General features: G+C 41.5%; 1 protein-coding gene across 1 annotated transcript; it reads right to left on the reverse strand.

Annotated features, from left to right (window-relative positions):
* Window positions 1-50,451: 50,451 nt before the first annotated feature.
* LOC124777924 (dehydrogenase/reductase SDR family member 11-like) lies at window positions 50,452-120,477 on the reverse strand. The gene is made up of 6 exons (XM_047253476.1): window positions 120,335-120,477; window positions 94,175-94,337; window positions 82,016-82,145; window positions 78,814-78,943; window positions 57,127-57,270; window positions 50,452-50,581 (listed from the first exon to the last, which is right to left on the reverse strand). Exons 1-6 carry the CDS (start codon window positions 120,464-120,466, stop codon window positions 50,540-50,542), a joined length of 741 nt encoding a protein of 246 aa, XP_047109432.1. The 5' UTR covers window positions 120,467-120,477; the 3' UTR covers window positions 50,452-50,539.
* Between the last annotated feature and the right edge of the window lie 1,419 nt (window positions 120,478-121,896).

The raw sequence follows: 121,896 nt of genomic DNA on the forward strand, positions 1-121,896 counted from the left end.
CCCCTTCCCCAGGAACAAGTCTACCCCCAGAAATTTTATCCCTCCGAAAATTTATTTACGTATTATTTGTATGCTCTTCAGCCATATACACTACTGGCCATTAAAATTGCTACACCAAGAAGAAATGCAGATGATAAACGGGTATTCATTGGACAAATATATTAAACTATAACTGACATGTGATTACATTTACACGCAATTTGGATGCATAGATCCTGAGAAATTAGTACCCAGAACAACCACCTCTGGCCGTACGAACGGCCTTGATACGCCTGGGCATTGAGTCAAACAGAGCTTGGATGGCGTGTACATGTACAGCTGCCCATGCAGCTTCAACACGATACCACAATTATCAAAAGTAGTGACTGGCGTATTGTGACGAGCCAGTTGCTCGGCCACCATTGACCAGACGTTTTCAGTTGGTGAGAGATCTGGAGAATGTGCTGGCCAGGGCAGCAGTCGAACATTTTCTGTATCCACAAAGGCCAGTACAGCACCTGCAACATGCGGTAGTGCATTGTCCTGCTGAAATGTAGGGTTTCGCAGGGATCGAATGAAGGGTAGAGCCACGGGTCGTGGCACATCTGAAATGTAACGTCCACTGTTCAAAGTGCCGTCAATGCGAACAAGAAGTGACCGAGACGTGTAACCAGTGGCACCCCATACCATCACGCCGGGTGATACGCCAGTATGGCGATGACGAATACGCGCTTCCAATGTGCCTTCACCGCGATGTCGCCAAACAGGGATGCGACCACCATCGTAAACAGAACTTGGATTCTTCCGAAAAAATGACGTTTTGCCATTCGTGCACCCAGGTTCGTCGTTGAGTACACCATCGCAGGCGCTCCTGTCTGTGATGCAGCGTCAAAGGTAACCTCAACCCTGGTCTCCGAGCTGTGATAGCCCATGCTGCTGCAAACATGGTCGAACTGTTCGTGCAGATGGTTGTTGTCTTGTAAACGTCCCCATCTGTTGACTCAGGGATCGAGACGTTGCAGCACGATCCGTTACAGCCAAGCTGATAAGATGCCTGTCATCTCGACTACTAGTGATACGAAGTCGTTGGGATCCAGCACGGCGTTCCGTATTACCGTCCTGAACCCACCGATTCCATATTCTGCTAACAGTCACTGGATCTCGACAAACGCGAGCGGCAATGTCGCGATACGATAAACCGCATTCGCTATAGGCTGCAATCCGACCTTTATCAAAGTCGGAAACTTGACGTTACGCATTTCTCATCCTTACACGAGGCATCACAACAACGTTTCACCAGGCAACGCCGATCAGATACTATTTGTGTATGAAAAACCGGTTGGAAACTTTCCTCATGTCAGCACGTTGTAGGTGTCGCCACTGGCGCCAACCTTGTGTGAATGGTCTGAAAAGCTAATCATTTGCGTATCACAGCATCTTCTTCCTGTCGGTTAAATTTCGCGTCTGTAGCACGTAATCTTCGTGTTGTAGCAATTTTACTGGCCAGCAGTGTACATTTTTACTATGGCTGGCGAATCTTCCAGATTTTGGGCTCAGGGTCAGGAACTTTAGCCTGTAAAGTACATGATGCAGGCGTGCCAACACCTTGCATCTAAGAGCGCACACTGTGCTGGGGAAATGGTGTTAACTCGTAAAAAGGGGTCGAACATGTTAAGATGTTTTGGTTTAAATGTCTCTGAAGCTGCTAGATAAGTCGAAACGCTAGTTTCCTTCTTTTACGCTTCCAACATTACGCATGACTTTTCGCCTTTTTTTGTGCTCTAATACGAGAATTTTCCGTTCCGGTTCCCAACTTTTACTCTATCATAATTTTGACATTCGACTGTCATAGCTTGACAACCAATGTAGGTTTTTGTTGACTCTGGCGATGACTGATCCAGTATAGGTTTTTCTATTGTCTTTCGAATCATGTTGCTTATACCGTGATAAAGGAAAAATATCTTTCACAAAACAACAGGATGACCATTAATTACATGTACTTGTCTACCTTCTTACAAAATTTGAAGCTATTCACACGGGTCTGAAGTATAGAAGCGGCGTGCGTAAAAAAACTCACGAAAAGCGTGTTTTTTGCACGTAAAATCCGAATGCAGCTAGATTCTTGAAAGCGAGTTTTCTGTTTTATCGTGCGAATGCGTTTTTTTCTTTGTTTGAGTAATTGTAAACCATTTCCGCGAATTCAGTTCACGTTGGAATGAATTTTACGTGGTACATTTATCTCGACTTTCAGCCACTATACAACGGCAACGGATAAAGATTATTGTATAAAAAATTTCGTTTAGACTTAATCCACTTGTCAACCTTAGTGTAAAGTTTCAACTGATTCGTACAAGTTTAAAGCAAGAAAAGGCGCGCCCCAAAAACCAGCCAGAAAACCGTGTGTTTTTCACGTATTTGCAAGTAAACTTCGAACGGTCGACATACATATTATGCCATTGGGTGAACATTAATTTCAGCCCAACTAACATCTTTTGCAGAAGGAAGTTATCGATTCACACAATATTCCTGGGAGCCAGCTCAGGATCATTCATTCAAACCTTGCATAATATACTGTAACGTATCTACAGTGACGAAAGGTTCGAATGGCTGTAGGAATGGTTAACCGAAAAACTTTATACGCCATGTATCCATCCCCACCCCGTGATTCTGTGCGCGGCCTTCGTACAACGATTACTTAACCACACTTCATAAGTGACCTCTGATTTTTTGTATATTTATTAAGAGTGTGTGTTATTCTCAGTTCATAGTTTCCTAAAACATTTACAGATGTGAGATGAAATTTACTGGCGTGACAGTAGAGAACTTGAATAAGCAATTTATTTAACGAAGTATAAAACCACAGTTGGCAATATTCTTTTTCTGACATGGCGCCATTTGTGTGTGTGTGCACGCGCGCGAGCGCGCGTGTGTGTATGTGTATTTTGCTGACGTTTTAGATATGGAAATACTACACGTTACGCACTTCACATAATGTTTCGAATAAACAATTTTGAAAAGAAAGCACGAAGAATTCAGATATTTTGGATTCTTTTGAGCAAAGCCAAGACACATGCTCCGGAGCTACTTGCTGATTTAATTTTACCGACCACTATTATACTACGGTGTGATCGATTGTTTCGTTTTAATACTCCACTCATATTGGCTGTAGGGGAGAGGGGGATGGGAGATGGAGGGTAAGGGGAGATGTGTAGGATCACTTGACAGGTAAGGAAGTGCGGGTTATCGCTTGATAGGTAGGAGCTGGGGGGGGGGGGGGGCTTGTCATTTGATTCACACGGGGACGTGGTACGACTGCTGCGCCGCTATAGCAGCGCTATCTAGTAACGAAAACTTGAACTGTGAATCGAAGTCAGCGTACGTGTCACAGTATAACATAACAGCGGTGACACTCCATCTCTTCTTTGTTACACAGTGGGACTGGAGGGCGCTTTGCGTCCAGGAACTTTTTTACTGTTTTCAGCTAGATCTTGTGAAAGGGAAAGGGAATCCTGATTGTTTATATTGGTCAGCAGAATAGTTTTCACAAACGGGAGCATCTATAGCGCAATAAATTGCAGCAACAACAAGAAGAAGACACGGCATTTGTCTTTTTCTTCTAGGTTTTCTAACGATCCTAGGAAATGTAAACCGCTACATTACTAAACAGTTTATTTGCGATTTTCTTGTAACCTACAGATATTTGCTGGAGAATGTGATGTTCTTTAAGGGCAAAAAATGTTTTGGTAGACAGCAGAAGGCCTGGCATTTTGCAAAAATCTCTCTCTCCCTCTATCTCTATCTCCTCAAAAACGCGAAGTTTTCTTCGATACACTTCAGTCAAATCAGGGAATGTGGAACATAGGTAGCGTGTACCGAATGCAATACCTACATTATTTAACGTAGCAGATATGCTATGACAACTGTAGCTGAGGGAAAAACCACACAAATGTAATAATAAAAGAACAAAAGTAACAAAAATGTTTCCCAACGCGAAAGAAACCCAATCCACAATTATTGCTGCGTCTGAGCCACAAATGGCAAGAATATGCAACACATTCACTTTTGAAACAGAAGCAATTATGTTTACAAAAATATTTGTGTATTAGAAAGTCGAGTGAAGTGTAACACTGTACGAAATATTACGAGCCCTAGAAAGTTGTTACGTGTCAAGCAAAGTGCCTGTCATGACACACAGAAAGACTACAAAAGAAATATATTTCTCTCATGCATGAAATATGTGTTTGTATTTTCTTATTTTCATTGGAGTAAGCCGCAGTTATACACATAATCGAAAGTATTTCAACACCATTAAGTTGTAGCTAATGTCACTGATTTAAGGACATTCGGCTGTTTTACATGTCTTTCATGATCATTCATTTCTCTTGATAATTTAATAATCCTAGGAACGCAAAAATTTAGTAACTATTTCGTTAAATAACTAGAAATATGATCAAAAACAAAGTTTAATTTTACGGCTGCTTTCTCGACGCTTGAGGTGCTAGTGGTGCACCGACTGTCAGCTGGTAATAATTTTCACAGCAGTGTCGCGACTGTAATTCGTCTGCTGTTAACGTCGACGGTCGATAATAGTCGACTTGAGAACATAGATATCACATGACGAATTGGTAGAATGAAATAAACAGTAACATACAAATATGTCCAAGATCATATTTATTAATCAATAAATACGACACCACTTAGCAATCCATGTTGCACAGCATATTGTATACACACCGAAGAAATAAAATTTTAGGGCAAAGTTCCGGCTACAGTCTATTGCGCTGTTGACAGATAGCACATAATCCATTCGAGAACCGCCTTTCAGAAGCAAACGATGCGGCTATGCAGATTAAATACTTCAAGTGCAGTATTTTGTAGCTTCATATAGGAAGTTTCTATGACGACTTCTAAAGAATCTTGTTTAAGATGGAAGACGATCTTCAGCTCAGTAAAAGTATTGTGATGTTATATTCGTTTCTATTCCAGTTTGTAAATTATTCTTTTCTTGTGCTATTCTATAACGTTCACTCCAGAAATGAAATTTGGTTCCTCTGTTTTCCCGTAATATATCAACATGTTGCCCATCCTCACTGAAAATCATATCAGCAGCTCCAAGAAGGTCCTTGATGGTTTTCGTTGCTTTCTAACGTGATAAAGCATCTTGAAAGTGTGTGTTAATCTAGGATCGAACAACAGTAATGCGCCAATATGTTGATGTACCCAGTTGGTAGTAAGCGCTTTTTGATCCTGTTATGATGTTACACTTCATATTCTCTCCACACTAATTATTGGGTTTACTTTATTATGTACAACGTAATTTCCTATGCAAATTGCACGAGCAGCCACATCCAAAGCCTGCAAAAACCACAACCATCAGCCAGATCTACAATATCTGCCGCTTTCTGCATGGATGGCGCACTAACGTTGGAGTTTTTGATATTATTTATAGCTGGACGCAGCTGTAAAAATTTTCAGTCCTGTCGTTATGTTCCTCAACCACTACGCTACTGTCGTTATGAGTTGTGAGACACGTTTACAGAACGATCGTTAAAATGACGTCGAATTATTGATAATGTTCATTAAGCAGCTTGGTTGTTTGTCAACATCGATGGTCCGTATTTTGTGTTTATCGTCGATATTACGACATTTCAGTAACTTTGGTATATAAATTAATGCACCGATGTTTAGAATCCCAGCATCGACATTTTATAAATTTCCACAAACAAGTTTACGATATGTCAAGCTCAAAGTATCCCTCCTTGTAAATGAATATGCTATTCTAAAACCGGTCATCTCCGTAGCTGAGTGGTTAGCACGTCCGATTTTCATGCAGAGAGCCTGGATTCAATTCCCGTTTCTGCCAGAGATTTACCTTTGTTGGGAGGTGTGGAACAGGGTGCGCCCTCCCTCCGGGGACAATTCAGGAGCTACTTCAACGAGAAGAAGTCTGCAAGTCGACAACGGCTCTGTGAGTGTTGTGCTGATCCCATGTCGCTCCACAACGGATGACTCACCTGACGGTGAACATCGCATCGTCTTCTGGGCCCGATAGTGCATTTTTTTAAATCAGAGAACCAAAGGTCACTGCTAAGAGCAGAATAAATTAGTAGAATGAAAACAGCGACATAACTCACTTCTAAACGTCTCAAATGCTACAGCTGCACTGATGGAAAACTAGCTTCGTTCCCATCCTGCTGATTCATGTTAGCTTGCACAGTTTTTCCTCCACATACACGCCCCAATCCTGTTGTGCACCTACACCTGAGATTGTTATCGGAAGTGGAGGCCTTAATTTCTGAATGACGACCGCACACGTGTAGCCACATCTGTACAGGCAAGCGTGCACAGGTTCACCTGTCACGTTGACCTTTCACGCTTCAGTGGGCACACCTGAGTCAGGTAACATTTCAGCTTCTTGTTACATGACAACCTCTACAGACGACGCTCTAGCGATACTAACAGGGTATGAGTGTTTTAAACTTAGAAAAACGTGTTCATCGTAGTAAAAGCAGGATGAAAGAAGGACTGAGTGCAAAGACGTTTCAGTTTCTTGGAAAAGGCTATTATTAATGTGACTCTTCAGCTTCTCCTGGTCTAAGTCGTTAACGTATCTGATGATGCCAACATGGTCGTTTACCGAAATGTTGTGCTCTCTGGACACTGAACTCCCGCAGTTCACTTGTGAACTTTTCGTCATCATTATTATTTTTCATTTGTCTCTGCTCCAGCTCTGGTATCGTCGTCATCACTTTCGATATCTGAACAGCAGTTCAGAGGAACATTTTCTAAATTCAGAGGTCTGTACAGCTCGAAGTACTGCTTCCTGTACTTCAAGTTATCTTTTTCTTATTGCTTCCTTCAGATTATCATATTATTTCTTATTTTGGAAAGTACAGTCCCTTTATTGGAAATGGTGCTATACTTCTTTCAGTTTGCTATTAGTTTTGTAGCCCCACCTAACCATAGATTTTGTTCGCAGTTTATACTCAAGTTCTACGTTTTATCCGATGTAAGTAGACTAATGTATATGTAATAGTCTATTACGACAAGATCGCTTTGTAACTACATTTTCACATTACCGGCTGCGGTAATTTATAGCCATCTTCAGATGTGATTAATCTACTAACAACATAGTCATAATACATAAGAATTTAAGTCATGCCCATGGAACATCGTGAAGGTTTATAAAATATGTTATTTAATTATACATCATATCTTCACCAAAGAGACCGTCGTTTTTACTATATGAAGACTTGACGTGTAATTCATTAACATATTTTTACTCTTTCATCATGTTCATAGTGCATGACCTGAATTTTTATATATCATGACGAAGCTGTTTATATTAATTTCTATTAAGCACATTTGAAGATGATCACAAATTACCGAGACGGGTGAAATTATAGTTATAAGGCGATCTTAACGTACCTGCACACATTTATGACGTTGCATACCTCCGTTTGGCAAAGTACAAATTCTGAAGCATGTGTTTTAGGGAATCTACGTGGATTTATTCTTCTGTGTCGATGAAACAGTACCTCTTTTCCCCCTCCCCCTCCCCCATCCCTCGACCCCACACGCGCAATTTTTCGATGCCGAGAGAGAGGAGTAGCGAAAACGATCGCCAGTTTCAAATATCCTACAAAAAAACAGAAATCACAATACTTTCAGTTCTTCGAGCCTTGACAGGCAATGACGAGTGAGGCGCTTTGAGCAACGACACTTGTAGAGCGGCGAGCGAATTGTAGAGAGAAATTTGTATTCAGTGAAGATATTAAAACATATTATTTTGTATTCAAGGGAATATGATCAAGCGCAGTGTGCTGATCAGAGGAACACTGAAGCTCTATTTCTTTCAGTACCTCATTCAGGAAACTGGAAGTGAAATATTCTCTAATAGTCAAATATTCACTATTTGGTACTTTCGTTCAGTGGATATCATGATCCACTTGTATTTGGAAATGCTACAAAATTGCTTAAAACCAAATATTAAAACTATTAGCACAGACTCAGTTCACAAATACAACAATTTTCATCAAAGTAATTTACAACGCAATGTTCAGGAGTTCTTAACCTCTAGATTGCGAATTCGCCAGCTGATACGCATAACTGTCTTGGCCGCGAGAGCACCTCCGCAGATCCACCAGTGCACTTTCGCGCTTTCTAGTGTATGTGTGTGTGTGTGTGTGTGTGTGTGTGTGTGTGTGTGTGTGTGTCGATTTTGGAAGATTTTAATCAAATTGTTGGGAAGATGAAACACTGCACTTTTAAAAACACATCAAAACAGAACTACCGCAAGATTCAATGTTACGGAAAAACATATCCACGATTTGTAGTAAATTAAGATGGGAAATATCTGAAGAGTAATTTTAGATAAATTTTAATTTTGGCAATTAAATGTTCTAGTATCTACTTGTAGTTGCGCAATAATTACATTATTATTCCAGCCATTTTTTAGACACATTTTCCTACACGGTGACCTTCGCGAATAGAGCAAAACGTATTTTTCAATAATGCAAAGCGGCGTTCGTAAAGCGTTTTTTTTTACGATGTCGTTTCTTGTTCAATTCTTGTGTATTAAACAGAAAAGAAAGAAGAAAAACGTCACTGATTTTTGTTTCAGTATTTATTATTAGCATCGAGCATGCATACTGTTTAACCATCACAAATTGAAAGGGCGGAAAAATAACATCACGTATCAAAGTAACATTTAAGCTTCATGATATATTCATTTTACGGTATACATTCGTAAATTATCTTCAAAATTAAAATGTTGTGTATATTCAGATAGACTTCTAAAATTGTTGACCGCTAACTACTCGTTTATATTAACCCTAGCAATACCACAATACCTACGCAGTTTTCATAACGAGTAGATACCAAGGGGCATCACAAAAAAATCATGAACTGTGTAACTTTTATTAATCTCTTCATTTACTACGTACTTTTTTAACAAGTAGTTACGTATAAGTAGGCTACAGAACCTAAAGTGTGTTAGCACAATAATCTTAGTAACACCAAGTCATTTTCCGTTACGTTTACAACGAGCGGAGCGGTACTTTATGAACACTACAAAAAGCTTAAAAAATACAAATTTCGTTAACTGTCGTTGGCCATCATTCACAACATACTTCTTAAGGTTATACAGATGTTCGAACATTCTGCGTGGTGTCTGTTTGTTCTAAGTCGTGTCTCCCTACCACGCTCTGAGGATGTTTTTAAGGGAATTGACTAGTTTGAACCTGGGACCTGTTGCTGGTAAGGAGACGCCAGATCACACATGACATGTAGAGTTCAGAAGAATTCAGTGAGACTAGCGATGATATAATCAAATACTTAATGTCTCGAAATTTGGTGGAAAATCCGAAGAAGTTCTGGTCGTATGTAAAGTACACAAGCGGCAAGACGCAGTCAATACCTTCGCTGCGCAGTGCCGATGGTACTGTTACCGACGACTGTGCCGCTAAAGCGGAGTTATTGAACGCAGTTTTCCGAAATTCCTTCACCAGAGAACACGAATGGAATATTCCAGAATTTGAAACACGAACAGCTGTTAGCATGAGTTTCTTAGAAGTAAATACCTTAGGGGTTGCGAAGCAACTCAAATCGCTTGATACGGGCAAGTCTTCAGGTCCAGATTGTATACCGATTAGGTTCCTTTCAGATTACGCTGATACAATAGCTCCCTAGTTAGCAATCATATACAACCGCTCGCTCACCGATAGATCTGTACCTACAGATTGGCAAATTGCGCAGGTCGCACCAGTGTTTAAGAAGGGTAGTAGGAGTAATCCATCGAACTACAGACCTATATCATTGACGTCGGTTTGCAGTAGGGTTTTGGAGCATATACTGTATTCAAACATTATGAATCACTTCGAAGGGAACGATCTATTGACACGTAATCAGCATGGTTTCAGAAAACATCGTTCTTGTGCAACGCAGCTAGTTCTTTATTCGCACGAACTAATGGCCGCTATCGACAGGGGATCTCAGGTTGATTCCGTATTTCTGGATTTCGGGAAAGCTTTTGACACCGTTCCTCACAAGCGACTTCTAATCAAGCTGCTGGCCTATGGGGTATCGTCTCAGTTGTGCGACTGGATTCGTGATTTCCTGTCAGGAAGGTCGCAAATCATCGAGTAAAATTGTAGTGATATCAGGTGTTCCCCAGGAAAGCGTCCTGGGGCCTCTGCTGTTCCTGATCTATATAAATGACCTGGGTGACAATCTGACCAGTTCTCTTAGGTTGTTCGCAGATGATGCTGTAATGTACCGTCTAGTAAGGTCATCCGAAGACCAGTATCAGTTGCAAAGCGATTTAGAAAAGATTGCTGTATGCTGTGGCAGGTGGCAGTTGACGCTAAATAACGAAAAGTGTGAGGTGAACCACATGAGTTCCAAAAGAAATCCGTTGGAATTCGATTACTCGATAAATAGTACAATTCTCAAGGCTGTCAATTCAACTAAGTACCTGGGTGTTAAAATTATGAACAACTTCAGTTGGAAAGACCACATAGATAATATTGTGGAGAAGGCGAGCCAAAGGTTGCGCTTCATTGGCAGGACACTTAGAAGATGCAACAAGTCCACTAAAGAGACAGCTTACACTACACTAGTTCGTCCTCTGTTAGAATATTGCTGCGCGGTGTGGGATCCTTACCAGGTGGGATCGACGGAGGACATCGAAAGGGTGCAAAAAAGGGCAGCTCGTTTTGTATTATCGCGTAATAGGGGAGAGAGTGTGGCAGATATGATACACGAGTTGGGATGGAAGTCATTAAAGCAAAGACGTTTTTCGTCGCGGCGAGATCTATTTACGAAATTTCAGTCACCAACTTTCTCTTCCGAATGCGAAAATATTTTGTTGAGCCCAACCTACATAGGTAGGAATGATCATCAAAATAAAATAAGAGAAATCAGAGCTTGAACAGAAAGGTTTAGGTGTTCGTTTTCTCTGCGCGCTGTTCGGGAGTGGAATGCTAGAGAGACAGTATGATTGTGGTTCGATGAACCCTCTGCCAAGCACTTAAATGTGAATTGCAGAGTAATCATGTAGATGTAGATGTAGATGTAGATGAGACTTCTGCAGTTCTGAGTGAAGCCTTATGTGCTCAAAAATGCGGCATCATGTGCATTCATTACCTTGTCGGTGTTTAGGCAGCGTCAGGGAGCGGCGGGCGGCACAGCTCCACACTCCTCGCCATCTCGGAAGCAACTCTCCCCTAACTTCTCCTTACTACAATTTACCGAAGTTGGTTTTAAAAAATCTATCTGGCTGTGTTTTCAACTCACCAATCAGGGTCTCAATGTTAACCTTAAGCTCACCCTACAAAATTCTGTCTATCCAATGAGAAACGTTATACTTTTCGTGGTGGGGCAATGTTTTTAATGTTTGCAACGTAACAGAAATGCGAAAAAGTCTCACGCTAAAACTTGCAGCTGGTGTGGCCCTTTTAGTGTTATCGTAGGATCTATACTGTTCATCTGGAGGGCTCTATCTTTTAGCATGGGCTGGGGGGTGGTTTTGGTGGTCAGCTGGCGACGTGGGTGTCCGTCTCTTATCGTAGGGCCTCCTAGCCTACACGATTCTGCTCTCGGCTTCTGTTCTCGTTTCTCCTCTCGGAACTGCGTCTGTTTCACGGTGGGGAGGTGTGACATGCATTTAGACGTTCCTGTGTTAGTCTGTGGTATTCCATTTGCTCGCTCGTTGATCGTATTACTTTGGTTAATTTAATGTCAGGACTTATTCGGAGCTATGTGACATACTGCCGGATTTGCTATTCATGTCAGGGTTTTCATGGAAGGTGTTGGATTTGCCTGACACCTTACAATGTTTAACAGGAGTCTTGAACCTGAAAATATGCCTGTAACATTTGTTACGAAAGTCATATTCACTACTGACCCCGAAAGTTTTAAGTTTTACAGAAAAAATTATGTGGCATCGATAGTTAGGCTGCCACGCCGTAGCTGCCAGTTAAGTTGGCGCTACGACAGACAACGATGACAGCGCCCTCTAGCAGGCGCTGTTCAGCTGTACGAGCACCACTGTAGTTTCAACCCACTTGATCAAGAGCAGACTTCGCTTTATCTTGAGAATGTGCTCATCTGTACAAAGTTATGTATCCCTCTGTATTTATTCAGGCTCCAGTAAACCACTTTTACTTACATGCAGTACCGACGTATTTTTCCTGCTCCTACCCACGCGCCGCCTTCCAGGCAGGATACAAAGATTTAAACATTTACGGACTATGACATAAGAAATCATTAAAAACTACAAATATTTTTTTCAGATTTTTGAAATATAAGATACCAGACCTCATTGCTTTATTTCCAAAAGGTGAGCACAAAGACCCCACCCTCCCTTCGCCCTGAAATCGCGAGGGCTACAGCAGGCAATTGTAATTCGTGAATTAACCCCAATGACTACCATTCCTTTTAGATTTCTACTTGCGCTAACAACGTGGCTAAGGCATCATAAACACTCCTGGTGTTATCTCCGCGATCCAGGATAGCGCAGCAACCAAGTCTCTAGAGCTCCTCTAAACATTTGACTCTGCCTCTCTCGTAGCGCTTGAACTGAAATAGGATGTGATTTACATCACCAATTGTTACGTAATCACATTGACAGTAGGGTGTGATTTACATCACCAGCTGTTAGTCATCACATCGACAGTAGGGTTTCACGTCTTCTGTGTAAACGTTGGAGAAAGATCCATGATTCAAACGCATTCTGTTAATGAATGCTGTTATTTTCCTTGAGTGTCTGTAATTTACAAACTTTTGTGGCTTGGAACGAACGGGTGTATACCTGCGTAGCTTTTACACGTTGCTTTTTGGCTTTGGTTCCATTCTTCGCGCCACGAAAGCATCGCTTGTTGTTTTGTTTTCAGAAGTATGGGAGTTCCATGTCCATAAGTCTTTCACTGCTATTTGTAGATCTGCTTTGTCAGTGTACTTGACCCTTTCGACTCGCACAGATTCTCTAATTTGGGCAGTAGATATACAGGGTGAAAAGTATTTAAACCGACAAACTCTGGGAGGTTGTAGGGGATATCAAAACAAATATTTTTCCCTAATGTCATTTTTTCCTATAGGGAGTATTTAAACCGATGGAGGCCGTATTACGCTCTTCAGTTGTTAGAGGCCGTATTACGATCTTCAGTTGTTTGAGGGCGTATTACGCTCTTCAGTTGTAGGCAACTGCTGTCCACCAGTGTAGTAGTGCATTGTTTCTGTTTACTAATAGAGCAATACACCTGGAGTGAGTACACTGATATGGTTGGTGCGTACTACGTAGCGCACCACAACGGACGAGCTGCACAGCGGGTTTATCAATAATATCCTAATCGCCGTATCCCGCATCATACGACCTTTGCTGCTGTGTACCAACGTGTGCATGAGACCGAGTCATTTAGCAGATTACCTGGACAGGGATGCCGTCGCACGGTAAGAATGCTTAAATTTGAGGAAGCTGTCTTGCAGCAGCACTCGTGCAATTTCACGTAACATGGGGACGAATCAGACGAATGTAAGAACAGTCTTTGGAGAGCAATTGTTACGTCCATTTCACTTACACCATGTCCACAACCTGGAACCAGTTGATTATCTATCCAGATCACAGTTTTCGCAGTGGTACCTGAAACAGTGCGAAATGCATCCGACATTTCCATACTCTGTGTTGTTTACCAATGAAGCAACGTTCGAGCGTGATGGAGTCTTGAACTTGTACAATTCGCATGTTTGGAGTGAGGATAACCCACACGCCACAGTTACTAGCGCTCATCAAGTGCGGTTCTTCGTTAATGTGTGGGTCGGTGTTGTTGGGGACTGTTTAATTGGGTCGTATCTGCTACCTAGGCCATTAAATGGCAGGCACTATTGCAATTTTCTCGCCAGAGCATTGTCAGAGTTGCTGGAAGACGTCCCGCTCCCTACAAGACAACGCATGTGGTTTCAACATGACGGGGCGCCGGGACATTTCAGTCGTCGTGTGCGTCAATTCCTGGACCGACGGTTCCCAGAAATGTGGATTGGCAGAGGTAGTACTGTACCAAGGCCTGCTCGATCCCCAAATATGTCCCCGCTGGACTTTTTTGTGCGGGGAGAGATGCGCAACCTTGTTTACGCACCTCCTGTTGCATCAGAAGAGGATCTAGTTGCCCGGATAGCAGTAGCAGCAGGAACAGTTCAGGATACTCCTGGGGTTTTTGCCCATGTCAGACAGAACATGATCCTACGCTGTAACCTTTGTTTACGTGTAAATGAAAGCATTTTTGAAAACGTACTGTAATTGAAATTGGGTTATGTTAATGTGTTGTATCTTGGTTATAAAAAAATGGAAAAATGTTTTTTGGTTTAATTAATTTGCCGCCAGAGAAATCTTCCTCTACCGGTTTAAATACTCCTCATAGGAAAAAAATGACATTAGGGTAAAATATTTGTTTTGATGTCCTCTACAACCTCCCAGAGTTTGTCGGTTTAAGTACTTTTCACCCTGTATTGTAAATGTAAATGGTCATCGAACACTCCTGATTTCCACAAATAAGTTCCCTTTTTATTATGTTCAACGAATTCTTCAGTAGAGACGTGCCTTTTACTGTTTACAATGCTTTTAAATTAACATGCTTACCTGAAAAACAAAGGTCACTAGTGACTGCACTGCAAATCAACAAAATGCAAACAACAGAACTCCTTTTTGAACGCCTCATATACTACACCTTACCTTTCTACACAGCTTCGTTCTCCTGCGACCAACTGTACAATCTTTCTGATTTACACAATTTTGTTGATACACAACACCCAGTTTGTCTGTACAGCTACATCAGGTGTACAGTCATATGGAATCACCACAAGAAATAAATACAGATACTAACCAAGCAGGGGAGGTTGAACTGTTATATTGACCACGAACGCCACCTATGCAATGTTCTCAGTACCGAGTTGTAAGTGCATTATGTCGGAGCTCAGTGCATTCGAACTTAGCAAATACTGTTGGTGCTCGTATGACGGATGCTTTCGTAACGAAGGTACATGAAATGTTTGATGTTCCAAGACGCGTCGTATCGAAAATTTACAACGTGTCAGGCATGCTAATGTGATGTGCTTTTGGTGTTTGCATACTTCGGTATACCCCTGTATGCCTGGCTATGCCGGAACGTGTGTGGGGAAAAGCAGAATAACATCATCTACCAAAATGAGATTTTCACTCTGCAGCGGAGTGTGCGCTGATATTTTCCTGGCAGATTAAAACTGTGTGCCGGACCGAGACTCGAACTTGCAGGAGAGCTTCTGTTAAGTTTGGAAGGTAGGAGACGAGGTATTGGCAGCAGTAAAGCTGTGAGGACGGGCTTGAGTCGTGCTTGGGTAACTCAGTTGGTAGAGCACTTGCCCGTGAAAGGCAAAGGTCCCGGGTTCGAGTCTCGGTCCGGCACACAGTTTTAACCTGCCGGGAAGTTCATCATCTACCAAGTTACAACGCGGACGAAAGCGTGTGCCATGTGATCGTGACAGACGGTCATTGACGAGGATAGTGACGAAAACTAAGCTGCTAAAGGATCTGCGGAACTGAATGTCGCTCTTGCGAACACTGTCAGCGGAAAAGAACCACGAAGGGAGGTCCATATGCAGAGAGTTGCGCGCCGAATTGGAATTCCAAAACTGCACATCAGTGTCGGAATTGCTCTTAACAGGAAAACGTGCTGCAGAAGCTGTAGAACCTGGAAACAATGAAAGAAAGCAATTTGGTCAGATAAGTTTTGTTTCGAACTCCTGGCCGAGTTCGCGTCCCAAGAATGGAATGTGATGGAGATTCGGTAATGATTAGGTAGCCATATCGAGCAATCTAGATTGCTATGTCGGCAAAAAAGAAGGAACTGGTATGAAGTAAATGAACCGGGAATTCTTGTTTACGTAAGGAATCGAGTGCCTCCTTCTCCGCCCTCCCCCCTTCCCTCAGCCTTCCCCCACCTGTCACCACCTTTCACTCTTGTTGCTACTTGTGATAAGTCCCATACAGAAATCTCCCAGCTAAGGTGTCTCTCTTGGCTTCACAAGCGATGGATTGTGTCTTTTGTGCCATAAGCCGGTGCTGCTTATCATCCTCTACCCCACATCCCCCCCTCCCCCCCCCCAGATATTGAGAGCGGGTAGTACCGTAAACCATCGACAGTTTGGAAGATCATACAAAAATCAGAAACGACAACACTTTCAACTGTTTCGAGCTTTAACCGTTTCATTGTCGATGGCATGTGTGCTGCTTTGAACAATGACTTCTAGAGGAGGACGACTTAAGTTACAACAAACTTGTCATCAAAGATCGAGCAGCTCATTCATGACACTCCAAAAAAGAATATTCTACGATATTCGAATATTCTCAATTATGGCACTTCATTCAGCGAATATCCCTCTACAGTCTGGAGCCGTGGTCTAGAGGTTCCTGGAAATCGAGAAATCACGGGATCGGATTCCAGTCGGGCCAGGGGTTTTTCAGTTTGCGCTTTAACCAAGCCTTCATCTCGCCACTATGTGAAGAGATCCGGAAACAATACGTGTTAAACAGAGGCCCCCTTTTTCCATTTGGATTACATTAATAGGTTACGGACACGAAAGTCCCCGGACAGGGACACACGAAATTGATATTACGAGTATTATTACCTCATTACTAGAAACGTGTATTGAGACAAACTATAAAATTGTTGCACACGTCTGAGTGCGATTCACGAATGCAACTTAGCACGTTCAGTCATAATAATTTGCATGGCAATGTTATGGAGCTCTTACCTGCCAGATCGTAAATTTACTAGGTTATCTGAATGAATGTTAACACCAACTGCTGTCTTGGCCTCTCCACAAATCCTGCAGAACACATTACAATTAACTATTTGCAAGAGTCGACATTACGGACAATCATATCGAGCATTTGTAATATACAACAGTGAAAAAGTCTGAAGACCATTATTAGATAAGTTTAAATTTTTGGATAACGTAAAACATAAGAATGGAAAAGAAAGTTGATGATGTGTTAGTGACGATCAGTTTCGCTTTAGGAAAGGTAAAGGCACCAGAGAGGCAATTCTGACGTTGCTAGACTAAAGAAAAAGCAAGACACGTTCATAGGATTTGTCGACCCAGAGAAAACTTCGATAATGTAAAATGGTGCTAAATGTTCGTAATTTTGAGAAAAATAGCAGTAAACTATAGGATATAGGTAGTATATAATATGTACAAACAAGGGAACAACAAGAGTGGACGACCAAGAACAAAGTGCTTGGATTAAAAAGGGTGTAAGATAGGAACTTAGTCTTTCGCCTCTACTGTTCAGTCTGTAGATAGGAGAAGCAATGATGGAAATAAAAGAAAGGGACAGGAGTAGAATTAAAATTCAAGCTGAAACGATATCAACGGTACAATTCGCTGATAACATTGCTATCCTGAGTGAAAACGAAGAAGAACTACAGGAACTGCTGAGCAGAATGAACAGTCTAATGAGTTCTGAATATAGATTGAGAGTGAATCGAAGAACGACGAAAGTAATGAGAAGTAGCAGAAATAAAAACAGCGAGAAACTTAACATCAGGACTGATTTTCACAAAGTGGAATTCTACTACCAAGGCAGTAAAATAATCAGTGGCGGACGGAGCAAGGAGGACATCAAAAGCAGACTAGCACTGGCAAAAAGGGCATTCCTGGCCAGGGGAAGTCTACTAGTATCAAACATAAGCCCTAATTTGAGGAAGAAATTTTTGAGGTTGTACGTTTGGAGTACAGCATTGTAGGGTAGTGAAACAAGTACTGTGGAAAACCGAAAAGAAAGACAATCGAAGCATTTGAGATGTGGAGCTACCCACAAATGTTGAAAATTAGGTGGAATGATAAAGTAATGAATGAGGAGATTATGCGAAGAATCAGAGAGGAGAGGAATATGTGGAAAACACTGACAAGGAGAAGGGACAGGATGATAGAACATTTGTAAAGACATTAGGTAATGACTACCATAGTCCTAGAGGAAGACAGCGATTGGAATACAGCCAGAAAATAATTAAGGATGTAGGTTGCAAGTGCTAGTCTTAGATGAACAGGGTGGCACAGAAGCAGAATTCACGGCAGGCCGCATCAAACCAGTCATAACACTGATGCGTGGAAAAAAAAAAAAAGATTTTTGCCTCCCAGTAGTTGGCAAGAGCCCAGGGCCGCCAAAGTGCCATGGCCGTTCCAGAGGCGGCGACTGTTGCTGGCGAGCCAAGGTACAGGTACAAAGCCAAGGTACAGGTACAAAGCCAAGGTACAGGTACAAAGGCTCGGCCCGAAATGTTTGTCAGATCCTCATATTCTCCACATTTACACAGAAAATTAACACAGTATCACTACTTCATAGTTTCTCATACTCGTCTTTTTATTTAATTAACAATTTCCTATTGTGCAAGTATATTAAATGTTGATTGCAAGTGCTATTAAAAAAGTGTACTAATTTTATAGTGGTCAACCGCATGTTTTAGCTGACACCACCATTGAAAAGAGAACCAAAAGATGCTTCTGTCAAGCAGGCATAAGTAATTCTTTAAACTATATGTAATGATAGTTCGATATCATTCAATGTGAGGGCGCTTTTGTGAGAATACTAGATTATTTATTTATGAAAAACCCGTTATTTTTAATTGTTGTGAATGATCTGAATGTGATCGGATATGTACAACATTCTTTTATTTAAATACTGTTGTAACATGTTAATGTAGAGTGGGAAGTGGTAATTTTGAATCAAATCATGTCTGTAGGGCTTCAGAACGATGTATGTTTGGTGGGGACGCCATCGGCCAATGGGAAAGCAGACAGTAGTGGAACAATTCAGAAGTCAAATGGAGACTGGGCCTTTGAGTGAAGAGCTCAAGGGAGGGATCCTGAACACTTGGATATTCATTCTGGAAGAAGACAGACCTGCCTGTGATAATGTGTGATATTTGGTCGCGTCGGTGATAGACTCTGGGCAAAGAACGGTTGCTTAAATATGTTAACTTTTGAAGGGACTTTATATATCGAGAGGTCTGAATGTGCTCCAGAGTTGGTCTCTAATTGTTTCCACTTGCATTACGGAACTGAGGTTAGGCATATGAGATATTATTTTTTGTATCTTGTGTGTTAATTTTTGAATCATTATGTTGAACTCTGAATTGTTTTGAACGGTTCAAATGGCTCTAAGCACTATGAGACTTAACATCTGAGGTCATCAGTCCCCTAGACTTAGAACTAATTAAACCTAACTAACCTAAGGACAGCACACACATCCATGCCCGAGGCAGGATTCAAACCTGCGACCGTAGCAGCAGCGCGGTTCCGGACTGAAGCGCCTAGAACCGCTCGGCCACAGCGGCCGGCTAACTGTTTTGAGCTAATGAATATTTCGTATATTGTGATCACGAAATAGACGTAGTTGTCGTGTATCTTTGATGACAATTAAGTTTGGGGATTTTGTTACCAGTTTCGTGTTACTCTCAACGTAACTTTGCTGTATTTTAGACGAGTATTTCTGTTTGTATTGTACTTGAATATCATAAGAACACTTGCCCGTTTATCTGAAATGTCTTTCCTTGAATAAACATTATTCAGCATAATTCTCTGTCTTCTACATCAATTATAGATGTTAGAATAGAACCCTTGCTATTAAATTATTCATTTAAGTTTTGTACTTCTGTGTATTTTATTAACTCGCATTTCTAGCCAATGCAGAGAGAGTTTCACTGCGGGATCAGTGATACAGGTTATTAATGCAGCTCGACCCTGTGACTAAATCGAGCTATTCTTTTTAAACAGAGCCCTGCCTGGCCCAGGTACCTAGATTACGAGTAACCATAGGTACAGACGCAACTAGTTTGCTTGTATGGGATGCTATTTGGAAGAGCAGCCACTCAAGCAGTAACCGTTAGGTGCCGTCGCAACTTCCCGCAAAAGTGACGTCATTCTGACGTCACATGCAATATCGACAGCGAGAATCGCTATGGACTTTGTGACATGGAAGAAAATGAACGCTATTGTTCCTCGTTTCACTCGCAGCAATTTGAGCTGTCCACCTAGGTTCCTGCCTAACCACACACTCGGAAACCGCCACACATTCGGAAATGAACAGCCAAATGTTTGTGAGAAGGAAGAATATGAAATGTATTTGTTGCTCATTTCATTCGCAGGAATTTAAGCTGTCCTCTTAGGTTCCTGCCTAACCACACACTCGGAAATAACCAAATATTTATTTTATCTTTCGCTCTCTAATCAGTCTGAAATGGACTTATTTTGAATATTTCAGAACATATTTGTGTTACATTAGTAAGAAAGTTCCAGAAATAACCAAATATTTATTTTATCTTTCGCTCTCTAATCAGTCTGAAATGGACTTACTTCGAATATTTCAGAACATATTTGTATTACATTAGTAAGAAAGTTCCAGATTATGTTAACAACTCTTAAGATGGAAAAAAATATGAACGTGTAACAGGATACGCAGCTACATCCTTCGATGCCGTTAACTACATCACCATCCCCAAAGCTAGCGCTTCGTCATGTGGGCTCCTGTCTCGGTTATTACAGCATCTCTTGAAGACTTATATCGTTGATCCGGTAGTAACTGAGATTTAGTGATAAACGGTGACGCGTTTGCGGTAAATTTCCATTGTTCTCTTGCTCTGAAACTGCACAATGCAAGTTATAAAAGAAAACATCTAAATTCGACAAAATGAATACGGTGCCTGCCGCATCGATTGTCGATATTGCGCGTGACGTCAGAATGTCGTGATGTTTGCGGAATATCTTGTGAGATGGGCACAGAGTACATATATCTCTGAGGTGACGTGAGCATTGAGACGTGCTGAATTGATTTCTCGCTGTCAAAATACAATGCAACCAGGGTCACGTGATCTCGGGACAGCGCAGGTTTGTCGGTAATGCTTCTTATAAATTTTGAATTTCATTGTATCGCTAGTACAGACAAATTTTCTTCGTAGGTGCTGTGGGTTTGTACAGACGTTTTGTAGACACCATAACAATTGCACACTGCCCGTCAAGTCAGTTCGTTTAGCCCAGCATCGAAGTGAGGCTATTTGTCACTATCCGTGTTCAAAAAGTTAGAGCGTAGTATCGGAATTGAGAAACTAACAAGAACAAACTTTATTAATTGCCAAAGCAAACTTCATAAAGTACGTTCTTGTTCAATTCTGTTTGGCAACTTGCTTTTAAGTGAAGGAACATGTCGAAACATCGACTTTATTTGCTAAAAATATATACCCAGAGAAACGGCGAACAATACAAGTAATGTATTCGCAGTTGCGAATATGAACAACCATCAGCTGTATAATGGAATGACGGCAAAGAAAATTTGTGTCTGACCAGGACTCGGACCCCCATTTCCTGCTTGTCAGGAGCGGTCGCCTTACCGTTAGGCTCACGATAAGCGGGAAATGCGGGTTCGAGTCCCGGTCAGACACAAATTTTCTTTGCCGTCATTCCATTATACAGCTGACGGTTGTTCATATTCGCAACTGCGAATACATTTACTGCGTTTCATAACGGGTCTTGTCACCGCAGTGCGGGCATGCATGCCCGCTGGAAATACACACCAACGTTAATAATCGTTTTGTTGCCAGTTCCCCATTGATTTTAAAAATTCCGATTGAATGTATCTATCCCTTCTACTTTCTTTGATTTTAAGTCTTTGAATGCTCTTGTGCTTTCTGCTTTAATACTGGAGCCCCTATCTCTTCTCTATCGAATCCTGTTTCTCCTTCTGTCCCGTCATCAGACAGACTTTTTATTTACTTTAAGTGCATTGCCTATGAAACAGCAAGCGGGAACCTTTCCACTTGCTATGGTTGCACTCCTGTTAATAATTAAGCTTTTTCTATTCAGACGTCCTTGGTCTCACAGACACCCTGAATGTACTATTTCCACCTATCCACTCTCTCATCGGCTTTTAACAATGGAATTCCCAACTCTTGCTTTTAATTTCTCCCAAGGTCGTTTTGACTTTCCTAAATGCTGAGTCAGTCCTTCTGACAATCGCTTCCTTTTCGATTTCTTCAGTTTAAGCCTTAGCTTACCTGCACTTTCTAATTATTTCATTCCTAAGTGACTGAAATTTCTGTATTCCCAAATTACCTTGAACATTTTGTACTTCCTTCTTTCGCTGATCAACTGTAGTACGCATTAACCTGTGATCTAGCAATGTTAAATCAATGAAATATATTACCTAGACAAATGTAGTCCCGAAATTTCATTACTACACATTAACTGTTTTTTGGGGTTGCGATATTTTTTCCGTTAGTGTGTATTAAAGTTCAGTTGAAGGTCCTTAAAAAGGCTATCGCAAGGTGTGCAATTATCTACTTTACACAATACTTGCTTTGCTGAACAAAACTTTTTATTTACTTTAGGTGAATTGCCTATGAAATAGCAAGCGGGATCCTCTCCACTTGCTATGGTTGCACTCCTGTTAATAATTAAGCTTTTTCTATTCATTTTCCACTTCTTGTCCAAGTGTCTATGAGCTACATGTGCAGTTTGTACAGTACTTGAGTCTACCAAAATTTAAATTAGGTTTTGCCTCCATTCGATATATTATTCAGGCTATTCCTTTTTCAGTGTGCTGATTTGATCAGCCGCATTAGCTGGAAACTGTTAATTAAAAGTTATTAACAACTGAAAGCTTTGCTACAATACGAGATAGGGAACTTCGACTGAGATAGTCAGTCAGTATGAACATGTTTGCATCACTCTGTAGAAATACTGGCATCCAGACTTTATAGTAACGTATTTTGGTTTTCCTCAAATTGATTATCTTACTAGATAATTAATTTTAAATATGAGAAGCATCTATATATTTTGCATTGCATATTTGGTCATTGTACTCGTTATCCTCCAGCGTTTAACAATATAACTCTTTGCTGTAATTTTTAATGAACCAAATAATACGCTATACCAATTCATTCAGACATTGATTAAGAATTTGCAAAAGTTTGGATCAGTAATTATAGCTGGCACCTGCACTCATAAATCTGTTATACCCAACGTGGATGTACAAAATAATTCCATGAACTTTACAAAATGTGTAGTAGTTTAGGAAAATGTAAGCAGAGTTTCTGTTTTATCATACAGCTCATCAATATTAGCAAAATCTAAACATCCTAGCAGTTTTTCAAATCACTATGTAGTTTCCGAAATACTGCAACGTTCATACACCAGTCTTTACACACCAACCCCCTCCCTAATCTTTAATCAGGGCTTGGACATGTTAGAGGTAGCATCTACGAGGAAGTTTAAGAATCCATGTCCAGTCATATTAAAGTCTGCGCCCGATCAGTAAATGATTAATATCTCCATGAAAATATGCCGCTTGCATTCCTATGCTTAACACCTTTGTATTACCATGTGCTGTATTGTAACTTCTTTGACCCACTCAGGGGATAACATCTACTCTTAATATGCATTTTGGCCAACTTCATGAGCATCTGTGCGTTAGTACCATGTACTTGGAAATGTGACGTATAATGGAAAACCAACTTTGAGAAGTCATTTGGGAAAATGCACTGTAGATGATCTGCCACTATCGTATTGTTTGATGGACTTCAGAAAGTGACTATCTGTAAGGCCTGGCACTGATCATCATACTGTGTATAGTGACAATAGATGAGATGTTGAGTTCAAAAGGAGGACATGTCTGTAACAGAAGTTTTGAGATATATTGAAAAGACTGTATAATCATTAAAGTATTATTCCAAAGCTTATAATTTCTCCCAGATGTTCATCAGAAAGAATACAATCTTATACCAAAATCTGTAATTATAGAATAAAGGCAAATAATAGAAAATAGTAATAGAAAATGGGCCAATGACCTTGGCACAGTGGTAACACTGGTTCCCATCAGATCACCGAAGTTAAGCGCTGTCGGGCTGGGCTAACACTTGGATGGGTGACAATCCGGACTGCCAAGTGCTGTTGGCAAGCGAGGTGCACTCAGCCCCAGTGAGGCAAACTGAGAAGCTACTTGATTGAGAAGTAGCCGCTCCGGTCTCGTAAGCTGACGTATGGCCTGGGGAATGGTATGGTGACAACATGCCCCTCCACACCCCCACCCACTGACGCCTGTGGGCTGAGGATGACACGGCGGCCGGTGGGTACCGTTGCGCCTTCATGGCCTGTTCGGGTGGAGTTTAGGTTTGTTAATAGAAAATGACCGACATATCCTCTTTTTGATTTAAACAACACTCAGTTTATCATGACTAACATGTAACTAAATAAATAGTAAGATGTTCATTTTAATCATTGCAACATGTTCGTCCACGTTCCTATTACTTGTATAAACATTCGTAACTAACAACACATACGAAAATAGACAATACAGTGGAAGTCAGTATCATTTTTAGTGCCTTGGCTTGTAATTTGGGAGAGTAAAAATGTGAAATCACAACATCTTCAGCCATCCAAATTTCCAGTTTTATTTTCTTTTTGCTACCAGTTTCACAGTTACACTGCGCCATCATCTGCCCCCTGACCTACATCTAGGAAGGCTCTCACCTCTTGTACAATCAAAATAGGGGCCAGCATACTGTCGCTGATATCCGACTTTTAATTTTCTTTCATTTGTTTTCTTTGTTTGCTTTGTTTCCTTTCTTTTGGCAGCTTTCCCAAAACCATTTAACAAAAATTTAACAAGTAATTTTGAAAATTTGAAAAAGAAATACAAATAAATAGTTAACAATGAAGAAGAGTAAAGAAGATAGGAAAAGAAGAAGTTAACAGTCGCGCCACCCTGGGGTACTGATGATGAGCGCCTTGAAATTGGTCGTCAAGCCACTGATCCTCAGGCTCCAGTATCTTTTGATTTAACCCTTAAACTTAGAAGATCTATGCTATACTATAGCTACTACTAAGCTAATCACTAGAGCTATTACTAAAATAATTACACTATTGACAGGTTTAAAGTTCCGTGTTCATGTGTGGCAACTGTGACGGTGTGCTGACACTGTTTACATCTATGTTCATGTATGGGTCTAATTTAGCTTTATCCATTGTGATAGCTATACTTACGTTAAGTCTAGTGTATTTTTGTCAGGTTTTTTATTCTGGCTTAGTTTTCATCCTCCACACTATGGTGTCTGTCTAGGTGCTGCATATAGGTTTGTCATCCGCATGGCCTCTCATGTCTGTATTCTTTCTGGCATTCGTCTGAAATTTTTTCTGTTAGTATTAGAGATGTTACTTCTCAGTCAAATAGCTTCTGAATTGGCCTGACAAAAACTGACTGCACCCTGCTGCTTGCCAACAACGCTTGGCAAACCCAGGCGGTCACATCCAAGTGCTAGCCAAGCCTGACGCCATTTGCTTCGATGATCTGATGGGAATTGGTGTTACCACTGTGGCAAGGCCGTTGGCTTAGACTGGCAACACTTACACTAAAATTAGCTCCTTATTGAACCCTGTACCTACCTCTACTGTTTTTACAATCCATTTGTACTATTCCTTTTATCTACAGCTGGTAATCTAAGACCATACCATCACCAACAGTTGTACCGTCCCCTTAGAAAAATTTCTGAATTACTGTGCTGATAAACCTCTCACATTATTTGATTTTCAAACAGCTGAGCAAAACTGAACGTACTCAAACATTCACTAAAGTGACACACAGTATTTTTAGCGCAACGCAATCTGACTTTCAAAAATCCCTACAAAAGAATGGCCCTTGCTAACATTAACCTATACCTTTCACAAATCATTTACCTCACCAAACATCTTCGTTACTCGAACTACTGCAATACAGCGAGCGTCACTACTGCCAGCTAAATAAAAGATTCAATCTACTGAAGGCACTAACTTCTGATAGGCATAGTTAGCAAATGAAAGATTTTAATAGAGAACAAACAATGTATTTACCTTAACAGTGTTGAAAAATCATAATATACACAGCAGTTCATGACATCCAGTCTTACAAATTTCAAAACTCCGCCATTTCTCTCCCCACATCCGCCACTGCTGGCTGCTCACCTCCAACTGCGCAACGCTACGCGCTGTTCATATCCAGGTGCCCAACACTACAATGGCAGACAACAATGCAAACTAGCCACAGACTGCACACAGCACAGCCAGTGATTTTCATACAGAGCGCTACGTAACGTTGCCAATAAGAAAACGCAAACAGCCTACTTACATAGCCCCCATGCTCCCCACAAAAATTTTACAAATTGTTTTGGGCAGTGGCCAATACAGATTTGAAAAAATTTTTCATAATTACAATAACAAAGAAATCAAATGCACACACTTATTGATACAATGTTGGTCAAAAGCTAAAATTTTCTCACAGTCCATAAAGACAGTCCTGATCATTCATCACAGTAAAATAGCAGTGTTTTTCTCAAAGTCTGAGCAGTAAAAGAACATGCACACAGAAGCAGTGGATTTCCATGCAGTCTTGAAGAAGTAGTGTTGTCCTTCCAACGGAAAGACAGTGCAGACTCTCGACATGCAGACAGGTAATGGGCCACAACAAAGCAAACCCACAGCAGAGTCATTCGAAGTTTTGAAGAATACTGGTAGGTAGGTCATCACAGAGCAGACCCACTGTAGTCCTGGTAGAGATTATGGTATTGGTGGGCCACCAGAAGTGCAGACCCACTGCAGTCCTTGTAGAAATAATGGTATTGGTGGGCCATCAAAGATGCAGATCCACTGTAGTCCATGTAGAGACGGCCAGCAGCCATCTGTTGCGACTGTGCAGGTGCACAATCACCATCGAAGAGTCTTGTACTATATAGCAAGTCCATAAACCACCACTTGTGCACTCACAAAGTTTTTTTTTTAATTGTCCTTAGAACCAGCAATGCTGTTATCCAGTCCCTTGCTGAATTATTAACACACGTGCAAACATTATCAGTCCCTACTTCTCACATATAGTCCATATACGATGACCAATGGAAACGTGTGCAGTGAAATGATAATTTGATGAACTGGTGTCAATTCCAATTTTAGAACATAAGAATACAATTGCAAAGGTACAAAATACATCATTAAAGAACATAACAATACAGAGAACATTTGTAGTACAAGCTTTACAAAAGAATCGAAATAACATATCCATCAGTGATACAGGAATTATGACATGAGTACATACATAAAAGATCAGAATAACTTTCGAAATATCAACTTCACACATGAGCATTAAAACAGAACAGAATAAATAATGTCTAAACATCTTTACAAAGAAAATAATATATTATCAGAAAAATTCTACAACATAACTCTTATTAGCTAAACACATTAAGACAGGAAAAACACAAATTCACATAGTGTAATAACACAAAAATACAGGACAGGGTTTGTTTTCAGTGTGACATTTGGTACTGCAGTCCACCCCAAAACTTCATTCCATATATCTTTCCTCTTATTTCAACATTTGTTTCCACCAAAAAAGTTCTATCCAAGCATGCTTTCTGTATTTATATGTTCACATATTTCTTACCTCATTATTTATTTTCCATTATCTTACCTCATCATTTATTTCCAAGAAATTCCTACCTAAACCTGTTGTCCCTACACCCTACTTTTTTTGTTCATATCCTCTTTCAAAATACTTGTTTGGCCAAACCATTTTCTTATAGATTCTCAATGCATTTCTTCCAATTCATCACAACTTGTTCTCTTATATAGCCTACCCCATCTTAAGGAACTTAACTCTACTGACCTCAGATGCTAAACTAGGTGACGAGGTAATGCAGCAGCACAAAACAATTAACACAAACAGCAATGACAAAAAATGCAAATTTGCAAAGCAAGCAGCATTATAGAAATTAGCAAAGCAATTTCAATATTACAACTAATATAAGGCAATGTGCAGCAAACAAGAAAAATAAATCAGTAGTAAAACTGGCTTAACAGAGTAATACAACGTGAAATTCAGTAGCACTATGCCTGGCAAACAGCAGCAGCAATTGCAATAACTTATATCTAAACATGACATAGCTCAAGCAGAAAGAATATTACAGTAATACCTATGTCACATCTTAACACTAGGGTGATGCATCACAAGAACTTATGCTAGCAGATAAGTTACCAAATAGTAAAAAAATTATTTATACAATTCCTGTGAAAGGAAATGTCTATTTATGTGCCCTCGTTTGGAAGTAGATCATAAATTTATAATTGACTGGATCTGTAGGCATAAAATAACTATATTGGTACATATATTAAATTTTATTTTAACCAATGCTGCAGTGCAGCTAGAAACTAGATATTAAACAAAATGAGTAAATAAATACATAAAGCAAGCCATACGACATTTCTCTCAACTAGCAAGACAATAGCCGTAAAATGTTTCTCATCGTTTTATTAGGCATTTTAGTAAATATCATAAATTAAGAGCTCCACAGTATAATCATATGTTTTCAAGTTTGAGCGTGTCGTATTTGCGATGCTTTCTACAAAGGAATGTCAATAGTGAGGATAATGGCCTCTTTTTTTTTCCTCCACCTGTGCCTCTGAAAGGCACGCACTAATGGCTTTTTTCCAGGCGACTGTCGCGTAGCTGGGTGCCCACGACTCATTACGTGAAGGTGGTCACTTAACTTTCTTACTGAAATATTTATGACACCAGTTTGCATTACAGTGACAGTCTCATATAAAAAATTTCACAGGTCGAGAATTTGCGTTGCAAATGTGTAGAAACAAAATCCTATGAATATAACAGTGTTCAAAAAGTTTTCGTTGGCATTGTGATACATTCACGCATTTACACACATTTCCTAACTCTTTAAGTACGATTCTTGGTTTCCAACATCCTCTTCCACAAATCAGAGTCCCTAAACATTACTCATTATTCATATACGTATTCGTCGACACTTCTTTATTTTTCATCATAATAAATACGTAGCATAATCAAATTCCTCATATACAGTAGCATCATCTTATTGATCATAAACATACCTCAACAGCATAATACACATTGTCGTCGTAAAAATAACATCATAACACCTCAGTCAAATCTCAAAAACGTCGTAGCTTCCTCCAAGAATTTCAAACCCTAAAAAATATTCTCTGCTCATTTCAATAGTGTCATCTAACTCAAACGCACTTTAAAAATCATGATCTCATACCAAATACATCATTCAAAGCTCTCGTAGTATCACAATGATTCCAAAAAAATATGAACAGTTCACACAGTACAGACAAAATACAGTTTCATAAGTGTGAAGTTATCCAACTGTGTAATTGTGTAAACATGTGTCACTGATGTAGTAAAAAAATGTTTGTTTCTCTGTTAAATAATCAGGTAGCTATGTAATTCTGTGTTGGAGGAATATGGTACCGATGTGTAAAGTTGTATAAGCAAATACCATATTAGCTAGGACTTCTTGTGCTTACCAAACACATGGTACACAAAGTAGGCGTGTACCCCCCTGAGGATTAATGTAATTATACCGTCAGGTGTTACAGATCACTGCATTGGAATGAAATGTATCATGGAAAACCTTTGTATCATTGTAATTCAAAAATTTAAAAAAATAAATGTTTTAAGTACAAAATTAATCACTCAAATACGTGTCCTTTAGCGCTAAATGTGCGTGTTGCCGTAAGATAATTCTGTGGAAGTGTCGTAGTTATCGTCCTCTGTAAGCAAAGTTCTGCTGAAATCAATGTACTTACCTTGTAATAAACAAAAGTGAAATACTTTGTGTATAGATATCATAGTTATTACGCTTATTGCCGTGATGAAGAAAGTACTGTGCTGTAATGTATTGTTGTGCTATGGAAAAGGCAGTCTCATTGTAGCTATACCACAAAAGTTACTACTAAAACATGTTTTACTTTCCAGAATAATACAGAAAAACTGTGCAGATATAAAACAGATACAGCGCAAAAGCAACAATGTAAATTGTGTCACACATTAGTAGCGTCATGATATAATCGTGTAGCTGTCAAAGAAACCAAATACCAAGTCATCTTTAATCTCACAAAAACTACTTCAAATAAGGACTGTCTTTTCAAGTAAACCAAAATGTTGCATTAAAATCTCATTAGCAGTACTGGTAAATGTTCTAAGTATGTGAGCCTTATAGTCGTTACGTAATCGTGCAACTAACAAGCAAGAATGTACAAATAACAACATTGTGTCGTCTGTTCACTAATTTCTATTGAAATAAGTTCTCTTGGTTCTTGACTGGATATTTAACTTCAAACATTGTTGCATGGTAACAGTTTCTTAAGTCTGACAAAGCATACTAGAAATGTGAAGTGAAAAATTTTATGGCAAAGGCAAAGTTAAAAAGCAGATTATCTCGCAATAAACGGTTTTACATGTGAAATATGATGCAATCCTTTACTCTTCCTAGCGCGCAGAGTTTCAACTTCAAAGCGATTATCATGTTGTATACGTTGGTAAGGAATGCTAAAATTTTTCTCAAGGTTAGCGTCTGTGTTAATTTTCGCTGAGCCAGCCGGCGCACGTGGCTGCCTGCGGTGCGAGTCATTGTCTGTCTCTTTGTTGGCGCGCGTCGTTATTGGGATTAGGAGACATAACTTCTACAAATCCACCTTGACGAGAAGGCCCTGCCCTGTTTGAAGCTCGCCAATTCTGATGGAATTCAGGTCTGTCGTTTTGTCGGTAGTTTACATATTTTCTTGTTTGTCGGTCATGTGGTAGAGAATTTCTCCCGGAATCGTAACTGCGTGGTGAACCGTTGCATCTGAAGTTATTCTGTCTCCCTTGATAACAATTATTTTCGTTCCCATATTGTCTGTTTCTATGGTTATCTCTGTCATATTCATTACCACGGAAATGCGATCTTTCTCTGTAACTATTACTCTGCCAGTGGTTGTCATATGGATGGTGTCTGTTTTGGTCACGATTTGTGTTTTAGGAATAGCCTTGTCGTGTCCATTTATTATTTCTGTTATCGTGGAATTGTGATGGATGTGACCTGTAATTGTTGTGTTCCTGTTTTCGCGTCCCACGATTGTCAGTGTCAATTTCTAATTCTTGTAAGAGTCCCTGAAAATCTTCAATGTCGTCTTTGCAACGTCCTGCCAAAATAATATGTCTTAAATGTTCAGGTAATTTGATTAAGCAAATGCGGATGAGTTCTGAGGGGATGTATGGGTTTGACAGGTACTGATTCTTGTGCAACGTGTCTTCAAAATATTTCTCAAGACTGGAAAATTCAGATTGTTCGAAATGTTTCATCATTATGACGCTATGTTTTACTCGGTCTTGTGTAGCTTGAGACCAATATGCGGAGAGAAAGGCATGATAAAATTCTCCTTCACTGTGACAATTGTGAATGACCGATCGCATTCTTACAGCTGGTTCATTTCCAAGTAGCCACACATACATTCTAACCTGTGCTCCAATGACCAGTTGGGAGGAAAACAATGAGAGAATTGATGGAGCCACGCTTGTGGATGAATGTCGTTGCCAGAATTCTTAAATGTTTTGAATTTACGTGTAGTAATGAATAGCTTATAGTCAAAGTCATCGTGCCGGCGAGTAGGATATCGGTCATTGTTACGTCGTGTCGGCGGTTCCATCTCAAAATTCGGTGCACCTTGCCAATTTCTTTCATAATTTCCAAAATGCCCTGTGTTATTATTTTGTGGCTTTTCCGTATTTCTAAGTCCCTCTTCCCGTGTTGGACTGCGAGTGTCCTCTGAAATATGTAATTTTTGTATTACTTGTGCCAACTGATCCTGTACTTCCCGGATTTCTCTTTTGTATTGCGTATTAATTTGATTCTGATTTTGTTTTAATTTCTTAAATTGTTCATACTCTTCTGTGTCAGTGATGGCTACAGGTCTTGTGTCATTCAGATCATCATCTACCTTTGCAGATAAGTTAGTGAACTGATCCGAAAGTTCGGCTACTTTATCCGATAGTGAAATTATTTCCTCTGTGTGTTTTTCTGAACCAAGTTTCAGAGTGTCCATTTGTGTTGAAATCGTATCTACTGTGTCCTTTAAGTTTTCCTGAGTTTTTGCAAGTTGCGTAACCGAATCAGTAGATGCAACTGAGTCAATTTTAGCTTGCAAGGTGTCATGATTTTCAGGAACAATAGTTTTCAGTTCTTTTATGGCTGCTTCGTGATTCTGTATGGCATTTTCATGCCGCGAAAAATAGGTTGAAAATGCTCACAAATTTGTGTTTTTACGTCATTACAGACTTTCTGACATTTCGCTTCGATTTTATGTAACTCAGTAGCTAAATCTTCACGTGTTTGTTCAAGCGTGGTGTCTAACTTTCGAAGATTTTCTTCCATTGTGTCTAACTTTTGAAGCTTTTGCTGTGTTTGTCTCTGATTTTGTTCCATAGTGTCTAACTTTTGAAGATTTTGTCCCATTTGTTTCTGATTTTGTTCAAACGTTGTGTCTAACTTTTGTAGCCTTTGTCCAATTTGTTGCATTAACTGTAATAACAATGCACTGGTGTCAGAAACATGATCCTCAGTGCTTTTCGGCAGTGAATTTGCACCGGAAATATTCACATTTTGACAAGCAGAAAATGTGTCTTGACTTATTTGAGAAAACGGTGAGGACGCAAAGCCTGAATCTACAGTATTTGCAAGATTGTGTCCTGTCATTTCGGAATCCTGAGGCGAGCTGTTGCCGACCGATCGATCGATAATGCTTCCTTGTTCACTAATTGTTTTACTGTCTACACCATTATTTGCAGCCCGCTCCATTTCCCTATGCACAATTACCAAATTACTACTTTGAACATTAGTTAATTCATTACTCGGTGGCGCTAACACACTGCTTTCGTCGTCACTGTCATTTCTCAGTTTACTTTGGAGCCTAGTATTATGTTTTTCACACGCCATTATTGTCACGATATTTCACACGATAACACAGAAAATCACAATTTGAAGAGCAAAAATAAGAGAACACATTAACATAGCACTGAAAATAATATCTCGTTAACTGCAAGCGCAGCTGCGAAATACTTGGTGCAAATCTACAAGCATGCCACAAGTGTTTTACTGTATAACAATGAAAAACTACAACTACAAAGGAAATTCTCTCTATGATTACGCGCTAGCAATAAACAATAGCTACACTAATTACACAAACTACAAGAAAAAATCAGAAGATTCCAGTGAGGTATCCTTGGCTAAGGGTCGACATATGTAACGTCCCCTTAGAACAATTATACATGACTGTCCTTAAACTGACACACAATATATTTAGCGCAACGCAATCTGACTTTCAAAAATCCCTACAAAAGAATGGCCCTTACTAACATTAACCTATACCTTTCACAAATCACTTACCTCACCAAACATCTTCGTTACTCGAACTACTGCAATACAGCGAGCGTCACTACTGCCAGCTAAATAAAAGATTCAAACTACTGAAGGCACCAACTTCTGACAGGCATAGTTAGCAAATGAAAGATTTTAATAGAGAACAAACAATGCATTTACCTTAATAGTGTTGAAAAATCATAATATACATAGCAGTTCATGACATCCAGTCTTACAAATTTCAAAACTCCGCCATTTCTCTCCCCACATCCACCACTGCTGGCGGCTCACCTCCAACTGCGCAACGCTACGCGCTGTTAACATCCAGCTGCCCAACACTACAATGGCAGACAACAATGCAAACTAGCCACAGACTGCACACAGCACAGCCAGTGATTTTCATACAGAGCGCTACGTAACGTTGCCAATAAGAAAACGCAAACAGCCTACTTTCACAGTACATCAAGCACAGGAAGGTTACAAGTGAGGACATCAAGACGTAACTAATTTCATTCATCTCTTATCATTATTTTATTTATCTTTGTGGCTCAGTGATGTGCCAGAATACAAATCGACAGGACACAGGTTCGATGCCCAATCAGTCCAAGGTTTTCAGTCTGTCGCTTGTGATTTTTCGTTAATGTGAAAACTGTCGAGTTACACCGTGGTTCAGAGTCCACATTGGACTCTGGCTGGGTAACTTAGATCGAAAGCGGGAGGAAGGCAGTGGCATATTGCAACCAACAGGATCATACTTACTGGTAAAATGTGGAGATGAGCGTCCCGTTCAAGAAGGGTATCCAAACAGATGTACACTACTATAGGTCTATAACGTTGATGTCAGTCTGTCGTAGAATTTTAGGACCGTTTCGAACTCTCGTGTTATGGCCCTTCTACAGACCTAACGTCTCTGTAAAAACAAATTCTACAAAGAAGGATCGTATGAACCCTGCTCGTTCTATTCATCCACAAGGTCCAGAAGGCATCTGATGCCGACACACAGGTGGATGCCATGATCCTTAGCTTCTAGAAGGCGTTCGATACAGCAGCCCAACCAACAAAATAACAGTGCATGGAGTATCAAATCAGTTTTGTAACTGGAATGGAAAACTTGTAGCAAATAGAGCACAACATAGATGTCAGATTAAACACCTCTCAGCCACCTAGTTTCCAAACTTATTTGGCAAATAAAATAAGTATGGAAACTAGGCATCTGAAAGGTGTTTAATTTGACATCCTATATCGAACAGTCGACTCCTGCACCATCTCTGAAAACAAGGACATACAGAGAAAACAACATGTCTTTCTTATCGGAGACAGATCTTCAGGAAAGAAAATTGTAGTCAGAGTGTGTTATAGGACATTACTCTTTACAGGGCATGAAGGGCGAACACGAAATCCACAGACAAAATTTATAACGTTGATAAGGCATAATTTGCGACTATTTTGGAATGAAGGACCCGTGGTCTTCGATGACTTGTTACAGAGTAATGTAGCTAAGAATTATTTGTTTTGTTAGTGTTCGGACATGTCCGAAAGAATAGATACCATCTTCATATAGATAAGCCTTACCGCCCAATGATCTTCTTCCGTGCGGATGCATTCTCATTGCTCAAACTTTTACGGGAATCAGTAGATTGACTGCCGCGAGTAATGAGTATAGTGGGTACAGGCACTACAAATGTAGTGGACATTAAGTTGGAAGTGTGGGTCTCACGGGGAGCGTGCTAGAGATAAGCACCTGCAGTTGCATTTGTGTCCGCGAAGGCTCAGCCGGATAGAGCGCCTGCCATGTAAGCAGGAGATCCCTCGTTAGAGTCCCCGTTGTTATTTCTCAACGCCTGTAGGCAGCTAATTGTCTGGATTTCATTGTAATTTCATTCTTCGAGAGCTTCAAGATAAAGTTATGAAATGTTAAAATATTTGTTGTTGCATACTCAAGCGTTACTGTGAAAGTCTCGGAAAAAGAGTAAATAAAAAAGATATATAAAACATTGTATTATCATCGTAACTTTTTTGGTTTTTCGTCGTTCCCTAGTTGCTCAGAATTCATGTAGGTACGTTCCGTCTTTACGACTAAACTAAAGGCAGTTTGTCTTTTTGCGGTATGCCTTTCGCTTTTTTGTATCCTGTCTGCATAGGCGGCGCGTGGATCTGCTCCTGTGAACTGCTTCTGCAAAATAGGGCGAGAGTGAAGGACGCGAGTAGGAGCAGGAAAAGGTGAAGTACTTCGGTATTGCGTGTAAATTTAAAGCACCTTTACTATAGGAAGAATATGAATACATAAATTATTACTTAACTTTGGCTGAGATGAGCACGTAGGTGCGAAGCCGTACATGAATCAAAGCTATCAACTATAAGTTACAAAGGCAAAATCTGTAGTGGCTCGCCCACTATGAAACAGAAACAATGTTGCTTTAGTCGTCTACTCGGAATCAAATGGGTAGAATCTGGAGCGTCGCTCGTAGAGCTGCACAGCGCCGGCTAGAGGGCGCTGTCGTTGGTGTCTGTGTCGTAGTGCCAACCTAAGAACTTGTACCTACGCCGTGGCATCGCAGGTATCGATACCATACGCTTCTTTTGTTTATGAAGCATATTCAATGGCTTGTTGTCCATGTTTGTTTTTATATGCATAACACGTGCATTATGTAGTAGTTCCAAGTATGTTAGTGTGTTGTGTTTTTTTTTCAGGTTACAAGCAACTTCTGCAGCACAAGTTTAGGGAGTTTAAATTATCGTTACGATTTTCAATGTTGTTAGTTCATGTGCGCCACGCTGGAGATGCGTTACTCGATCTCTATAAACCAGATAACCGACCTTTGTCATTTTCTCGACTGTATTTATTACGAAATTTCACATGCACTTTGCACCGTGTGTTGGACGTGTTTGTGTTGCCAACTATCGCTGTGTGTTTAGTCTTTTGTTTGTGCTGTGTATTTGTGGTTTGATATTTGTTCATTTGTTCACCCTCTCTCTCTCTCTCTCTCTCACACACACACACACACACTCACACTGAGAATAGCACACTCACCCATAACAAAACTCCTCACCCCCACAGACACAACAAATCAGCAAATGTCAAACTACGCATACACAACATAAACAAAAGATGAAAGTTAAACCCACACCGACAGTCAGCAACACTACGCACTAGAAACACACACATGTTCAACACGCAGTGAAAAGTGCAACTGAAGTGTTATAACTAACAATATTGGAAATCGTAAGTAACACCAAACGATAACATAACCTCACGAAAATTGTGCTGCAAACAAGCCGATAAACAAGAGAGTGAGATGAGATAATGTAGCAGATTAACATACTTGTAATTACTACGCAATGCACGTATTATTCATATAAAAACAAATATGTATTACAAACCACTGAAGATGTTTCATAAATAAAAGAAGCGAAACGCATGTGGCAAAAACCAAATTGCCTTTGATTTAGTTGCAAAGACAGAACATACCTCCTTGAATTTTATTATTACTTGACAGACGATATTAATCCCATTTAACGCGTGTTCAACGATCGTGTCTCAATTCAGCACTCAAAATAATTTTTTATTAAGACGTGCCCCACATTTATTTGGCCCTCCTGAGGCACAGAGATCGTGGACCTTATATTACCACAATTGCCTTTTTTCCGTGAAAGAGCCTTCACAAGAACGAAGAAAAGCCTGCCATATGCAAACACTGAAATGTACAAAACGGAACACAAAGAAATGCAACAATCCTCAGATAGATACAAAAGTACTATGATGTGATTTATTACGGTCTGGGAACATATCAGCATAGGTTTATTCTTCTCTTCCCCTGAATTCAGTGAAACTAGACTGTACACGTGCTGCATATTGATCTACTCTCGAACAATGAACCTACCCATATTAATGTGTATCAATGTTAACGAGCGACCAGTACTGCCGGAAAAACAAACGTTAGACAGAACCAAGAAGCGCTGACAGCAAGTCTGAGGACAAAGAGTAATGCAGGCGTTATTGTCATCAGCAGCAATACCGTGAGTGCATGGAAGCAGTTTGTATCTGCAATGCACTGAACATATCTGCACAGCAATGCAAATGTTCGATATTAACTGCTGTGTGTTTTGTTCGGAAACAAAGATGATGGGTGTTAAGAAATCAGACGACAATGCAATTATCAATAATGAGCCAACAAACCCCAGGGGTCGTTTGTACCAAAATACTTAAAATAACTTCCCAAAACAGCCTCCGCAGTTATGTCTGTGGATTTCGGGTTCGCGATGAATAGCACAGCAAGGACGTCTGATACACTCCAAACTCGGCCGATACGTTTCGGTGCTAATTTGCGTAATACGGTATCGGCCACGGTATGCAAAACTTCATGCATGCACGATGTGCTGCACGCGTATGGTAGAAGGCGCGGCCAGTTTCGGCTTCACTCGGTTCTTCTCGGAACTACTCGTTACTGCGCGATATTTCATTTAGCAGTGCGATGCGACGCTCTTCCGGCATTTGGTGCCTCATGTCGTGGCCGGCACAGCTTTCTTCAGTTCTGCAGTATCGTAGAGTTTATCCTTCGCTATTTGTTTGTGGTATAAAGGAAGTTCATAGGTCCAGTGGTTGTTAGCACAAAGAAAAAATTTTGGAAATTTGTGGTAAGGACTATGGGACCAAACTACTGAGGTCATCGGTCCCTAGGCTTACACACTAATTAAACTGTTGTTGTTGTGGTTTTCAGTCCTGAGACTGTTTTGATGCAGCTCTCTATGCTACTCTCTCCTGTGCAACCTTCTTCATCTCCCAGTACCTACTGCAACCTACATCCTTCTGAATCTGTTTAGTGTATTCATCTCTTGCTCTCCCTCTACGATTTTTACCCTCCACGCTGCCCTCCAATACTAAATTGGTGCTCCCTTGATGCCTCAGAACATGTCCTACCAACCGATCCCTTCTTCTAGTCAAGTTGTGCCACAAACTTCTCTTCTCCCCAATCCTATTTAATACCTCCTCATTAGTTATATGATCTACCCATCTAATCTTCAGCATTCTTCTGTAGCAACTAATTAAACTAACTTAAACTAACTTACGCTAAGGACAACACACACGCCCATGCCCAAGTGAGGGCTCGAACCTCCGACGAGGGGAACCGCGCGAACCGTGATAAGACGCCTTAGACCGCACGGCTACCCCGCGCGGCTTAGCACAAAGAGTCAGACACGCAACCTGTAAGGGACGTTCATAGAGAAACGAGCCGGAGGCATAATTATAGAAACCAGTACCTGCATGTCAGAAGTATTGACCCTGGCTATTGAGACACTTGTCCAACTGTGACACAAGGCGGTGAATGGCTGTCTCATAAAATTCCGGGTCTGCGATGTTAACCAGTTCCGCAAGTACAGCTGGACGTTGTCGTCCACACGAGCGCAGGGAAGATTATGATGACGTTCTTCTTTGACCCATATGGGCCCCTTCTGATTCACTTCCTGCAGCACGGGACAACAGTGAATGCCCAGCGTTAGTCGCAAACCTTGACCTCCCTTCGCCAAGCGATAAATCAAAACGACCAGACCATCTCACCCGTGGGGTCATTCTACTCCACGACAATGCAAAGCCTCATACGGCCAACACAGTCGCCACCCTCCATACAGTCCGGACTCTCTCCCTGTGATTACGCCATTTTTTCTCCGATTAAAAATGTTCTGACGGGCAAACGATTCGCGTCGGACAACGATGTCCTACTGTACGCGTGGAAATGGTTAACATCGCAGCCCGGGGAACTTTATGAGACAGCCATTCACCGTCTTGTGTCACAATGGGATAAGTGTCTCAACAGCCAGGGTCAATACTTCTAAAATACAGCTACTGGTTTCTGTAATTATACCTTTGGCTCGTGTCTTTTAGAACGCCCCTTATATCAACCTACCCTTAAAAAATGATTTCGAATCACAGAAAGGAAAGGTGAGAATTCTCATTATCTATTATATAGTCGCATAATCGACGGGTGCTGAAAATTTGCTATGGAATGGTTTTACTACGCCAAGCAGAAATAACTGAAGGATTTAACTGATGATAAAAGAGCAAAAAATTACAACAATGAACGGACGATTTTTCCAAGATTCATTGTTCTGTACACCAAGAAGCATTTTGTGTTAAATTAGCAGATGTGGGGCACTTGAGGAAGTTGGTGGTACGAATGCTAAATCTCCTAAAGTCATATACGCACATTATTATAATCTATTTAAGAATATACAGCCCTCAGTTGCAGGTTAACTTTATCGTTTACCTAGGTTTCAACGTTAGTAATAACGTCTTCTTCAGAACCTGCAAAAAGTTAATATTATAATGTGCTAGTAAATTATATTAGTTATGGTCGTCCTACAGGATGCAACGTGTAGTACGTACATAAAATACAGTATTATTTAAATGTTTGCCTAAAACAAGCCATGTCCTAAGTCAACCTTATAAAACTTGATGCATAACTATAAGGTTTTGTCACTTCTATTACACAAGCTGTAGCACATTCACTTTAAGCCCATTGTATGGGCCTCGTCGTGTGACTAGAGACTGCGGACCGCGAGGGCTTCGCGGTCTGCCTCACAGAGGGCGGCGCGCATGCGCGAGACGTATAGAGTCAAACTCTTATTACGCACGCGTCAGATAACACTTTTGCTATGAATTAATTTTATACTTTACTATTGTAAGTTAATTACAGTATCCAGCATGACTACGTTTTACATTCTACTACAGAGCCTTATGAACTGACCAACAAATCTCGTATGAACATCTGTAGGAAAGGTTCGATAATTACAGAAACTCTAATGGTCACATGCATTATGAAATATTGTAAATCTAATACAGGATGGAAGCTTTTGAAGTATGCCCAATTTTTAGATACAGTTGATCGTTCAGTAAGTTGCCTCTATCTGTAATTAGGTGTGCATAAATTTGTAGTTCCTCAAGCGTGTCGAGTCTATAGCCCTTAACTTCATGATGTAGTAGCTCTATGTCACGTAAAGGTTTAGGTGTATGAGCCATTTGCCCCAGATGTTCCGCAGAGACTGACCCCCGTGTTCCTACGCCCTTTATTGGAAGATGTTCTTTAAACCTTACTGCTATAGCTCTGCCTGTTTGACCTATGTAATAACATGGGCGATCATCACACATAGTCTTATATACGCCTGATTTCGGTGACTTATTGCAATCTTTCTCAAGGGAATGAACCAACTTTTGCTTTAAACCAGGGGTCTCCAAACTTTTTAGTCCGCGGGCCACATTAACTCCTACACGAAGTAATAAGGGCCAAGATCTACCTAGTGGGATTAAAGCACCCTAGCACTCCAAGATCACCGTAATGTAACGCTAAACGAAAGATGAAATGACAAAAATCTGAGGTTGTGGGAATACCTAGCACTGAAACGAACTACGATTTTTATTTAATTACATAATTTTGATTGGTGGACGTACCTGACCGAAATTCTGGCGTATTTTATTCTGGCGAATTTCACCGACAAAAAAGTATGTCACTGCACATCCTTCACGAAAGCGTCCTGCAAAGTTAACGAAATATCAAAATCATTGTTATCGACACTATTACTGCAAGACGTAACAGAGGTAGAGTATGTCAACGCATTGTTATTTCAAGCGGCGCAACAAGAAGTTTAGTTATGTAGTCTTGTACCGAGTAGCAGAGCCAGAGCATATATTTGAGACTTCCGTTGCGTGATCGTGTCTATGTTGCGAGTGTCTCACGAGTTTTTTAGTGTTTTATGCGCTATGCTAGTAGGTGAGACGACGAAGTGTAGGGCAATTCAAAGTTAGAATTCGAAGAGACAAGGAAAATCTGAAAATCGAAATATATATCGCACGACTTGAGTATTTTTTCACTGTATTTTTTAGTGGAACTACAGTGTAATTGCATTTAATTTAGTAATTAAAGTACCTTAAAAATAAATTCATTGCATTTTCTTTAGGCAGACTACTCCCTAGATTTTTTCTTCTTTCTTCTTCGCGGATGGATCACTTAGGACCATGCGTAATCAACATTTGTTGGCCTTCCTTTTCGCCCAGTATTCCTTCATAAACAATGAATGGGCTAGCTTTCGTTGCGTAGACCATGTATGTCGGTTAGTTTTTCCCTCTTCTTCCTCAAAACCCCGTGTGTTTGTGATTTTTCTGATTTCATTTCTGTTATGTAGATTTGGAGACCCTGATTCTCTCAGGTCTTTTTCCGTCTGTCTGTACCAGTTCGGTCTCGTAGTTTTGTTCTTTAAAAATGTATGGATTTTGTGCGTTAACCTGTTTGAGTCCATTCTTTCTAAGTGCCCCATGAATTGGATTCTTCTCATGCGCATTGTGTCTGTTAGTTTGGAGATATTTTTATATATTTCTGCATTGGGTTTTGGATAATGTACCCCATCTTTAGTTCTTGGTCCTAGGATTTTCCTCATTATCTTACGTTCTTTCACTTCTAATTCCTCTTTTAGTGTTCTGTGTTGAAGGTTTAGTGTCTCAGATGCGTAGAGAGCTTCGGGTCTAATTACTGTTGTGTAGTGTCGTATTTTGCAGTTGCACGAGAGACTCTTTTTGTTGTAAATGTTTTTTGTTAACTGAAACGCCGTCTCCATTTTATGGACTCTTGATCTGACAGATTTATTTTCATTACGATTTTCTGCAATCCATTCAACTAAATATTTAAATTCTTTTACTCGAGAGATGTAGTTATTACCAATTTTGAGATCAGAAGGTGCATCTTTGACGTCAGTCATAAATTTTGTTTTTTCAAATGAAATTTGTAATCCTATTTTAGCTGCCTGTTCTTGTAATAATTCTAACTGTTTCTGTGCATCGGTAATGTCTTGTGCGATCAGTGCCATGTCATCAGCAAATGCTAAACAGTGTAATTCTATGCCCTTATGTCTTGGTCCCAGTCTGTGTGCTGGTGCACCTGCTTTTTTCCATTCTCTAACAACTTTTTCAAGAGCACAATTGAAGATCACTGGCGGCAGTACATCCCCTTGTCGTACTCCTGTGTCTATTTCAAATTCTGTGCTCAATTCTCCCATAAATTTTATTTTGGCTTTGTTCTCCGTGAGTGTTTCTTTTATGATGCTTGTTGTCTTTTGATCTAGTCCAAATTCTGCTAATACTTCAAAAAGGGATTCTCGGTCTATACTGTCATATGCTTTTTTAAAGTCGACAAACGTGATGACATAACTTTTGTTTGAAGTACTATGTAAATATTTCATTGAGTTTTTCAAGTTAAGGATTTGTTCTACGCAAGATCGACCTTTTCTGAACCCACCTTGGTATTCGCCTTGTTTTGAATCCAGCTGAGGTTCTGCGCGGTTTAGTAGGGCTTTAGACAGAATTTTGTATGTTATTGACGATAAAGAGATTCCACGATAGTTGTTGGCGTCTGTTTTACTTCCTTTTTTGTACAGAGGATGTATGATTGCAGTCTTCCAATCTGTGGGGATTTTTTCAGTTTTCCAGATTTCATGTATAATTTCTTTGAGTTTTGCAATAAGATTTTCTCCTGCATTTTTCCATAATTCTGCGATGATTTAGTCTTCTCCTGATGCTTTGTTATTTTTCAGTGACTGAATTATCTCTTTAATCTCTTGTAAACTTGGTGGCTTTGAGTCTGGGTTTCGTTGTGTACGATGGAACTCAAATTTTTCTGCAGTCTTTTCACAATTCAGTGATTTAGAAAAGTATTTTGCAAGAATTTCACAGTTTTCGGTGTTGGTATGAGCAATTTCCCCATGGTCATTTTTGAAGTGGAGTGATGGAGGAGAGTACTTTGTTAATTTTTGTTTCAATACTCTGTAGAAATTTCGGGAATTGTTTTTCTTGAAATCATTTTCTATGTCTTGCAATTTTTTGTCTTCATGTTGTTTACGGACTGTTCGTATTGCTTTTGTGACTGTTTTCCTGGTATCTTTGAGATCTTCCAGGGTCTTTTGATTTTTGTTGCACAACCAATTTTGCCACGCCTGTTGTCTGAGATTTATCAGTTGGTCACACTCATCTGTCCACCATGGGTGTTTACGTGTTCTTGTTTGCGGTGCTACAGTTTCAGCTGCATTTAAAAGTCCTGCTTGCAGTTGTTGCCAATTTTGTGGTTTTAAATTTTGCGTTTCTTTTGTAAATTGTTCATTGCCATTTATCTTTTGTACATCATATTTACGGTGTGGGGATTTCTTAGTGAATTTTCTTTTTTCTGGAATGACATCTAGGGAGAATTTTGTTGGGTAATGGTCGGAATCTAGGTCTAGTCCATTAAGGACTCTAAGTTTCATGATTTCTACTGTATTTACGCGGGAGATCATTACATGATCCAACTGATATTCACCTAGTAATGGATTAGGTGAGATCCAAGTTTTCGTTTTCGAGGCTCTTTTCTTGAAAAATGTTGATTTGAAAAATAGGTCATGGTTTTTGCAGATTTCAATGAGTCGCATGCCATTCCGGTTGGTCTGTGTATGCCCTGACCATTTACCTACCCAATATCGATATTTCTTTTCTTTACCGATTTGTGCATTGAAATCGCCCATAAGGATTTTGACATGGTTATTTGAGATTTTTTGGAGAATATTATCTAATTGGTTCCAGAATTATTCTACTTCTTCTATTTTGTTTTTGTTAGTGATGTTAGTTGGTGCATGTCCGTTGATTAGGGTGTATATCTTATTAGCTGATTTTATTGTCATCGTGGAGAGCCGACCCGAGTAAGATTTGAAAGTTGCGACTGAATCAAGTATTGATGTATCTACTATAAATCCAGTTCCAAATTGTCGACAATTTGCCATGGCTCGTTTTCCAGGTTTTCCTTTGTATATCCTGTATCCTTCCGAATCAAAAGGATTTTCATCTGTATATGGTGATTCTCGAAATGCAATAATATTGATTTTACGTTCTCTGGATTTGTCCAGGATGTTTTTTAGTTTTCCCATTTTTAAGAGAGAATTTACATTAAATGTCATTAGCCAAATTCTAGATTTTGGTTTGATTTTGTTATTACAGGGATTTGAGGTACTCCGATTTACCTCCATGCACACTTCTGTGGTCTCCCCAGAATCCGAATAGACCACTTGCGGTTTTTCGACCGTGGGATTTGACCCACTGGGGTAATTTGTCTTTGAAGGTGCTGTATCCATGTTCATTTAATTGGACTGGGTTTGTGACTGAAATTGAGATTTCAGTCTGGTTAAGCTCAGAGTTCTACTTCTGAGTTTTATAGATCAGCCGCCACTAACATGTGGAACAGACGCTGTAGGGTTACCGCCACTAACCTGTGGAACCGTCGTGCCCTTTGTCCAAATAGCCTTGGACGATAGCTTTTATAGTATACCAAAAAGCAAGGTTGCCTCTTCCGCCAGTTCCACCGTACCGATGATCTTCATCTCCGCCTTCACTGCCGTTGAGGTCTTCACCGTGTCCATGGCAAGGGGCCCTCACGAGGTACCATCACCCGGGCCAGTTGAACCAAGGTTTTTTTATGAGGTGTTACTCCTCCCCCTCCTCCTTTTTCAACCGGGCTTGGGACCGGCTATGGCGGAGTTTAATTTTATTAGTATTAAATAGCACAATTTTATTTTCAGGTTAAAATCTTTCGTGAAGTTCTGTACAAATATGGAAAAGAAATGAAAGGCTGACAGAGAATGTAGAATTTTTAAAGAGCAGTGGGGATGTCAATATTTTGTGGTGGAGTCAAGCAACAAACCAATGTGTATTATTTGGAATGAAGCAATATCAGTCTTCAAACAATACAATATAAAACGTCATTATGAGACTAAGCGCTCTCAGAATTACTCCAAGTTTACAGGATGTGAACGATTAGAAATGTATGAGTCGCTGAAACGCCAGCTAAAAACCCAGCAGTCGCTGTTTAAGAATGTAAATGCTGAACAACATGCAGCAACTTGTGCTAGTTTTCGTGTAGCTCATTTAGTAGCGAAACAGTGTAAGCCACTTACCTAAGGTGAATTAATTAAGAACTGCATTATTGCAACAGCAAAATAAATGTGCCCAGGAAAAGTTAATTTGTTTAAAAACATAAGTTTGTCGGCAAACGCTGTGGCTCGAAGAATAGATGACATTGCACAAAATATATGAGCACAACTGCGTGACAAAAATCAAGACTTAGGACTGGTTCTCTTTGGCCGTGGATGAGTCAACAGATGTATCAGATACTGCTCAAGTACGACTTTTTATTCGAGGGATTGACAGAAATGGAGTGTATAAGAGTTCCTTGACGTTCACAGTATTCACGGGACGACCACTGGCAAAGATATTTTTAAAGGAGTTGAATGGGCAGTTCAGAAAAACAATCTTCAGTGGAAGAAATTAAGATGTATTACAACTGATGGTGGCAAAAACATGTGTGGGAAAAATAAATGTGTTGTTGCTCTCCTTTCTAAGGCTGTAGAAAATGACGGTGGTTCAAAACCATTAGTAGTGCATTGTATTATTCACCAACAGTCTTTGTGTGGAGGACATTTAGATATGTCAGAAGTTTCAAAGCCAGTTATTTCAGTTGTTAATTATATCAGATCCCATGCACTCAGTCGTCGCCAGTTCCGCGAGTTTCTTGAAGATATTGAGGAAATCGACTTGCCATATTATACTGCAGTGCGCTGGCTTAGCTGTGGTAAAGTTCTGACCCGTTTTTTTGAACTCCGAACAGTTATTGCAATTATTTTGAACGAAAGGCATCGCCCTCTGGCTGAGTTACGGAACGGTGAGTGGTTATGGAAGCTAACATTTTATACAGACTTAACTAAACATACGAATGATCTTAATTTAAAATTGCAAGGTGAAAACCAGCTTCTGCCTGATCTATACACGCATGTTAAGTCCCTTCGACAAAAGATTGCTTTGTTTCAATCTCAGTTGAACAAAGTATGCTTCACGCATTTTAATACATGCCAAACATTCAGTCAGCAACGTGAGATTCCGTTTCCTGTAACTTTGCAATTGAAGCTTTGGGTGCTTTAAAAATTAATTTTGAATCACGTTTTTCAGATACCGATGCAAATTCAAACGATATCAAGATATTTCAAAATCACTTTGACGTCGATATAGAAGCGCGACCCGCAGAACTTCAGTTTGAAATTATTGATTTGCAATAATCATTCAAACGTTCAAAGTCAACATTACTGGAATTTTGTAAGTGTTTTCCATCCATACAGTTTCCAAATTTTCATAAATTTCCGTGTGGTTTTTTTTCCGCTTTTGGCACTACTTATCTGTGTGAAAAAACCTTCTCCAAAATGAAACATGCAAAAAGTATTTACAGATCAAAATTAAGTGATGAGCATTTGAAATCGCTGATGATTATCTCTACCAGTAGACTTGATCCACAACTGGAGGAAATTATGAAAGGAAAGTTACAGCTACCTAAAAGTCACTAATTGTCACTAAGATGTTAAAATTCTTTACGTGAATACTCCAACACTGTGAGTTTTCAAGACATAAATTAATTACAGCTATTTTTATACATCAGTTACAACTAAAATATCCAATATCATTATGTACACCAGGTATTGTATTTTCTTTAAATTGCCTTTAAATAATAACATTTTATACGACTTACTTGCTATGTGTATTTTACAATGTAATCAAAAGAAAGTGAAACCTCGTTTAAGAAGCATCTTCGATAATGATTGATTACTAAGGCTAGTCACCGAAGTGGGGTCCATTTGAAAGACTTGGACCACACTCTTGAAGAGAATAAAATGCAAAGAATTTTTTTACTTAAAATCTTTTCGCCAAACTAGTCTGTTAACCGTCCTTTTTTTTTCTCTATCGCACGGAGAATGGTCTGTCTGTTTATTGTGCATAGACACAAGTTTAACCATGACCTTCCGCTTTGTACAGATAGAGCTGCGACAATGTCGTGGTGTATTGGTCACGATAGGTCTCGAAACTCAATTGTTGGCGGGCCGGATACCGGGGATGTCCGGCCAGACGCGGGCCGGTTTGCCGGACCTTGCGGGTCTATCTTTGGATCATAGCCATTATTCTGTGCAATACTCTCGAGATTTTGAAATTATTTTTCGAGGTTGACATCTGACAACAGAATAGAATCGCCCGATGGATACTAGAATGGAAAAACGCCATTTTATGCGCTTGGGGGTGGGTTGAATCGGCCGGGATGATGTCTGAATATGTTGCCTTACGGAATGTGTTGAACTCTATTTTAGCATCTTTAATAGTCAACGTTAAATCAAGATAATTTAGTGATCTATCAGCTGATTCCAATTCTTGTGTGAATTTTATTTTTTCATGTAGACTGTTAAACGTTACGAAAATTTGCTTTATTCCTTCTGGAGAATTATTAACCAGTAGAAGAATGTCAGCCACGTATCTCGCATAAAAGATGATGTTGTTCACTAATTCTGGCTAATTTCGGAAAAAAAAACAATTCCAGAGAATTTATAAAAATTTCAGACGTGATACATGCAAGTGGACTCCCCATAGCTAGGCCACATGGCTGTGAATATAATTTTTTATTGAATGAAAAGTAATTGTATCTAAGAGTCGTTCTAAGAAGTAACATTAGCTCATCAATTTCTATGGTGGATAATTTTTTGTGGTACTTTAAGTTTTGTTCTATAATGTTCAACGTCTGATCCACTGGTACGTTTGTGTACAAGCTAATGATCAAATGACACCAATTTGGTGTTTTCAGAACATGTTGGCTAAGTCCATTGAATTTTTAATCGAAAAATTATTTTGAAACACGAAATATTCTTTAATTTTATAATGTAAGTGTCTCGCTAATTTATGATAAGCACTATTGGTGCCATCCACAATAGGGCGGATCGGATGGGAAATTTTGTGGAGCTTAAACTGACTCCTTAGCGTCGGGGCCTTGGGGTTCATGTTTATCAATGCCTTTTTTCTAAATTCTCGGATCAACTTCTTAGTATTGCTAAGACTCGCTCTAATATCCCTCTGTATGGCGGGCGTTCGGTCTACCTCTAGTGGTACGATGCCATTCTCTTCAAAGAACATTTCCGTTTTCTGAATATATTCTTTTTTGTAGAAACGATAATCGTGTTCCCCATATCGGCCTTAGTTATTAGGGCTTCATTGTTTCTTAGTTTTTCGTTAATGTTTTTAACATTGCGCATATCTTTCGTGAACGTATTACTACCTAGACACTCTTTTTGTATTATTTTACAAGCATCGTAAGCAAGCCTCGTTTGGATACTTTTATCTACTTTACCGCTATCAAGGCCAACCTTATGATCCACTACCAACTTCCGAAGATTTTGAAGGGTTAAACTAGGTTCTACATTATATATGAAGCCTTTACTTAACAATTTATTTTCGTCCTCTGTGAAAATAATATCTGTTTTATTTACAGCGTGTTGATGAAACACAGACTGGGCAGCCTCCCTTTTGCATGCATTTTAGTATACGCCGGAATTAACTCGACTAACTAATTTCTTTAACTTTTTGTCATGTCGTTGAGCAATTTCAATTTTACGATTATCTAACCATAAGTTGACATGCAACCAGAACCCATCTATCTGAAAATTGTATTTATCTCTAAATGTTTTAGACAAAAATAATTGAAGGTCATATGCTTCAGCGTTGAGGTTGTCTTTTTTCGTGTAAAGCTCCGCCGTTCTTTCAACTAATATTTGCTGTATCAATATCCGTTTAAGACTAGGCGACTTATTGCACATTTTACTGTTTATAAAACCTTTAACAAATTCCGGGATTACTTTGCAAAATTTACATTGTTTAATAAAAGTGATGGCCATACCTGTTTTGCAGATCTTATGCATAACATCTACATACTTATTAGCTGCTTTCTGGGCCTCAGCTGGCACGAATTTAATAATTTTTAACATTTTTATGCAGCGACAGCAACTGATATTGTTTATATAAGAACATACAGCCCTCAGTTGCAGTTTAACTGAGGGCTGTATATTCTTATATAAACAATATCAGTTGCTGTCACTGCATAAAAACGTTAAAAACTATTATAATCAGTTGCAACAGTTTTTAATGAAACTGAATAGAGAGTATGGAGACGTTATATGTTACTACAAATAACATTATTTAAGTCAAGGGGCGTACCTGAAACGATTTTATGATGCTGAGTTTCTGTAGGAGAAAGGAAAGCAGGAATGAGAAGTGGAACATCCACAATTGATTGCAGACCTCGTCTTTAGGTGGACTAATTTGACTTGACTGCACGCTCCTAAAGGGCGAGAGCTTGTTTCTGATTTGATGCGGATTCATTTAAAAAGAAAATCGCATTGTAGAAGGTACAATTTCTGACAATAAACTGCCAGTGGCGCCAGAGATAACGCGAGTTTTGTAGAATTCGTCGTGGCGCTGAAAGAATTTCAGCAATAGTAGTCTAAACATTTTGAGGAAACAGCAATTCTCCCATCCTGTTTTTGAACTGTTTTGAGACCATTTGCCGTTCCAGTTGAAAGCACCCCTTTGAATGTGCATACAGAACCAATCTATTTGTGCTGCAATTACCGTTTAAAAGACTTTTTTTGCGACAAAACTGTTCAAGACTTCTACATTTTTTTTGTTGGGAAGAGTTTCCAAGTATCCATAAGGAGGCTGCAAACGTGATAATGTGTCGACCAACGTATGAGCATAAAAGGCTTTTTCCAATTATGAAATCAATTGAGTCTCAAAAATTATGAAAGTAACTGAGTGACAAAAATCTGCAAAGTTGTCTCTATCAGTCTGTAAGCAGACAGTTTATACCAGATACCAATTTTATTGTGTTTACAGTGCGCCAAAAATAGTAACATAATATTGAATTTCTTTGTGATCTAATTTGCTATAAAGTATGAAATGAAACCACATGCAGACGTTCAGTGTCCTTTGTGGGACTGCATTTGCCATCCAAATGTGGTATGTTTGCAGTTTTCCCTCTTTCCACAGAGACAACGTGGCGTTACAGTGGGGAAAATGCACAGCCAGGCGACAAACTTTGCACGCGAGCAAGATCACTGCACGCCTGCAGAATTCTTGGCCACTGATGTGCAGATAACAGCGCAAAACAACATACATGACAAAGATTTGACGACACTGTTGGTGCCACGTCGTACACCCAAATCATGGCAGAGTATTTCCTGGAAATTTTGTCATCATAGCTGTTAAGGCATTTATGAAAGTATGCCACGCGTTTGCAGCAAACCAAAACATATCACAAATATCGTGCTGAAAAGACTTTATTTAAACTATCCTAGAATACAAACGTCAGAGAACCATCTCTCACCGACACCGTAAATGGTCATACTATTGAAATTGATTGTTCTGCGTAACTGACCGGTTAGATGTCGGATCCTGTTGCTCGGATGATGATGTCATGTACCTGTAACATATCACATTGTAGACAGTTAGTTCCTCATTGCTCTACACCTTAGAACTATGACGATTGATAAGCATTTAAGTTATATGATAACAAAACAACCAGCATAATTATATTACAGAATCTTTCCCTCGTGTGTGTTATTTACGACTACACATTACGTACCTGAACCAAGCACTCTAGTATCTCAAGTTTAGAGGAATTTAGGAGGCACATGATTCTGTAAATCTCACTCGCTGCTCGAGACGTCATCTCCAGATTATTGTAAATATGATGATTCAGACTTTGCACATCTCATTTAGTCCTTTACATTCAGCAGCGTAATTTAACCATCTGCTATCTGGTAGCTTATTATCACGAGGAATAAAGAAAAGAATTGACACACAGAAACCTAGTCTGACCGCTATTGGCTCATAAGGCTGTGTTTTGTAAGTGGCCAGTATCATGATACAGGGAAAACATTTATTCTAAATTTTGTGCCGCGCTTTAATCATTTTATGCTATATTTCATTCTACAGATATGTGTCACTGTTATCAACAGTTCAGACTCGGTATCTTTTTTCCTCGATACCCCACACTCTGCAGCTGTGTGAGATGATACGTTTATGCTGTCTGGCGAGAATCTGGTTACTACAGCAGTGTGCAAAAACTGATACAGCCAACTGTAGGTGTCACCTCTGAAATTCTTATATTGATGACTGCCAATTTCAGACTGATCTGGCTCTGAGCACTATGGGACTTAACATCAATGGTCATCAGTCCCCTAGAACTTAGAACTACTTAAACCTAACTAACCTAAGGTCATCACACAACACCCAGTCATCACGAGCCAGAGAAAATCCCTGACCCCGCCGGGAAAAACTGATCTGGGGTATCTTCTATAAATGTACAATGTATTGTAATCCTATCTATACAAGAATTCGAATTTTGTTTTACGTTTCTTTCTGAACGAGTTCTCTGCAGATAATGACATGTATAGTCGGTGACAGAATTAGCGAGACCTCTTTCCTCAACGTTGGCCTGAACTGGGCAACCTTGATGACTGTTAACACAGCATAACATGCAAGGAGAGTGCTACGAACATGTTGTCTATAGACGTGAAATCGAAAAAAAACCTCTCCGAACATTGTTTGACTCTTTTAGACAGTGTGGGTGACTATATTGCTACTGATTCATTTATCTCTGATGTTTTATCTTTTGTGTTGAATATACCAATGAAAACACGCACGGTACTAATGCAAATAAATTACAACTGATCACAATACTGTTACTTAAAACTGGTTTTTCCATATAAGAAAGCATCCCAAATTGTCACGAACTACCAGGACAAAACGCGCTTTCGGCTTCGAAATGGTCTGTCTCTACGTTCAGTCCACAGTCTATGAAGTAGCGTTACATGAGGGACTACCACGAGATTGTATAAATGTAGCAGTACGTATATACACCTAACGAAATCCAGCTAACAAACCATTCAGTGCTGCTGGTAGTGCCTCTTTAACATAAGAGGTAAAAATCTTGGCTCCGGCGAGATTAGAACCGATAACTAATGCACTCTTCCGCTTGAAAGGCGAACACTTTGCCGCTAAACTAACAGACAACTGCATCAATCTTCCTTCTCTTGCTGTCTCAACAACGGCCAAGAGAATTCTCAAGTTAAATGGCAAGGTAAGGTGCACTTTCTGCTATTGTAAATATTACGGCACTTGTTGTCAGATCTGATTCAGTGGACAACGCTAATTGTAATTTCATTTCGAGAATATTGGCAACGCAGAGCCTTTCCAGATAATCATTGTGCACATCAACGTATCTCCTGAGACAATTGTTCATCGGTTCTTGCTTAGCTTAAAAAGTTGAGGGTCACGTTAATAAGGTTAATGCAGAAGAACAAATAGATATGGAGAGTAAACACCTCACTCTTTACATCACCGTCGAATAACTTGAAAAAGTTAAGCTTTGGTGAGGCAACGGATCTAAATGAAATGAGTTTGATGAAATAAGTTAAACATTTCGTGTTTTTGAAACGAAACCTAAATTATGTCATCCGTAAGTATTTCCGTTCTGATACCCTTTCTACACAGCAAAGAAACAGCAAATACGTGTAGCTGAAGAGCTTTTCGAATCGTTTTAAACGCTTTGATTACTCGAGGTCCGCTGCCTGATCCTGCCATCATCCCCGTCCCGGTGCGGTCCCCAACTAGCATCCTAAAATTTCTTCACAAAACTCAGCAATGATATAATTTCAGAAAGAGAAGAAAAAAGTCCAAAAATTGCAGGAAATGAACATATCAGTTTCCATTGAGTCAGTATGATTATTCTTACTTTGTTGTTGTTGTTGTGGTCTTCATTCCTGAGACTGGTTTGATGCAACTCTCCATGCTACTCTATCCTGTGCAAGCTTCTTCATCTCCCAGTACCTACTGCAACCTACATCCTTCTGAATCTGCTTAGTGTATTCATCTCTTGGTCTCCCTCTACGACTTTTACCCTCCACGCTGCCCTCCAATACTAAATTGGTGATCCCTTGATGCCTCAGAACATGTCCTACCAACCGATCTCTTCTTCTAATCAAGTTGTGCCACAAATTTCTCTTCTCCCCAATTCTAGTCAATACCTCCTCATTAGTTACGTGATCTACCCATCTAATATTCAGCATTCTTCTGTAGCACCACATTTCGAAAACTTCTATTCTCTTCTTGTCCAAACTATTTATCGTCCATGTTTCACTTCCATACATGGCTACACTCTATACAAATACTTCCAGAAACGACTTCCTAACACTTAAATCTATACTCGATGTTAACAAATTTCTCTTCTTCAGAAACGCTTTCCTTGCCATTGCCATTCTACATTTTATATCCTCTCTACTTCGACCATCATCAGTTATTTTACTCCCCAAATAGCAAAACTACTTTACTACTTTAAGTGTCTCATTTCCTAATCTAATTCCCTCGTCGTCACCTGATTTAATTCGACTACATTCCATTATCCTCGTTTTGCTTTTGTTGATGTTCATCTTATATCCTCCATTCAAGACACTGTCCATTCCATTCAACTGCTCTTCCAGGTCCTTTGCTGTTTCTGACAGAATTACAATGTCATCTCCGAACCTTTTTATTTCTTCTCCATGGATTTTAATACCTACTCCGAATTTTTCTTTTGTTTCCCTTGCTGCTTGCTGAATATATAGATTGAATAACATCGGGGATAGGCTACAACCCTATCTCACTCCCTTCCCAACCACTGCTTCCCTTTCATGTCCCTCGACTCTTATAACCACCTAACTTTCTTACTTTAAGAAACGTAATTACATCACTGTAGTCCAGAGGGATGGTGGTTAATTTCGACTGTGTATTAGTTTTCCAAGACTGACTTTTGGGGTCTGTAGGGACTCGCCGATCTACATTTCTGGTGGAGAAATATTGCAAGACCTTCATGTTCTATGTGAGGACGTGGAGTTTCCTGACATATCTTACAAGTAGGAGCCACAATAGGTCGCTCTCTGACACAGTCGAAACTTCGCTTGATGAAAGTAGGAGGAAAATAAATGGACACTTATTTTGTGTTAGAGACGTAAGATCAGTAGTTTAGGAGAAAGTGGGAGTCAGAGTTTTAACGCTACTGCATGTTGTTAAAGTAAGCGCGTAGCTAACAGCACAAGTTGGAATTAAATCCAGTCTCAAGATATTATTTTTTTCCTTTTGGTGTCACTAAAGTATGTGAGATCAGTGACGTTAATGCTTTTGCGTCATCGTAAAATATAATGAAATTATTTACAAAATAAGTAAGCATTTTAAATATTGTTAAAATTAGATTTTATCGTCTCATATCTTATACATCCTTACGACTCGCCAGGTTAAGCGAGAGCGCTAATGCGCCGCTTCCTGGACTCGGGTAGGCACTAGGTGAATATCGGGCTGGTCCCCACATCCCGCCTCAGTTACTAGACTCGCAGACATTTGTAACACTTTCGCTCTATTTCATGATCAGTTTTTGCTTTGATTTTTACTTTTGTACTGAAAGAGAACCCGTGTATTCCCTAGGGTGATGTCTATCATAAAAATGTTCAAAGCATAAGAAGTGGAAGTACTACCAGCAGTGTGCGAAGCCACATATGGCGCAGTCACGTTCTTTAATGTAATTAAAATTTAGAAAAGCAACTTCGTTACCGTTGTAAATATCTCGCGATATGGCGATCATTTCGCGGAAAATCAAGCATATCAAAACATTTTCTTGAAAGCTGGAGCCTGCATTTTATTACGGATGCAGCTGTATATTTTATTAATTTCATAGCTTATACTTGTGATTTTCATTTATTGTGCTATGACAATAGGGGTACTTTTATAAAGAACGAATTTAAATTTTAACATGTCAGTAAAAGTATACATAGTAGAGTTAACAGAACAGCGTACACTCTGACGGCATTACTTTGACATTACATTGATAATCCGATTTGATCAACAACCAGCCTGTCTTCTAAGGAGGGATGGCTCTGCGTATCCGACGGTTCAATAATGTACAGAAACGGCTCAATTTTTAGGGATCCGTACCTCAATTGGTAAAAACGGAATCCTAACAGTATCACTTTGTTGTTGGTCAGTTCGTCCCGCCTCTGTCGGACTGTTAACACAAGATAACAAGTTGACATTATTGTGAGGTACTAAGGTCTGTGGCACCTAGGCGATGGAAATTATTTAAGCTTCTAAGCCTCCCTCCTCGATTCAAATTCTCACTGCTGCCTCAGTCTACTTTAAATTACCCTTACGTATGAACAGAATTACCGAGGCTCTCCATGTTGTGGAATAGCACCTCAGCATCGAACTTAAATTGGGGACCTCCCCTGAAACCCAGGAGCAGGTACTTATACAAATGAAATGACCCAGTTTCAGTGACTTTACTGGTCTCGTACAGATACGTCATTTCATCTGTATAAGTACCTGCTCCTGGTTTCAGGGGAGGTCCCCAATTTAAGTTCGATGCTGAGGTGCTACTGTAGAACAAGGAGAGCCTCGATAATTCTGTTCGTGTGTAAAGGGTAATTTAAGGTAGACTGGGGCGGCAGTGAGAATTTGGATTGCGTAGGGAGGCATGCCAGGGTAAGCTGTGTAGTGGTGCGAACTGCTGTGCCAAAGTGGCTTAGTGGCTAACGCACCTGCCTAGTAAACAAGAGACTGGGGTTTCATTCCTAGACATAGTACAAATTTTCACATAAAATTTTATCTTTACAAGACCAGTAAAGACCTGAAACTGTGGCATTTTATTTGCTTGATGTCGGACGACCCACCGTTGGAACACAATACAGCAGCGATTCTGCTTGGCATGGGATCGACAAGTCCTCAGTAGGTTTCCGGAGGTATATGGCACCAGATGTGTACGCACAAGTAACGATGTGCAGTAAATTATGGGCCTGTGGTGAGCTGGTGTACGCTGGCGCCCGCACACCAAGCGACTTAGAGGTTAAGAGAGTATCGATAGAGGTCAAAGACAAGACTCGCTGGAAACGCGCCGCCAACGCCCTCTCAGCTGCCAGTATATAGGATCGCCACCGCGAACCGGAGGGCCAGTTAGCTAGCCAGTTCGTTCGAGTTTAGCCACTTACTCACAGTTAGAGCGTAGCATGTCAGTTGGTTCGCGTCTGTTCAAATGGTTCAAATGGCTCTGAGCACTATGGGCATTAACATCTGAGGTCATCAGTCCCCTAGAACTTAGAACTACTTAAACCTAACCTAAGGACATCACACACATCCATGCCCGAGGCAGGATTCAAACATGCGACCGTAACGGTCGTATGGTTCCAGACTGAAGCGCCTAGAGCCACTCGGCCACCCTGGCCGGCGTTCGCGTCCGTACGCCATGGAGTTCCAGCGTTTCACCGTGACCGAGCTGCAGACTTAGCCTCTAGCACAGAAACAGGCAGCACATAGCAATCTTATAGTGAATATAGAATTGGGGCTACGTGAACTATGCAGAAGAGAGCTTGTACCACAGCACATGGAAACTTAAGTGGCTCTTTGTTTATAAATAAAGAACCCAGTTACTTATTGCGTGCAGTTTGTGTTACAGAACGAGGATACCGGCCACCAACCAACATCCTCTCTTGCTTCCGATGGTACAGCTCTACAGAGACAATGAGACGACATACAAGCGGTTAAAGAAAATACAACAGGTAGTTTGTGATCGTGATGCAGGCCCTCGAGAGCTTCTCTGCCTCTGTTATATATTTCAACTGCATCATGTGTTCGCTCAGCCACAGGCTCTCGACGGACAGCGATCGTAATGTTTCGGCTCACAAGTAAGTATATACCAAGGAAAACAACGGGGGCAGAACAGAACCCTGTGGCACGCTAACTGTGTAGATCACAGTGCACCGATCAGCTATTTAGCCGATTTAGAGCTTATTTTTGGCGTACACCTTGATTTCAGGGTGATGTTGTAAGCATTCAAAATAAGCGCGGTTCGAGTCTAATTTCATTTGATTCGCAATTAACTTTATGTTAGAGACTATGTCAAGTTTCTATCCTTCAAACTGATTGTACAGGAGAGGGACTCACCTGCACGCGAGGGTGCTGTGACAGCATGAAGACGACTGCCTCTGCAATGTCTTCCGGCTCCAGGAAAAGGCCCTCCCAAAAGTCGTCCGGCAGGCCGGTCAGCTGCTTAAAGATCTCCGTCCTCACCACTCCCGGACAGATCTGCTGTTGGATAAATATAGCAGCGTGAATAACTACAAGTAAAGGGAGCAATACATGGAAAACAAGTGGCATGAGCCAAGTTTTGGATGACAGATAACGTTAAGTAACGTGCTTCTGTGCTTCGTTTTGTTAAATTTACGACGATTTTGAAGACAGAAATTTATTTTCCAACTACAGTCTTGCTATAGCGTAATATTTTTACGAAACTGCAACGCAAAGTAGTCGTTGAGTAACTTAAGAAAGTACTGCTTACCAGTTTACACCAAGAAGGCCTTTTTGCTAACTTTTACCTTATCGTACTACGGTGGTTTCAAGGTGAGGACTTCTCCTGAGTTAGTGTTCAGTTATCTTTCAAAATGATCTGTGGAACATCGAATTGCAGGGCGCCCAGAAAGAACCTTTACGTGTGAAACTATTTCATTGTAAGTTTAATAGCATTTATTTCTCCAAAATGTCAGTATGTGCACCACCATTATTCCTGTTCTATGTCATCCTACTCCTTCTCGTTAGCAGCTGCTGTCTCTTTGAACACACTTACCCGCAACGCATAAATATTCCTGTTCCGCTTTTTACTGATAAAATGATTTGATGATCCCCCACAGAACGTTTGGTTGAGTCTTGAGGTCCAGCTTTCGAGGCGCCTAACGTAAGGACTTCGTAGGTCAGACCCGTGTCCTATCCATTGGCCAGAAAACAGTGCAGCGAGCCATTCCTGAACAGCAATTGCAACGTTGCGGATTCCCCTGGTGTCGGTGAATAACCTTGGTGTTGATGCCCAAATTCTATAGCCTTGAAGAAAGCCAGTCACGGAACATCTTCAAGTAAGTATCATAGATCACGGTATCGTCAAACAAGTACGGATCAAAGATTTCAGTCCTCCCTGCCCAAAGTAATACATGCGCTCCGCATGTCTTACTTTGGGCGGGGTGGGTTTTTCTTTGAAGATGTTTCTATCCCGCATACTCCAGTAAATAAAACGTTCATCAGAGAAAAGACTACACGTCCGAGCGGGAATGTTCGGGACAGCCTCCAACCAGATCCTGTACGACAAGTTCCGACATAGTTGTGAATCGAACAGTGATCCAAAAAGTGTAGAATAAATCTTTACTTCCAACTGTGATAACAACATGTTAGGTCCTAAGACTACCGGTTTCGATCGGTAATGACCATCTTCAGATGTGCAGCCACTGGTCGCCAAGAATATACAGCGTCTGCATTAGCTCTGGAACCTTATTAACGCCGCCACCGACGTTTACACGCCATTTCTTATCGCGCTATGTTCTGCTCCACAGCTCGGAAATGCTACGCTGCGGTTTCGTCTCTTGGACTGGTGTACCTGCTGCTCGATGTCGACTTGGCCACACACTGGATTTAGAATCTTGCTGCCACACTGGAACTTGGACTTCTTCACTAGGTTTATTAGTCAAAGGACTTGTGATTTCCGCCGGAATTGCACATTCCACTTGAACCTCCTGGACATTGGTATAACCACCATCGACTTATACTATTTTCATAAAGTGTTCGCCTGCCACTTGGTGCTGCTTGGTGACAGAATTATTTGTATCAGTTTTGTGTTAGTAAACTGTAGAACATTTGTTGTTTTATTCCTGGTTATAACACAATAAAAATCGCGACGAGCCAGCAACCATCTATACTGGAAGCTCTTCTCACGCAACTTATTCAGCAGCTGGTCGAGAACCAGAACCAGAAGCCTCCAATCACTTCCTAAAGGTTTCCTGCAGACGCAAGTAACACAGCAGGTGCCAGCTTTTCCTTCGTTTGATGAGGCATTGGAGGATTGGGAAGCCTATGAATCAAGATTACTGGAGCATTTCCACACATGCTAGATAACTGATACCAGCCTCATGAAATCTTTGTTTTTTGTCTTCGTCAAAACCTGAGATTTATGGGCTACTTATCTAAGCCTTCGGAGTTCACTTTTCAAATAATCGCTCGTTGCTCACTAAGTCTTACCAGCGGCATATCCTTGTTATTTCATCCCGTGTAGTCTTTTACCAATGCAAGAAACAGCCAAACCAGACTCATGGAGAATGAGCAGCGGAGTTGCAAGACTTAGGGCGAAAATGTCCTCTTGTTACGCCTAAAAATAAGGAGCCGTATGGAGAAGAAATGATCAGGGACATGATGATCCGGATACTCCAGACAGGGATTTTCAGGATGAGGCAGTCCAACTCAAGACTCATCATTAGACAAAGATTCGTAGATAGCACAAAGCTTCGAAGTGACCTGAGCGGCAGGCAAGAAACTTCAGTCGTTTATCGACGCAGCAGCCGTTAATGTAAATACATCGGAGCCAGCAGCCAGTAGCGATTTGGACGCAGCAACAGTACAGGCGGGGCGCCGTACCATTAACCAATAACGTCCCGCTCGAGCCGGTCGAAACCGATCTTGGGTACCGAAAATTTCGCCTTCATGTCCGGATTGTTTTCAAACACATAAAAGCGAGTACTTCCGACGGTCAAATAGCTTCTGTGTGTCACAAGTCCCGACAGGCAAGACAACCTCCTGCAAACAGAAGGATGTTAATCTGGTAGCCACTATAGACCATCAACTGACCTCCTGCAAGCTTTTCACAGAAGTACAAATTGCAGAGAAACCCTGAGCATCCTGAATTACGCTACCTGTTTGATACTTGGAGCTACTTCGTTGCAAGAAACAAAGAGACGTCTAATGACGTACGATAATCATACCATTCCAGTACGTAGTCGCACTGCCAGAAACATATTGTAATTTCACTCGCCTTCTTAGTAGTTAACAGTGACTCCATTCGGATTACCTTTTCAGAAATTTGGATTTTCGATAGACGACTCTGTGAATTCAGTTTCCGAAGGCGTTCCGTACTCGGACCTAGAGGCATTTTGCCTGTATTATGAGGACATGTTCACCCCGGAACTCGGCATCGCAAAGGATTTTGAGGCACACATCGCAGTCAGACGCAATGCATGGCCTCGGTACTTCCAAGCCCGCCCCGTTCAAAAAAAAAAAAAAAATGCGTGTGAAATCTTATGGGACTTAACTGCCAAGATCATCAGTCCATAAGCTTACACACTACTTAACCTAAATTACCCTAAAGACAAACACACACACCCACGCCCGAGGGAGGACTCGAACCTCCGCCGGGACCAACCGCACAGTCCATGACTGCAGCACCCTAGACCGCTCGGCTAATCCCGCGCGGCCCTGTTCCATTATCTCTCAGGTACCAAGTACGAGTTGGATCGCCTAACTGCAATTGAAATTATAGAACGTTTTCCTTCTAGTCAACTGACAACACCATTAGTCATAGTGCGAAAGCCACCAGAGAAGGTCCGCCTGTGCGGAGGTTTTAAAGTAGCCGTCAATGCCGAGAAATTGAGACATGCCCTATTCCGAAGCAGGAAAAATCACTGTCCAGATTAAAAGGTGGAAACTTCTTCTCTAAAACAGACCTAGCGGATGCATACTACCATCTTTCCTTTGATGCAACAGTTTCTTGCATTTAACACGCCGCATGGGTTACATCGTTTGAAACGCCTACCATTTGGTATTACAAGTGCTACCGCCATTTTGCAACGGTATTGGGAACGATCAGTACTCAAAGTGGATGGTCACATTAACTATCTAGACGACATCATTGTAATGGAGAACCGCAGAGGAACGCGTTCTCAATCCGAGATCTTTATACAGCGTCTTAAGGGAGGCTGGCCTAAAATGCAGGAAAGACAAATGTTGTTTCTTCCAAACTGGGACTGGGTACCTCGGCCACATCATTTCCAGCTCTGGCATCCGTCCACTGGATAAACATGTCGAAGTCCTAACCAAATTCTCCAGATCAACAACGCTTAAGTAACTCTGGTGCTTCTGGGAAGATGTCGAAAGTACTTACTCGCAGCAGCAACATAATACGCCCCTTTGTCTCTGTTATGCAAAAGAGTGGTGCCTTTCCAGTGTACACCAACTTGAGAGCGCGCCTTCCACTGATTTAAATCCTTATATGGATATGGTGTCCGTTCTTTCGGACATGTCCGAAAGACCAGACACCATATCCATATAAATGCATAGTTCTGGCAATACCTGCCATGACCTTCTTCTTCTGTGCGGATGCACACATATTCCCCGAACTCTTACGGGACTTGGTAAGAATGTCTTCCACGAGTAATGTGCGTGTCGGGTAGGGACACTACGAATTTAGTGTGTGGACATATAAGGTGAGAATGTGCATTTCGCGGGAGGAGTGCGCGAGATAGTCCCTGCAGTCGCGCCATCCTCTGTGCCCTCGGCGGCTCAGGTGGATAGAGCGTCTGCCATGTAAGCAGGAGATCCCGGGTTCGAGTCTTGGTCGGGGCACACATTTTCACCTATCCCCGTTGATATATATCAACACCCATAAGCAGCTGAAGGTATTAATAAAATTCTAATTTTGATTGAAATCCTAGTTGTCGACGGTCCCGTGTCTCGCACGTTTTGATCCAACAAGGCAGATAGTTGTTGTAACAGACGCGTCTGGTTCAAGCTTTGGAGCGGTCCTGGCACACAAGGAGGGGCATGGCTCTGAGCGCCGTGTGGCCTATGCATCGAAAACGTTGACTGACACACAACGCAGGGGCTCCCAAGTAGAACAAGAAGCGCTCGTCACCGTCTTCACGTTATAGAAATTCCTTGGTTTTGTGTACGCCGCAAAGTTTCACCTTGTCTCGGATCGTAAACCTCTCACCTCGCTACTCAGTGCAGCACCAGACAGGACTGCTCACCGCCTGCAGCGCTGCGCTTTACTTTTGGCGTGCGACCAGTACGAGATTCACCTCCGCGACACGACTGAGCATGCCAACGCTGATGCCCTCTCGCGCTTTCCATGGGAACCCGATCTGGAGTTCGATAATGAAGAAATTCTGTTCGTGGAGATATGTTCCCTCTGTGTAAATAACTGAAGGCAATTTCTTTATTGCCATACGCGTTTCGCTTCTTTTATTTGTGAAGCATCTACAGTGGCCTGTGCTACATGTTTCTTTTTGTACATACAATAAGCGTATTATGTGGTAGATACAATGTGTTGCTGTGCTACATTTTTTTCGTGTTTTTCTATTGCCTTTCAGGTTAGAGTCAACTATGTTTTATTTTTTCGTGTTTTACTCTTGCTTTTTAGGTTAGAATCAGGTTTTGTAGTACAAAATTCCGTAATGTGAAATTAGCGTTGGGTGTTGCTTACGATGTACAGCGCTTTTAACTCATGCGTGAGGTCCTGGAGGTGTACTCATTAGTTTCCATGCTCCAGCTGGCCGATTTCTGGCGTTCTTTCACTCATAAATGTGAGTGCCTTCGATTACTTGCAAACACGGAACATACCTCCACGAATTTAAACCAACTAAGGAAAGACGGAAAACAGAAAAAAATGACGAAGAAATTCTGTGTTTTCACATAGACAAAGAAACATAAGCACTCACAGATTTATTTCCCATTACCAGCTCCCTGTAGCAGAGTCAACCGGCAACGACGAGGTACACTAAAAACTGTGGTATCGATAGCTACGATGCCACAACGTAGGTCTGCTCTGCTAGGTTGGCGCTAGGAGAGACACAGACGACAGCGCCCTCTAGCCGGTGCTGTCGAGGTCTACGAGCTCCGCGACTGTTTCAGCCCATTTCATCAGGTGCAGACAACCGGGACACTTCGCTTCAAATTCGCACCACCTTGCAAGTTATGTAATATGTTTGCATATGTTTATCCACTAGTAAAGGTGCTTTAAATGCATTGGCAATACCGACGTAATTTCCGTTTTCCTGTTCCTGCCCACGCGCCGCCTCCCAGGCGGGATACAAGAGAAACTACGCATACTTGATGGATGTCACGAAGGACAACCTGCCAGGACGTCCGTGGCACTCCGTCAGTTCTTTAATGCCTGCCATCAGCTGATGTTGATCGACAGACTAATTCAACTCGTTTCCGACGAGGGACACCCACGAGTATTCACTCTCATTCTCTTCGTCAGAACATCCTGCAACTACTGGACCAAGGTCACTGGGGAATATCCTGAACTTAACTTCTGGCTAGCAGGTTCACTTACTGCCCAGACTTAAACCAGCAGATTCAATGACTCACCCGAATATGTCCATCCTACCAAAGCCAGTAGGCATCCCCACGACATTCATGTTCTTCTTGGCCACCACGTGCCCGTCTTTGGGAATGGGTGCACATTAATGTTGCTGTTCCAGTGTTGAACGCCATGTTGTTCATAGTGGTTGACGTTTACTTCAAATTTCTGCACATGGTCCGATGTAATGCCACGTCAACCACCAACACCATCGCAGCTTTAGCAAAAAATTTTGCGATTGAAGGTCTGCAGGAAGTGCTCGTAACTGACAGTTCCTTAGCGAGGAGTTACGTGTTTCCTGTTGTAACAACAACGACTCTGTAATATTGTACATATAAGTAATTCTTCCCATCTGATTCTGTTCTGATTTAAATTTTTTTTTGTTTCATGCCATTGTGTTAAGCAACTGTAAACAAGTTTCAATGTGAATATTAATGTTTATGTCAAATGCCAAGTAATATTGTAATAGAATTGAAATGTATCATGTTGAGACTGTTGTAAGATTTTTAAAATTGTAACTGTGCGTCTGATCCATACGTAGGCAATGTGTTAGGATATCTAGAATGCAAAACCTCGGGTGAATACCCTGTCTATAAGGGAGCGGTAAAAGGTGGATGGCAGGCGAGCGCGGGAAAATGCGCACGGGCACTGCACGGCACAACGGGCTCAGTAATTGTTGGAGTTTGGCATTGGTTTGAGCAACATCTTCTGGAGCGAGGAGGCTCTCCTGGAAGACATAGCTTCATTGAGCCTCGGGTATGCTGTTCCAACGCCCACACAGCATGGCGAAATTCCATAGGCACTAAATGGAAAAGTATTGCGACGCTAAGAGGAATTAAAGTGCCGATACATCAAGAGCCATAGCTGTGGTTGTATGTGTGCTCTGTGCCTCGCCATCTCGCCGTCCGCCAACCGCCGCATCGACACTAGCAGGTTGAAACTTTTAGTACTGTATTCGTGTTGATCAGAGAGTGAACTGTGTTTGTCTGGTGCAATAATAACCTAAATTTTACCAGAACTTTCCTATCATTTAATTATCCTTACAACTAACATAGACAGGGTCCTTTCCAAATGTTGTGCAATCCGAGTGTCCCGAAATGAAAATTAAAATTTGTGTTAATAATAATTATTTGAGGAACTAGCTATGTTAGAATGGTGTTTAAAGAAATGTTTTGTTAATGAACCAGTAAATGAATAACGAAGGTCTAACGAAGTTGAAAGATAACTTTAGTATTGATATAGTAATGAAGTTAATTATTTCGAGACAGATTTAAAGGCATTTAAATGAGCAGTAAGTAAGATGAAAAGAGTAGTAAATTATATACTGGAAATCTTGAACGCATAATAAAGTCAGTAATCAATTTTTTAAATACAGCGATCATAACAGTTTCAGAGTCCCCCCTCATTCATTTGAATTCTGAAGTGTTCTAAATTGGTTTGACCAGCAAAAGTGAAAATATAAAAGTCAAAATTTGTCAATGTTTTATGTTTATCAAAATTGACATTTTGTGTGTGACACGAAAGTGCAATTTCTAGGGTAACCTATGCCCGATTTTAATCAGATTAATACACAGTATAAAGTTTTGTAGTACACATTGTAGTGTAGTGTTATGTATTCATCCATATCAGTACAGAACGTGAAACTATCAGTTCAATAGCTTTTCTGGTTCTAAAATTCGACTATATTATGCAGTCCAGAATGAGATTTTCACTCTGCAGCGGAGTGTGCGCTGATATGAAACTTCCTGGCAGATTAAAACTATGTGCCCGACCGAGACTCGAACTCGGGACCTTCGCCTTTCGCGGGCAAGTGCTCTACCAACTGAGCTACCGAAGCACAACTCACGCCCGGTACTCACAGCTGTACTTCCGGCAGTACCTCGTCTCCTACCTTCCGAACCTTACAGAAGCTCTCCTGCGAACCTTGCAGAACTAGCACTCCTTTTATATTATGCAGTGTTACAACTCGTTGTTTTGCATGAATATATACTAACTTGTATAGGGAAGAAACTCAGTTAATGCCTAATTAGGCTGGCGACCGTATTATTAGCTCATTGGTAGCATCTTCTGGGTTGCTTTTGATCCATCCTGACGTGTAATTGCATTTCGAACTTACTTGACGGATCATTGTTATTACAGAGTGGATGTAAGTCGGATTTGCCACCATTCAGGTACACGCGGTCGATAACTATACGAAAATCCTTTCTCATAAGGTGAATCCCGCTCACTTACCATAGCACAGGCTTTAACGAGTACTGTGTCAGGGATTACACTGTGCCCAGCATGGCTTTCAGCACGTCAGAACGTCACCCTTCCATCAGCAGGCTAAATGGAGAAACCGAGAGGATTGTCCGCACGTTCAAAACACAGACGAAGAAATACCTGCAGGATCACTCCACTGATGCCTCACTAACTTCTTTTATCAGCTGTTACAGATCCACACCTATCGGAGACGAAAGTCCAGCGGAACTTCTGTACGGACGGCAGCCCCTGGTCCTCCTTGAGCTCAACCGCTGCCCACTTCCAAGTTCCACGCCGGGGCTATAGTGTGGCCGAAAGCATATGGGCGGCAAGCAGCATGGATTCCAGGAACCATTGTCCAGCCGTGGGGCCGGAAAGTCTTCGGGGTGCAGCTTCCGGATTGGGAAGTTTTCCGACAAGCCAGTTGCTCCTCACCAGGCAAAGGGGCAAAGGGGCAAAGGGGCGGGCAAAGGGGCAAAGGGGCGCTCCATTACGTTGGGCCGAGAAACCCATCGTTGGCCGCATTTCTCCATGCGCGGCCACCTGTTAGCATCACAGGCCGCGTTCACGCGCGCGCGCTCCAATCCACAGCTATTCGCCACCCAGACCACACAGCGATTGGCCTCCCAGAATATACAGCGACCCCAGCCACCGGTTTCATTAACTATGGAGCCTTATTTGACGCTGCCACCGAGTCTACAAGCCACTTCTCATCGTGCTATGTTCCACTGCATAGCTCGGAAGTGCTACTCTTGCAGTGTACTGCTTCGTCTCGTGGACTGTTTACCTACTGCTCAATGGCGACTTGGCTGCGCTATGGACTTAGAATCTGTGTGCCATGCTGCACCCTGGACTTCACCGATTACTGCCTTGGTATGTCAACGGACTTGTGGTTTCCACCGGAATTCCACATTTCACTTGCACTTCCTGGAAATTTGTACAACGCCATCCATTTATATCATTTTAGTAAAGCGTTCTACATCTACATCTACATTTATACTCCGCAAGCCACACAACAGTGTGTGGCGGAGGGCACTTTACGTGCCACTGTCATTACCTCCCTTTCCTGTTCCAGTCGCGTATGGTTCGCGGGAAGAACGACTGTCTGAAAGCCTCCGTGCGCGCTCTAATCTCTCTAATTTTACATTCGTGATCTCCTCGGGAGGAATAAGTAGGGGGAAGCAATATATTCGATACCTCATCCAGAAACGCACCCTCTCGAAACCTGGCGAGCAAGCTACACCGCGATGCAGAGCGCCTCTCTTGCAGGGTCTGCTACTTGAGTTTGTTAAACATCTCCGTAACACTATCACGGTTACCAAATAACCCTGTGACGAAACGTGCCGCTCTTCTTTGGATCTTCTCTATCTCCTCCGTCAACCCGATCTGGTACGGATCCCACACTGATGAGCAATTCTCAAGTATAGGTCGAACGAGTGTTTTGTAAGCCACCTCCTTTGTTGATGGACTACATTTTCTCTCTCCCAATGAATCTCAACCTGGTACCCGGCTTACCAACAATTAATTTTGTATGATCATTCCACTTCAAATCGTTCCGCACGAATACTCCCAGATATTTTACAGAAGTAACTGCTACCAGTGTTTGTTCCGCTATCATATAATCATACAATAAAGGATCCTCCTTTCTATGTATTCGCAATACATTACATTTGTCTATGTTAAGGGTCAGTTGCCACTCCCTGCACCAAGTGCCTATCCGCTGCAGATCTTCCTGCATTTCGCTACAATTTTCTAATGCTGCAACTTCTCTGTATACTACAGCATCATCCGCGAAAAGCCGCATGGAACTTCCGACACTATCTACTAGGTCATTTATATATATTGTGAAAAGCAATGGTCCCACAACACTCCCCTGTAGCACGCCAGAGGTTACTTTAACGTCTGTAGACGTCTCTCCATTGATAACAACATGCTGTGTTCTGTTTGCTAAAAACTCTTCAATCCAGCCACACAGCTGGTCTGATATTCCGTAGGCTCTTACGTTGTTTATCAGGCGACAGTGCGGAACTGTATCGAACGCCTTCCGGAAGTCAAGAAAAATAGCATCTACCTGGGAGCCCGTATCTAATATTTTCTGGGTCTCATGAACGAATAAAGCGAGTTGGGTCTCACACGATCGCTGTTTCCGGAATCCATGTTGATTCCTACATAGTAGATTCTGGGTTTCCAAAAACGACATGATACTCGAGCAAAAAACATGTTCTAAAATTCTACAACAGATCGACGTCAGAGATATAGGTCTATAGTTTTGCGCATCTGCTCGACGACCCTTCTTGAAGACTGGGACTACCTGTGCTGTTTTCCAATCATTTGGAACCTTCCGTTCCTCTAGAGACTTGCGGTACACGGCTGTTAGAAGGGGGCAAGTTCTTTCGCGTACTCTGTGTAGAATCGAATTGGTATCCCGTCAGGTCCAGTGGACTTTCCTCTGTTGAGTGATTCCAGTTGCTTTTCTATTCCTTGGACACTTATTTCGATGTCAGCCATTTTTTCGTTTGTGCGAGGATTTAGAGAAGGAACTGCAGTGGGGTCTTGCTCTGTGAAACAGCTTTGGAAAAAGGTGTTTAGTATTTCAGCTTTACGCGTGTCATCCTCTGTTTCAATGCCTTCATCATCCCGGAGAGTCTGGATATGCTGTTTCAAGCCACTTACTGATTTAACGTAAGACCAGAACTTCCTAGGATTTTCTGTCAAGTCGGTACATAGAATTTTACTTTCGAATTCACTGAACGCTTCACGCACAGCCCTCCTTACGCTAACTTTGACATCGTTTAGCTTCTGTTTGTCTGAGAGGTTTTGGCTGCGTTTAAACTTGGAGTGAAGCTCTCTTTGCTTTCGCAGTAGTTTCCTAGCTTTGTTGTTGTACCACGGTGGGTTTTTCTCGTCCCTCACAGTTTTACTCGGCACGTACCTGTCTAAAACACATTTTACGATTGCCTTAAACTTTTTCCATAAACACTCAACATTGTCAGTGTCGGAACAGAAATTTTCGTTTTGATCTTATAGGTAGTCTGAAATCTGCCTTCTATTACTCTTGCTAAACAGATAAACCTTCGTCCCTTTTTTTATATTCCTATTAACTTCCATATTCAGGGATGCTGCAACGGCCTTATGATCACTGATTCCCTGTTCTGCACATACAGAGTCGAAAAGGTCGGGTCTGTTTGTTATCAGTAGGTCCAAGATGTTATCTCCACGAGTCGGCTCTCTGTTTAATTGCTCGAGGTAATTTTCGGATAGTGCACTCAGTATAATGTCACTCGATGCTCTGTCCCTACCACCCGTCCTAAACATCTGAGTGTCCCAGTATATATCTGGTAAATTGAAATCTCCACCTAAGACTATAACATGCTGAGAAAATTTATGTGAAATGTATTCCAAATTTTCTCTCAGTTGTTCTGCCACTAATGCTGCTGAGTCGGGAGGTCGGTAAATGGAGCCAATTATTAACCTAGCTCGGTTGTTAAGTGTAACCTCCACCCATAATAATTCACAGGAACTATCCACTTCTACTTCACTACAAGATAAATTACTACTAACAGCGACGAACACTCCACCACCGGCTGCATGCAATCTATCCTTTCTAAACACCGTCTGTACCTTTGTAAAAATTTCGGCAGAATTTATCTCTGGCTTCAGCCAGTTTTCCGTACCTATAACGATTTCAGCTTCGGTGCTTTCTATCAGCGCTTGAAGTTCTGGTACTTTACCAACGCAGCTTCGACAGTTTACAATTACAATACAGATTGCTGCTTGGTCCCCGCATGTCCTGACTTTGCCCTGCACCCGTTGAGGCTGTTGCCCTTTCTGTACTTGCCCAAGGCCATCTAACTTAAAAAATCGCCCAGCCCACGCCACACACCCCCTGCTACCCGTGTAGCCGCTTGTTGCGTGTAGTGGATGGTTCAAATGGCTCTGAACACTATGGGACTTAACATCTATGGTCATCAGTCCCCTAGAACTTAGAACTACTTAAACCTAACTAACCTAAGGACAGCACACAACACCCAGCCATCACGAGGCAGAGAAAATCCCTGACCCCGCCGGGAATCGAACCCGGGAACCCGGGCGTGGGAAGCGAGAACGCTACCGCACGACCACGAGATGCGGGCGCGTGTAGTGGACTCCTGACCTATCCAGCGGAACCCAAAACCCCACCACCCTATGGCGCAAGTCGAGAAAGCTGCAGCCCACACGGTCGCAGAACCGTCTCAGCCTCTGATTCAGACCCTCCACTCGGCTCTGTACCAAAGGTCCGCAGTCAGTCCTGTCGACGATGCTGCAGATGGTGAGCTCTGCTTTCATCTCGCTAGCGAGACTGGCATTCACCAAATCAGATAGCCGCCGGAAGCCAGAGAGGATTTCCTCGGATCCATAGCGACACACATCATTGGTGCCGACATGAGCGACCACCTGCAGATGGGTGCACCCTGTACCCTTCATGGCATCCGGAAGGACCCTTTCCACATCTGGAATGACTCCCCCCGCTATGCACACGGAGTGCACATTGGTTTTCTTCCCCTCTCTTGCTGCCATATCCCTAAGGGGCCCCATTACGCGCCTAACGTTGGAGCTCCCAACTACCAGTAAGCCCACCCTCTGCAACTGCCCAGATCTTGCAGACTGAGGGGCAACCTCTGGAACAGGGCAAGCAGCCATGTCAGGCCGAAGAACAGTATCAGCCTGAGACAGAGCCTGAAACCGGTTCGTCAGACAAACTGGAGAGGCCTTCCGTTCAGCCCTCCGGAACGTCTTTCGCCCCCTGCCACACCTTGAGACGACCTCCCACTCTACCACAGGTGAGGGATCAGCCTCAATGCGGGCAGTATCCCGGGCAACCACAGTCGTAGTCCGATCGGGGGATACGTGGGACGAACTGGCCGTCCCCGACAAACCCCCATCCGGACCCCCACAGTGATGCCCATTGGCAACAGCCTCAAGCTGTGTGACCGAAGCCAACACTGCCTGAAGCTGGGAGCGAAGGGATGCCAACTCAGCCTGCATCCGAACACAGGAGTTGCAGTCCCTATCCATGCTAAAAACTGTTGTGCAAAGAACGTCTGAACTAATCTACAGAGAGCGCAAACAAATCGACACAAAATTTAAACGGTCATTAAAATACAAGATTGCCTAGTAAATGCAGTAATGCTGCTACTTGCGCACTGCTGACACACTGCTCGGCGGCGGAAGGAGACTACGCGATTTTACACTATTCAGGTACTAAAACGCGATGCTACAACTCTCAAATACTATAATACGCCCGAAATTTATGAATTAGACAATTCAAGTACCAGAAACACGCAAATAAATTAAGAATTAAACTATGTAACAAATGAGTGAGCTAGGAGTATACGACTTGCTGCTGCAGCTGCTTATCCAACGGCGGCAGGGAGCACACGTTCACCTACCACTGGACGCTTGGTGACAGAATTACTTGTATCAGTGTGGTGTTAATAAACTATAGAACGATGATACATTTGTGGAGTTATTCCTGGTTATAATAATACTGTGTGAATGAACAACATCGTCGGAAAGACGCAAGCTGGTCCTCCACAATTAAATTTGTGCCAGGATTATACAGTTTCGAGTGTATTTCCACCCACGTACCCCGAAGACCTCTTATAAGTGCCAGTTTGTCATTTACTTTTCGTGCTCTTCGATCAGATTTGTCATCGAAACGTAACACACGTCAGTGGTAACGGAACCGTTTCAGCGGCAGTACGATAGGAAAGATGGCTCTTTCTGTTTCTGGACCCCACATCCTCTTTGTTGCTTTACCATATGATTTATACACACCAGGCAGTAATAACAGGACAGTATAGGCTTCAAGTGTAATTTTGTCTAATGCTTGCCAGCTATACCCATAAACTCTTCGACCCTCAATGTTAGCCGTTTCCATCACAATACTTATATTATCGTTCATCATAGATTGAAGAGATGACTTTATATCACTTACTCTGAGGATAGAGTAACTTATTGGACAAAGAGTCCGCTTTATAATGTTTACACTACATGTTCCTCCAGTCTGCAGAAAGGATTGTAAGTTCCACGTGATTTTATTTTTTGTCTTTAGACTGAAACAGCTGAACAGCTTGCACATTGTTATTTGAGGTATTACTTTCTTGAAATGTCTTCTGAATCAGGTGAAGGATGAATGTTGTCATCACTGTTGTGATTTTCTGCTTCAGAAATAGTATCCTCACCTGTCAGAAACATCTACTAATGCTTCCATCGGAAAGAATCGTTTTAAGGGGGGTAGGATGTCAAACGGGCCGACTTGGAGCAGGAGAGGCACCACAGGACATTTTAAGTTCCACTGCCTATACTTTTACAAATAAATTCATAAAACTTTAACAGCATGACCAGGAAGGATTCAGGATTCGTACTCATAGCAGTGGAAGCTCAAAAACGTAACAAAACACATTTTTTTTTACATGTGAGATTTCATTATTTTTCACTTACTACTGGCTGCATTTGTTGCTATAGGTACACTTTTCTTCCTAAGTAAGAGAGATTCTTCGATGACTTTTGCACAGCATAGAAACCTTAGTTACAGGTGTATGAAACTCTAGAAGTTATTTAATTTATGAAAAAATGAATGAATTGTTACATTTTAAACTTCATGTTTAGAAAAAATTCAAGTTTTATAGTTAATTATCTCAATTTTTTTCCACAGTTTTTAAATAGATTTCGAAAATTCTAGAGTTTCATACACCTGTAACTACTGTTTGTATGCAATGAAAAACTCATCGAAGAATCTCTCTTACTTAGGAATAAAATTGTACCTATAGGAACAAATGCAGCCAGTAATAAGTGAAAAATGATGAAATTTCACATGTAAAAAAAAGGTATTTTGCTACGTTTTTGAACTTCCATTGCGATGAGTGTGAGTCCTCAATCTTTCCTGGTCATGGTGACAAAGTTTTATAAATTTATTTGTAAAAGTATAGACAGTAGAAATTAAAATGTCCTGTGGTGACTCTCCTGCTCCAAGTCAGCCCATTTGACATCCTACCCCCCTTAACATGATAACCATACAGAAATTACTGCGATAAACACATGAACTGCGTCTTCACACAACGGTTGATAAAATATAACTGTTAGGAGAGTGTGCTATAATAATTTGAAGTCAATCAGGGACTTGTATTGTTAAGTAACCTTCCACATTTCAACACCAGGGAAGAAGATATTTTCTTGTCATGAAAACCTCTTGTACATATACATCAGGCATGTGGAAATAAAACTTGACTATGATACTTGTATATTCTGTGAATGTGAATGCTTAAGCCACGCGAACCATACTGACGCAAAGAACACAAGCGTAACAAGCAAGGGAGAGAAAAGTAATTTTTTAATTAAGGTATTTAGAATGTTTAGAAAACAAAGTCATCGAGTCTGGAATGATACGATTCAAATATTCAAATGGCTCTGAGCACTATGGGACTCAACTGCTGTGGTCATAAGTCCCCTAGAACTTAGAACTACTTAAACCTAACTAACCTAAGGACATCACACACATCCATGCCCGAGGCGGGATTCGAACCTGCGACCGTAGCGGTCGTGCAGTTCCAGACTGTAGCGCCTTTATCCCCTCGGCCACTCCGGCCGGAAATTCAAATATTAAAAAGCTATGGAAGAACAAATTTCTTTTCGTATCATATTGACCCGAAGATAACAGCAGGGTTACCGACCTGGAGGGGATTCCAAACACTCGGAACAGTACTCAAGAATGGATCGCATTAGCGATCTACACGTGGGCTCCTTATACAAATGAACCACGGTTTTCTAAAATTCTCCCAGTAAATCGAATTCGATCATTCGCCTTCCTTACTACAGTCCTTAACGTGCTCATTATGTTACATATCGCTCTGCAACGTTATTCCTAGATATCTAATGGCCAGGACTGCGTCAAGCGTCATTCTACTAGCGCTGCATTCGAACATTACAGGATTGCTTTGTCGTCATCTGCATTAACTTCCATTTCGCTACATTTATAGCAAACTGCCATTCATGACACCAACTGTAAATGTTGTCTAAGTCATCTTGTATCCTCCAACAGTCACTCAAATTCCACACCTTACCGTACACCACGGTCCTATCATACTTCCCTGTGTTACTCTCTGACGAACACTCTCCGTCGAGGCGACGTATGACAACGATCTTCATCACATTTTATCGTAGAAAATTCTTCGCAACCTGTCACGTCCTCCCCTATGAATTCAAACTTACTGTGAGGATGGAGTAAAGCTTTATTCCAAAAGAGAATTGCTGCGTTTTATTGTTCTGGTCTGCCACGCATATGAAGTGCGCGATATTCGCTTGAATGACGAGCACAGTCCTTTGTACTTAGGTACGCTCGTTGTCTTGTTTGCAGAGTGCCAACGTCGGAAGCTTATTTTTATCTTGCTGCAGCGTAGCTTTTAGAGTGCAATTCATCTGCATCAAGGAGGTGAATTATTGTTTTACAGCTGCTCGCTAGCCCGCTACATACGACAACTTGTCCTAAGCAGCATTTCCTCATAAACAATATAAGTCGCAGTTTAGACAACGCTAATACCACAGAAAAATTAGGCTTTTTATGTTCAAGAGGAAATCTTATTTCGTGAATAAATCCTTTAAATTCGGATATATCACCTCAAATCAATCCAGCCTCTCAAAAACATAGTAGTACCGCACAAATTATTCGTGTTTCAGTTGTGTTATAATACTATAAGTTCGCTAACTTTTATCAGAAACATTTAAATTATTGCTAATTATATATTACTGTGGCGTATGTGTTTAAAATGTTATGGAACCAACAAAATTTAAATGAAACGAATGGGTATAAATTTGTAGTAAAACATCTGAAAATAAAATCTCAAGTTGAAGTGAATCATGCAAAAATGGCTTGGCTCTGAGCGCTATGGAACTTAACATCTGAGGCCATCAGTCCCCTAGAACTTAGAACTACTTAAACCTAACTAACCTAAGGACATCAACACATCCATGCCCGAGGCAGGATTCGAACCTGCGACCGTAGCGGTCACGCGGTTCCAGACTGAAGCGCCTAGAACCGCTCGGCCACTCCGGCCGGCATGAATCATGCAGATACATTAAATTTGCTACATGACATTCTTCTATCGTTCAATCGTTCGCGCGAATTTCTGGTGGGCTATGGGTAGTGTATTTAATTAGTAATCATAATGACTTCGGTTCTCTGTTCGAAACCCATCATCTCTTAAGTTTTGAATAATTATTAACATTGGTGGCCGAAGACTTCCTGCATAAGAAGTCAACCCCTTTCATCCAACGGCCTTGTCAAAGAGGGTGGAGGAGCGGCCACATGTTCAAAGTACTCTATTGCCTTTAGGGAGGGAAAACTGCCTCTAAAGGCGAAAGAATCAGCAATGATCTGCGGCGTGAGGATGCAGAAGGTGTATAATGCGTATCCACAAGATATGTGACTGTTGTGTGCATAGTTCCGCTTAGTCAGAGTGTACACAACTTTCCCACTACAGCGCGCCCCGCTAAGCACAACAGTGCAGGCGCAGCGCTCGTCCGTCTCCGCACTACGAGATGGCGCTGTCTTAGAGACGGACCAAATTCTGCTTCCGCCGATCTGTGTATTAATATGTCACACAGCCAATGAGATTGCTGCTAACATAGAACCTTTTCTCCTCACGGATCACACTCACGCAGTGATACGTGAACGCTTGAGGTATTATAACGAGTGTACAGACCTCTGATTAGTCAGTCCGCATGAGTTTGCATTAGTCTATAGTCAAGTTTCAGTCTGCGCCTAATAAGATTATCATATTCCTGTACATAGCCATGAAGAGAAATGTATAGACACTTTGTCAAGTATCAGAGACATGTGAGAATAAGATTAACGTACCGAGACCAATGGAACTTCAGATTGTCATTTGTAAACAGCATCCAGAATCAAGTTAAGTAAGGTTTATGATTTGTATTATTTTAATAAATGTGCGTGAAAATTAATCAAGTTCTGTTTAAAGTTGGTCACCGTCAATCTGCTACTCTAAGCGTGCAAGTGGCATTTGTATTGTCTGACCTAACGGCAGAAGATAAACACGCCACGATAAGGCCACGAGACATATTACTGACACTCGCCTACTTCACTAGAGCAGCAAGCCAAATAATCTGATGGTGTGTGTACCGAAGGTCTTACAGTACGCACACCACAGTGACCTGTAACTGAAAAAGTGTCATGATGATCTCTACACTGGCTAAATATTCCGGACTAGCTCCCTTTCGGATCTCTGGGAGGGGACTGCCAAGGGTGAGGTGACCACGAGAAAAATATTGAGTAGCAAAAGAAAGGATATAACATTCTACGAGTTGGGGCGTGGAATGTCAGAGGTTTGAACGTGATAAGGAAGCTACAAAATCTGAAGAGAGAAATGCAAAGGCTCAGTTCTGATATAGTGGAGCTCAGTGAAGTGAAATGGAAAGAAGACAAGGATTCTGGTCAGATGAGCATAGATTAGTATCAACAGCAGCAGAGAATGTTATAATGGGAGTGGGGTTCGTTATGAATACGAAGGTGGACACAGAGAGTGCTACTGTGAACAGTTCAGTGATAGGGTTATCATAATCGACAGCTCTCTTAATTAAAGAGCACAACATTTATGATAAACTTAAAGGGTGGACAAGAGTTAATAAATAAATCTTAAACTTTAAAACTGAGCATTTAAATTTGAGAAAAAAATGTGTTGTCGAGCTACTTTAGCAACTCAGATCCAATACAGCTTTCTCTAAAACTAACAATGGCACAATCAGTAAGTTAATATATTTTTCTGTTTTCATTCATCAGTGTGATAATGAATTATATTATGGGCTAATTCACGTTTTTTTAAGGTTTCCATTCTGCAGATGGATGCTGTGAAAATAGTAAATTGTTCTCGCCTATGATCAACTTGCAGACAACTATTTAACAACCATCAGAGTACATATTTCATTTAACAGTATTTGATGTAAGTAATGCATTAGAGTCCAGAAAAGAAAATGTTGTCCATTATTACAGTATGAGAAGAAAAATTACACTTATAAGAGGAAAAATTGCCTTCAGTACTCTTCATTAAAACTGAGAGTGGTAGTAGTACTACCATCATTTTCTGAGCTGAAAGCTTCGATCATTTAGGCAGTGATTCTATGTACATACCATACTGCACAGTTAAATTATGAAGTACACTAAATATTTTTCTATTCCACATAAGGATTTTTGTTTAGAAACTTGTAGCTAATTTAGAGCAAAAATATTACATATTTATAAAACCTCTTCTCATTGTGTGAACTCATCTGTAAATTACAGCATTTAGCCATTTTCAGATACAAAATAAGTTAATGACCTGTATAGTGACTTATTCCAGATCATTCAAGGATGTTGTGAAAGTTAACCATAGATCATAATTGAGAAATAAATTCATTTCATAAATGACTGTTTCTGTATCACAGTAAACTCCTTCTAGTAAGGATATACAGAATTAATAGAAAATATGTTACCGCCTTACTGAATAAGGAGCTAAAAAGAGTAGGAAAATAATCATTCAGATCACAAAGTTTCTAAAATATTCAAAAGTAAAATTAAAAAGCAGTAAAATAGAATAACAAAGCTTGCAAAGAAATTGTACAATGGAAAATAAGGGAAGGTAAGATAAATAGGTAAGAGTTGTCAGGTGTGTCAAAACCAAAGTTTTACTGGTCCAAATTCTTTTCTGGCATATGTTGAACATAGAAGGGAAAAGAAGCATATAAAAATGTGTTACATAAAGATCAATGGGTAGTATTTTACAAAAAGATTATCTGCAGTCTCCAAAGAAGACCTAGAAATATATGAAATAATAGTGCATAATCGTAAATGAGTGTTCTAAATGATTCAGAAGTAGAATGCTTTCAGGAGTCATAAAAGAACTGTTGACATATATATGCCATTTATATTGAAAAAATGGCGCTGATAGCCTTGACGTTGAGCCCCAACACAAACACACACACACAAATATATATATATATATATATATATATATATATATATATATATATATATATATATATATATATATTGCAAAAGTTCGGTTTTACATGCGTGTAAATACATAAATGTATCTCATGACATTGGAAACAAGGTAAAGTAAATTTAATTTTTTACCTGTTTTGGGCACTTAGTACCTTTCGCCAGAAGGTTATTATATACTGTTCAGTTTAAGCATGGTTCCTTTTCTTTCATTTGCAATATTCATACCAGCTTTGTGAGAAAAATAAAGATTGCTCATAGAAATCAAATGTCTCTTAAACAATATGTCAAGCCGTATTGTCCAGTGTAAAGTACACACAAGAGAAAGTGCTTTTAAAATATCATACTGAGTATTACTATCCTTTTCTCATTATTATTAGTCTAAAAACCAGTATACAGAGTTAAACTGTCATTTGAACAACACAATAATACACAACCGATCAATTCGTGAGTTTTGGAATAAGTCTGTTATTTAATATTAGAAAACGATAATTCACTTACAATTTTACTACCAACCAGAGCAAATCAAAATGCCATTTCATTTCTAAAAGCAGAGGACTGCACGTAAAAATTTTAGTGTAATAGGGTGATTTCGTGCCACAAAAATCGACATAAAAAACGTTTGTGAACAAAATTAGGTATCAATAAATTCCATAAATTTCATTCAGTGGTATATTAGTGTACTGATGCTACTGTTGGAGATGTTCTATTTTCTGAAATGGAACGTATTTATAGACAATTCTAGTGGTACCACATTGATGGATGCACTATATTCTGAAATGGAATGGGTTTATAGGGCTTCCTGTCAGTTACCCCATTCCCAAAGCTTTTTGCTAGCCGAGAGCTGTATAATTATTTTAATGTTTCGAAGTACCAAGGAGAACTTTTAGCTTCTTTTTTCTCTATAAACATCATAATTCTGTTTTCACACCAGCTGTAGACATATTTACAAAACGATAAAAAGACCGTTCTTTGAGCACATAGAGAAAGGGAGCATTCCATTATATCTATTAAGAAATTGCAAATCATTAAATGGTGCTAAAGGGCGATAGCGGTTACCTGACGTCGACTTTTTTTCTACTCCTGTTAATTAACTGCTGTGACGGCGAATAGGGCAAAAGACATTAATTCATATACTTCTTTTAAGCTACAGTATTTATAATATGAATCAGTGAAGTGTACTTACTCCAACTCGTATATTGCTCTTCCTAGCAACCAAGTCCTTTCTTAGTCCTTCAAGCAGCGTCTTCACAGCTACCTTGCTGGCATAGTACATGGAGTACTCAGCGTCATGTATTGGCACGTGACCGGCGATACTAGCAAACAGAGAGGCATATACCTTTGTAACAGTCAAAACAAAAAATTCAGACGAATCACGTAACACAACAGGTGTAAAGCCAGGCAAAGTCCTATAGATAGGGATCCTGAATGGCAGGCCTTGCTCTCAAAGGGACAAAGCGTGACGCCTTCAGTCGGTACAGGTAGCAGAATCTTAACGAAAAACTTCTTACAAAGCCCAATAAATTTTTGTCGTATTTAGAGGCTGTCAGTGCCGCCAAAGCTAGTCTCAAGACACTCATGGGTGTCGAAGTAGCCGAAATTGAGGATAGCAAGAAATAAGCAGAAAAGCTGAACGTTTTCACATTTTCATTTACTGAAGACATTCCAAGAACACTAGCCCAGTTTAATTCTTACTCAACTGCGAATATGAGTGAAATGAATATTAGTGTCACTGGCAGTGAGGAGCAACTGATATCAGTAAAACTGAACATTTGACTTCAGGGAGTTTTGGAATGTCTATCAGATTCTACACGTAATATGCAGACGAATTAGCCCCTGTTAACTGTTGTATACTGTAGGTCCCTCAAATGAAAAACTGTGTAGAGTAATTCACAGAAAGCAAATGTCTGACCAGCCTACAGGAAAGGTAAGAGAAGTGGTCCACAAAACTACCGTCCAGAATTCTACACATCCATCTCTTGTAGAGTCTTACTATATTTCATTACATTTGAACACTGAGTCCTGTCTCGTTTTTCTCACATGATATCCTGAAAGCCAAGGGATAAAAGTAGTATTTCTTGACTTCCAGAAAGCATTTTACTCAGTACCACAGAAACACTAACTAACGAAAGTATGAATTTATGGAGTATCAAGTGAAGTATGTGATTGGATTGGTGATTTCTTGGTAGGAAATACTGCTTTCGCTGGAGGAGAGCTATTGACGTGTTGTGATGTTAAGGGCAGTCTGGCTCGCAGGGGAAGTGCCAATGGAGTTCAATCGATAGCTGGCCGAAATATTGCCAGCCAGTCGAGGCAAGCGGGCAGAGACAAGCGTTCGGGTAGCGCTGGTGGCTGAGTGACAGGATATGGGTTGCTATGGGATGCAGGAGCAGGCTAGCTCTCCTGCAAGTGGAGGCAGGTCTATGGTGGATACAGATGGTTGAAATGAGAGTGTCAATATTAGATTTCTACTAAAATTACGTTACGTACTATACAGACGTGCTACAGAAAAACTTAAACATACCATAAAAGTCACGTCATTGAGTCGAGGCCGCTGCAACTTAAAGCATAATTCTAGACCCAACATTTTAAAAGATATAATTATTTTAGGTACAATAGCTTAAAAAATTATAACATATGAGCCATTTGAGCAATGTATTCATATGATATGCCATATGAAAGCCGACATCAGAAATCTTCATAATGAACTACATTTATAATCAGTCATCTGTATGAATAATTATAGATGAGTTACTAAGCTGATATGCAATTTTTGCCATTACTACAAATTCTCAATAGATACATGTACTGTGAAGGCAGCATGAGTGTCCCAGATTGTTACATAATATTCTTATGGCTGAGCAACCACAATCTGTTTTTTCATAATTATTTTGATGTTTTGCAAGTTTTAACACATTATAAGGCCGGATGCGGCCATGCAACTGTGAACTTTATTAATAACTTTTTTTAATACTGAGTCGCTGTTGCAACGAGATGTAAAGTCGTCGTAATAATTTTCTCGCTATATATATATTAGGTAGAAGAGATCGATAAAATTCCATCGGAATTTCTCAAAGCATAGGTGAAGGTGGCAACTAAGCGACTATTCAAGTTGATATGTGGTATCTATGACCTTGGAGGCATTCCAGCCTCCGAAATAATATCATCAACACAATCCCGAAGATAGCAAGAGCAGATAAGTGCGAAAACCGTCACACAATCAGCTTAACGGCTCATGCATCGAAGCTGCTGAACGAATTATGTTCAGAAAAATGGAAAAGTAAACTGATGATCTAATAGATGACGATTAGTGTAGCTTTTGGACAGGTAAAGGCACCAGAGAGTCAGTTCTGACGTTGAAATTGTTCACGGAAGTAAAACTAAAGAAAAATATATCTACATACGAACTGTCGACTTTGAAAGTGGGTACGACAATGTAAAATGGTACAAGATGTTCTAAAATATGGGAAAAATTGGAATAAGGTCCTAAAACATGAGAAAAATAGGAATAAGCTATAATGAAAGCCGGATGGTATCCAACATCTACAAGAGCCAAAAGAGGGAAAATAAGATTGGAAGTTCAAGAATGAAGTGCTCAGATTAGTAAGGGAATAAGACAAGGAGGCAGTCTTTCGCCCCTACTATTGAGTCTATGCATCGAAGAACCAATGACGCATATAAAAGAAACGTTCTAGAGAGGGATTAAAAACTAGGGTTGGAGGATGTCAGTTATAACATTCGATTATGACATTGCTATCCCCAGTCAAAGTGTAGAAGAATTTCAGTATATATACGATGAAATGAATCTTCTAATGAGTGCAGAATATGGACTGAGAGTAATCTGAAGGAAGAGAAAAGTAGGCCTAATGAGGACTATCAGAAGTGAGGTCAGTAAGAACCTTACCATCAAAATTGGAGACCACGGTGTAGAGTCCGGAGGTAGGGAATTCTGCCACCCTGTGGCCACAAAAAACGCATAGAGAACGAAGAAAGGAGCATGGAGGACTCAGACAGGCACAGTCAAAGTAGACATCCCGACCATTTCTGCTAGTATCTAGTATCAAATATAGGCCTCAACATGAAGAAATGTCTGAGACTGCACGTCTGGAGCGCCGTCTTGTATGATAATGAATCATCGACTGTGGGAAAACGGGAAAAGAAGAGAATCGAAGCGTTTGAGTAGCTGGTACAGAAGAAGTATTTTGAAAGTTAGGTAGAATGATAAGGAATGAGCAAGGTCTCCGTAAAATCGACAAGAAGAACGAACGGGATGATAGTACAAATGTTAAAACACCAAGGACACATTAAACATAATTATATGACTGATGACTCAAAAAAAGAAGTAGAGTTATTTTTCGACAGTCGTGTAAACATCGGCGCTCTCTTACCTACAAATGTGCACAATGAAGCCGTCGTCGACACCTCTCTTGAACATGTCCTGCACGGCCTCCCTGGTACAGATGCTTAGCCCCAGCAAGTTCACATCTAGCATCAGTTTCCAGTCCGATGTTGGAGCAGCTGTTGGCAGTGTAATTACTGACATGGAAACCGTGTCAAAAAATTTTGAAAACAACAACATGCTAACTTATTTACAGTTGAGGGTCGCAGAAGCCTCGGTGAAAATTTTCAGGCCCAACGACGGTAACGTGGGATCAGGAGCTAAGCGGATGTTGGTAGCTCTGGTGATGGCGAGACCGAGGGAGTGGGGGAGAGCAGGAATAGTCTTCCGGGAGATGTTGCTGTGTGCGTGAAATCAATTAACACGCATTGCGAGTGATTATCCGATTCATCTCTTGCACAAGCACCTGCGACTTCTCCCTTTACCGGCACGAACGATTCGTGTTCAGTAATTTTGATGATGATGACTTATAAGGGATATGGTATATCCTTCATGCTGGTGTCACTCAACACAAGAAAAAGTCATATTTGAAAGAGACAAACATATAAAAGGACTTAACCGGCCCTTTTAGCTGTTAGTAAGACAGACAATGAGAAGGTGACCTGACCTTAAAAATACTGCTATTATTCTCTTACCGATCCAAGAAATGTTGGAAGGATCTGAACAAGATTCGTTGAATTATTAATTTGATTTACATATAAAAAAGTGAGAAGAAGCAAGCCTTTATTATTTGATTGGTTGACACGGATGTACAATAATACACTACTGGCCATTAAAATTGCTACACCAAGAAGAAATGCAGATGATAAACGGGTATTCATTGGACAAATATATTATACTAGAACTGACATGTGATTACATTTTCACGCAATTTGGGTGCATAGATCCTCTGACATCAGTACCCAGAACAACCACTTCTGGCCGTAATAACGGCCTTCATAAGCCTGGGCATTGAGTCAAACAGAGCTTGGATGGCGTGTACAGGTACAGCTGCCCATGCAGCTTCAACAAGATACCACAGTTCCTCAAGAGGAGTGTCTGGCGTATTGTGATGAGCCAGTTGCTCGGCCACAATTGACCAGACGTTTTCAGTTGGTGAGAGATTTGAGTAATCGATTTTGTGATCTTTGGCATGCACCACTGTCTGAACATAACTAAAACAGAATTTGTTACAATGCGCAACAAAAGAAAGACAAATTTTCTTCTAATTCGAGATATCGGACAACAGATGTTTAAATAATGTACCACATTGCCTGTTGCGATTACTGCTTCTTTCCCCTTTCATCTCGTTTTTTTTTATTTGCCCATATTTATCCTTGTGTATGCAGAACGTGATCTTGTTCCGTCCTTCCTTTTGTAGACTGCTATTCTTATGAATTATCTTGACTGCTTAAACAAAAAATACAATAGTTATATAGATGCTCTTCTTTTCCAGTTACTATTCATTGTAATCATTAGGTTTTTGTATTGACAGTTGTTCGTCCATAAGCTAGTTTAGCATACTATAAAGATCTTAATTTATAATTGTTGGTTGGGTTGTTTTGCGGGAAGAGACCAAACTGCGAGGTCATCGGTCTCATCGGTTTAGGGAAGGACGGGCAACGAAGTCGATCGTGCCCTTTCAAAGGAACCATCACGGCATTTGCCTGGAGCGATGTAGGGAAATCGCGGGAAACCTAAATCAGGATGGCCGGACGCGGGATTGATCTGTGGTCCTCCCGAATGTAAGTCCAGTGTGCTAACCACTGCGCCACCTCGCTTGGTTTTATAATCGTCCTCTTTAACCAAGGAAGCCAAAAACTTGCTTACAATAACTAATCACTGCATCTTACGCTCTCAAACAAAACTATAAGAAAATGTCCCCAACAACGTTATATTTGTGCCCACACCTACACCTGACGTTGAACTCATTTGATACGACACTACAACACTACACTCTCTTCGCACATCGATCCTGATGTATTCTTTTGTGTGGATATTAGTTATCTAACTCAAACTTCATCTCGCACTCTAGACCCTCATTTGGTGAAAACAAAAAAAAACCCTTTAACTAGAATGCAAATCTTTCCATCAGCTAAGGACAATTAAAATAATTTTAAAAATCCAGATATCCATAACTATGTTGTACACAGAGACTTCCTCACGTTGCCACAAGACTCCAATAAAATTGCATCATTCTCCTTTGCTCTTCACTCACATTTATGGTTCTTCACTGCATTCGTGAGATCACTCATTCTTTTTAGTCGTTATGTACTCATTTTATAACATCATGCCTGCATACCCTCTGTTCATCTTACATCTGCATTTATTAATTATCTTCTCACATATATCCACTGATAGCAATTTTAACAAGTCTCGTACTCTGATTTTCATTAAACGATACTCTTATTTATAGGACAGAAATACAGCTGCAACAGACAGTTTAATATCGACAATAATTCAAGATCTCCTACTCTTATCAAGTTTACGATATACAACGAACACATGATAGCTTTAACATAACCTCGTACTGGTAACGTTATATATTTGAAACTAAATAAAACCCCTGCTTTACGAGACAAATCGAAAATTCACATCCTGAAATTTGCTGCTGCTTCCAGTCAAAAATGAAATTTACGTGGTCCCATCGTCATTTTAGTATTATTTATTCGAGGAAAGCCTTTATGATAGTGATGTGCTGAACCATACACAATTTTCCCATCTTGATGCTCTCAACTGTGACTCATACAAATTTCCCCGTATGTTCAATATGGCACATGACTTCAAAGCCTGGGTTATTGTTTAAAATGTTTTCAAACATCTGTTTAAATTTTTTGGGAATACCTCCGGCAATGAGTCGTTCACTAGAACAACTTCATTCATTAACTGAATAGATTCATTCAGCGCCAGATCTTGAGTTTCAAGCTTTTTAATACTTGCAGGTATATGCGAAAATGAGTGGTAATCACAGCAATGTCTTTTTTAATACCGGAATCATTAAAAGCTTCCATGCACTGGAAAACTGCCAAAGCCTGTGCACTATCGAAGTCGTTTACTACCCCTCTAATGGCCTCGAAATGTTCATTGTAAAACAATACAGCTTCGACCCACGTACCCCAAGGTGTTACCACTGGTTTGGCAGGTAAAAGCACATTTGGTAGTTTTTCTTTGTCGGTCTTGATGCGGGCAGGAGCCTTTAGAAACAGTTTCTTTGTGGACGAAATCAATTTATTTACATTCACAAACGTGGAAAGTACTTCTTCAGCAAGGCGATGTATTCCATGAGCAAAGAACATGAACCAAATTGGGATAAAATACTCGGAGGGCTTTTCCTGCTTTGATCATATAGAGAGCACGATCTGAAATAAACTCAAACGCCCTTTCACCTCCAGAACATTCTGGAAATATTTTCTAATACTCTCATTCACGAATCCGGCGATCGTAGAATGATATACTTTTTCAAGTTCTTTGCACGCCGCTAGCTAGGAAGAAGAATTCTCTTCTTTTAAAGCACCAACAATTAAATTTGCGACGTAACGGCTCAAGTGTCTGTCGTTTTGTCAACTGAAATCCAGATAATACTGTCCTTGAGTTCACTGCGTATTTCTTCCAGAACATTTACGTAGATTGTCGATATGTAATTTTTACGCAATGTTAATAAATCTGGTATATTTTAATTCAAGCGATATTTACGCAGGAAGCCTTTGAGGATAGGGTTTGTAAGTTTATGAAGAGGAATATTACTTGCAATGAATGTTTCACATCGATCCATGTTAAACCGACTTTTTGGATACCTTCTGACAAATCCCTGCTACTGCAACTCGCTGTTGTCAGAAGTTGTTGTGGTCCTTTCTTCTGCATTCCTGCGATATGAAGACTTGTGTAGACATGCTGGTCTATTTGCAACATTTTTTCCCACGAAGCGTTTTTCTCGCAAACTCGATAATATAAAACAATTCCGTCATACGCAAATGTTCCAGGGTGGCCAGCTATCCACGAAATGACGTTTTCTTCAGGCGGCATGGCGCACAACACGTTACATTCTACAAGTCGTAAACACTTTCAACTGTGTACAAGTAAATAGAAAGCTGAATTGAAACAATGGACGTGCGACTAAAACCTTACGTATTTTAATTTAATTTTTGCCGACGCGTTCGGTAGGAGGGCGGAGGGGATTGACAGGGGGCGCGAGCCCAGGAACCTTGTCTATCTGCCTGTTCCTGTTTCTCGTCTATGATGATTTCACCAGGCAGCGGTCTCTCGGCTAGCGATTGCACGCAGCTCTAGGTCGCGGTCAATCTGTGAGACATCCGAACTAGATCGGAGTAGAGACAGCTCGTCTAAATTTTTAAAATATTGTAAACATAGCTCGAAAATATGCATCGTCGCTAGATTTTAGTTAAAATATGCAATAACCGGTGAAAAGGAGCCAAATATGCAAATGCATATGCAACATGCAAATGCATGTAATTTGGTCTCTAAACATCAACTTATTCGGTGATGTATTTACTCATTGTCTTGGCATGTTATAGCCTGAAATGTGACAAAATGATACACTGCTCAGCTAGCACTGTAGCATATACAGATGCTTTACCTTCATCAGGTAGGCAGTTGTGCAAACACATAAAATGCTGTGTTTGCTGCATGCATCACCTTAGGCCCCGATCTGGCGCCTATGAGCGGGCACACTGCGTACTTTGCACACACATATAAGGAAAAGCTGTCTGTAAGATACCAAGGTAAGCATGTTTGAGCAGAATCACAGTTTAATCTTAGTTTAGTTAAACAACGGTAAAATTAACTTAGAAGAGTTAAATCACTGTTTAATCAAACAGAATTTATGTTTAATCACACAGCAATAAAAGAATCTTCCATTGCATCACTCTGTCGCCGCACTGTTACCACACAGTAATGACCCACACGGAGCATTAAACAGTGCAGTTTGTAAGGGGTCCGTAGGCCCTTACTATAAGTTTTGCGACAGCGCAGGTCGACAGGACAAACAATCGATAGTGTGCGTCGGGTGGCGAGAGCGAGAGCGAGTGTTGAGATAGTAGTAGTGTGGGACCCAGGCTGCGGGCCAGGCCGTGGGGCGGCCAGTGGCCGTAATGCAAGGCCGTACCGACAAAGGGGGTGGCCATCGCCGCGGTTTAACCCCTTTGTGTTAGAAATATACGGGAAAGTGTAAAAGTATAATTAATAGCGTGATCATTGAGATTTCTGTGCCGATATTTGTAATTACGCGTCTACCGCGCCGGCATCATCTGGATTGCAGTGTTGGATTGCAGTGTTGGATTACAGTGATTGAAATTACGTGTGACGATCATAAATAACGAAGAGGCCTGTGCTGTGATTAGCCATTATTAATTCTGTACGACGAAGGCAGTGGCTGTCTCCTAACGTTGTGTTTTTGGTGATAAATATAGGTTGTTGATTAATGAAGCTGTGTTGCTGTTCTTCTTGGCACCAGACATTCATTATTGCAGCATTCGAGAAGGACAAAATGGAATGTAACAACTCCGTAGCAGTCCAATCCGATTGCCAGCCCCATTAGGTACATGGTCACATTAATTATTATCTATTTGGGCTGCTATCAGATCCTGATCGAGCGGGATAAGTCACTAGATTAAACCGGAGTGTTACAAGTTGCATCAGATCCACCCCAAATACTTATTCCATTACTAATTACCTTGTAGGCAGCTACTTCATTAAGAGGTTGTGCTGTTACCTCACAATCTGGGTTATTTTCTTCTGTGGATTCTAAATTTTGTCTGACCTGGCATGGTGTTTATTTTATATTAGTGCAACTGACTTGGATGAATAAGAACACTGCTTATCACTGCATTAGGCAACGGCCTTGCCGCAGTGAATACACCGGTTCCCGTGAGATCACCGAAGTTAAGCTCTGTTGGGCCTGGCTGGCACTTGGATGGATGACCATCCATCCGCCATGCTCTGTTGCCATTTTTCGGGGTGGACTTAGCCTCGTGATGCCAATTGAGGAGCTACTCGACCGAATAGTAGCGGCTTCGGTCAAGAATACCATCATAACGACCGGGAGAGCGGTGTGCTGACCCCACACCCCTCCTATCCACGTCCTCTACTGAGGATGACACGGCGGTGGGATTGGCCCGGTTGGCCACTCGTGGCCTGAAGGCGGAGTGCTTATCACTGCATTAGCTGAAGCAATTGTGAAGAGACAGAAATTGGCTTCCAATTGTAAAGCAATAATGGAATGATACAACACAAGGTTTTTTTGGTTGGCGCACTTCATACATAAGCGCGCCTGTTCCAGGGTTAACAGTCTGATAATAATGTCATGTTTTTCATAAATTATTCAGAACAAATTCCCTGAGAGCACAGGGCATCCTCAACTAACGTTTCCTGCTGTTTGGCAGAGTATGCTACAATGTCATTATTTTATACTGCAAAAGTACCTTACCGCGCCCTTTTTTTAAATCAGCGTCTCGCTACAGCGATTAGCAGAACTCACATAAGTGGAATAATTTGTTATGGCAAATACTCACACCCTAATCCTCACTACAAAGCACTGAGCTAGAATGTAGAGCATATTGCTCTAAAGCAGTGGGGCTAATTGGTCCTCTCACCAGCAAATGCTGGCAGTCATACAATCGGATCATAAAAGTTAAACTTGGTCAAAGGGCACAGGGATGAGTTTGAGCGCCATAGGCTGAGACATAAGTGCGCCGGGGCCCATAAGCTATTGGTAGACGCAAGGATGATGTCTTATAACACGACTGGCTCTCCTCCCCTGCCCAGCCTCTTCTCTCCCTCCTCCTTCCCCTCCCCAGGAGTGACAGGCGTCACAGGTCGCCAGTGACCTTGAATACTGTTGAAGTGTTCTGTGTTCCGTTTCTCTCCTTGACACTCTACTCTCGGCTAAGAGTGGTACAGTGTCGAGCTGCTTTAGAAAATCTAGGAACACACAGCTGCCTACCTGTTGCCTTCTTTGTTTACAAGATATAGTGCATGCTCCCTTTCAAACGAGTGGTTTTTTATTTATAAATCTCTGCGGAGTCTTACAGAGAAACTTTTAGTCCTCTGGTAGCTTACTATTTTTTTTAGCTTATCATGTGCCGTACGATTCGGCAACAGTCGGAAGTTAGCGATATTTCGTCTATAATTCTGTGCATCCAATCTACTAAACTACTGGACATTGCTACACCACGAAGATGACGTGCTGCAGACGCGAAATTTAACCGACAGGAAGAAGATGCTGTGATATGCAAATGATTAGCTTTTCAGAGCATTCACACAAGGTTGGCGCCGGTGGCGACACCTGCAACTTGCTGACGTGAGGAAAGTTCCCAACCGATTTCTCATACGCAAACAGCAATTGACCGGCGTTGCCTGGTGAAACGTTGTTGTGATGCCTCGTGTAAGCAGGAGAAATGCGTACCATCACGTTTCCGACTTTGATAAAGGTCGGATTGTAGCCTATCGCGATTGCGGTTTATGGTATCGCGACATTGCTGCTCGCGTTGGTCGAGATCCAGTGATTGTTAGCAGAATGTGGAATCGTTGGGTTCAAGGAGGGTAATACGGAACACCGTGCTGGATCCCAACGGCCTCGTATCACTAGCAGTCGACATGACAAGCATCTTATCAGCATGGCTGTGATGGATCGTCCAGCCACGTCTCGATCCCTGAGTCAACAGATGGGGACGTTTGCAAGACAACAACCATCTGCACGAACAGTTTGTTTACAGCAGCATGGACTATCAGCTCGGAGACCATGGCTGCAGTTACCCTTGACGCTGCATCACAGGCAGGAGCGCCTGCGATGGTGTACTCAACGACGAACCTGGGTGCACGAATGGCAAAACGTCATTGTGTTACGACCCGTGGCACTACCCTTCATTCGATCCCTGCGAAACCCTTCATTTCAGCAGGATAATGCACGACCGCATGTTGCAGGTCCTGTACGGGCCTTTCTGGATACAAAAAAGTTCGACTTTTGCCCTGGCCAGCACATTCTCCAGATCTCTCACCAATTGAAAACGTCTGGTCAATTGTGGCCGAGGAACTGGCTCGTCACATTACGGCAGTCAGTACTCTAGATGGACTGTGGTATTGTGTTGAAGCTGCATGGGCCGCTGTACATGTACACGCCATCCAAGCTCTATTTGACTCAATGCCCAGTCGTAACAAGGCCGTTATTACGGCGAGAGGTGGTTGTTCTGGGTACTGATTTCTCAGGATCTATGCACCCAAATTGCGTGAAAATGTTATCACATGTCAGTTCTAGTATAATATATTTGTCCAATGAATACCCATTTATCATGTGCATTTCTTATTGGTGTAGCAATTTTAATGGCCAGTAGTGTACCATTTTTGCGGAAAAGGAGTGAACTGCGCTATTTTCCAGTCAAACGGAACTGTTCACTGCGCGAACGACTGTCCATGAATATGAGCTAGGAAAGGAGTCAATTACGTGGTGTACTCAGTGTAACCTCTAACTGGAATTGCGGCAGAGCCTGGTGCCTTGTTCGCTTTAAGTTTTAGATTCGTGCATAAGTTCATAGCGTTTTTGTTCTGTATATCAGTATTTGGGTTGCTATGGACTTTATCAACCGTTATTTTTTATTCGAGTTTGCATATTATCATTTCATCATCTGAAGATAGTGAGTGGGACTGTGGACGTTAGAAAATGGAGTACCAAGTGGAGCAGTCGGAACATTTCCGACATATTCGTCTGTTTGAGTTCATTAGAGGAATGACTGCAGCGGAGGCAGCCAGAAACGTTGCTCAGTGTGTGGTGATAATGTCATTTGACAAAGCGCCACAAGAGAATGGTTCTCTCGTTGCGAGGAGTATTTTTTTGACATCAGTGGAAGGCTTTGGGGGTTTCGTAAAGAGTGTTTAAACGCATCAATTCACAATGATACCCGTCAGTGTACTCGTGGACTGGCAAATGTTATGAACTGTGACCATTCTACCATCGTGCGATATTTGTATGCAGCGGGCAAGGTTCAGAAATCAGGCGATTCACTCTAAGCCAAAATCACAAAAAAGGCTGATGACCATCGTCATCAATTGGCTCGTCAACAACACCGAGCATTCCTATCCCCTATAATTTCTGGTGACGAGAAATAGTGTCTTTATTCTAAGATGAGGAAAAGAAAGGAATGTTTGAGTTCAAACAAAGCAACTCCCCGCAGAAACACCTGCACGTATCCACCAACGATAATGTTGTGCATGTGGTGGAACAGTGACGGTGTGGTGTAGTACTAATTTCTTCCCCATGATATAACCATCACTGGTGTCATTTACCGTCAACAACTGAGACGTATTGCAGGCAGAGTCCAAGAACAACGACCAGGAAGATTGCGTGAAGTGATGCTACTCCACCATAACGGCCGCCCGCATTCTGCAATTTCATCTGTTTCGATCTCTAACAACCTTCAAGGAACTTCCTTACCGGACGAAAATGCGCTCCGAACATGGTTTGACGAGTTCTTCGCCTCAAAACCACATCATTTTACAGTCGCAAAATCCAAAAGTAGCCCCAGTGTTTGGAAATTGCTGTAAATAGTGAAGGAGAATATATCATTGTCGACTACAGTCTCAGTCATGCATATGTGTTGTAAGTACTTCCAGCATTGCAGCGCGTCAGCAATCGTAAGTATCGAAATAATTATGAAAAATCCGCCTCGATTACACAAACTACCTGGCGTTTACCTAGGTTTCATCGTGGGTAACCACGCCTTCTTCAGAACAAATATAAAACAGCTTGCCTAAATAGGCATAGTCAAATGCTAAAATCAGCACCTACAGCGGAAAGACCCCATAAAAAATTATTACAAATACACGGTACATATGTACCAAGTCAATAATACTACTTATCCCAACCCCGTGTATGCTACCTCGCCCCTGCCAACGTACGATGGTCACATGCTATGACCAAAGTAACCCAGTGTTTGGAAATTGCTGTAAATAGTGAAGGAGAATATATCATTATCGACTAAAGTCACATGCTGTAACCATCGTACGTTGGCTGTGGCGAGGCAGCATACACAGGGTTGGGATAAGTAATATTATTGACTTGGTACATATGTACCGTGTATTCGTAATAATTTTTTATGGGGTCTTGCCCCTGTAGGTGTTGATTTTAGCCTTTGACTATGCCTATTTAGGCAAGCTGTTTTATATTTGTTCTGAAGAAGGCATGGTTACCCATTCTGAAACCTAGGTAAACACCAGGTAGTTTGTACAATCGAGGCGGATTTTTCATAATTATTATATGTGCTGTGTTTATTAAACTTATGGTAAAACGTTACGATGTGTCAACCTAATACTTCCCATTGTTTTACAAAACCGTGGTTCTTAAACCGATATCACTCTTTTATGAGTCTGTGCCACAGTCTAACTTTGGTAAGACACTATCCTTTTGCGTGAGAACGTTTGTAAATACGGAATTTAAATTTTGTGTTTTCTGTCTGCTGTCTTCTGTTTCAAAGAAGACGGATCCACGAGAGACTGTTCATTGACTTCACTTATGACCGGAATTCCCTACGACTTTCTGATAAATCTTCAGATGGAATGGCTGATGGAGGCAGTGGGACTGTTTATAGTTATCTGTAACGCCAGAACGTACAGTTTATGTTGGGATGTCACATACTGCAGATTAGGGGCGTACCAAAGTTTGCATGGAGATAACTCCTTTTGTATCAGTAACATCGAATCTCCCAACTTTCTTCTCCGCTCGCTTCTAATACATTGAAGCGCCAAAGAAACTGGTATTTACGAACAGAGATATGTAAACAGGTAGAATACGGCGCTGCGGTCGGCAACACCTATGCAAGACAAGTGTCTGCCCCAGTTATTAGATCGTTTTATGCCGGTGCAATGGCAGGTTATCAAGATTTAAGAGAGTTTGAACTTCCAGTACGGCCATTTCACGAGTGTACCGTGAATATCAGGAATTCGGTGAAACATCAAATCTGCGACATCGCTGCGGCCGCAAAAAGATCCTGCAAGAACAGGACCAACGACGACTGAAGAGAATCGTTCAACGTGACAGAAATGCAACCCTTCCACAAACTGTTGCGGATTTCAATGCTGGGCCATCAAGAAGTGTCACCATGCGAACCATTCAACGAACATCATTGATATGGGGTTTCCGAGCCGAGGGCACACTTGTTTATTGTTGATGACTGCACAACACAAAGCTTTACGCCTCGCATGGACCCGTCAACACCGATATTAGACTGCTGACGACCGGAAACACGTTTCCTGGTCGGACGAGCCTCGTTTCAAATTATATCGAGCGGATGGACGCGTACGGATATAGAGGAAACCTCTTGAATCTACGGACCCTGCATGTCAGCAGGGGACTGTTCAAGCTGGTGAAGGCTCTGTAATGGCGTGAAGTGTGTGCAGTTAGAGTGGTATGGGGCCTCTGATAGTCTAGATACGACTCTGACAAGTGACGCGTACGTAAGCATCCTGACTGATCACTTGCATCCATTCATGTCCATCGTGCATTCCGATGGACTTGGGGAATTACAGAAGGACAATGCGACATCCCACATGTCCAGAATTGCTACAGAGTAGCTCGAGGAACACTCTTCTGAGTTTAAACACTTCCGCTGGTCGCCAAACTCCCCAGACATGAACCTTATTGAGCATATCTGGGATGCCTAGAAACGTGCTGTTCAGAAGGGATCTCCACCCTCTCCTACTCTTATGGATTGATGGACAGCCCTGCAGGATTCATTGCGTCAATCCCCTCCATCAATCGAGTCCGTGCCACGTCGTGTTGCGTCACTTCTGCGTGCTTGAGGGGGCCCTGCACGATATTGGGTAGGTGTACCAGTTTCTTTGGCTCTTCAGTGTATCTCTTGCAGAGAAAGATGCTTATCATACTGGTAACTCAAGCGAAGATTTCATCAGACTAAAACGTATTGTGAGCTCAGCTATTCCGACTTGCTTGTTGGTTTTAACAATATCTCATTTTTAACAACGTTCCTGTTATTGAGTTCTTACTTCTTATACTCACACATGTTTCAGCATGATATAACCTTAACGTTCTACGATTTCTACATCAATATCAAACAACTTTTTAGTTGCTAAGTTATCCAAAACACAGATTGATTTGTACTCGTGTATCTACTTCGTACACTAACAGAGAATATTCGTCACTCACAGATCAAGCTGCAATTGCGACACAATCCCGCGCAGTTGACGAGAATGTCGACGCCTCCCAAGGTATCAGTAATCCATTTGAACACAGAAAGTATGCTTTCCTCGTCACTGACATCTCCGTATAATGGATGCAACTGCCCGGTGAAATCATTCAGTTGCCATTCCTAGGGAAAGAAAAACATAATTGCTGTTACTATTACAAAATGTTATACTCAATAAAGGGTTCAAAATTGTGAAACTGAGCACATGCAACATTACAACGAAAATACGTTCGTAGACGCAGTTTACATCTCGATTACAGCATGGCAGAGCAGTGGTTAAGACATGCATCCCGGCAGACAGCAGTTCAAATATTCATATGGCCAACTAGATTTAGGTTTTCTGCGGATTTCCTACCAATCTGATGAGGAGCTGTTCGGGGAGGGGGTATTTGTTGAGAAACACGTCTGTCGAGAATCATAGGCATGCTCTATAGTCTATAGGTTTAGGTTCATGGAGCACGCATGCCATTCCTCACGTTCAGTCTTCACTTACCAGTGTGTTCCACATCTTAGCGGTCCTTTGTAGGCAGGCATTGTCTCCACAAATAGAAAACTGAGACCACGCGCACCCATAAACAGACGGACAGAATCCAGAATAACCTCCCTGTAATATCGCTGTGCTGTAACGGTACCTCACCCAAAGACAAGCAGCGGTATTTGGCCATTTGCGCCTAGTGCCTACCCACACCATAACGCCTAGGTAATAGCAGTGGCGTTCATGAACATTCTGTGGTATGAAGCGTACTCCCCACTCTCTCCACGCTAACTGGTGATCAGAATCACTTGTCACAGCGAAGCGCGGTTCGTCGGAAAAACATCACACTTGATCACTTTTGCTGACCCCAACCAGCATGTTCCGTACACCAACGAACTCTTTCTCGCCACCACTGATGACGGTTGCAAGGTCTGCAGTGATATGCCTAGGAGGGGGTGGCCCATCTACGACCGACGGCATGAATTTCGCATAGCATTTCCATCTTCAACGATCTTTTCTAATCGTGAGATGACACTTTTGGACACATTCATTACTGTGGCTGTAGTAGTAACTCACCAGACTACTCGTCCACGATCGCAAACACTCAAATGATGTCTTGCACACGTGTTGCCGCAGCAAACGGAATGTCGCACTAATAGGTTCCACAACAACCTTAGACAAACATCGTACGTCATGAAATGTCGGATACGTACTGGTATTCGCGCACAGGCTTCGCTGCTGTGAACAACTCCAGTCCTCTAGATCTCCTTTTACTATCATAGGTTGGGTGTTCCATAGCACTTGCCAGTTGTTCCCTAGCAGTTGGCAGTTGTTCCATATGCAAGTATTAGTTGTTCCTTAGCAACTGTCAAACAATCTACGTAATTCCCTTTCAAATTTAAATTTTTGTCTTGGTACTCCATAAGCCTTCCACATACTCAGCTCTGCCACGTTCGTATGCCAGTCAGTACCGTCCTCTTTTAGACTGTTGTCATTCCCATAGTGCTTTCCGCCCAAAAAATCCTTCAATTTTGAGGAAAGATGGACAAAGTCAGGATAAACTTTCCACTTAAGTCGCCAAGCAGATTCTTTGCCAATGCGACAGAATGCCGGCTAGTAATGTGTGATGATTCCGGGCGGGAAGGAGCGCCTGGTCCCCGGCACGAATCGGCCCGGCTGATGGTTTTTAGGCGGTTTTCCATCTGTCTCGGTGAATGCGGGCTGTTTCCCCTTATTCCGCCTCTGTTACACTGTGTCGGCGATTGCTGCGCAAACAAGCTCTCCACGTACGCGTACACCACCATTACTCTACCACGCAAACGTAAAGGTTACACTCGTCTGGCCGGCCGGAGTGGCCTTGCGGTTCTAGGCGCTACAGTCTGGAACCGAGCAACAGCTACGGTCGCAGGTTCGAATCCTGCCTCGGGCATGGATGTGTGTGATGTCCTTAGGTTAGTTAGGTTTAATTAGATGTAAGTTCTAGGTGACTGATGACCTCAGAAGTTAAGTCGCATAGTGCTCAGAGCCATTTGAACCATTTTACACTCGTCTGGTGTGAGACGTTCCCTGGGGGGTCCACCAGGGGCCAAACCGCACAATAACCCTGGGTTCGGTGTGGGGCGGCGGAAGGGTGAAGTGGACTGCGGTAGTCGTCGTGTGGTTGTGGAGCACTGCGGCTGCGGCAGGGACGGAGCCTCTCCATCGTTTCTAGGTCCCCGGTTAACATGCAGTACAATACAATATCTGATGAAGTAGAAATTCCCCTAGACAACAATCCACGCCGTGTCTTTCGAACGGCCGTCCGGAGTGGCCGTGCGGTTCTAGGCGCTAGAGTCTGGAACCGAGCGACCGCTACGGTCGCAGGTTCGAATCCTGCCTCGGGCATGGTTGTGTGTGATATCCTTAGGTTAGTTAGGTTTAAGTGGTTCTAAATTATAGGCTACTGATGATCTCAAGCCATTTGAACCATTATTTTCTTTCGAACGGAGCGGCGCAGTCGTTATTCATTGTATCTCTTCCAGGCATAAAGACAATGAGCAGAACGCCCTTTCGATCCCAAAACACTCTGGCCATAACCTGTTTCATGCTCAAAATGTGTTTGGCTTTTTCTTCTTTTGTTGGGGATAGTCAATGGCGCCAGTCGGTTGATTGGCGCACAGTTTCTAAACTTTCATGCGAAACCTAGATCTCGTCAACAATATGACTCAAAACATCCTAGCCATCCTTGTCGTACAGAGTGAGAAAGCCAACTGCAGCTCCAATCCGCTGTTGTGACGTTCGTTTGTCAAAAGGAAACCACTTGTCACAATTCTACAAATTTCATAAAGAACTGGTAGTGAAATTGCAGGAACGCACAAGCTCAATCCATCAGGCAGTGAAACGCCAATGGTGTTGAATTTTTTCATCAGTTCTACTTTTGAGTTCATCACTCGCAACTAAGAGTCAGCCTGATCGTTCCACATCATGAGTAGTCGTTCGTCGTCCATTAAACATGAGACAACATTTTCGAACTGAGGCTTCTTTCATCATGTTTCTATAAACTTCTGTTACCTGCCTAAGCATTTCGATATTGTGGACTTCTTTTTGCATTCAGAAACAGTATTACTCCACGAACCTTACACTATGCCGGATCGTAAATTTGGTAACAAATGTTAGGATCGTACAAATAAACAGCGAACGACCGTTCCTGGCACCTGTTACTGTGATCCTGACGCCACTGCTATACACGAGGGGGGGAGGGGAGGGGGTAGAACGAAATGCGAGGCTTTTCAGGTCAGAACGTCCTTTCCTTTTAGAATGACCCTCTTTGTTTCGGAATTTTCACTTGTCGAAAAATGCTGGGCTTTGGCTCAGAACGTCCTTTCCTTTTAGAATGACCCTCTTTGTTTCGTAATTTTCACTTGTCGAAAAATGCAGGGATTTGGCTCACTCTCAAATTTCGTTAAAGAATATGGGACTTCACACTTGTAAATTTATTTTACCAACACTTCACTGACAAGTGCCACATTTACGAATAGTGAAGAGGACTGTGGACTGCGTATAGAAAATATATGTATTTACAGTCTAGTTTAGTTGCAAAGCAGATTTCGACAGTAACCATCACTGAACGCTATCGTGTATAAAACCTTTCAAAAGACAGAACGCTTCTGTACACTGAAATATCCAGCACATCGCTGCAGACAACCAAGAATGGAAGAGAAATTTTAAAAAAAATGTTTGAGAAAGATATTACTCGGATAAAGCTAGCCCAAGATAAGTGGGATTGTTTACACAAGACATGTTTACACCCAGAGCTTTGGGAGTGTTGGCGCTATTGTTTCATAAGGATGGCCTCCGCAGTTGCCCTCTCGGCTGTTGGCAGGTGCACGTCGAGTCGATATTGTGGACTTCTTTTTGCACCCATCGCGGTTCTGAGTGCAACCAGTGCCGGAAGTATACAATGTGTCCGCAATCATTTGAAAAACTTATAACTTAAAGACTATTAGCGATAGAGTGACGTGGTCTGTTGTAAAACGTTTGTTGTTGTTGTTGTGGTCTTCAGTCCTGAGACTGGTTTGATGCAGCTCTCCACGCTACTCTATCCTGTGCAAGCTTCTTCATCTCCCAGTACCTACTGCAACCTACATCCTTCTGAATCTGCTTAGTGTATTCATCTCTTGGTCTCCCTCTACGATTTTTACCCTCCACGCTGCCCTCCAAAGCTAAATTGGTGATACCTTGACGCCTCAGAACACGTCCTACCAACCGATCCATCCTCTTGTAAAGTTGTGCCACAAACTCCTCTTCTCCCCAATTCTATTCGATACCTCCTCATTAGTTATGTGATCTACCCATTCTTCTGTAGCACCACATTTCGAAAGTTAATGTTAAATGTTCCACATTAGATTTTGTGAAGGAGAAACTTTATTTTGAATACAATTTTCAAACTGAAGAATTCGGTCTTTGCATATTCCCTTATCAGTACCTCATCCTCTTCCATGTCGGGTTTATTTAAATCCAATGAATATTTTTTAAAGAAATCATCTTTCAATCAGAGTAAAAAAAACCAGCTATCGGCTGATATCGTCGCTATTGGCCATCGAATTTGGCGCCTCCACGCATGCGCACTTCCTGCCTAAGACTGGATAAATAGGGGGCCCTAGTCATGCCTTCCCCCCATGAACCATGGATCTTGCCGCTGGTGGGGAGACCTGCGTGCCTCAACGATACAGATAGCCGTACCGTAGGTGCAACCACAACGGAGGGGAATCTGTAGAGAGGCCAGACAAACGTGTGGTTCCTGAAGAGGGGCAGCAGCCTTTTCAGTAGTTGCAGGGGCAACAGTCTGGATGATTGACTGATCTGGCCTTGTAACACTAACCAAAATGGCCTTACTGTGCTGGTACTGCGAACGACTGAAAGCAAGAAGAAACTACAGCTGTAATTTTTCCCGAGGGCATCCAGCTTCACTGTATGGTTAAATGATGATGGCGTCCTCTTGTGAAAAATATTCCGGAGGTAAAATAGTCCCCCATTGCGATCTCCGGGCGGGGGCTACTCAGGAGGACGTCGTTATCAGGAAAAAGAAAACTGACGTTCTCCGATCGGAACGTGGAATGTCAGACCCCTTAATCGGGCAGGTAGGTTAGAAAATTTAAAATGGGAAATTAATAGGTTGAAGTTAGATATAGTGGGAATTAGTGAAGTTCGGTGGCAGGAGGAACAAAACTTCCGGTCAGGTGAATACTGGGCTATAAATACAAAATCAAATAGGGGTAGTGCCGGAGTAGGTTTAATAATGATTACAAAATAGGAGTGCGAGTAAGCTACTACAAACAGCGTAGTGAACGCATTATTGTGGCCGAGACAGATACGAAGCTCACGCATACCACAGTAGTACAAATTTATATGCCAGCTAGCTCCCCAGATGACGAAGAGATTGATGAAATGTATAATAAGGTAAAATAAATTATTCAGCTACTGAAGGGAGACGAAAATTTAATAGTCATGGGTGACTAGAATTCGACAGTAGGAAAAGTAAGAGAAGAAAACTGTAACACCCCAAGAAGCCTGAAAATCCAAATTAGAATGTCATGATAATTTAAAGTAGGGAACAGTGTTATCCTGACAGGTACGACAACTGTGACAATAATATAACACCTTAAAGCTTTGATGAACACCAGTTTCGATAATTACTGAGTATATCATGATATAAAGCTAGAAAGAAAGAAAGGTTATTTTTAATTAGCTATCATACATCTTAGTAATAACTGCGAATCAGTACGACGAAAGTTAAGTCCAAAGTAATATGTTGGTCAGAAATAACATTTATTGTCAAAGAGAGTTGCAAACGCGGCGAAAAGGAAATTCAATGCGTCTACAATGCTCGATCATGGAAAAGTTAGTCGCTTGCTAGCTTGCTTGCTATCAAGTCGAGAGAGAGCACCGTTTGCTATAGTACCACAAACGGAACGCTACGAGATTGTTTCTTTTAGAAAAAAAAAGCAATATTGTGTAATAGAGATGCGCGGACTTTGTTCTCAGTTATTCTGACTTGAGAACTTGAACTGAAGTGATATTCTGATAGTGTACGATGAGTTAATGAACTTTAATTATTAGATATATTATTGTTGCACTCAACCTTCGTCAAAGTGAACAGTTACAACGAAAATGGACATAGTATCAAAGACTGCAAATCCTGATTAGCCTGGAGTACGAAACATTAATACGACCACACGAAGATAATACAAATATGCTGATTGTAAAAGTTGTAATTGTCACGATCACCGAACTGAAAAGAATCGTAATTGATCTGATCCATCTGTGTGCGTGTGGTGTGGTGTGATGATTATAAACTAAGTGCTAAGAAGGAACAATAAAATTGTTCGTCAGTAATGGAAATCTCACGTGTTGGCTCCATCATTAACTGAAGTGGTGTGACAGTTGATGATCAAAATTAATTAACGGTGAACATTTTAACTGAAAGAGTGACTTGATGAACATTGAGCGTTGAAAGGAGTGTTTTGCCGAAATAATATCACTACGCATGAAAGCAAGATAGCATTGTAGATTATCTCTGGATTTACGTCGTGCCGTAGTGAACAGTTCTGCCTAGCAACGTAACAACAACTACTGATACTGAACCGCAAATGAATTTTTCCTCCCTTCAGTGGTGTGAAACGACGCCGGTGATGAATGATTCACTCAATACTGCAATAACTAACTAACCGGGCGTAGCAAATAATCATATAACCATAACAGACAATTAAAATCAGCAGAAGACTGTGCGGACTCGCAAACGGACTTTCATACATTACGCGAGGAACAATTTCCTTTAGATATTTTCAGGTGCTGTTCCACGTTATCCGACGGGGACAACCATCACTGCGCGTTGCGTCTCCATTCCACCGACCGAGCTGTAGCAGTAGCGGCTCAACACCAACAGCGACAACAAAAAGTGGAGAGGGGACGTCACAAAAGTAGTAGGTGAATATGGAATGGGGGTAAGGAATGAAAGAGGAAGCCGCCTGGTAGAATTAATCATAGCTAACACTTGGTTCAAGAATGATGAAAAAAGGTTGTACACATGGCAGAGGCCTGTACATACTGGAAGATTTCAGATAGATTATATAATGGTAACTCAGAGATTTAGGAACCAGGTTGTAAATTGTAAGACATTTCCTGGAACAGATGTGGACTCTGAACACAATCTAATGGTTATGAACTGTAGATTAAAATGGAAGAAACTGCAAAAAGGTGGGAATTTAAGGAGATGGGACCTGGATAAACTGACAGAACCAGAGGTTGTAGAGAGTTTCAGGGAGACCATTAGGGAACGATTGACAAGAGTGGGGGAAATAAATACAGTAGAAGAAGATAGGGTAGCTTTGAGAGATGAAATAGTGAAGGCACCAGAGGATCAAGTAGGTAAAAAGACGAGGACTAGTAGAAATCCTTGAGTAACAGAACAGATACTGAATTTAACAAATGAAAGGAGAACATATAAAAATGCGGTAAATGAAGCAGGCAAAAAGGAATATAAACGTCTCAAAAAATCAGGAAGTGCAAATTGGCTAAGCAGCGATGGCTAAAGGACAAATGTAAGGATGTAGAGGCATATATCACTAGGGGTAAGATAGATACTGCCAACAGGAAAACTAAAGAGACCTTTGGGGAAAAAATAACCACTTGTATGAATATCGAGAGCTCAGATGGAAACCCAGTTCTAAGCAAAGAAGGGAAAGCAGAAAGGTGGAAGGAGTATATAGAGGGTCTATACAAGGGCTATGTATTTGGGGACAATATTATGGAAATGGGAGAGGATGAAGATGTAGATGAAATGGGAGATCTGATACTGTGTGAAGAGTTTGACAGAGCACTGAAATACCGAAGTCGAAAGAGGGCCCCAGGAGTAGACAACATTCCATTAGAACTATTGATAGCCGTGGGAGAGCAAGCCCTGACAAAACTCTACCATCTGGTGAGCAAGATGTATGAGACACGAGAAATACCCTCAGACTTCAAGAAGAATATAATAATTCCAACCACAAAGAAAGCAGGTGTTGACAGATGTGAAAATTACCGAACTATCAGTTTAATAAATCGCGGCTGCAAAATACAAACGCGAATTCCTTATAGACGAATGGAAAAACTGGCAGAAGCCGACCTCGGGGAAGATCAGATCGGATTCCTTAGAAATGACGCAATACTGACCATACGACTTATCTTAGAAGATAGATTAAGGAAAGGTAAACCTACGTTTCTAGCATTTGTATACTTAGAGAAAACTTTTGACAATGTTGACTGCAATACTCTCTTTCAAATTCTGAAGGTGGCAGGGGTAAAATACAGGGAGCTAAAGTCTATTTACAATTTGTGCAGAAGCCAGATGCCAGTTATAAGAGTCGAGGGGCATGAAAGGGAAGCAGTGGTTGGGAAGGAAGTGAGACGAGGTTGTAGACTATCCCCGATGTTATTCAATATGTATATTGATGAAGCAGTAAAGGAAATAAAAGAAAAATTTGGAGTAGGAATTAATATCCATGGAAAAGAAATAAAAACTTTGAGGTTTGCCGATGACATGTACTTCTGTCAGAACAGCAAGGAACTTGGAAGAGCAGTTGAACGGAATGGACAGTGTCTTGAAAGGAGGATATAAGATGAACATCAACGAAAGCAAAACGAGGATAATGGAATGTAGTCGAATTAAGTCGGGTGATGCTGTGGGAATTGGATTAGGAAATGAGACACTTAAAGTAGTAAATCAATTTTGCTATTAGGGGAGCAAAATAGCTGATGATGGTGAAAGCGGAGAGGATATAAAATGTAGACTGGCAATGGCAATGAAAGCGTTTGTGAAGAAGAAAAATTTGTTAACATCGAGTGTAGATTTAAGTGTCAGGAAGACATTTCTGAAAGTATTTGTATGGAGTGTAGCCTTGTATGGAAGTGAAACATGGACGATAAATAGTTTGGACAAGGAGAGAATAGTAGTTTTAGAAATGTGGCGCTACAGAAGAATGCTGAAGATTAGATGGGTAGATTACGTATGTAATGAGGTGGTACTCAATAGCACTGGAGAGAAGAGGACTATGTGGCACAACTTCACTAGAAGAAGGGACCGGTTGATAGGACGTGTTTTGAGGCATCAAGGGATCACCAATTTAGTATTGGAGGGCGGCGTGGAGGCTAAAAATCGTAGAGGGAGAGCAAGAGATGCATACACTAAGCAGATTCAGAAGGATGTAGGTTGCAGTAGGCACTGGGAGATGAAGAAGCTTACACAGCATAGAGTAGCGTAGAGAGCTGCGTCAAACCAGTCTCTGGACTGAAGACCATAACAACAACAACTGTCTAAACTGACTGGAGACAAAAGCCAGAGCGTTATCGCTGACAAGGGCCTAGGAAGAGCCAAACCACGAAAAGATGTTGATTAGGTGATGGATGCCAGCTAACCTGTATCCTGGTAGAGGAAGCCTCTGAATTATCTGCTTATTTAGAAGTGTTCAGATATACCAATAATTTCAGAGTCAACATCTATAAGCAGTTCACTAACTTTATCTCTAATACCTTGTATATTTTGATGAAATATACTAATTCCCTCATTACTCGGATACCTAAGCTTTGTCGAAAGTGGTTCCTTTGTTAGAGAGACTTCCCTTAAACAGGAATACCTATCAGCTGACTTCAATCTAAAAAAGGTGCAGCTCTAACACCGACTACTACCGGAATTTTGAGGTGCAGGCCATGTCTTGTGAAACCCGTCCTGCTGATAGACTCCACCGACACCACTCAAATGTGACCCATGCCTTCATCTTGAGGAGCCCTTCGCGTGGGTGCACAGTTTTACTGGCTATTTGTCATTTGGTGAGTATCCCAATTAAAGTGTCTATTAGCTCCTAAGAGTCCCCAGTAAAGGCAGATCTCGATTTTTAAAATATTGTCTGAATTGTTATATAACTATTCTTTTAAATGAACTTTGTACATTGCTCCTTAATTTTTACTAGGAATGTTAATTTGCAAAGTTATGGGCGGGCCGCTCCCATACTGAAATTTTAAATAGTTCAGTAGAAACGTCTCTGTGAAGTCGTTTCATAAGACGCTTGTCGATTTCGGTACAACCTATTCACTTTACTACCTGATTTTAGCTCAATTCAAGAACTCTTCCAGAAACACTGAACACCCAAATAAGGCCTATCGAATATTATATGTGTGTTTTAATGTTGGGTTTCGGTTTTGTTTTGTGGGAAACGCTGAGTTGGTCATCGTCTGCTGGGAGCAGACATGTTGCTTCTCGTTCGAAGGAGAGCACAGGATGACCAACTTAGGTTTCCAATACCTGAACAGAGAGGTTTACCCATTTTAGTCGAAGGCTGTGTCGAAGGCTGTTTCTGCGTGTGTGGTTGGTGATGGAGGGCTACTCTCTGGTAGCTTCCGCTGCATAGGGAGCCAGGTAATCTCGAAAGAGAAAGCGGCACTCTTCGGTGAATGCTTGGTGAGTACGGATCGTAGCTCTTAAGGGGGCTTTCAGGTGATAGGAAGCAGGTTGAGTTAGGACTTCGTTATGTTTAACTGTTGAAGTACTTAAGAACTTCAGCTTAACTGAAGCGTGTGAAGCGAGTTATTTTTCCGAATGTGCCATAATTATATTGCTTTAAATAGGCGATTTTTGGGTGTTTGAGTTAAAGTGTGGAAGTTACTTTGTTCATTTTGAACAACGATGAAGTAGAATTTCAAACGATAAATCTGATTAGGAAAAGCTGGTTAGCATCACTTCAAAGCATCACTCCAACCGTACGTGAGTGTAATACTGCCTCGAAGCGAGTATGATTTTTAATGATTTTTAATCTTATATTTTGTGGAAGTTGTTTTGGTCTTTGTGTGTCGATTTTGTGCCACGTGTTTGGTAATCAGTTATCCTTCTGGTCCACCACGGCACCGCAATAGGCATTATTTTAACAGTTTGCTTGTTTAATGAGCTATAATTTCTGCAAGGACGTCTGTTCTTTCGTGTGCTTTCTGCAAAGCAGCACAACAGTTTGATTCGGAATGCACCACGTGGTCTATTTCGGCCGTTTGCAAGCAGCAGACGCAGTTTGTATGTTGAATAATTATCTCACAACCTCGTGCATTGGTTAAACCTCTGTCCAGAAAAGTGCATGCGTAGAATCGTAATACGAATCTCAGATATTTTTGTGGTATGAATGCAAAGGAGATTATAGTATCGTTGTCTCCCACCCCAGTTTACTGTGTTTCTTCTTGCTGTACGGTGGCTAGGACAGTTGCAAAGTCGAAGAGAAAGAAGAAGGTTCTGTTGTTAGGTAGTTCTCATGGCAGAGGTGTGGGCCAGCAGTTGCAGGAAGTGTTGGGGAGTGAGTACCAGGTCACCAGGCTCAGGTGAGTTAACATAGGGGGGTTATGTAGGGATTTTACTAAAGAGGATCAGGTAGTGATTGTGGGTGGGGCTGGTAACAGTATTGATATGTATGGGGAGTATGACATTGATGGTGACCTGGAAAAGATAGCCACTCAGACTGGCAACACGAATGTGCATTTCGTGGGACTGTTTCAGCGTCACGATCGGCCTCATCGTAATACAGCCGTCAGGCGTAATAACATGTGACTTGGGGATGCGCTAATTACAGAAGGCATGGGTCACATTTGAGTGGTGTCGGTGGAGTCTATCATCAGGACGGGTTTCACAAGACATGACCTGCACCTCAAAATTCCGGTAGTAGTGGGTGCTAGGGCTGCACCTTTTTTAGACTGAAGTCAGCTGATAGGTATTCCTGCTTAAGGGAAGTCTCCCTAACAAAGGAACCACTTTCGACAAAGCTTAGGTATCCGAGTAATGAGGGAATTAGTATATTTCATCAAAATATACAAGGTATTCGAGATAAAGTTAGTGAACTGCTTATAGATGTTGACTCTGAAATTATTGGTGTATCTGAACACTTCTAAATAAGCAGATAATTCAGAGGCTTCCTCTACCAGGATACAGGTTGGCTGGCAGCTTTTCTAGGAGCTCTTTGCAGTGTGGGGGAGTAGCCATGTATGTGAAAAACGGCATCCCACTTGAGTCAATTGATGTTTCAAAGTACCACACTGAAAAGGTGTTTGAATGTTGTGGAGGTGTGGTTAAATTTAGTGGAGCTAAACTTCTAACTGTTGTTATTTATAGATCCCAGACTCCGATTTCACAACATTTTTGCTAAAGCTAGAGGAGGTTCTTGGTTCACTTTATAGGAAATACAAAAAGTTAGTTATATGTGGTGACTTCAATATTAATTGAATCAGTGATTGTGCAAGGAAAGGGATACTGGTAGACCTCCTTAATTCATATAATCTTATGCAAACCGTATTATTTCCAACGAGAGTGCAAGGGAACAGTAGAACAACCATAGACAACATTTTTGTTCATTCCTCATTGCTAGAAGGGCATTCCGTTAGCAAACGGTTAATGGCCTTTCAGATCATGATGCACAAATTTTAACTCTAAAAGATTTTTGTGCTGCAACACATGTTAAATATAGTTATCAACTGTTTAGGAAAGCTGATCCAGTTGCTGTAGAGACCTTTGTAAACCTTATCAAGGAACAAGAGTGGCAAGATGTTTATAGTGCTGATACAGTAGACGACAAATATAATGCTTTCCTCAAGACTTTTCTCGTGCTCTTTCAAAGTTGCTTTCCGTTAGAACGTTCAAAACAGGGTACTAGCACAAATAGGCAGCCTGGGTGGCTGACTAGAGGGATAAGAATATCCTTTAGAACAAAGTGGCAATTATATCAAAACGTTAGAAACAGTTAAAATCTAAATGGAGCAGCCCATTACAAACAGTATTGTAAGATGCTTAAAAATATTATTAGGAAGGCAAAAAGTATGTGGTATGCAGATAGAATAGCTAAGTCTCGGGATAAAATTAAAACCATATGGTCAGTCGTAAAGGAAGTGGCTGGTCTGCAGACACAGGTCGAGGATATAGAATCAGTGCGTAGTGGGAATGGCCGTGTTACTGATAAGTCGCATATATGTACAGTATTTAATAATCACTTTCTGAATATAGCAGGTGAACTAAATAGAAACCTAGTCCCAACAGGGAATCATATAGCGCTCTTAGAAAAAAGTGTTCCGAGACTATTACCTGAAATGCTCCTCCATGATACTGACAAGAGGGAGATTGGGTTAATAATTAAATCACTAAAGACCTAGAACTCTCATGGATGTGACGGGGTATCTAGCAGAATACTGAAGTATTGTTCTATGTATGTTAGCCCAGTATTTAGCCATATCTGTAACTTTTCCTTTAGGAGTGGTCAGTTTCCTGACGATTAAAGTAATCGGCAGTGAAGCCACTTTATAAAAAGGGAGACAGGGATAATGTTGACAATTTTAGACCTAATGCTACGCCACCGGTGTTTGCTACAGTTATCGGAAAGGTTGTATATATAAGGTTACTGGAGCATTTAAATTCACATAATTTGTTGTCAAATGTACAGTCTGTTTTTAGAAATGGTTCAACAACTGGAAATGCTATATTCTCTTTTCTCTGTGAGGTTTCGGACGGATTAAATAAAAGGTTGCGTACGCTAGGTGTTTTCTTTGATGTAACGAAGGCTTTTGACTGTGTTGACCACAAAATATTACCGCAGAAGTTGGACCATTATGGAGTAAGGGTAGTAGCCTACAATTGGTTCGCCTCTTACTTTAAGAACAGAAAGCAGAAGGTAATTCTCCGCAATATTGAGAGTGGTAGTGGTGTTCAGTCCCAATGCGGCACTGTTAAGTGGGGTGTTCCCCAAGGTTCGGTGCTGGGGCCACTGCTGTTTCCTATTTATATAAATCATATGATTTCTAGTATTACAGGTGATTCAAAAATAAGTTCGTGGCTTGTGGAAAATCATTTGATGCTACATCACAGTAAGACTCAGCTTTTACAGTTTCTAACTCACAATTCAACAAGAACCGATATTTTGATCAGACAGAATGGGCATATTATAAGCGAGTTATAAGCGAGACAGAACAGTTCAAGTTCCTAGGCGTTCGGATGGATAGTAAGCTGTTGTGGAAAGCCCATGTTCAGGATCTTGTTCAGAAACAAAGTGCTGCTTTATTTACCGTTAGAACAGTATCTGAAATAAGTGACAGTTCAACACGAAAAGTAGTCTACTTCGCATATTTTCATACGCTTATGTCGTATGGTATTATTTTTTGGGATAATACTTCTGATTCAAAACGGGTATTTTTGGTTCAAAAACGGGCTGTTCGAGCTATATTTGGTGTAAGTTCGAGAACCTCTTGTCGACCCCTATTCAATAGTCTGGGAATTCTCACATTATCCTCACAGTATATATTTTCTTTAATGTCGTTTGTTGTTAGCAATATTAGCTTATCCCAAAAGGTAGCAGCTTTCACTCAGTTAATACTAGGCAGAAATCAAATCTACATGTGGAATGCACTTCCTTGTCTCTTGTGCAGAAAGGAGTGCAGTATTATGCTGCATCCATTTTCAATAAGCTACCACAAGAACTGAAAAATCTTAGCAGTAGTCCAAACACTTTTAAGTCTAAACTGAAGAGTTTCCTCATGGCTCACTCCTTCAATTTTGTTGAGGAGGTCCTGGAAGAGCTGAAAAATTAAGCACATTCCAGTGTTACATTGTTGATTTTCTTTATTTAAACTTACGACTTGTCGCCTGAATATATTTCTTATAGTTCTTTTTATCTGTTTCTACTATCGTGTTATAATTTCATGTATTGACTCGTTCCATGACCATGGAGACTTCTCCTTAATTTGGTCCCACGGAACAATAAATAAATAAATAAAAGAAATAAATGTAGTTAAATTGTGCTCTGTTACATTCTCACGTAATTCTTACTTAAATATTTCTAGTAAGGTACGAGATATGTGTAGTGTAGGACGTGCAACCAAATACTTAGATACAATAAATAATCTACGTGAAAGATAAATTCTGTGGGGTTGATCTTACCTACTTACTCCGATTTCCAATCCTGAATTAATCAAGTTGTTTCATGCGCGACATGGAGTGCTATTTATCTGGCTACTTAAAGAAATTTGCATACTTGTAATTAAATTATTAAGGTAATTAAACTAATAATTTTCCAGCTCCGTTTCTTTCTAAATGGTTAGGAAGGGCTTGGGCTGGTGGCGACCCTGAATTTCTGAATTTTTATCATTATTTGTGTGAGAGAAGCAGCTAGAATTGCGAGATAACGTATATGGCTCGATGAAATATGTTGTAAAGATAGTAATACGTTACAGAGTTTTCAATTCCCCGTTTAAGTATTAGGGTGTACGTCAATTTTTATCAAATTTGTTTTGGTGTTTGCTGTTTGATAAATGTTGACAGCCTTGTATCGGCAGCGGTTGACGCGTTGCTGTTCTGCTGGTCCGGGGCAACGACGCATTTTCTTTCTGCTTCCTCAGGCTTCTGGTCATCACGAGAGGCATAAGTGTTGGCGGATCACACGCGATTCTGCGGATCGCCCGTTCCAGCCTCAAGTTGAGTAGTTTGTTGTTATTCTTTTGGTATCAGGCCACAGCGGGGGAGTCGCCGGATTAGGAAGTCATTGACACAATGCTCCTGTTACTGTGTGGCCCTTGTGGGCGTGTAATGAAAGTCCTTGGGCAAACTGAGGACTGAGGTTCTTGATTTCTTTAAAAAATTAAGGGTTTGTCATTTTCATTTTAATTGTGCTTTAGTGTATTTAAGTAATTCAGGTAATTAACGTGATTTGTGTGTAACAGGCTTGTGGCCAGTCAGTGGAGTACTACTGTTGCTCGGTTTTACTTGTTGGTTGCCTTTGAGCAACTTGGCCATATGGAGATCAGAATAACCACTGGAGACGTATGCATTTTAAAAGTTTTTTTATTTAATGTTTGTTGAATTTATACTCGTATTTGAGTCCTGTTTTGGGGTTAGCCCCCAGTTGTGATCAATTTGCGGGGACAGAGTGCTGCTGTAGGTTCATTTAATTAAGTAGCTATTTGTAGTCAGGCGACTATTGTATTGCACAGTTGACATTTTGGAGTACTATTTATAGTTTTATATGTAATACAAATGTTCTTATACATTGTGAATTTAATTTAAAAATCTTAACTATTTATAATTATTTCATAAGTGATGTGTCGGCAGCTGGGCCAACACCTTGTAGGTCGAGATGGCTGAAAATGCACGCTAGACTAACGCAGACGGGCGTGAAGTACTGGAACAGGCTACGCAATTAATGCTATGAAGAAAAGTACGTAGTTGGATTAATACTTATCTTTAATCAATCATTGTGGTACATCGCTCTTGACTATACACAGGAGACTTTAATTACAATCACTGTAAGGCTAATGGCGCCTTGCTAGTTCGTAGCCATTAACTTAGCTGAAGGCTATTCTGTCTCTCGGCTAATGAGAGAGAAAGGCTTCGTACATCTAGTCGCTAGCTAGGTCGTCCGTCCAACTGGGGCGAGTGCTTGTTCGTATCACGAGACCTGCCTTGTGGTGGCGCTAGGTCTGCGATTACACAGTGGCGACACGCGGGTCCGACATGTACTAAATGGACCGCGGCCGATTTAATCTACCACCTAGCAAGTGTGGTGTCTGGCGGTGACACCACAATAAGAATCTTGGTAACTATCAGTTTGTTACGTTCTCTGGCAGCATGCATCCAAAATGAAAGTTAAAAGAACATTTCGATTTATAATGCTCACTGTAACAAATAATTTATATGTATGTCTGTTAATAGAATTTCAGAAAGACACTTCATTTTGCGAGGAAACAGATAATTATGAATTCTGCTATTATAAATGAGTAGTGACTGGCGTATTATGAAGAGGCAGTTGCTCGGCCACCATTTACCAGACGTTTTCGATTGGTGAGAGATCTGGGGAATGTGCTGGCCAGGGCAGCAGTCCAACGTTTTCTGTATCCAGAAAGGCCCGTACAGGACCTGCAACATGCGGTCGTGCATTACCCTGCTGAAATGTTGGGTTTCGCAGTGATCGAAGGAAGGGTAGAGCCACGGGTCGTAACATATCTGAAATGTAACGTCCACTGTTCAAAGTGCCGTCAATGCGAACAAGAGGTGACCGAGACGTGAAACCAACGGCACCCCATACCATCACGCCGGGTGATACGCCAGTATGGCGATGACGAATACACGCTTCCAATGTGAGTTTACCGCGATGTCGCCAAACACGGATGCGACCATCATGATGCTGTAAACAGAACCTGAATTCATCTGAAAAAATGACGTTCTCCCATTGGTGCACTCAGGTTCGTCGTTGAGTACACCATCGCAGGCGCTCCTGTCTGTGATGCAGCGTCAAGGGTAACCGCAGCCATGGTATTCGAGTTGATAGTCCATGCTGCTGCAAACGTCGTCGAACTGTTCGGGCAGATGGTTGTCGTCTTGCAAACGTACCCTTTTGTTGACTCAGGGATCGGGACGTGGCTGCACGATCCGTTACAGCCATGCGGATAAGATGCCGGTCATCTCGACTGCTAGTGATACGAGGCCGTTGGGATCCAGCACGGCGTTCCGTATTACCCTCCTGAACCTACCAATTCCATATTCTGCTAACAGTCATTGGATCTCGACCAATGCGAGCAGCAGTGTCGCAATACGATAAACCGCAATCGCGATAGGCTACAATCCGACCTCTATCAAAGTCGCAAACGTGATGGTGCGCATTTCTCCTCCTTAGACGAGGCATCACAACAACGTTTCAGCTGGCAAAGCCGGTCAACTGCTGTTTGCGTATGAGAAATCGGTTGGAGACTTTCCTCATGTCAGCACGTTGTAGGTGTCGCCACCGGCGGCAACCTTGTGTGAATGCTCTGAAAAGCTAATCGTTTGCATATCACAGCATCTTCTTCCTGTCGGTTAAATTTCCGCATCCTTAGCACGTCATCTTCGTGGTGTAGCAATTTTAATGGCCAGTAGTGTATTGCCTGCACTAATGTCATCAACTTCGATCCATGCCAGGTCCTAAGTGTTCAGTTGCTGCACGATCTGGATCTTGCACGGGTACCAGAGTAAAATAGACGGCAAATGTTTCCGTCATGTTGAACATGGGATGGAGAATTCTCGTAGCACCGAACGAGCACTGCCACCACCCGGGGCCCGTGCTGCGTGCTCAGTTACAGCAACAACAACCTCATAATAAGTGCCTCTTCCACGTGCCACACCAAGCTCACCCATGTAATCGATTTGCTTTGTCATATTTTTGAAGCGTTTAATGATATCAGGGCCCTCCTCAGACCTTTCAGTCGGCGATACCTTCTCAGTGCAGCCCTGTAACTGCTGCTTTCACGCAAGGTAGCTAGACATATAAGGTAGGCCATTCCGGCAGTGTCCGCGAACAATTTACCCACAGTACCCTTCGCGCTGTGACGTCACCGGGCAGAGAGCATTGAGTGCGGCAGCAGTGTGTTTATTAGTGGCGCGTGTCGCGAGCAGACCGAATTATGAATAGAAATAAAGGTAATTGTGCAGTTTCAAACAGTAAAAATTATGGAACTAAGACTAGTGGTATAGTGTATCATCGTTTTCCCAAGAATTCCCTACAAAGGGATTGGATATCTCGGTGCAAGCGAGCTGACGAAATTAATGTTATTAATACCCGTATCTGCTCCATTCATTTTCTTCCTGAGGATTACGAGCGGGATTTAAAGAACGAACTCCAGGAGGTGCCGCAAATGCAGGAACTTAAAGCAGATGCAGTTCCGTCTCAACATTTACCCAACTGGCACGGAGATTTTGCGTACAGCTGAAAACAGCACTGAACCTGACAATGAGGTAAGGAAGCTGCTGTGTTATACTGATCAATTAGATTAAGGTGCTAATTCGTTAAGTTTTATCTTCTCAAATGAGTTATTTTTTAGTGAAAAAGTATCATTTTAGTACTAATTATTAATCATAAACTAAAAAATTAACAGGCTTTTCTGTTCCTGTAGGATGTTCGTGAGCGAGCTCTACGTTATCAGAAGAGAGAGATGTGCGCAAGAGAGCGATTGGTACCTTGCGGTCTCTGTCCCCAAGGAAAGGGAAACTGGACCGAGACACAAATACGGTGCCCATTTGTGAACTGTCTGATTTGAAAGTGAAGGACGAAGAAATAGAAGTTATTTATAAGAAAAATGCCGTGCTTGAAAGTAGCCTTAAAAAATGTGAAGCAGCCCTGATGAAAGCCAATACTGTTAGACGCGTCTTATTAAGGAAGACAAAATTAAGTGCTACAGTGAAAGAAAGTTTCGTAAAGAAAAAAGTAGAAAATATCTTATCCAAGTGTCTCACTCCAGGACAAATTCGCTGTTTGTTGCCAGGCAACAGACGTGTTAAATGGAGTGGTCAGGATATTGCCAATGACCCAACTCTAAAAGCTCTCTCTCAAAAAGCTTATACATATCTGAAGAAGCGAAATATTCCTTTGCCATGTCGAGCAACACTCCAAAAGTGGACTACGAATTTTAAGTGTAATCCAGGTATCTCAGAAGAATTTTTGGCAATTTTGAAAGCAAAGAGTCGTACGTTTACTCCCCTACAGAAGACAACTGTGTTGTGTTTCGATGAAATGAACAGTTATGGTAGAATCTGCTATGATGCTTCGGAAGACAGGATTTTAGGACCTCACACAAATGTTCTAGTTGCAATGATTTGTGGTTTGTGTTCATCTTGGAAGCGGCCGATTTATTACAATTTTGATGTGACAATGAACTGTGGCCTGCTGCTAGATATAATATTAAAAATTGAAAATTCGGGACTACATGTTGTGGCTGTAACGTGTGATATGAGTGCAAAAACCTCTAAACTGTGGAACGAACTTTGTGTCAATATCTCAAAAACCTTTTTCAAAAATCTAGCACACAATGAAAGGAAAATCTGGGCTTTTTGCAATGTACCACATTTATTGAAGCTTCTTGGGAACCACTTTTTAGATGAAGGGTTATCTCTTCCTGATGGAACTTTGATAGCCAAGAATGCAATTGAGAATTTGTTAGACAGCCAGAAAGGCAATCTGAATGTAGTACATCACATTTCAGAAGCGCACATCAGTGTTACAGGACGTGCTCGACAAAATGTTGGACGGCAGCCCGCTTATTTTCACGTCGCAAGGCTAAAGCTCTCTTGTATGTTCAGGGAAAAGAACGGGAAAGCCTGTTCTTTGTTTTAGTAAACGATGTTTTCGACGTTTTAACCAGAACTCCCATTGATGATGTCGCGTCTTTACGTTGCGGATTTGGTCTGAATTTTAAAAGTCAAGAGAACACTTTAAAAAGGTTGCCTTGACATGCGCTGTGGAAACAGGAAGGGTTTGTTGCCATTTCAGTTGGGTTCAATAGTCTCAATCACATCCCTTCTAGGGTTACTCGAAGAGGTAAAGAAAGATAACGTGAAGTTTATCTTAAGATCACGTCTAAATCAGGACTGCTTGGAAAATTATTTTTCTACAGTTCGAGGGCATGGTGCGTTCTACAATAATCCCACAGCTGTAGAGGTCAAATACAGAATTGGGCTCCTTCTTTTAACTGGAAATGCAAACGACATACCTTTATCAGGCAGTGCAGCAGCTGCGGAAGAAACAGTCACTGCCGTTTCCGCAGATACTGATACTGAGACACGCCATTGACGACATCTTGAAGCTCATCACAAGTGAACTCTGTATTGAGATAACAGACGAACGACAAGTGAAACGTGCAGGTAGTTGTGACATCTTAGGTATAGTCGAAGAGGAAGAAGAATTTCTGAGAACTGTCCACTAAATAGATCAAAATAGTGCTGATATAGAAGATGCTAGTCCTCACTCTGTTCAATACTTGGCTGGCTATCTCGCATTCAAAAGTCGTTCATCGAAGTTATATTTTCAGGTTTCCATGGACAAACAATTTCGAAATGTAACAACGTAATTAAAAGTTTAACTTCGATTATCAAAACAAAGTTTCCTCATGTACACGAAAACGTAATTAGTTTGTATGTTAGAACGCGAAATTTTATACGTATCAGGCATTTAAATAAAGAAAGACTAGTAGAAGCAAGAAAAAAGAGTGACACAAGGAAGAATCTCATGTGGACGGCATCTAAACCGCGTAAGAAATGAAGAGCCGCTTGTCGTCAGCAACTACAGCCGATCGAAGCACTTGACAATTACGGAATGGTGGTAAGTTTGTTTTACGCATTCTTTATCACCTCCTATGTCGAACTATGTTAGTTACGTATTTTTTTTTAGGTTTAGTTTTCAGTGTATGTTTATGTATACAGAGTGGTCCATAGATCGTGACCGGGCCAAATATCTCACGAAATAAGCGTCAAACGAAAAAACTACAAAGAACGAAACTTGTCTAGCTTGAAGGGGGAAACCAGATGGAGCTATGGTTGGCCCGCTAGATGGCGCTGTCAAACGGATATCAACTGCGTTTTTTTAAATAGGAATCCCTATTTTTTATTACATATTCGTGTAGTACGTAAAGAAATATGAATGTTTGACTTAGATCACTCTTTTCGTTTTGTGATAGTTGGCGCTGTAATAGTCACAAACATATGGCTCACAATTTTAGACAAACAGTTGGTAACAGGTAGGTTTTTTAAATTAAAATACAGATCGTAGGTACCTTTGAACATTTTATTTCGGTTGTTCCAAAGTGATACAAGTACCTTTGAGAACTTATCATTTCTGAGAACGCATCCTGTTACAGCGTGATTACCTGTAAATGCCACATTAATGCAATGAATGCTCAAAATGATGTCCGTCGACCTCAATGCATTTGGCAATACGTGTAACGACATTCCTCTGAACAGAGATTAGTTCACCTTCCGTAATGTTCGCACATGCATTGACAATGCGCTGACTTATGTTGTCAGGCGTTGTCGATGGATCACGATAGAAAAAATCCTTCAACTTTCCCCACAGACAGAAATCACAGGACATCAGATCCGGTGAACGTGCGGGGCCATGGTATGGTTTTTCGACGGCCAATCCACTTGTCATGAAATACGCTATTCAGTACCGCTTCAACCGCACGCGAGTTATGTGCCGGACACCCACCATGTTGGAAGTACATAGCCATTCTGTGTATGCAGTGAAACATCTTGTAGTAACATCGGTAGAACATTACGTAGGAAATCAGCATACATTCCACCATGTAGATTGCCGTCGATAAAATGGGGGCCTATTATCCTTCCTCCCATAACCCCGCACCATACATTAACCCGCCAAGGTCGCTGACGTTCCATTTGTCGCAGCCATCGTGGATTTTCCGTTGTCCAATAGTGCACATTATGTCGGTTTACATTACCACTGTTCGCGAATGACGCTTCGCCGCTAAATAGAACGCGTGCAAAAAATCTGTCATCGTCCCGTAATTTCTCTTGTGCCCAGTGGCAGAACTGCACACGACGTTCAAAGTCGTCGCCATGCAATTCCTGGTGCGTAGAAATATGATACGGGTGCATGTAGCATTCTCAACACCGACGTTTTTGAGATTCCCGATTCTCGAGCAATTTCTCTGCTACTGGTGTGCGGATTAGTCGCGACAGCAGCTAAAACACCTACTTGGGCATCATCATTTGTTGCAGGTCGTGGTTGACGTTTCACACTTGGCTGCACACTTCGTGTTTCCTTAAATTACGTAACTACCCGGCGAACGGTCCGGACACTTGGATGATGTCGTCCAGGATACCGAGCAGCGTACATAGCGCACGACCGTTGGGCATTTTGATTACAATAGCCATACATCAACACGATATCGACCTTTTCTGCAACTGGTAAACGGTCCATTTTAACACGGGTAATGTATTACGAAGCAAATACCGTCCGCACTGGCGGAATGTTACGTGATACCACGTAATTATACGTTTGTGACTATTACAGCGCCATCTACCACAAAGAGAAAAAACTGGTCGAACTAAACCATTCATATTTCTTTACATACTACACGAATATGTAATAAAAAATGGGGGTACTTATTTTAAAAAAACACAGTTGATTCGCGTTTGACCTATGGCAGCGCCATCTAGCGGGCCAACCATAGCGCCATCTGGTTTTCCCCTTCAAGCTAGACAAGTTTCGTTCTTTGTAGTATTTTCGTTTGACGCTTATTTCGTGAGATATTTGGCCAGGTCACTATCAATGGACCACCCTGTATGTGTGTCTAACGTGCCTGAAAAGTTGGTATTTCATTTACAAAACGACGACATTGCTTTTGTAATGCGCTCTGTGTTACGCAGGCGCGGCTTTTCTGCCGGGTGACGTAATGCGAGCGCAGCCAACCGCAATGCGATTGACGGAACAGCCCTCGCTGGCTTTCACGTAAAACAGTTTCACTAGCAGAGCACCGCCTCTCTTCTCGACAGCCATAGTGTTCACTCTCCTTCAGTCATACTGTTGAATCCTCGTTAGCCGCTGTTATATCATCTCGTTGTCTCTGTAGAGCTGTACCATGGGAAGCAAGGAGAGGATGTTGGTTGGTGACCGGTATCCTCGTTCTATAACACAAACTGCACACAGTTATTCACAAACAAAGAGCTACTTAATTTCAGCTTTCATGTGATGTGGTAAAAGCTCTCCTGTATAGCCTCACTGCAGTTGACGTACAGAGTCCTCTATGAACACTGTTCGCTACGTGCTGCTCCTGATTCTAAGCTAGAGGCTGTGACTGCGTTCTCCGTCTCGCTGACACTCTGGAACTCACTCGGCGTAAAGACTGGAGCCAACTCGGCTTAACAGGCTCGAACTAACTGAACAAACTAACTGGCCCACCTGTCTGCGGTGGCGATCCTAAATACTGGAGGCTGAGAGGGCGTTGGTGGCGCGTTTCCAGCGAGTCTTGTCGTTGTCCTCTGTCGATACTCTCGTAACCTCTATGCCGCATGGTGTACTGGCGCCAGCGTACACCAGCACACATACCATCATACAAACATTGCACAGCGCCAGATTTGCACCTGGTAGCTAAATTTGGAACTAATTTTTTTCCAGCGTAAATCGGTTCCACGTTAACGTATTAGCATATCTACCAAGTTTAACTGCTGTACGATAATTACAGCCCACCCAGGACATCCCCTACATCTACATCTACATCTACATGGATACTCTGCGAATCACATTTAAGTGCCTGGCAGAGGGTTCATCGAACCACCTTCACTATTCTCTATGATTCTAATCTCGTACAGCGCGCGGGAAGAATGAACACCTATATCTTTCCGTACAAGCTCTGATTTCCCTTATTTTATCGTGGTGATCGTTCCGCCGTATGTAGGTCGGTGTCAACAAAATATTTTCGCATTCGGAGGAGAAAGTTGGTGATTGGCATTTCGTGAGAAGATTCCGTCGCAACGAAAAACGCCTTTCTTTTAATGATATTCAACCCAAATACTGTATCATTTGGCTGGTCCTGGCGGAGGTTCGAGTCCTCCGTCGGGCATGGGCGTGTGTGTTTGTCCTTAGGGTAATTTAGGTTAAGTAGTGTGTAAGCTTAGGGACTGATTACCTTAGCAGTTAGGTCCCATAAGATTTCACACACATTTTTTTACTGTATCATTTCTGTGACACTCACTCCCATATTTCGTGATATAACAAAACGTGCTGCACTTGTTTGAACTTTTTCGATGTACGCCGTCAGTCCTATGTGGTAAGGATCCCACACCGCGCAGCAGTATTCTAAAAGAGGACGGACAAGCGTAGTGCAGGCAGTCTCCTTAGTAGGTCTGTTACATTTTCTAAGTGTCCTGCCAATAAAACGCAGCCTTTGGTTAGCCTTCCCCACAACATTTTCTGTGTGTTCTTTCCAAATTAAGTCGATCGAAAATGTAATACGTAGGTATTTAGTTGAATTTACGGCTTTTGGATTAGACTGAGCCGGCCGGTGTGGCCGTGCGGTTCTAGGCGCTTCAGTCTGGAACCGCGAGACCGCTACGGTCGCAGGTTCGAATCCTGCCTCGGGCATGGATGTGTGTGATGTCTTTAGGTTAGTTAGGTTTAAGTAGTTCTAAGATCTAGGGGACTGATGACCACTGATGTTAAGTCCCATAGTGCTCAGAGCCATTTGAATTTGATTAGACTGATTTATCGTGTACCCGAGGTTTAACGAGTTCCTTTTAGCACTCATGTGAATGACCTCACACTTTTCGTTGTTGAGGGTCAACTGCCAATTTTCGCACCATTCAGGTATATTTTCTATATCGTTTTGCAGTTTGTTCTGATCTTCTGATTACTTCATTAGTCGATAAACGACAGCGTAATCTGCAAACAACCTAAGACGGCTGACCGGATTTGTCTCCCAAATCGTTTATATAGATAAGGAACAGCAGAGGGCCTATAACACTACCTTGAGGAACGCCTGAGAAATTACTTCCGTTTTACTCCATGACTTTCCGTCAATTACTACGAACTGTGACCTCTCTGACAGGAAACCGTAAATCCAGTCATATAACTGAGACGACATTCCATAAGCACGCAATTTCACTACAAGCCACTTGTGTGGTACAGTGTCCAAAGCCTTCCAGAAATCCAGAAATACGGAATAATCTGAAATGCCTTGTCAGTAGCACTCAGCACTTCATGTGAATAAAGAACTAGTTGTGTTTCACAGGAACGATGTTTTCTAAACCCATGTTGACTGTGTGTCAATAGACCGTTTCCTTCGAGGCAGTTCATAATGTTCGAACACAATATATGTTCTAAAATCCTGCTGCATATCGACGTTAACGATATGGGCCTGTAATTTAGTGGATTACTCCTACTAGCTTTCTTGAGTATTGGTGTGATCTGTGCAACTTTCCAGTCTTTGGGTACGGATCTTTCGTCGAGCGAACGGTTGTATATGATCGTTAAGTATGGAGCCAAAGCATCAGCATACGCCGAAAGGAACCTAATTGGTGTACAGACTGGACCAGAAGACTTGCTTTTATTGAGTGATTTAAGTTGTTTCACTACTCCGAGGATATTTACTACTACGTAACTCATGTTCGCAGCTGTTCTCGATTCGAATTTGGAGTATTTACGTCGTCTTCTTTTGTGAAGGCATTTCGGAAGGCTACATTTTAATTATAACTACCTAGCAGAAGACCATAAAGAGCAACTACCTAGTTTCAGACTACTTGAAAACACTGTTCAGAGTGATTAATCAGCAGTACTCCCGAGTCCGCTGTAGGGGCACCTACCTTCATCCTGTCGGGTCGCAGGTCGACCCCCACGACGGTCACCCCTCGCTGCAGCAGCGCGCGCGCCACGGCGGCCCCTATGCCGGAGCTGGCTCCTGTCACCATGGCAACGCGTCCGACGTACCTTTCCATCCTGGTAAGTACTGAGCTCTGCCGCGTCTGGTATGTCCTTTGCACCGCGAACCTGCCGTACGAGTAAACACGATAACGATAAGAGTTTTTTGCGCTCTCTGTCTTAAGATTGCACTCTGCACGTTGAGCAAACGTGAAAAACCGGTTCCAAACACAAGTCGCACGTTTGTTAATATGCTGCATGAACCACGTATTTAGACACCCTCAATTTCTTGTAAACGGGTATAGATATCAATATGTTTTCGGCAATTACACTACTGGCCATTAAAATTGCTACACCAAGAAGAAATGCAGATCATAAACGAGTATTCATTGGACAAATATATTATACTAGAACTGACATGTGATTACATTTTCACACAATTTGGGTCCATAGATCCTGAGAAATCATTACCCACAACAACCACCTCTAGCCGTAATAACGGCCTTGATACGCCTGGGCATTGAGTCAAACAGAGCTTGGATGGCGTCTACAGGTACAGCTGCCCATGCAGCTTCAACACGATACCACAGTTCATCAAGAGTAGTGACTGGCTTATTCAGACGAGCCTGTTGCTCGGCCACCATTGACCAGACGTCTTCAATTGGTGAGAGATATGGAGAATATGCTGGCCAGGGCAGCAGTCGTACATTTTCTGTATCCAGAAAGACCCGTACAGGACCAGCAACATGCGGTCGTGCATTATCCTGCCGAAATGTAGGGTTTCGCGGGGATTGAATGAAGGGTAGAGCCACGGGTCGTAACATATCTGAAATGTAACGTCCACAGTTCAAAGTGCCGTCAATGTGATCAAGAGGTGACCGAGACATGTAACCAATGACACCCCATACCATCACGCCGGGTGATACGCCAGTATGGCGATAACGAATACACGCTTTCAATGTGCGTTCACCGCGATGTCGCCAAACACGGATGCGACCATCATGATGCAATAAATAGAACCGGCATTCATACGAAAAAATGACGTTTTGCCATTCGTGCACCCAGGTTCGTCGTTGAGTACACCATCGCAGGCACTCCTGTCTGTGATGCAGCGTCAAGGGTAACCGCAGCCATGATCTCCGAGCTGATAGTCCATGCTGCTGCAAACGTCGTCGAACTGTTAGTGCAGATGGTTGTTGATTTGCAAACGTCCCCATCTGTTGACTCAGGGATCGCGACGTGGCTGCACAATCCTTGACAGCCATGCGGATAAGATGCCGGTCATCTCGACTGCTAGTGATACGAGGCCGTTGGGATCCAGCACGGCGTTCCGTATTACCCTCCTGAATCCACCGATTCCATATTCTACTAACAGTCATTGGATCTCGACCAACGCGAGCAGCAATCTCGCGATACGATAAACCGCAATCGTGATAGGATACAATCCGACCTTTATCAAAATCGGAAACGTGATGGTACGCATTTCTTCTCCTTACACGAGGCATCA

The sequence above is a fragment of the Schistocerca piceifrons genome, chromosome 2 (assembly GCF_021461385.2).
Source record: "Schistocerca piceifrons isolate TAMUIC-IGC-003096 chromosome 2, iqSchPice1.1, whole genome shotgun sequence".
In the NCBI taxonomy this organism is placed as follows: domain Eukaryota; kingdom Metazoa; phylum Arthropoda; class Insecta; order Orthoptera; family Acrididae; genus Schistocerca; species Schistocerca piceifrons.

Bases quoted from the DNA above. Each gene is read 5' to 3' on its own strand.
- LOC124777924 (XM_047253476.1), bottom strand. From the start codon at position 120,466: ATGGAAAGGTACGTCGGACGCGTTGCCATGGTGACAGGAGCCAGCTCC. The intron at 57,271-78,813 runs GTAAGTACACTT...TTTATCCAACAG, and splicing joins AGAGCAATATACGAGTTGGA to CAGATCTGTCCGGGAGTGGT. The intron at 50,582-57,126 runs GTGAGTCCCTCT...GATATGTTACAG, and splicing joins CACAGCACCCTCGCGTGCAG to GTACATGACATCATCATCCG.